Source organism: Mytilus edulis, chromosome 9 (assembly GCF_963676685.1).
Source record: "Mytilus edulis chromosome 9, xbMytEdul2.2, whole genome shotgun sequence".
NCBI classification, from domain to species: Eukaryota; Metazoa; Mollusca; class Bivalvia; order Mytilida; family Mytilidae; genus Mytilus; species Mytilus edulis.
Genome location: NC_092352.1, coordinates 48,202,506 through 48,323,939, shown reverse-complemented (window position 1 = coordinate 48,323,939; position 121,434 = coordinate 48,202,506). Strand labels below are relative to the sequence as shown.

The following is a 121,434-nucleotide window of genomic DNA, read 5'->3' as shown; positions in this document are numbered from 1 at the left end:
TGCAGTTAGCTTGATATAGGGATAGTGATCCGGCAGCAGAATTGAATAACTATATTTGGCACGTGCGTTCCTTGCAAGGTCCTCATGCCTGTCGGACAGTTTTCACTTGACCTCGACCTCATTTCATGGATCAGTGAACAACGATAAATTTTCGTGGTCAAGTCCTTATCTCAGATACTATAAGCAATAAGTCTAGTAGATTTGGTGTATAGAAGAACTGTAAAGTGTACATGTCCAACTGGCAGGTGTCATCTCACCTTGACCTCATTTTCATGGTTCAGTAGATATAGTTAAGTTTTTGTGTTTTGGTCTGTTTTTCTTATACTATATGCAATAGGTCTACTAAAATTGGTGTATAGAATGATTGTAAGGTGTACATGTCTAGCTGACAGGTGTCATCTAACCTTGACCTCATTTTCATAATTCAGTGGTCAAAGTTAACTTTTTTAGTTTTGGTCTATTTTTTTAATACTTTATGCATTAGGTCAACTATATTTGGTGTATGAAAATATTTTATGATCTATATGTCGGTTACGCAGGTTTTATTTGAACTTGACCTCGTTTTCACAGTCCATTGCTAAGTTTTAAGTGTTTGTGTTTTGGTCTCATTTTCTTTATTTATAAACAGTAAGTCATATATACTTGTAATATTGAAGAATTGTTAGCTGTACATGTTTGCCTGGCATGGTTCAATATGTTCAATAAGGCATTGTTTACCAGGTGAGCGATTCAGGCTCTTGAGAGCCTCTTGTTTTAAGTTGCTGTGACTATATTTTATATAGTGTTGCCTCTAATTTATATATCTTTAAATTCAAATGATAATAAAATGTTTTCCACCAAATTATATCAGATCAGTTTAAACAGCACCGTTTCAAGAATTAGCCAAGCCATTACCCGATGATTGCACGGAGAAATGGAAGCGGCACTGACATGCATTTGGTTGAGTTATGATACATTTCATACGAATTTTAGTTTATGTTTTTTAGATACATGTTTAAACACAATATCATGTTTCTGTAGATCGTATTTTTTGTGTGTTATATAATCGTGTACTCATTTATCAGACACGTATCTCTAAACTAAAGGAACCGATACATAATTTTGACGTGGTTAAGTTATCCAAATCAGTAGGACATGTATATGGTTTCTATGAATGACAGATCTGCGTAAGCTTGTGTTTAGTAGCCTTTCGTTCTGAGTAATTGCAAAAGAATCAAAAAAGACATTTTGATATTTGTAAGTAAGTGTTTTTATAACATTAAAAGAAAACTAAAAAACAAGGTAGTTTGTATATAATTTCTAAATTCAATTTTAAACCATTTGTCAATAAATAAATTTGGTGTATTTACTGTCTTCTGATTGGTTAAAATTATTAGTTTTATTTTCAATGTTGTCAATTTTGATGGCGACACGCCCACTCTGACGTTGTGTATTTATACCCCAACATGTATGTACGTTGTTATTGTTAATATAAATAAATGGAAAAGTTCTTTGAGCCTTATTTTTTTTATAGAAATTTGTTTATTTATAATGAATGGCAATAATTTATTTTGATTTTATTGAACCATAAAACTAATTTTTGACTCTACACATTTTACATAATCCGCTTATAAATTCAAAACAGATAATAGCCATTCATTAAATAATTTATTTTTGGATTTGACGCGTCTTCCGATTGTTTGACGTTGTTTTGTGTCATGTGAACGTGACGTCATCAACGTTTTTTCATGGTTTACTCCAGTTTTAAATGGAATTTAGTATTAAATTATCAGAAATAATTGTAATATTTATTCTGCCTACTCGAAATAACATACAAAATGTGGTACACACTTTAAATTACCCACTACGCGGGTTATTCAGTGTGCACTTTTTTTATGTTATTTCTTCTTAGACAGAAAAAATATTACAGTCATTCCTTAATTAATAAAGTGAACAGTGTAGAAATTTAATAATAATGGACAGTTGGATCTGGTAAAACGTTTTGATATCCTAGCTGTTTTATACTTTTTACAGCTAAACGAACCTTTCGTAGTTGCTCAATCTTTCCTGATGAACAAAATATCTAAATCAATTTAAACCTTACATTGTATATTCAAATGTGACATTAAGCATTCGGTATAATCAACAGTGTACCATAGCTTACCACATTGACAATCGGCTCACATCTGCAAAAAAAGTTCTTGTTTTACCTGGCAAAAAGGACTGTTGGATTTAAATTACTTGTTTGTGTCAGGTTTGTTTTGTTTATTTCCAACTGGAAATACAAAGGCGACATTTGTAAGGGGTAAAGGAAGCCAGAGAGAACCACCGTGCATGATTGGAGTTATAAAAGTATTCTGTATACCTTTCATGATATTATGTACTTGGTCACTACAACCATGGTATATAAACATAAGGTTATTTGATATGACTACCAATGAGGCATCTATCAACCAGAGTTCTCATAAAGATGTTATTATTGGTTATAGGTCATCCTACGGCTATCATATTGATATTAGCGTCACTGATGAGTCTTATGTAGACGAAACGCGCATCTGGCATACTAAATTATGACCATGGTAACTTTGATAACTATATAAAGGTTATTCGAAATTCTTATGGTTAGTAATTCAGAATTTTTTATTAAGAAACTATCTTTTTAGATCCATCTCGCAAAGTTGACCTTTGATGGGTTTTGCGGTCATTGTATACTCCTCTTTTGTAATATATATCCTCAAATGTTTCAGTTCTTGACTTCATTCACGGCAAATTCTACGCATTTGGTTTTTTATACAAATGACAAGCTTTGGCGCAGTTTTACAACTAGACATGTTTTGCAGTTCAGTGACGTCGATGTAGACACGTTTGGGGAAATTGGACACGTTTGGGGGGAAGGTATGTTGGTCCCCTCCGTAAAACATTCAGTATGCCTTCGGAATATACAAATATTAAATGTCAAGAATTTCAATAACGGCCGGGAAACAGACTAGGGGGGAAGGACACGTTTCTAAGTGCCCCGAGCTCTTAGTTTCATATTATATACCTTTCTATATGTAACATTCAGAAACGTGACCTCCCTCCCCCCCCCCCCCCCCCCCAAACGTGTCCAGTACCCCAAAAGACCACTGTATCAACTGTGTCCCCCATCTAAGAATTGCGGTAAACTTTATTGATTTGGGACATGCATGTATTAGCGGTAAAAGACGCGAGACGTTCTGGCGTGTAATAATGGACACGTTTTGGCGAATAACAATTATCGGACACGTTTGGGGAATATTGAATATTACGGACTAGTTTGGGAGATCGGACACGTTTGGGGGGAAGGACACGTTTGGAAGTGTTACGAAAATATTCATAAAGTAAAATCTATATGCGAGTAAACGATCAACTTGACAAAAACAGATCTAGTTTAAGTTAATTTATTTCCTAGGAAAAGACAATATCACGATTTACGTCTCAGTTAGTATATAGAAAGGTATATAATATGAAACTGAGAGCGATTAGTTTCATATTTTAAACCTTTCTATACACTATCCAATTAAGCTCATTTTTACAACTTCAGTAATTCTATTGACATGTTTTGGCTGACTAGATGTAGATCATTTACGTAGTTTTGTAAATCTACAAACTTACATCATTGTAAAAATCGGAATGAAAAGATGGTAGCTGCTGGTGTAAGTTTGTTTATTGTTATAAAGCGGTTTTTTTACTATACATGTACTTATTTACATTGTAAGATGACAAAATAAGTTGACCAAAAGCAGACAATTCTTAAAATGCAGTAGAAGCTTTACATTCTTGAAAACATTTCTTTTTTAATTTCACATAACTTAAAACTAAAACTATATTGACTAGATGTGTCAAAGCGACACGAATGGTTTCGTCTCAAAAAGTTGAAAAATCAGCAATTTCAATAACACATGTAGACACAAACATAATATTAGTCTCACCTATCAAAAATCAGCTCAAAATCTGGAGGCGCATAGAAAAAAAGTCTGTATAACTAAGATTTCAACAATTTTCAAAGTTGTAAACCGTTAATTTTGGCACAAATTAGCAGAGCAAAACGAAACTTTAACTTGATCTATAACTAATCATGGTTAGCTCACATATCAAAAATCAGCCCAATATCTGAAAGCATTTAGATAAAAAGTCCATATAACTGTGATATTCAAAAATTTATCAAAGTTCAAAGCCCGAAATTACAGCAAAAATTAGCGGAGCGGAACAAAACTCAAACTTGATCTGTAACTCATCATGGGTAACTCACATACCAAAAATCAGCCCAATATCTGAAAGCGGTTAGAAAAAAAGTATGTATAACTGTGCTTTTCAACAACTTTTCCAAAGCCCGTGATTTTGGTAAAAATTAGCGGAGCAAAACAAAACTTAAACTTGATCTGTAACTCATTATGGTTAACCTACATATCAAAAATCAGCCCAACATCTGAAGGCGTTTAGAAAAAAAAAGCTCTGTATAATGGTTTGTTGCGGAATGACAAAATAACGGAATAACGGAATTTCGGAATGACAAAATTACGGAATTACGGAATTTCGGAATTTCGGACAATGGTAAAACTATATGGCACCGACAACTTTGCCCATTAAATGACCGATGGGGATCACGAAAGGAGAGAAAAATCCACCAGGCAACGTTGATTTCTCCATAGGAAATTGCTATACAACGAAACTCTCTAGATCTTACAACATGATACGCTACAAAAAGTACAATATACCTACAAACACTGTAGAATTCATGAACATTTACACAACGTCCATAATTTTATTTTTGAAATAGCGTTATTTTACATGAAATATTTAAAAAGCTTTATACTGAATGTGAAACTATGTATTGTTGGCTCAGTGACGGATTCTCTTCGAACAGCCTCTATGTTAACAACTTGGTGTGATGTGTCATGACTAGTATTTTTCCTCTTGCAATTGTTGTTTCGTCTCTGTGCCTTACAAGATCTCTGATGACTCATTTTGTTGGAAGTTTGCTGTCCTTTTGTAACTACGAACAGCATTACTACGATGACCTAGGTACGAAAAAAAATGCGTTATTTTTTTCAGTTGGAACATGACTAGAGACAAAGGACAAAAACTGTTCGCTATATATACATGAATGTAACGATTGCATTTTTAGAAGAAAAAAAATGTACAAAAGGCAGTTATACCTATTCGCTTATTTTTAAATTCTACAAAATGTTTTTTTTTAATGTCTTCCACACAAAAATTGACCTATTGACTCCCTTCAAAAAGTCTGTTTGGTTATTCTCATATACATGTATGTAACGATTGCATATTTAGAAAGACAAACATGTATAAAAGGCAGTTATACCTATTTGCTTATTTTCAAATTCTACAAAATGGTCTTTTTAATGTCTTCCACACGAAAATTGACCTATTTACTCCTTTCAAAAAGTCTGTTTGGTTATTCTCATCAATTCGGAATTTATTTTAATGTCTTAAAGTTGAGCTATTTCTCTTTTATGTAAAATATGAATATGAACTCCGTAAAAGTATGTATCTTATTACGTACCAGTTGTCTTACAAATAAGTTGTTCCTCAACTCCTGTTTGGTATAGTTTTGTTGCTGTCGAAGCCCTTAAGCTGCGGTTTGTTCGCTTGCCTTCCAGTCCAACTGCTGTACACAATCTTTTCACAGTTTTTTGCAAGGTATTGTGACCTACTGGGCCTTTAAAAAAACACTGGTCTGTTGAAAAGTTGACTAGCTGTTTAAAATAGAATACATCGACTTCATCTTAGGACTGTGAATAGAAAAAAAACATATTACTGTAGTAAAGAGGTACAGATCAATGAGTAATGAAATATATAAAGGATTTATTTTTGTAAAATTATTTCATAAATGAATCGACTAGTCTTACTGTAATAAATTTTAGATTTAAAGAAAACAGAACAATTTGAGTGATAGTTTAAATTTGATTAAATTTGTATTCTACTTATACATAGTAGCACATCAGTATTCAAACACACCTTTTTTTCTACGAATAAAAAAAATCATGACTAAATATTCGTTATAGTCGCAAAAATATTAAGAAGTATAATTATACAAAACAAGATGTGGTATAAAATGCCTTTATTTTTACATTACACGCAAGATTTTTAAAGACAAAGTACAATTTGCCTTACACTTGTTTAAACGTTATCAGTTGAAAATCTTTTCACAAAAATTCAAATCATTTAACATACATCTTTAAAGTTGGACTTTTCGGAAACTATAAGAGATAACTTGAATGTAATAAAGGAAACTACATAGAGATATTATTGGTATGAAAACTATGGATATTATGAGAAATGAGATTTGAAAATAGTAATACAATTGTCAACAAATTAACATTACCATACCATTAGCTATATTTAGGGCTTAGTGACGGATCTATGTGCTCTGGAGAGAGTGCAAGCCTCTCCTGTGATAGCAAACAAAATTTTAAAAAACAAGTTCATCACGATATTTATAAATTTTTCTACTACATGATCCTACATATTGTCGTCTTGCTTCGCTTGGCCTTACATTTAAATAATCAGAAATAACACCCCTTTCAAATTTACTGGAAATCTGCTTTAATGTGTTTAACATGAGAAATCATAAACTTAAAAGACGGTAAGTGCCTCGAAAGCTGACGTCAAAAATTGGATGCCTCATTCGATGCAATAACAGATCCGAATTGAAAAGATTATGAAATTGAAATATATAAATGGCACCCTCTTCATTCTGTACATATTTTCAATATAGAAACATAGATTGCCTGTTGCTTTGTGTCCAGTGGCAAATATTTCATGCATTTTAAGGACAACATTTACACAGATTTGTTGTTCTAGAGTGTTGATTCTTGTTTTAATATCGAAAAAAAGTTAATTGTGTTATTGTATTAACATACCATAAGCGTTTGTACTTTTCAAAAAGAGTAACAATACATCTGTCTGGATATTCTATATTTTCATAAGCTTTGACAGTCTTTGGTTCATATTTTTTGTCTCTCATGCCTCCAGAATTTGTTTTGGATATTTCTTCGTTGTACAGAATATACCTTTTGTGTAATTCCGAATCAATGTATGGCCCTGTTATCTGTGGATTTTTGTTCAACCTCAAACTACGGTGTTCTTCACCACCACGTAATGCAAAATGTATACCATTTAAATAAACCATTGTATCCAACAGCTTTGGGGAATTATCCGACCCAATGACAGCTCTCTCCCACATAATATTTTCCTCCTGACTTGAAATTGGTTCTGCCCTTCTTCGACTCGCGGCACCTAGCCCTTCTGCAGATCTTTTTTTCATCACAGAGTCAAGTACTTTGCGGCACTTGACATAAGTAGGTTGGGTTAGAAGGTTTACGGATGGATCGTGCAATCTTATTTGTCCTTGTATAGCCACAAACAAGTGGTACAAGGATGCTGACGGGTAATCATATCCATCGGTCTTTTTAGCTTCAGCCAAGAAATACTGCAATGCTGTGTCCCTTATACATGGTTCCATTTCAGTAATACTCTGTGTTATTGCTTCGACTGAGATGGGTAAATTGTCATTAACTGGGCGAGCCCTCCTCTCCTTTTGCCAATTACTGAAAACGTTAGATCCCCATTTATAATGACATCGCGTCGATTGAGGAAATGCTGACTATTAAATTCGAAATTTATTTAGGGATCACAGGTAGTTAATGTCTATACTCTGGAACATTTGCATCACTCCGGTTTGAGGTTGAATCAGTTTCTAAAATTGAAAAAAAATCATTACAATTTGATATGTTCGAAAAAAATTGTTGTTAATCATATATCATGAAAAATCGCATTTTAACTTGACTAAGTTTTTAGTTCAAATTTGTTCATAACAGTCTACTGAGGTTTACAGAGAATCATCTAATATTAATTTTGAAATGTATTGCATTCTTAAAATACCGAATATAACCGTGTTTTAAGATTTTTAATTTCGGGGACCGGTCTTCATTTTGGGCCACATTAAGATTCTAAGGGTCTAAAATTTGACTTATTAGAAAATGAATTTAAGGAGTTCTTTGAAAACTGAATGCAACTGTATATTTAGGTGTTATTTAACTTTAGGTCTGGTTTTTACGATAACACCCAAAGGACCCAAAGCTAAACTTCTACATTGTAGGGGTTCTTTGATATGCTAAATCAAGCAGTGTATTTAGAGTTTTGTTTTTGGGCCATGCTTTCAAGTTTGTCCAAATAAGGGTTTCAAATTAAGCTTTTTTTTTTATTTCAATACAACTTGAATACATATGGGGTTCTTTAAAAAGCTTAATCTAATTGTGTATTCATATTTTGGATCTTGGGCTCTTTTATCAAATTGGTCCACATTGAGGTACAAAGGATCCAAGATTAAACTTATTCGTTATTGTAAACATTTACTAGAAATATCTATCATTTTCTCCCTACCCAGTTAACCCCTAGTAATTTCATGATGTGGATCGGTCATTGTTATTGAATCTAACGTTGTTTGATTGGATTAAGTTATTATTAGCTTACCTTTAAACTGTTTTTTCCGTATATGTATATAAAAAAATAAGATGTGGTATGATTGCCAATGAGACAACTGTCCACAAGAGACCAAAGTGACAGAGACATTAACAACTATAGGTCACCGTACGGCCTTCAACAATGAGCAAAGTCCATACCGCATATAGTAAGCTATAAAAGGCCCCGATATGACAATGTAAAACAATTCAAACGAGAAAACTTACGGCCTTATTTATATAAAAAAAAAATGAACGAAAAACAAATATGTAACACATAAACAAACGACAACCACTAAAGTAAGTAAGTAAGTAAGTAATTATTTATTATAGTGACATGTGTATCAGAACATACATTTATACAATTATATACAAAGCAATTTGATGTTTACACCCGGCCCATTGGACATATATGTCACTTTAGCAATATAATATCATATCCGAAAACGTAAAAGTTTACAAACTAAAAATACAGAATTAGACGTAAAGTTTTTTTTTTCTATGAATGAAAGCTGAATTTACAAATTTTGCAGTTTGAATTTGAAAGTATTTCAATAAATGGATAAGTTTTTTGCTGTTGTCACTAAAATTGTCTAATACGGCCATAGGTAGAAACCTTTGTCTAAGTTTGTCATAACATGGACAGTTTAACATAAAATGTTTTTCATCTTCGACCTCTTGCTTTTCACACAGTACACATATTCGGTCTGGTAGCGCTTCGTTACGGAACCTTCCGGTATCAATGCATATAAGAATCCCACATCTTAATTGGGAAAGAGACGATCGTTCTTGTTTAGACAGATTTGATGATATATACTGTTCTAGTTCGTAATTTTCTTTGAAGGTCACAAATGTTCGTAGTTTCGGTGATAAAGCAGATTTGTATTTCCATTCACTTTCAGTATAACATAAAAGTTTTTTTTTTTAGCTTCTTGTATGTCCACTATTTGTTTTGTTTCATAGAGGTTACTTAAATCAAGTTTATTAAAGATGTCCATAACTTGTGTGCACCATAATCCATTATTCTTATACTCCCACTCGAAAACTTTTTTCGTGAGTCTCTCGTCGTCCATAAGAATGAGACGGTTCCATAGGCGTACCATATTTAACCAATGTCTTTGCGTTGGTGGTAACCAGCCAAGTTCACTGTTTAATGCTATAGTGGGTGCAAACCGATGTAAACCACAGGAATATCGTACTGCTCTGTTTTGTATCATATCAATGCCATGATAAGTATTGTAGCCCCAAACACCAGAGCAAAAATCTAAAACAGGATATCAATATACCATCGATAGATTTGTCAATCACACGTACGTGAAAAAAGTTTAAAACTGTACATTTAACAAAAAGACTAAGAAGAGTGCGCGTATTTAGTTCCATCATTCTCTCTACATATGATTTGCTGCTTCGTAAATACACACTACGATAACAGATAACCTAAGACATAATTGGCACAACTTTTGGAAAATTTGGGTCCTCAATGCTCTTCAACTTTGAACTTGTTTGGCTCTATAACTATTTTGATCTGAGCGTCACTGATGAGTCTTATGTAGACGAAATGCGCGTCTGGCGTATTAAATTTTAATCCTGGTACATTTGATAACTATTTACATCATAATAATGTTCTTTTATGACTTGTTTTTATTTAAGTTTTTTTCGGAGTTTAGTGTTACGTCCATTTTCACTGAACTATTACAATTTTTTGTTTAAGCTGTTTTTTTTGCTCTTTGGTCGGGTTGTTGTCTCTTTGACTCACTTCTAAATTTCCATTCACAACTTTTGATATATTTCGTTAGTTCATTGATTGTTATTTTGATATATTGATTCCAGTCAGTTTTGGTTTCGTGTTATATTTTGATGTTTTTGTTAGTAAGAACTTTTGTATAAAAGACAGAATGGTTTCTCTTTGATTCATTCACAATCTCTATCGACACAGAACTTTTCAAAAGTCAGTCAATTCCAATGTTAAATTATCAAACTTACCTTATAGTAATCAACCTTGGATTAAGTGTATAATTAAAGCCTTTTTGGCAGAAATTGGAAATATTTTTTCTCTATAATGAAATATACGGCAATCTGTACGGTGTTATTGTATTTACCAGTCTTAACAAGTTGGCAATAATTCAACACGATTCTTTTATTTACAAAGCTATATATATGGGCGTTTTTCAATAAAAACGTACTTTCTTGTCCCAGCCACTTTAAAAAAAATGTGTTTGATCTTTGCAAGTAATTTTTTGTGCAGTCAGTACATTGAATTAGATATAACATTTTTAAGCAAAGAAACAGTTTATTTTTTAGAGAGATTGATAAGATATTGATTCCTGAATGGTCCAAAACAACCAAAATGGCATGTCCCTAGACCGCCTGTTCAACATTCACACTCTCAAATATCGTAAAAAAATGAAGAAATAAATATTAATTTTACTTAATATAAGTTCTTTAATAATTCAAAAGTATGTTTAGAGCCAACATATTTTAATAAACAGCTTTTAACATAGGATTTTTTTTATTTTAGAAGGTGTGTCCCTAACACAATGTCCACTACGAAACGAAGTCATTAAAACTTGCTTATAAACATTATAAAATCAATGTAATTTTTTGTTTGCAAGAGATATACACATTAGGGTCTTACAAAAGAAGTGATGCTTTTATAACGGCAATTAAACTGTTGGTAAGAAAAATTGAGCACATCAAATGGACCAGGGTGATACCGTATTTTTGTAAATGTCCACTACGAAACGGGTCAAATATCCTTCAGTAACTGGTTTTAAAATTATGAAAAAAATATCAGTGTACAGGTTAATAACGCTTTGATGAATACAGTCAGTCTTGTTACTATTTCAATATTGGGGTTGTGAGAAAAAAATAAAACATGTGAATACGTCCCCTACGAAACGGTCCCCTACGAAACAAGTTTGGGAGAAAAACGTTTCGTAGTGGACACTACCACTACCATGCAGTCTTTTTTTACTCTTTTTTTCAATTATATTCGTGCAAAGCAAATAACAAAGGTTAGTTTCATGTAATTTTTATTATGTTTTTATTAACATACAATAGGGTTGATGTCAACTACGAAACTTTTTGTCCACTACGAAACGGTTTTGTCAACTACGAAACGCATCAAAATGTCCACTACGTAACATGAGTTGTATCTTCATATGTGAAGTACTGTCTAATTTTTATCAATAAAAAAATGGTTCTCCAATTCAGAAAAAAATGAGATTTTTCTAGTATATAACGTAAACAAACTGGAATGTCTATAGGAAACAATTAAAATTGCAAAAATATGTGTGTTTAGAAGCAGTTTCGTAGGGGACAAAAGTCCCCTACGAAACAGTACACAAATTATGAAAATATATCATTTTAAAGAGTATTTAAGATTGCACTTTTTGCTTACAAACAGGTCTATAATAGAGGTATTCAAAATAACTCTTGAAAATAAATTTTAGACTAGTTGATTTTCCATTTTTTTTTTAGGTCTGAAAGGAACGCTTTCATTGAAAAAAGCCCATATATATATATACAAAACATGTAAATTTAAACACAAATATTGTGAATAAACAACAAGAAAAACTTTTTGAAAGAAACAAAGTTAAAACCTCCCAGCAACATGCAATTTCTATGGTTTGAGGTTGGGTAAAGCATTTACCACAGTTTAACGATCTTTAACATACTAAAAATAAAATATTGTAAGAAAATTTGGAATTTACAGATATAAATACAAAACATAACGATTTTTGAGCGTTTAATTCCATCCATTTGACAGTGAAAGTTCTTTAACCATTGAAAGCAAGTCAATAAAAATTGGCAATTGTTCTTAAACAAAATTGACAAAATATGTTGACAATGACTAATATTGACATTAAAAGGAAGAACAGGTGTGCTTCAATATCCCTCCATTGATACAAAACATTAGTTATATGGTCTTATTGATATCTTAAACATTATTTCGAACAGTGACGAAATAATAACAAATGATCTTATTTAAACCTTTACCTTTACAATTTTAAAGATGTTTTTTATGTAAATATGCTTTGCGTTTAATATTGTACAGTGAAACAGGAGTCTCGCGGAACTATGCTTATATGCTTTGAGGGGATTCGCAGTTCTTGTTCCACTGTGGCATTCTTGTGCACTCCATCCCCAAAGAGAAACCACACAGATTCAAAACATATATTAACAGAATCCTAATTTGCAAACATGTTCATATTTCAAAAAAATCAAATTCAGATCAAAATAACCGATGGTTAAATAATTGAATAAATCAAGAAAAGATTTTTTCTGATATCTTGTAAACGCTGAATCTAGTTGAAAATAGAACCGAACTCATATCCATGATAACATAGTTAAATTGCAATGACATGCACGTTTTAGTTGATAAAGCTCACCTGTAAAACGTCAAGGTAGTAAATGCCAGTATCAGTACAAATAAAAACAATTTCATGAAGAAAATCATGGAAAACTACCAGATCGAATATATTAACAAGCGCTCACACATATAGAGAAGATTTCCATTGACGTAATGATATATGCGTTACTGATGAATTAAGAAGTCCAGAATTTCGTTACCATACAATAATTAAACGTATAACATCTAACTTACTTCAATATATACAAAGGATTGGTTTTGAAGTTTGGCTGTACATGTACCTGTTTAATTTTAATTTACACAAAAAGAATTTTACATGTAGTGAATTGGATGGAGAGTTGTCTCATTGGCACTCATACCATATCTTCTTATATCTATAAAAAATGCACTTTAATATCCCGATTTTTACGTTTAAAGTGTATAAAGCACTTTAATTTAAATACAATACTTTCAAATTATTCGATACTTCGAATAACGATATTTCGAATGATATAGTTTTAATCGAAGTCAGTTTGTGTTAAATAAATCAAAATGTATGCATCATCGTTATGAAAACTTGATGGTCATACATTTTGTCGTTATTTCATACTTATATTTGTTAGAGACGACATCAAACGTTCAATGTAGGATAAAAATTTTAATTCACATAGTTTTTTCACTGACCCATCCCCTCTTAAATTAATTTGGGGAAAATTGATTGACCAATATGGATATATGTAAAATCGATTTTGGACACATTGATCTGTTGATGTTGAACAATGTTTACAATATAATTCTTTTCACAATCTGTTTATGAAGTATTTAAACCAAATCTAATGCAAATGGTCTGATATGTGGATGATAAAATGTCTGTTTATCTGCACTTATTTCAAAATTTACTTGAGAGGAGTCATTTTGCACTTATGGTTTGAAACCAGCTGTTTAATATTCACCCCAACTTTACACCCTTGCAATATTTAAGGAACTATAAAGCTAAATGACAATTGGCCGTGATGTTTTATTGAGTACGCCATGGCAAAAGAAATGAAGGCCTTTATGAAATATTGTTTACTGCTCAATTAACAAATCTGTCGAAACATCGTTACACAAACATTTACTTTAAAAAGATAGTCAACATAATCGAAATAAGGAATATGAGAGTTGTTTTCCGTTAGTCGATATATAGTGTATCGTTTGTTTTTGTTATTTTTATCCCTTCACATTTTAAAATTTTGCTACGATATTAGTATTTCTGTTTTTTTTTTATTTCGATTTTCAACGAATTAGCGAAGTTCACATACGGACAGAAATGTTTTAAACCCAAATTGATTTTCAACTGAAATTAAACATTTTTGGAAGATAAAGCCATTACTTTATATCGTTTAAACATTAACAGTCTTGTTATAGAAATTACTGCATTACATTTACATTATGGTGAAGTTGAAATCACCCCATCGTAAATTTTACGGACGCCATCAAGAGTTGGTTGACCGTTATGGAATAACCGTTTCACAAATGATATCGGATATGTTCCTTACGTCGTAACTACAATCCCCTTCCCTTTCATGAATGTGACCTACCGAATTAGACTATTTACCGGATTTGTTATCACATAAGCAATACGACGGTGCCGCATGTTGAGCAGGATATGCTTACCCTTCCGGAGCACCTGAGATCACCCCTAGTTTTTTGGTGGGGTTTGTGTTGTTTATTCTTTAGTTTTCTATGTTGTGTCGTGTGTGCTGTTGTTCGTTTGGTTTTTTTTTCATTTTTAACCATGGCGTTGTCAGTTTGTTTTAGATTTATGAGTTTGACTGTCCCTTTGGTATCTTTCGTCCCTCCTCTACTAGATATTCAATTCTTTTATTTGAAAATAAACCAGTCCTGGCAGATTTTTTCTATAATGAATTGAAGCGTTACGAAATATCTTTTTGTTATATTAATCTTAAGTTTTGAAAATATGTCGATTTCAAAATAAGTGGGAAAAAAAGGAAGTACTGAAAGATAATTGTCCGGTTTTTTTTTATTTTTGTAGTAACGTGTGTCTGGCTAACACTTTATCAGTCAGATATATGTGATGAGTTGAAACACAATTGCACGGCCAAATTGAATAGAATGTGTGTTTTCTCAAAAATCTTTAAAATTATTCTAGTGTCACGCCCCAGGTTATTTCTCTGACCATATATATTAATATTGTTTTGGAGAATGTTTTATTGTTTTATACAGCATTTGGCAAACACAGTAATATAACATTGTATATAAGGTTGTTTATTGTTTTTGGTTTTGGCCATGCGGAAAAGTCATTGAATCAGTGTTTAGTTTTGTTTTTGTTGTTTCAGGTGTACAACCACCTAATCCTAGTACGTCACTACCCGGTTGCATACGAATAAAGGGTCGAAAAAATTTCCGTTGAAATTTACAGTTGTAGGAAAATACTCTTATATTTCATTGTTGTAAAAAAAACCTGAATTATAAACATAATTATATCTTCGGAGTTCAAATAACCTTTCTTTTTTTATTTGGAGACTAGAGTTTACATGGACACTTTAGCTTGTACACAGGAAAATAAAGGTGACAATTTGATTGGTAATCTTCAAGTTATGATTATTAATATTCTTCAACTTCGCAATAGTCTATTTCAGTTTGCAATAGTTTTGATTGGAGCGCCTCTGATTATGCAGATGTCAAATCCATTTCTGGAGATTTCTTTCCCGAAGATATCATCGAAAAATGTAAAACAATTTCATTGAGAAAAAAATTGACAGACATGAAGCAACGTGAACCACTAAAGAATATACTTCTGACTTGTACAGAAACATTTATTAGGTAACGGGGTAAACTATTTTGCTGTCACCCCAAACAACAAAAAAGTCAGTTGAAAAAGCATGAACTCATCAGATCGTACAATGCAGGAAACATCTAACAGTTCGGACGTGGCAGTGTAATTATACATTCCACAACAAACAAACAAACAAACAAAAACTTAGAAAAGATATGAGTATTGGCAGTTACTGATAGATAATTCAATAACAATAATAATTTATTAACATACATGTACATGTGACTAATGCTCTTCAAATCCAATATATTTGATAACAGTTTTGTTGCAAGATCCACTGGTGCATCTTTTGTAGACATACCAAAAGTATAGTTTGGTATATTTGACTAGGTTTTGTTTAACCAATCAGTACGGTGGGAAAGGTTTCGTTTTTGTTGTAGACAAAAAGTGCGTCTGGGGTACACAATTTTAATCCTGGTATTCTACAAAAGAGCACACTCAGTAAATATAATTTCGAGTAAATAAATGGGTACCTGGACTTGTTATGGTTGCTCTTGAAATAATGAAAATTTGTTTGACTGTGTATTATAACACAATACGTCTGGTTTTACAAAATTGAAATTCCAAAAGTCTTGATCAATTCTCATATTTGTGAATAAAACCGATCTTTATACTGTTCAACATGTTCTTTGCAAATAGGGAATTTGTCCTCGGGAATTGAACGGTCAAACTCTTTTTTTAATTTTGTGATACTCTTTCTAATTAAGGATGTTTGCTGCTCAGTTTCAAAATAAATAACTTTTCATAAAACTAGTATGTATTGATAGGGAATAAATTGAGGAATAAAAAAAACAAAAAAATATAGAGGTCAATGTGCTTGTTTTCGAGATATTAGCCATTGGAATTTTGGCGGTAAAATGTTCTCTCTTGATTTTTCATAGCTTTATCATTGACCAGTTAAAGTTCTATTAAAAGATAAATAAAATGTTACAAGACTTTTACAAATGACTTATAATTATACATGTAAAAGATTTATAAAAAGAAAAATGGGGCATTCAAATGGATAAAAAAAAATCTGACAAAAATTCCAAAACATGACAAGCAGACATCCTTAATGTAAATCTGTTTATGATATCTTTATGATTTCTGTTTGTAGAACGTTAACATGTACTAAGAGGTGGTAAACCATAGACATCCGGTTTTACTGATAGAGTTGGGTTAACCATATTTAAGCTGGCAATGCTGTGTCGTTTAGTAAGCTTGTGTCTATTTATCCTCCTGAAAAAAATGATATATTTGATGCAAATATAGAATATCATGTTTGATTAAAACAGTACAAAAGTTGTATATGACTGACCGGAACATAAGTGAGTTAAAAGATGCCGAAGAAAGAAGCAATTGATTTCAAAGGAAACTTTCCTCGTTTTACTTATGGTTTTATTTAAAATTTTGTTTTTAAATTTATTTTGTATGTATCTTAGAATGCTACACGATCATCGATATTATGACTTTTCATAGCGAAAGTTATTAAAGCATTCATGTTGATATATTTTTACTATTTTGTTTAATTTTGGATTCTTTCTTTTTTTCGGTGTCCTTTTTGCTGTTTATATTTATTTTCATTTGTCGTTGTTCTCCTTTTTTTAGACAATTATTTTTCTATGTTATCAGTTGAATTTATATTGAAGACAAAGAAATCGTAACCTATTTTGGCTGCTAGTATATCTAACTTCTACACTGAAGTATTTCATATGCTGATGAAAAGTAAGCGAATTTAGAATGTTATGGCAGATGTTATGTCTATACAAATTACAAAAACAGATGTAAATATGAATTAGGTAAGTGAAAACAAACCTGACATATTTTCTGTATTTAAACAAGGCCACTGACGTTACTATAATTGTTGCAATTAATAATACTACAATTATAACTGGAATGATAACTGTTGTTAAGTCTGAAATGATAAAACAGACAAAAAACCTAGTAAAAACAAGAACATATATATTAACCGATTCCCGTCAACTCAGCATTTATTTTTGGAAGAACCACCAGTTATGACTGAGAAAAAAAAAAGAAAACCAAAACTTTATATATTTTGAAAATATAGAAATAGCAATATTTTCAACAACACATTATCTAATTTGGATATGCCTTATTATATTTACTTTTCACATCAGATAGAATATTCTTCAGGATCTTTAAACGTCTATCCTGAATTAAATATGTATTTTTTTTTAAATTTTAACCTATTATGTAGTAATTTTACTTTTGCATGTCCTAGCTGATTTGAAGAACTCTAAATAATAATACTTGTGACAAGGCTGATTATCATTACACTTTATCGTGTTTGAACAGGATCTCCTCAACATGTTACTATTATGCAACAAACAAAACAAACTATAAAGAAACGTTTAATGATTTACAAGAATTATCTTCCTCATCTTCTGGTTTACTATCAGGTGAATAAGACACTTTAGACACACTGTTTGTTGTACCAGAGAACGTAGCAGTTGTACTAGATGTTGAACTTGTAGTAGCTGTACTGGTACTCAATGTGGTAGGAGAAGTTGATGCCGTGCTAGTTTCTGAAAGAATAGAAGTTGTACTAGATGTTGAACTTGTAGTAGCCATACTCGTACTCGATGTGGTAGGAGAAGTAGTTGCTGTGCTATTTTCTAAACGAGTAGGAGTTGAAGTAGACGTTGAACTAGTAGTTACTATACTCGTACTTGATGCGGTAGGTGAAGTTGCTGTGCTATTTTCTAAACGAGTAGGAGTTGAAGTAGATGTTGAACTAGTAGTAACTATACTCGTACTCGATGTGGTAGGAGAAGTAGTTGCTGTGCTATTTTCTAAACGAGTAGGAGTTGAAGTAGATGTTGAACTAGTAGTAACTATACTCGTACTTGATGCGGTAGGTGTAGTTGCTGTGTTATTTTCTAAACGAAGAGGACATTATATCTTATATAAAAATTAATGAAAAATAGAGTAAATCAGATAGGATATTAACCCATACAAAAGCAAATTTGAATATTTTAAAACTTTTCAAAAATTTCTCACTATATATGCGATCAGAAGTGATTACTTACCTATAAGATAGCTGAGAAATACAACGTAACTAATTTTTTTTTTTTAATTTTTGTTAATTCGTTTGAATATCATAATCAAAATATGTTCTAACAATTTTATAAAAAAATTACAATCGAGGAGTTATGATTGAGCTGTTTAAGCTAAATAGTCTATTCAAATTAACCAGTGCACAATTAGAAGTAGATTGGACCTATTTGTAACAGACTATTTTCATATAACCAACTATTGACTCTGGAATTTAATAAATTCAACAGGTCAACTAGTCAGCGTTATCACTACCAGGTACTTGGTCAGTTTAAAGCAATTTAAAGAATTTAAATAAAGCGAACAATCAATACAATTTGGGGGAAATTTTTTTAAAATCCGGAGTCAAAAGTCGGTAATATGAAAAGTCTATTCCGCTAAGCCTTATTTGACACTAACCTGAACAATCAGTTACATTTCTGGAAGCTGTATACAGTGTAGTGTATCCGTTTGGACAAGCTTCACATTTCTGCTGACCCGTTTCATTCTGGTATGTACCAACAGAACACAATATGCAAAAACCGTCACTCCAATAAGTACCAGTTGGACATGCAACTGAAATAAGTTAATTCAGAACTTTCAATTTCAGACCGATTATTAAATAACTGTCATGTTAAAGATCGATCTAATCATGTTACAAACCAGGCGATTTGTACCAGTTGATCGATAGTTTTTCTTTTCTAAAAACATTTTTTAACTGTTGTTTCAATATTAAAAAAAACAAAGATGTGGTTTGATTGCCAATGAGACAACTCTTCACAAGAGACCGAATTGACAGAAATATACAACAATAGGTCATCGTACGACCTTCAACAATGAGCCAAGCCCACAGCGTATAGTCAGCTATAAAAAGCCCCGAAATGACAAATGTAAAACAATTCAAACGAGAAATCTTACGGTCTCATTAATGTACAAACAGCTGAGTCTCACATTACAAATGCATTTCAATTTATAACGTGTCATGTATTTAAAATCTGTTTTGATGCTGCCTACAAAGTCTTTAACAAATGTTTTATATACAAAAACTCTTACCACATACTGCTTGATATTCTACTTTTCCTGGAGAACAGCTAACAGTAGACGTTAGGTTGATATTTGAAAAATTTGTTGTATATACGTCACCATTCACATTTATAGTATAAAAGTCCGTGTTGTTGATCATTTGCTGTGCTGTTGTAACTTGGTTTATGTATATATTTATAAGTTCAGCTAGTTCTTGTGAAACTGGAAATAGAAATTCACATGTGAATGACATTAATATGGTTTGTCTTTAAACTTTATAACTATAATTTTCGAAAGACCGCCTCTACTTATCGTAGAAAAACACGTAAAAGCTATATGTCCATTACAATAAACGTCACAGTACCGAAATTGCAACTCTTCAAGAAAAATATCTGATGAAATCTTACAGGTTTTCTAATAGTCTAAATAATTTTTAATCTTATGATTTGACATTATACACGTCTTTCAACATAGGTAAATATTCAAAATATATACCAAAACGTTAACAGTATATTTATCAACAGCGCAAGCATTACCTAGAAAGCGACGTTCTCAAAATGTCAGCTTTTATAAATGATCAAACTAAATGTAACAGAGATCCATTTCTTAAAATATAAATAGTAAGCATGAACTAATGTCACATCGTTCTAGATATTTGAGGAAAGAAAACCAAAACGCCTGTTATTCTATTTTTAAGAGTGTGGATTTAAACATGTATGCGATTCAAATCAACCAATGTTAAAACAATGAATACCTATTTTTGATGCATAAAAGGCTTCCATATCCAAATTATTACTTTGGGAAAGCGTTGATGTGAAAGTAACAATAATTTCAAGTTCTGATGTAGATCTTCGTCGTCTGCCAATACCACTACCACAGTCATTTGTATCTACCGATACTTGACATGTTGCACTTTCAACGCACTGTAGACTTTGTATTCGAGATGTCAGTTCATTCTTTATTTCATTTATATTTGTGCATGCAGATGAGTCATATTTGATTGCGTACTTGGTTTGAAGGCGTATTGGAAGACCAATTGCTGTTAAAAATTTAATAAGAGATGCATTTTTATTGATTTCTGACAGAGTTCAATAAATTACAAAAATATACCAAAAGACATTTTAATATCGAATGATTAACCTTATTTGAAATACACAAATCAGAAAATATATGAAAACAAAATTGTTACGCATTAGTAAGAAGAATTTAACAAGTATCTGAGTGGAGTGGTTCGTCTGCTATAGATAAGGCTTACTGTAAACCAACTAATTTTCTCGGATTATATAAAAAAATATTTTGAATATGTCGTCGATATTATGTTATTTAAATCGTCTCTTAAATGAATCCGCTAGAAGCTGGAATATCGCGAATAGATATCACTGTTATATTGACAAAAAAACGGCTGACTATGAAAAGATATTTTCGTTTACAGTTTTTTGCTTTTTACCTCAAGCATCGTATAAATAATAAAAATTTGAATATTTGTCGTTGCAGTATAAAATATTTCTTGATTTTTTTTCAACTCTTACAACACATTTAATTTTAAAACAATTACATATTATTGAATAAAATTGGTTGAAAAGGTTCTTCTACTGCATTTAAATTTTTAAATCACCTTTAAACAAAATGTCTATTATGTAAATCTACTACATTTAAAAAAAAGAAAAATATCAATTATCTTTAAGTTACTCACGAGCACAAGCTGGCGGTGTATCAGACCACATATAGTTGGTATTATTTCCACATTCATATATATCATTTGGTGGATGTTCAGGTAAAAATACATAGCCATCTTTACACGTCACAATGCATGTTATGTGTTCATTAATTATTGTACAATTAAAATCGTTCTTGAACTGTTGTATTTGATAGTATGGTTTACAAACTATAAAAAAGTAAAACAATAATTGTATACATATTATAATATATGAATATAAAATTATATGACAGAAGCCGAAAATCAGTATCAACATTGAATTAAACGATAACGGCATATAAGCAAGACGAGTGTCGAAATGAACAAAATTAATGATAAAACAAACTAGTTATAGATGCCAAGAGTTCCGTCTACAAAAGACTCAACAATGGCGCTCAATTCAAAAAAGTAAAGTCGTCAAATAAAAAATGAAGTTGAAGAGCAATGAGGACTCAAAACTCCGAAAGGTTTTGTCAAATAAAACGAGGTGATCATTTTTAGTTTAAGTATTTTGAAAATATTCCAAGTTTTATAAACAGTTAATTCATAGTCATGACCATATCAAAGATGATTAATGACAGCACTAAAATGCTGCCATTAATGTAAGTGAACTTATACGGTACGTATGGATTTTGCCTATTTTTGAAGGACGTGCTTATTTCTATTGGTGTATGCTTCACCATACTTTTGGTTTTGAAATAGTTGCCTTAACTTTGCTTTCCCTTATAAGCAGTCATACTTCATCTTTTATATCTTTAAAGACGTTTTTTATTGTAAGTGTAATAATGGAAGAAAAAAGGGGAGAGTATTACTCTAAAACAAAAACAAAACGTTTTAAATCCACCGCATGTCAACCATTATTGATGCATATTTAAAAGCGCATATAATACTGCTGTTTCTGCTTTTGCAATGTTATAAGCAATCCTTGCATCAAGTTATCACATCATCATGGCAGTTTTATGCTAATCAGAACAGAGAATATTTATAAATATATAACCATATTGAATATTAAAAAAAGTAGTACCTGGACATGGATCAGTATTACAATTTCCGATATCAGTGTCACTTCCAATGCAAAATTGTCCCTCTGGTTCAGGAGCAGGACTATCACAAAATCTAACACGTGATCTAGTCCCACCTTCACATGACTTTGAACACTCAGACCATCCTGAATAGGAACTCCAACCACCATTGACTAAATCATTTTAATGTAGAGAAAATATTGATTTGTATTCTTAGAAAACATGACTTCTTACAATATATCCACACCAGAGCTCTAAAATAATGTTAATAAGTAATCAAAACATATCTCTTTTTTTCTAAACAGAAAGTTTTATTGATTATTTCTGTATTAAAATTAAGGTTTAAAATTGAAAACTATACGTTATAAATTTTATGCGTTCGAAATGCTTTTCTGTAACAGACGAAGATTTTTAAAAAGACTTTTAAGAATATATATTCATACTGCTAAGCTTTTCACAAGAAACAATGTAGTTCAAGGTTATTACCTATTTCTTTTTCACAGAAAGGGCCTTTGTATCCATTTGCACATTGACAAGTATAATTTGTTTGTTGGCTTTCACATGTTGCTCCATTGGTGCAGTTATTTCCGATACAAAAGTCTGGTGGTGTCTGACAGTTACTACCTCTGTATCCATTTAGACAGGTACAATTATAACCATTTTTCTTGTTGTAGCATATGTTACCGTCCCCACATGGATTTGAAATACACTCGTTTATTTCTGAAATTCGATAATGATCTTAATAAAATAAGAAGGAATCGTGTTCAATAAGATTTAATAACAGATGTTCTGGATATCTGCAGTTATTAAGATTAAGGGTGCTCTTCCAACAATTTTTTGGTGAATATTCATTTAATTCACTGCGCATAACCCATTTATACAATTTAATAGTTATTCGTCAATTTTTGTTATTGTGTCTTTAATGTTTTATAACATAGGTAACGTGTCGAAACCAATCTCAACCTAAACAGTTTACAATTATTACACTGCATTAAGATGATTAGAGATATTTCATTTCTTTTTTATTTAGATTAATGGAGGTGTGTTTTGTACGTCTTCAATAAAAATCAAACAAAAAGATAGCCACATGACATTGAACATTACCTTTAATCAATAAACTTCATAAATGTTAGACTGTAAACTGTGCAAAGTCTTCAAAACATCAAGATAATATGGACATTACTATTTGCAGTACATATTAGATATCATTGAATTGTTTCTTTTTGTTTTTCTCTTAAATTAATATACACAGTAAAAAAAGTATTGCAACACCTTGATTTTTTAAACCTTGAAAAATCAGCCTAATATTTGGATAGGATATGATAAAATATCTGTAAAATAATATTGAAACATAGTTAATGATAACATTGGCACTAAAACAAATAAAAAAATGTATAAAAAAATGTTTTATCTAACCACAGTTTTGATAACAAAATGAAGTATTTTTTGTACAAAAAACTGTAGTCGAACGATATTTCAAAATTAATCTTATGATGATTGTTGACATCATGGTTGATCGCCATACGCCAAAAAATAGTACTACGGGCAGCCTCTATTCAAACGGATTAACGCCTCTCTACGACTTCTGATTCCAGCCACCAATCGACTAATTTGTTGCTGAGGTCACCGCAATCATTCCTGATTATTCCTGGCATTGTTTATTTCATGACGTGTTTGAACTGGGATGTCCTTTTGTGCAGTTTACGCCCAATAGTGTCCTACATATGCTGGATATGATTCAAATCCGGGCTATGATCGGGCCAAGGAAGATAAACCGAATCCATTGGAACAATAGATCTTCCTCCACGATGCTAGTTTCCAACTTTGGCGAGCTCTGCACTACATTGGATACGGGCCACTTTATGTCTGTTCGTAAAAAAGGTCCCCGAAATGGTCTTGTCGCACGATAACCAGTAGCGGATTTCGATCTCGAGCAATTCTTGTTTAAAGTCTCCTGTATGGCAACCACTCTCTTTTTAGGACTGTATTGTTTGAATGGGTTTCCTTCTGATCCTACTTCATTATGCTTTATTTTCTCTAGCAGATATTATAGGAGGTCTTCTTGATCTAGGAAGGTCTGTAACATCGTTTGTTGCCTGATTTTTACTCTACAAACGACTTATAGTGGAATGTAGAACTCCGAGGAAAATTCAAAACGGAAAGTCCCTAAACAAATGGCAAAATCAAAAGTTCAAATACATCACACAAATGGACAACAACTGTCATATTCCTGACTTGTTGCAGGCATTTTCTTATATAGAAAATGGTGGACTAAACCTGGTTAACTAAACCTCTTACTTGTATTACAGTCGCATCAAATAAAAAGTTATTACATTATTCTTACCATCACATTGAGATTCCAGTAGTTCAATATCACTGTTGCCAATGGTCAGGAAATCCGACATTGTGTATACTGCATCTGTGGTCACCGGTGTACAAGTTCTAGAATAGATATCTGATGTGATATTTGTGTGCAGTACTAACCCTGACAAGTAAATTTCTGAAAAAAAGAAACAAAACCTACGTCAACATTTGAAAACTCATAAATTTTGTAAGTTATTATAAATTCTAAAATTATATTGAAGGAGTCAAAAATTTATCAAGTAGGATTTCGGGTTAAGAATAGGCGGGAAAATCCAAAGTGATGGTCAAAGTAACTATAAATAGTAGTGAACTCGAGTTAAGCAGAACCTGTTGCACCGGTCGTGTTGTTTATGAATGTACATTAATTCGATGATAAAAATCTATTTTGATAGGTCATATTCAAGAAGAAGAGGATTATGCTCACACGACATGATACATAGCTACATTCGTTACTATATCCATGTTTGGTGGACTCATTATGCATGACTGTGAGGCAGGAAAACTATTATGGAAATCACAATATACATGTATTAAAGATTATTTGTTTTAAATTGCAAAAACCATCAACCATAAATAACGGTAATACATTTTCAAGATTAAAAACAATTGAAGATAGCTTACAGCATGTATCAGAAAATAAAAACCAATGCATCTTGAACACATCTACTTCACATTATCGTTAATCAAGTGTGTTAAATTGCATTTCCACAAATCATACTGTTTGTTGCAGAAAAGCTATGCATATTAATTAAGATCTATAAAAGATTAAGGTTCCAAGTGTGTTCTTATTGTACAGACTATACTATCATTGATACTTACTATGCGCTGGGGAAAACATTTCTAATTTAGCTCCAACAGTTAGACTACCGTCTATTCCACCAGAAAACACTTTGGTTAATACCACTTCTTCATTCACATGCACTTTCAGCTCACTCTTTGACTGGATCCATGCACACATAACTTTGATCCAAGTCTTAGATTTGAATTCGTCAAGTGATTTAAAGTCATTTTCCCTAAAACAAAAATATACTATAATTTGCCTAACACTGTTAGCATAAACTTGATATATAAGAAAATTTAAGAAAAATAGATAAGGGCCAACGATAGTTGCCGATCTTGAAACGGTATCAATTTATTTAGAATACTACAGTACACAAAATAGGATGATAACGATATTTAATGCGAGGAACTTAATTGATTAGGTACATATACTGTCTTTGTACTTCAAATTTAAAGTATTTAAAAAAAGTACATTAGCAAATAAATATCATTGACATGGTTGTTTTTAAATTCTTAGGATATCCTAATTTTTATCAGTTAAGTTTTAATTCCCGTTGTGCAATCGATTTGCGTCTTTTTTTCTATAAAATGTATGGTGTTTCTCACTCACCCAGAATGAGAAACAGTCATTGTTTTTCCAATATCAAATGTGAATCCATTTATTTTGATAGTGATAAATGAATTACAGTTTTCAAGGCAAAATAACCAAAAGCTAAGTGCAAAATCAGTGGAACTTGTAGTTACTGGAATAAAGTTGATTTGTGTATCTTCGGGAATCATGGCATCAAAATCTGAAATTGATGAAAATCAATAATTGTAATGATTTATCTTGAAACAGTAAAACCAAAAAGTGAAGACAATGATATTAAGTTATTTTGTTATTTATGATAAAGACTATAAAGCCAAATTTATTTATTCTAATCGTATTTATTTTGGCATTTTTTTTTATTACTTTGCTCATATATTCTTCCGATTTTTAATTTGGTACATATGACTTAAAGAAATCGAAATTTTTAGTATTTTGGCTTTTTAACTGCTGCATAATGTCTGATACTAAACGCTTACTTTGAATATGTTTTCCAACTATGTTTTTTTGTCATGTTGATATTAGATTCACGACATTCAAATGTGGACACATTGCAAAATAAATAATATTTTGAATACTTGCAATGCACAAGTTATAGTATAATCACAGTGTTGTAATCATTGTTTATGCATATATCAAATATAAAATCCTGAGAAATATCCTCTTTTCCCCTCCTTTAACAAAAGCTTATACATGAAGTAAATACAATGGTAAAGGCAAGAGCATATAACAGTAAGCATCTTAAAGAAAAATAAGCTACAAAGTATTTGAACTTCATGTATCACATTAAATATCTTTCAAAGCTCTCCCTAGGACTTATCCCAAAAAAACACTTTTAAATCGTTTGATAAATACCTTTACAATCTGAAACATCAGTGGCACCTAGAGTTGTGGTAAATTTTCCCTTGGTACACTTCAAACAAGTGGATGATCCTTTTAATGGTTGATATTCCCCAATCCCACAAACTGAACAAGGAACTACACGAGTATTAGAGTACGTTCCTGGTTGACAAATGTCTAAAATAAAGTAAATAGCATAAATACATTCATATAAGCATAAGATACCAAAATGATTCATTTTACAAGTGTTATGTTTCCGTAAAATAAAAATGCATCAACAATTACAGTTAATACATAGATGAATACTTTTTCTAAATGAAACTTGGGTTTAACGTGTACTCTTAAAAGACTAAACAAATTTTCTTTCGTTTGTTAAGTAAAATTCTGTTGACTTGTACTGTTTACAATAATTTGTTATTTAAAATTTTGTAAAAACGTAAAAAGGCTAAAACATCAATGCTAAGACAATGTCTTTTTTTTCGATAAACATGTTGTAACATCTCAAAAATCAAAGACGTACTTTTTACAATAATTTGTTATTTAAAATTTTGTAAAAAAGTTAAAGAAAAAAGCTTAAACGTCAATGCTAAGACGATGTCTTCTTTCTCTTCGGAGTTCACTTCTTCATAATTTATAGTTTTGTAATATATTGTACTTCTACACTTGAAAAGAAACCTCTATCATGCTTACTGGGAAAATCTCTCTTTACATTATACACTACAGATAATTTCTAAATGAGATCCCTTTCGTAAAACATTCAATGACATTCACGGAACCAGATGCACATTAAGTCAATCAATGTCTCTACAGTGTCATTTGAAGCCAAAATACTTGAATATCCAAAATATATTCAAAAGTAGAATAGCTAATTGAATCTTGACATACCATTTAATGAAGGTTTAAGATAAAGAGCGACTCCTTTGTTATTTGTTATAAACAAGAGCATTTACTTGTTTGCTTTTACTTACTACTTTGCCCCTTTAACTACATTGTACTTAACTAATTTGATACACGCACCTTTGCAATCAGAAAGACTGCTAGACCCGACTTCTTCAGTAGACATATCAGTAGGACATTGTTTACAAGATGCTTGATATTCTTCATCTTGATAGAAACCTATGGCACAATCCTGACACTCCTCGGCTGTTTTTAACAAATAGGTACCTGGAGCACACCCAGCTGTACATAAAGCAAACAAAATTCTACTTTATCATAAAAATAACAACACAAGCGATTCAAAGTACATTTTCAATGCTTAGCATAAATGATGATACGGAAAAGATCTGAAGAAAATTCATTGTAGCACCCTCCTTTTTGACGTTCATCTATTCTGTCAGTTTTTGGTTTTTTTATCCTGTTTTTTATATCGTCTTAGTATTTTATGAGAATTAAAAATCTGTCCAAAACGTCTGTTGCCTAAAAGGTATTAGATATGGCCATCGTCGATATTTTATGATAATTATATGATCCCATGTTGTCATGAAACCATTATATGGAACATATGGTGGGTATATGATACATGCTGGTGTATTCATATATATCATAGTTTTGTTTTTATTACCTATGCTATAATTGCTGTTTATGATTTTTTCGTCTCTATGTTATGGGTTTTGATATACTACTTTGTTCATATGGTATTATATCTGTTCTGGTTAATAAAAAGGCTGCATTATATAAATTATCGAAAAGATAACAACTTTTCAGTAGGCAAACGTTCTTACAAATGATAGTTCAAATTTCAGAATTCACTTACAGCACGTATCTGTGTAGTAATTGGGAACAGAACCTTCTTCACATCGCATAGAGCTGTACGAAAAAGCTACCGTCGCTGGTGAAAGTCCATTGTAAACAAAAGTACCGTTTGTTGACATTTCTTCGAGTGTTTCACTAACAGCAATTATTTTGCCATCATTGTCCCAGTAGTCGCCCTCATCAATCCACTCCATTGTTAAAGAGAAAGTCAATGTAATTGCATTTGTTGATCGCGCGAAGAGTCGCTTAAAATATGTTCCTTCGCTATCTCGTCGTCTTCTTCCTGTTGTAGGTCCACATGTAACAGTTACATCGCTAATGTTGCAAAATGTCGGACAGATATTAGACCAGTTTCTATTGTAAGCCAAGTCTTCCATAACAGTTATAAAATGTTCTTTGATTCCTTGCTGAACGGTTGTGTCACTGCAGTCTCCGGAATAAAAATATATAAGCTCTCCGGGTAATACCACCAGGTTCGGATTTCTTCTTTCTATTTATATAAATAGACATGATCAGAGATAAGCATTTTGGCTACTTAGCTTTGATATATTACGTATTTTAATAATTTACTGGTGCATTTGAATAGAAAAAGTAAAAAGTCTACTTAACTGAAGAATTCTAATAATATGTTCATATTTATGAAATTTAAAATGAACTAGAAAGGTAAAACAAAAACAACAACATATAAAACCGAACGATAAGCCGCAACAAAAACCCCAAAACGAACATAAGAAAAATGTATTAGTTTTTCACTTCATGTAAACCGGTATCAATTTTATATCTTGGTCATGAGATAACACATATGTCATATGATTTCAAAAAGTAAAAAGAAACTTTACACATTTTTCGATAAAGGAAACAATAAATATATCAAATAGTTTAAGAAATGTGCTAACGTGCGACTAATAATAATTAAAACACACACTAAATAAATTCGACTGAATACGATTATCTATGATCAAACCACTTGAAAGTCGTAACCTCCATTTTATTTAAAAGGATTTTTAGTAGTTGAAAAAAGGTCGATAAAATTGAGTTTAGTGTTTCTCAAGAAATAATACTTATAACATTAAGAATAAAGTACTTGTGCAGTTTGGAGGCATCCCATTAATCCATTCTTGTTCATCATTACACACGAACTCTGAAGGGGGTTTCAGAGGGGTCTGGAATCTGTCATTGCAGGCCATTGTGCAAATTTGATTTCCTAAAACTGTCGAACATGCAAGGGCGCCATTGGCCGGAGCCGGTAGGTCTGGACACACTAATAATAAACAATTGTTTTATAAAAATACAGAACATTTAATCTTTGTTAAACGAATTTTTAAAATCATAAATGTAAGAGCAAATTTTTCAAGTTCAATTTCATAAAATATAAATGAAAGAAGATGTTATGGATATAAATATCAATAAAACTAAAAAGACGTAGAAATGTAGAACTAGAACGAAAGAACAGTAGATAAGTTGATGTTTGAAGCTTTCAATCGTAGTGAATAAATTTAGAATTAACACTGTTTTTCCATTAAAGCGCATATATCGTCATTACACAAGTAGACATACAGTGACAAATGTAAATAATAAATGCTAGTGATTATTGACTGTGGTATAAAATATGCTATAGTTTAAACATTGTTAAAATAAGACAAACTTACTCATTTTCTCGCAGAATGATTCCGTATCATTAGCCCAAGCCCATATTCCATGTTTGCCACTTTTATCTAACTCACAAGAGACACTTTCATTGCCTTTAAGAATGTAACTCAGGAAGCAAGTGAAAGAACAGAATGATCCATATGTATATCCCGTTGGACATCGCGAGATTAAAAATTTGTCAGATGGCATCAATGGGTCGCACGAAATAGCTGTAAAATACGATATTATAGTATCTCATTTTTTTGTATAACTGACATAGTATATTGATCTTCATTCTTTTAGGGTTCTTCATTAAAATAGATGTAAACTTTATTTTAAAAAACATACAAAAAGAAATCCATCAAAGTTTATTTCTCTTCAATATAATGCATTTAAAACGCTTTTCTGAAGTAAATGAAACTTTTACGAAAGTGTTTGATGTAAAGAGGCTGCGATTTAAAATTTGATATATTTTTAAAAAGGGTCTACAAAAATAATATATCCGTCTAATATTGGCCACAGGTAGCTGATCATTCATTTTCTTTAGCAAATACAGTATGATTAATCAAAGCATACTTTCAATGATGACATTAAAACTGCAAAATGCTGTAAGTCCATTTCCATCCTTGGCTTCATATTTGATAAGATGAAATCCTTCAGAAAAATCCGACCCAGGTTGTAATCCCTCTACTTGTTTTAATAGAGGTTCACTTTGATCACCACATGCTTGACCTTGTTGAGAATTGTCAATTATGATTGGTTTATTCCATGTTACATTTGTTGCCACGTCACTTCCTCTATCAGCATAACGGATAATGGTGGTTGGACAGTTGACAAACTCAGGCGGTTCCGCATCTAATTGAAAAAGTTCATATATTTATAATTCAACTCTAATTGAGGCTAAACATGATATTTAGCTTACTTGATTTATAGCATCAATTTAAATTATAAAGATTCACTCTCATCAATTTAATATGTGTATAAGTTACATGTTGTAAATAAATTTGAAATGATAATTTTTGGGTTTATGAATTAGTTCATCATCTTTCGCGTTTCTTGCTTTGTGTAATAATTTTAAGCATATGTATAAATGTATAAATGCCTAAAAGGTGCCTTACCGTTTGAAAAATTTGGGATCATTTCGTCAGGATACAAAGGTACATAATTATTCGAATGTTGAATAATAAGAAATGGAACGCCATTTTGTTGTTCTGATATATATATATCGAGAAGTGAGGAGCGTTTGGGCTAATATTGAAGGGTAGTTGTTAGAACGGGTTATCTTTTAATCAATGACAACGCCATGAGAACCTTGTCTGTTTGTTTTGTTTATAAAGATGCATTTTTCTCTCAGATAACTTTTGTTTGTTCATTTTATCTTATAAGATCTTATAACAATTGATTTTATTAAGATAAGAAACCCCATAGGGTGACTTGGGAATAGAAGTCAGTCTCCGTCTTCCTCCGACCGACATTTACATATTAACCATACATTTGATACGAATAAGCTACATTTGATATACATTTTAGATAGTTGATACCGGTATTAGAGCAGGTTTCCTAGGAAAATCCAGCATATGTTGCACATTTCAAATAAATATATGGTATAAAGAATTTGAACCTTCACAGGCAAGTATGGTATTTGTTCCTTCCCAGCTGTCTCCATTGCATTTCAAGTATCGACTCATCTCTGTCTCGTACCCAGCATTACACTTCGGATAGCAAACAGAATCATATTCATATAAATCATTTGTACAGGTATAGTTGCCGTTGCAAGGTGAAACCGGAAGTGAACATTTCTTTCCTAAAATGCAATCAATGTATTCAGTGAAGTACAACACTCGTAAACTTTTATATCTAATATCTTAAAAGTATAATAAATTGAATGTCATTCCGACAAACTTTTTTTTTGGAATTATTGCATTTGTGGGTATCACTGTTTTTGTTCTTAAAAAGAACTATGGGATAGTATCACATCTCTTGTTGTTCTTTGTAAAATGACTTGATTATTTGGGGGCTTTTTACAGCTTGACATTTGTTAAAGACAATCCGTTAATTAGTGCAGACAGTATAAAATTTTGATCATGGTATATGTGATGAGTTTATTTATTCCTTTCATACTTTTTCATCATTCAAATGTTCTTTTGAAATTTCCACTTGGATATGAATTTGATTTGCATTCTAAGATTTATTAAGTAAACGTTTAATAAACAATGTGTAACCATATTACAAAGATGAAAGCTATTGGCGTGAATTAAATATATATGTATGTATATTTTGGCAAAAAGAACTCTAAATATGCATTTTTTTTTAATTAAACCCGGCTTTGTAAGCAACCAACGTAGCCTTTTCAAAGTTTTAATGTTATAGATATTTATGATTATTTATAGATATAAACGTCTTTCAATATTTACTTTCACATTCAATCTTCCCACTGGAGAAGGATGTGCCTTCACATGTTTTTGTTGATTCGCTATCAGATGTTAATTGATACCCATCATTGCAATGAATTTGACATACACTTCCATAAATCTTATCTCCAGGATCACATACAGCAAATCCATTTTTTACGTAAAGACTCTCACGACAGTAGTTCACTAAAAAAACGTAATAATAATTTAAGTATAAAATTTAATTTGATATATAGTAATACGACAATCAATTTACAAATTCTATCATGATTATCTTGATAAAGGATTTCTACTCACAAGGAAGCTATTAAACCAATAGTTCCAAATGGTGAAGTTGAAATCATCCCTACGTAAATTTTACGGACGCCATCACGAGTTGGCTGACCGTTATGAAATAAACGTTTCACAGATGATATCGGTTATGTTCCTTATGTCGCAACTACAATACCCTTCCCTTTTCACGAATGTAACCTACCGAATTAGACTATTTACCGGATTTGTAAAGATAAGCAACACGACGGGTACCACATGTGGAGCAGGATCTGCTTACCCTTCCGGTGCACCGGAGATCACCCCAAATTTTTGGTGGGGTTCATGTTTCTTAGTCTTTAGTTTTCTATGTTGTGTCTTCTGTACTATTATTTGTCTGTTTGTATTTTTATGTTTAGCCATGGCGTTGTCAGTTTATTTACTATCTATGAGTTTGACTCTCCTTCTGGAATCGTTCGTCCCTCTTTTACAAATTCTTTCATATTCATAACTTCAGCTTGAGAGTTGTTTCATTGGTACTACTATCCCATCTTATATATATATAATATATTATGAACACAAATGTGATAAGAAGGAACACTTAACTACTTTAAGAAATCCATTAAACGGCAAAAATGAGAGAATGTTAATTGAAAAAACATACGAGTAAGATCTAAGATGTTCAAAGTTAAGAAGCAGACCTCTGGAAAAGTACCATCATCAGGTATTAGAACATATCTTCACCTCAATTACATCTCATAATGCGGACCTAACAGTAAGAATTCCATTCCAGAATTTCAACGGAAGTAAAATTTGTCTGCTGGAAATATTTTTTTGTGAGTATTAAAAATGGGGTTTAAAGTCGTGTTGGTTGCATTGGGCTGATTTTTAGATACCAAATGGATGTCAATCTCAAATTTGGGACAGTAGAATTGACATTTTGTTACTTTAAATTTAATAGGTTTTAGAAAAAAGTTAAAACTGAAATAAGCATGACAATTGTAGCGCAGGTTTTCCATTCGAAAGCTATAATTCTTGATAATACATCAAACAGCAATGGTAAATTTCTTATCAAACAATCTGATTCTTTGATTAAATTTTAAATGAATTTGTTGCTTACCCGTTACTCGAAACCCGAGACTACAGACTCCCATGTTCCCATGAACGTCAGTGGCAGTATAAGATATTATATGGTAACCATGTTCAAATAAAGATCCAGATGGAGGCTTTCCACCATTTAAGCTAAAAATTAGAACATGTTTTAACTGTTATCAATTTTAGGAATGATTTACTTTAAAAAGTTAAACAACTGTTTCCAAAAAACACTTTACATTGAATCTCATATATAGCAAAAGGTGAAAAATATTACAAAAGATGACGAACAAATACCTATTTTTATACTAAATTGATCACCTTAATAGAGTGCATCGATTAAATTTGGAGAAAAAAAACAGTAAACAAAAAAAAAATTGCATTAAACGTTTCAAACTTATTCATATCCACTGTCTTGCAGGGAATATGCTGGTTTAATGATAATCTTACTGTGTTGTATGTAACACTTCTATCATATGGGTAATCATTGCACGTGAAAACTTTTTAATCATTTTTTTTAAACTATCAGTAATATGATATGTTATATGTTATATGTTATATTTTTGTTATTATATATTATATGTAATAACATACTGATTAAAAAGAAATGCCGGGTATGTATTTCTAAGACAACAAAAAATATTCATCCAAGTAACAAAAGATATTTAGGAGTCAACCTAGTTACGATCACTAATAATTACCAAGCTATCATAAAAAGTTTTGAAACTTTTGAATAATTCGCAAGTCATTTCAATTATTAGCGACCCGCACTCAATTCTAATCCACAAGACAGTCAACGCATCTTTTTTCAGACCGAGTTGACCAAAGAAGTTTGAGCCTGTTCTACGAAGTTTTAATGCTTCGACTTTTTTGTATTCGACTTATTAAACATATGCATCGAGAGTACCTTGTGAATGTTATTCGACCAGAAACGCTAATGAAGGTAAAATCGATTTCCAGTCTATAAGAATAACACTTTTTATCGCTATTTTGTGCATTTTTCTTTTGATCTTTTTTTGTGATAATTTTCATATCATGCTTCTTGCTTGAGATGGAAAAAATATCGCTAGAAACTAAGGAGGCCACGTGGCGTTGCTAACGAAATTGACATGAAATTGACAACGTCGTCATAGGTAAAATAGCGATAAACAGATTATCATTGGTCATCTCAACTCGATAGTACCAGCTCAAGCGAGAAAATCAATCTCGTTGAGATGATCAACGATAATCTATAATTATACTGCAATTCGGAGTTCTACTATACAGATACAGCCCTATAGATATCGCTATGCTGTATCTGTATACTATACAGATATCGATTTAAAGCTCCGCCCACTGTCGTACTAAGTTTTGTATTAACCTGCATGACGTCATAATGTGTATTGCAGTCGCATTCCAATGACGTATTAATTGCGAATGAACGATTACTTTTATACGTTCTTTTTATTTTCAAACATTTCTTTAGAGCAATAAGAATCACACCAATTTTCTGATAACATACACACATGAACAGCAGTCTTTTTTGCAATGCCAACTATCCATTTCAAAACTTGAATGCACGATTGTGTAACAAAAACACCCATGTCAATTTCAGCATGCATGTTTAGTGAATGTCGAGTCTGAAGCGTAGGACAACTCGTACACTCCTGTTTCAAATTGGACAATGTTTTGTTATTTGTTTTTACTGTTGAAATGTGTTGTTATGTTGAAATAGATAATTATTCACCCTGAGCGATGAATTATTGTTGACCATTCGAGATTTTTTTTTTTTTTTGCAAACCCGTCTTCAGCTGAATGTGTGATTACTGTATCGTATTACTACACGGGAGGGATTTCAAATCGAAAATAAATGCAAAACATGTGTTTTTGTGTCTTTCAAAACACAAATAAAATACAGAATTAATTGCAGTATAAAGACAATAACTGTTTAGTGTCTTTAAATATCAAATATCAGCTGTATTTGTACCCGGCTCGAAACAGGTGTAATAGCTCGCTAAAAGCTCGCAAACACATCGTTTCCTAGCCTCGTACAAATACAGCTGATATTTAAAGACACTAAACAGTTATTGTCTATACAATCTTTTGTCACCTATTCCGGATTAATCTTCATTAGGAACATTTTTAATATAAGCAACAGTAGTATACTGGTGTTCAAAAATCATCAATTGATTGAAAGAAAACAAATCCGGGTTACAAACTAAGGCCGAGGTAAACAAATCAAACATAAGAGGTAAAAAATGCAACAAAAGAAACACTGAAGTGACGCCCAACATACATATAGACTACATGACATATCTCTGACACGGTACAGGACATTTCAAGAGAGAATGGTGGGTTGAACCTGGTTTAATAGCTAGCCAAACATCCCACTTATATGACAATGTTAAAAAATATTGCTAAAATGACAGAAATAAAGCACATTCATACGCAAGAACTCTCATCGCAGATCTTAAGAAACGCACAAACATATCATATTATAGTTGAAACAACATTCAAAGGCAATATTATAATTATTTGGACTACAAACGATAAGACATACATGTATCACATTATCAAACCAAAACCATACTAAAAACATCAAAAATAAATACATGAATGTTGGATGTACAAATTAAATACCGAAGCACGTCGTAGAGCAATGCAAATTCGCACTCGGTATAACAGTCATATTCGGGAACAAGTCACGTCGGTACTTAGCAGATCGAAAATGTTAAAATGTGCAGAAGTGTTTGAAGCTATGTGGTATCATGACTACACTTTTTTTTTCTACAGCTCCGTGTTCATATAGTTACGGTGACGTATGTAATAACTCATACACAATTGGTGATCCTTTTTCTTTTTAATTAATCAGATTAAGATATGACCTTCATAAATTATAATATACCTAACAGAGTCACCTTCTGGGTCAGAATAAGAAGGATGATTCCACGTGACAGCAGCACTCGTAGCCAATGGTTCGGCGAAAATATTATCTGATGGTTGAGGGGATCCACATGTAATAGATGGTGGCTTATTGACTAAAATGGAATGAAATTTCTATTTTTTACCAAGTGCTTTATATATGTTTACCTTTTAATCAAAATCCACTTAATCTTTAGTTGATGTGCCATTATCTCAACGGTCTTTTTTTACACAGAATTGACGACGATGTGAATTACTTACTTGAAACTTTGATGGAGTCTCATACAACGATATAAACGAAATTACTTACAAAATACTTTTTGTTGATTCAGAATTGAGCTGAGAGTAGTCAAAACATGTATATAAAAATTGTCAATGAGACTTATTGTCACTATTCCTCGGAGACTAATTCAAGAAGTAGATAATTTGACTTTACTTTTACACAAAATCTAAAAATACAACTCTTGAAATAAGAAAGAGTATAGACAAGACAATTCCGTAATCAGTGAGAATTCAAAAGTGTAACGCACATTCAGAGAGAGTCGGAGTTTATTATAATTTCATTAGCACGAGTGCAAACTTTACAGTATTGACACCAAGAAGTTGATTGGATTCTTTAAAAAAAAAAGACTGAAAAGCTCCTGAGTTGTTCATCCCAAATGTACAGAAAAAATATATAATGAACTTTAGATATTGAAACACCAAACAATTGGCAAATTGAAATATGCAATGCAACATACATTTGAGAAAAACATTTAATTTAGTCTATGTAGAAATATAACTTGATAACATAGTTCTTACTTATGACTTCAGGTTCATTGCTGCAGAATATGAGACAAGCTACGAATCCAATTGCACCACCAATTACACCTCCAACAGGACCGAAAGCGGCTCCAATTCCAGCACCCGCTGATGTCATTGCTACCATTTCTTCTGCCGATGCCCTTTTAATTCTGCCTATCAATAAACAAGAATAGAGAATAGTTGGTAAAAGTAGAGTTTAATTGTCAAATAAAAACAAAAAATGGAGAAACAATAGTTAAAAAAAAGATAAAGATAATGATTAATGAGTTCCTACGTAAACACAAAGAATAGAGAAATAGGAGGAAAATAAAGAAGAGAAATAACTTCAGCCTTACAAAAATAGCAGAAGTTATGCCCCCATATTCTACAGGACGACCACACGAAAGCCGTTAGTTTTCAGTTTACCTTGAATTTACTTATTATATGCTCACTATTTTATTCATTTACAGCGACTTCTTATGCTGTTCTATAGATATACATTTTAACATACTTTGAAATGTTCCCCATAATACTGTTACATCATAATTTGAAATAGCGTTGTGAGTCGTATTGCTATTATGTTTACCTTTACTCATTCATACTAATTTAAAACTATTAGATTATTCCAAATACCTTGATGTTTTATGTTTGACATATACAAATAACCATAGTAACAGTACATAGTTTTTATGATTTCATTACTACGGGACAAATCACAAGTTCCATTGTTTCGGATGATTCCATTCTCTACTGGTACATTGCAGACTAAGTTGCTCTCATCAAAAGATTCAACTGAACATGTTTGGCTTTCAACATTTCGCATCTCAAATATCTAAAGAAAACAATAATTATTGTAATAATGTAAACATCATTGATTCTTTATATTTATGCATCGCTATGTCTGTTTTTATTGGTTAACTTGGAAGCCTTAATGGTGACAATATGTTGAGCCATTTTGTATGTACATTATCAGCTCTTAATGCAATATCATTTTTGATGACAATTGTAATATTTTCATAGCTTGGTATCTTAAAAAGTTTAAAACGTTGCCGTATTAAAATCACAAATGATACTATTAACGCTGCTTATGAAAGAGGGTCTAGATGGAGTTTACAGAATAGAGAAAAAAGGGCAAAAAGAATAGCGAAAAATTGGCAAAAAAAAAACCAACTAAAAAGAGAATAATAGGGATTTACGATATAGAGAATATAATTAATGGCCAGAATTTACAAAGAATAGAACGAAATTGCTTAAAAAATATCGAGATCCTCATGGAGGTAGATCACAAGTATAAACTTTTTGAGACAGAACTTCCTTATAATTTGCCAAAATAAAGATTTTACTATGCTTTTTTCAAAACATAAAAAAGCATGGGTCACCGTGTTATTTTTCAAGCTATGGGTCGTTGGAAATTGCCTAAATTTGGTTAGACTGTTCATGAAAAATACATTTGTGTGCATAAAAAAATTCTATGAGATAGAATTTTGAAATAATTTGTAAGAAGATAGGTTTTATAATTATGTTCAAAGAAAATAAAAAGAAAAAATGGTATCACCGAACTCGTTTTCCTGCTACAAGTAAAAATTAAAAATAAATCTTATTAGTCCAGTATAATTTTTTTACTAAAAGAGTTATCTCCTCTTAAATGGCTCATTTGAAAAAATGATTCTGAAAACAAACAAAAATGATATTTGTTTAAATATTTTCTATAATACAAAAAATCAACAAGTTTTCTTTATATAAATAAACAGTCTAACCATTAAAATGCAAATCTGTCTTAAATTTGCCCAGATTTGGGCAAATAACTAGACCGATTTTGTACTGTGATTGTACAATCCAAGATGGCGGTATACCATAAGTCATTCATCAATAGTGTTCTGTTGTCTTTTGATCCAATTTTTGAAATCTCTCTCCCATACTTTTATAAGTCTTTAAAATTTAGGTATGCTAGAAATTTTGTTCTATATTCAAGCTAATATGAGTATACATCGGATTTCCATAACATTGTATATGCATTTACTTACCACGTTATTCAATACATTACTTCCAATCGTCATGGAGATTGACGCAATAAGTGTAATGCTATAGTGAAGACTTTTCATAGTAGGTCTGCTGTAAAAGGTAAAGTAAAACGATGGAACATGATAATTAGGAAAAGTAAAATGTGGTATTACAAAACTGCATGAAAGGATATCTAGCATCAGTCGGATGATTCCAGATATGATTAGGAACTTCTGTAGCAAACTCAGCACACAAAAGGTGACCAGAAAATATCAGTATAGTTAGTTGTGGTCTTCTTCCGACCCGCAGCAAAACTCTTACCAACGTAGACCGTCATTTCGGTTGTGCAGTGTGATACGCAACCACGTTCGATCAGAATGTTGACGTTAATTCCGATGCCTCGTGTAGAGAGAGTCCCAAAAGTAATACAATCATCAAACACTAGAATTTAATGCAACTCTTATATGTTTGAGACTATTTACTATGAAGTCCTAAACCATTACTTGGTTAAGTTGACTATGATAAAATATAGTAATACAGTTAAAGAAAGTATATTAAATGTAAAAAATAATTTTCAACTTTTTTTAAAAAATTGTATAAAGGTATAAAAATAATGAATAGTTATTTTTCAATATGTATTTGAATTTTATATTTTGAATAATTTAGTCTTTTTCACCTATAAAACGTAAATATAAGGAATAATTTTGAATGGTGACAAATAAGGGGAAGTAACTCTAGTTCAGTTTGTAACCGATGGTGCAATTTATTTACGACCTAAGGTAATTGGTGTTAATTAACAGTGTGTTTGACACCAAAGCTGTCAAGTGAAGCCATGCACTTAATGGGTCACTTAATTTGACAGTTTACATAGCTAAATGAACTTCCTGTTCATGGAAGAATTACGAATTTGCCGGTATTTCAAAGGAATATTACTTATGAAATCAATCTCAAGGTTAAGAAATACGGGTGAAATCGGTTCATTTTCGGAATTCCCGGGTTATTTCAATGACCCGGCGAGTGTTCCGGGTGATCCCTCACAATTGTGAAAATCTCGGGTCACACCCGCAGAATACGGGTCAGTTGACAGGTATGCGAAGTACTAAAAATCGGATGACCGCAAGTTCTAGCAGATGGTCGGACAAGCACTTGTCTAAGAAAAAAATCACATCTCTATACCTGAAAGTGAAGATAATGTACAAAGATATTTCTTTCAGGGACAAGTTCGTGCATGGATGATAAATTAATGACAGGGAATTCAACCTCACCGTAATAACTATAATATTGTAGTGATACAAATCAGTTTACACTGGTTTGTTGTTATATATTATATTAATACGTGTATATTACAGTTACAAGTATATATAACTTTCATGCATTTGTATATCGTTCTATTCTACTACATGTATATATATATAATAGTGCAGTGCAATTGCATGGTGGACACTCTTCTGAAATAATTTTTTTTTTCAAATAGAATGGGTTGTATTTTCCCGCAAAAAATGTTTAATCATCCATGCAGAGCTATCCTTCCTTGGTATATCAAACGTTCTTGGAATATTCATCCGCATGCGTGTGCATAGATATTAATGATTTTTTACTAATATGTTTATACATACAACAAAACATTTTAATATTATTAAAATTATCTTCTTTAAAAAGTATTTGATGAGTATTCATTGAAGAAATGAATTTATAACAAGCGATAAGGAATGTTAGTTTGTACTTGATGATGTCTACGCGGTTAAAAAACCAAAAACGAAAGTTATATAATTGAAATCTAGGAAAAAGCAATACATCGGAATGCCATTTTAAAGAATGTTTAAACCAGATAGTAAATGAAAGAGAATAAACTTAGCATTATTATAAAAATAATATTTTATATATTAAACCCCACTTCCTTTAGACATGTTAGAATTATTGACTTTTTTATTAAAAGGTATTTGGAACTTAGGACAGAAGTCTTATTGTAATGTAACATGGACACTAAATATTGTAATATTATAGATTTATCACTTATGTCTTTGTGTCTATTTGATTAATCTTTTGTATACTATTATTTTTTATTTAATTTGTTGTTTATTGTTTGTTTAAACTTGTAATGCCATAAACAGTGTAAATGATTAATGACAATTAATAAAATTATTATAATTATAGTGAACTCTTAAATTTTCCGCCGGGGTAGGGGAAAGGGAGAGGGAGGGAGGAGAAGGATTTAAAATTTTAAGCTTGCCTCAGTATGTATATTTATTAAAAACTTTCAGGGCAATTCTATAAGTTATGAAGATGTTGTTTTTCATGAATCTTGATAATGAAAAAAGGCTGCAACGTGAGTTTTATTATCATGTCATGTTATGAGTTCACAGAGAAAATAAATGCATCATTTGTTCATACCAAATATGGAAAACTTGCTACTTGGCAGATGGAAGTCTTGGCGACTGATCAGGGGCGGATCCAGGATTTTGGAAAGGGGGGGGGGGCTAAGTAATAAACGTCATTTTTTTTGGGGACCTTTTTTTGGGACCTTTGTTTTGGCTGAAAAACATAAAACAAGTAAAATGCATTTTAGTTTAAGTGTAGAGGTTGGACATTTTTGGTGCCGTATTCTCTCCATTAATTGTCTATTATAATATGATTGAATGGATCCAAAGCTATGTACTATTTAATATTTAATGTGGGATTCGTCAGTAAAAAATGGAATTTACAATACGACCGACACGAAGAAAGACAAACACACAATTTTTATTTTTGTTTGGTTGAAACGTTTCACACAACAAGGGAAGCGAGGGTTTAGATCAACCAAAGGCTACGAATAGATCGGAAATGACAATGAAGTTGTGAATAACGGTCGACACATGGAGACATATTGGCCACATTCAGCATGGAGGTTGCAGTCGAGCCTTGAAAAAAGTATTCAGTATATCAGTTCGGCGGAGCAGACATTATGGTCTTATATTGGATTTACATGCAACACCCCAAAAAAACAGATTTAGGCCCGTTTTTTACTCATCATCTTCATTAAATGCTAAATAATCCTGTTGAAAATACTTTTTTTAATAGCAAAAAAAGTGAACAAGATGATTATTTTCGATCCAGATACGGTAAATAATATTGCTGTGGAACTTTTTTTTCACTAGAGTGTTATAAAGTTTTACTTTCTGTTGGGTGGAATTGTGAAAAAGAAGTAAATTTATACGTTCTTGCTCATTGCTTTGTCGCTTTGAAGGCGTCATGCTTGTTATCCTTAGCATAAGCAATGTGTTACTGTAATTTTAATTTCAAAATGACTGAGTGGAGTTTTTTTCGAAGTACTAGTCAACCCCACCGTAGCGAATCACATAACTTTGATATAATCAATAATATATTGCAGTAAATACAAGCGAAAAATATCTTAATAAGGAAAGGATTGTCGCATGAAAATTAAATACACGGCAAAGTTCACAAAAAAAAACCCGCAAGCAAAAAAGGGGGGCGTACGCCCTCTACGCCCCCTCTGGATCCGCCACTGCTGACTACCAACTGCAGTTCTTAAGAGTTGCAACTGACAATAAAAATAATAAAATTGAAGACTTCTTTAGGAAAGTTGTCACAGAAAACTATACATGCAATATATACATATATGTATATAAATTTCTTTTTTCATTTTATAAAAGAAATATTTTTATTCAAAAAATTTCTAATCGAAAAGATGTTCACATCAACTTAGACAAACTTACCTTTAAGAAGTAAAAATTACTTACTGTTCTTTAAACGTCTTCTCAAAACAATAAAAGCTGGTACAATAACGGTTAAAGTGATTATCAGGAAGTTGTTCTAGTTCAGTGGTTATTAGCCTTTTAAATAAACCGCATATACATGTAAGAAGTGATCATCAGTATTTAAATATATTTGGAAATTTTCAAATAATGCTATTACATCTGTATTAATAATAGTTTGCTTTTTAAAATCAGATCACAGTTGATAAAAAGACCTAAAGGAAGTTCACTACTCTGTTACAAAATAACGAACCTTAAGAAAACTGTAATAAATTATTCCACTTATTATTCATTATAGTTAAACTAAAATAGCTGACAAAATGGAAGTTTCGTGTCCTTGTTTTCGAGATATATACATTGTAAGACATACATTTTTGCTTGAAATGATTCTCTCTAGAAGTATCTTATATGTAGCATTGACACCGTTTTTCACCTTAAAAAGTATGAAAATAAGGGTTTTATGTGATTTTAGACATGGCTTTTTATAATAGAATTATAAAAAGTAGAGGTTAGCGTGTAAATTTAATCAATGGCACTACATGCATAAAACTAGAGAGTTCCGAATATCTGATATAAATTCAAACACAAGTTGAGCGAGCACCCTTTTAAGATCCATTAGATTTTTCTTTTGAATTTACATTTTTCATTGCTCAATGTTTTGTGTGTTATAAAGCAAGCTGATTTATGAAATTTTTTCAGATACATGTACAAGTAAAAGACCACTCCAACTACTAAAATCTATTTCCCTCCAAAATCATCGACAAAAAGTACCTAACAACTCATGGATCATGCAGCCTGACAAAGTGCAGCGCATTGTATGCCTCTTCCAAGTAATTCAGCTTGGACATGTGTTTTCGTTGTTATTAGTATATCTTTTTTCAAGGATGGTATCGTCTGCATCTTGTATATTAAAGTATACACTATGATCACGTGAATATTTTATTTGTTTACGTTAAAATGGCAATAAGTGTCAGCGGGTTATATGTTGGCGTAATTATAATGATGAGGTTTCAGAGGTATAAATGAAATGAGAGTTGTTATTTCATTTTGTTAATCGACCAGTAAACACACTCAAACAAGTTGACACATGTATACAGCCAGTGGCAAATATATCATGCATGTTCAGGACAAAAACACATGTCGAACAATTTAAAGGGACGACATCAAAAGTTCAATGAAGGATAAAAAACTTAATTCACATAGTTTTCTAACTGACCCCCACACCCCCCCCCCTCTCTTAACTTATTAATTTGGGATAAATTGATTGACCAATAGGTATATATGTTAAATCGATTTTAGATTAACAAAACTTGCAGCAATGTTGACCCCCCACCCCCAAACTATTTGATTTAAGTTTTGTTTATCCTACATCGATCTTTTGATGTCGTTCCTTAATACAACAGGTATTACCTATAAAAAAAGGGTCGACAGGAAGGACGGGTGACAAAATATACTGCCACTAGAAAATGAGAAATGGAATAGCAACTATACATGTAGAAGGTTTTGTAATCTCAGATATCTTTTTAGATCAACCCCGGATTTTACGTGCAAGCGTTGCTTGTGAGATGTTAGTATGTACATGTTTACGTAGGTTATTGTTTTTGTCAGCTTTCGTATGTTTTAAATTCCATAAATATCACATACATATTTGAGACGATATCTTGTTATTGTAACATAAAAATTTAGAAGTATCCATCTATTAACTAATCACTTTATAATGTATGTACTCTAGAAAAAGATTTTATCACATTTTAATTATGCAAATCATAGATGTAATACCATCTATGTGCAAATTAAATACTGATCATAATCAAGATAACGGTCATCAAAAAGGTTTCAAAACATAATTCAATATAATTTATAATATGATATATGACAAGCAAGTTATAACATAAGTAACGTTATTTGTATCATGTTCAATTTGGGTAGGTTTTTTTTCTTTTTCACCCTCATAAATAGTTTTGTCACGTTGTATCAATGTCATTAAGGTATTATAAATTGATGGTATACCGCCATCTTGAATTGTACAATACTAGTAAAAATTCGGTCTTGTTATTTGTCCAAATCTGTAAATTTGAGATATTATCACATTTTCATATCAAAATTATGCAAATTGAAAACTGATCATTATCTTGAGATAACGGTTATCAATACACTTCAAAATATAATAAACTTTTAAAATGTAATATATAAAAAGCAAGTAACGTAGTTTGTATCATGTTCAATTTGAGTAAGTTTTTCTTTTTCAACCTAATATATAGTTTTGTCAGGTTGAATAAATTAAAATAAATAAAATTAGATAACCTTAACGATATACAGGCTTAAGATGGTAATTTTCTCTCATACCCCCCCCCCCCCATTTTTCATGAGCTCTCTCATTCTTAAAATATTCGAAACAAAATGGTACCTCTAAATAGTCTTGGCATAAGCTGTAAAATTCATGATCATCGATTGGACTTAAATTCTTATATTTGGTTATTAACATACTAATTATAGGTATATCACATTTCTAAAATGGCAGCATTTCATTTGCGCCAATTACTCTTTATCAGGGTATCATTTGCGCCAAATTTTGTTTTCCAAATGTAACAATTGCGCCAATATCCGGAACTCATTTGCGCCAATTTACATGTAAACATATCTATCATAAATATTAATGATTAATTATTTATTCTTATTCTTATTTTTGGCTTAAAAAGTATCATATGTTCGGATATATTTTACCATGAAGATGAGCATCTGGAGAGAAATGACTTGAAATGCATTAAACAGTCCATGTACACAGAGAGAGAGAATAAAACTTATTGCTTTACTGAATGTTTATTGCAAGATATGTCAAAAGAGAAGAGCTACTACATACTAGTACATTAAATTGGGAAATACGTAATGCAAATTATTAACTACAAAATTTAACTATTGCGTGATAGCCGTTTTACATTAACTAAATATTTGCACAACAATATTATTAAATATTGTCTTATATCTAGTTTTAATTTTTTCGTTTTAGTCATTTACGCAGTTGTATACAATTATTACATCTAAGGTCATTTTAATTAAAAATAATAAGCTTCTTTATATTATAAACTTATTTGAATTTTAAACTGTTATTGACAATTAAAATGGAAATAACCGATTCTGTAAGAGGAAGTTTTTATACAGGGAAAAATCATTTGATACCAAGAACTTTATTGATGTCTTTCAATTTAGATTTTTAATACTTTAGATATGTTTACATATTATATACACGAACTAAACATTGGCACTTAATCAAAGGAAATGCTCACTATAATGATTAATGGGAGTTTCTTGCATTTAATATTTAAAAGTGCAGTAAATAGACTTTTTCAAAACAGTATATTTAAATAACAAATGCTTTGAAAAAAAATACTATTGAATGTTGTTTGATGTTGTAAGGTTTACAATGAATTAACAAAGAGCACACATCTCGTACCAGAATTAAGACAACATCATATAGTCTGTTACAGATTTGGGTTACATTTTGAATACAACTTTGAATCGTGGAACTACAACTGTATAACTGAATAAAAATAATTGGAACATTGAATTCACAAAGTCGGCGACTATAATTATGTATATTTAATATTTTTTTATGGAAATTTACGTTTCAACAAAATCATGGATTTAAAGAAAAGTTTAGGAAGGTTTTTGCAGATTCTATGGTTTTTCTATTCAAATGTTCCCATCCTATTTTGAAAGAATCCCTTCAGAAATATTTCAGTATAAAAGAGATTCATGATTTTTTTCCTAATATTATGTCTAAGTTCAACGAGCTAAATTTTACCTTACCACGACAACAACAAACAAATCGCCAAAAAAGTAAACTTTTATAGTCTTCCAAAACGTTCATATTTTTTTTTAACGGCAAAACCTTATAAATAATCGAGCATAATATTTGTTTTTGAAGATTCTCTACTAGGTGAAGTTATTCCAACATAGTTAGATTTTTTTCCCCAAATTATACTCAATCAAAGAAGAAGTTGTAATATATCATCGTACATGTAAATGTATATCACTGATATCAATACATAAGTATGACAATAAAGAAGAAATATAAATAAAACGATCCATTCAAGGCAAACACAAAACGCAAAGCCTCATTTATCTGGTTACATGAACTAAGCCCAGGTGTGGTATACAATATGTAGGACAAACAGGACGGGAGTTTTTTAAACGAACACTGGAACATCTATAGCGCTTCCGAAAACCTAAGAAATTCAAAAGCATAATTTATCAACATTTAGGTAAACACAACCACAATATTAAATTTTATTAGATTTCAACCGCTTGAAACGGTCCAGAAACAACAAGGACAGTCGCATAAACAATTTGAAGATTCCCGTAAAATTATCGAACTGTCTTGGATTAAACGACTTCAAACAGCTTATCCCCTGGGTCTAAATGACAATATACTTGGACAAGGGAACATATCTACTACTTCCTCTATTGATATCATGAATATTATTTATTATATAAAAAACAACGAAATAATAGGTCTCATGGGAAACGTATCAATCGAAATCAACGAGTAATAAATTATACACTTGATAATCTCCTATCTATATTTAAAAATAATGGTAGGCACCAATTATTATGTAAACTGGGTCAAATACCCATTAGTAAATTACACGATATTTTCAAAGAGTGTGACACCATCTCATTCTTCAGCCCACTGTATGAATATTCTCGTATAATTACAGCATTTTGCCACCATAGGCTGTTCCCACGTATCGACAAACCTGAAGATCATAAACGTCATTTTTTGAAAATTAAATATATTAGCAGAGGTATTGATTTTATCAATTAAAGACTCTTTCGTTCAAAACTTTATACCTCCCCATTTTGATAATATAAAACCACCTATAATTTCATACACATACAAAAAACTCAGCAGAAGTTTAATGTTTAATTATACGTCGGTTACATCAGACGTGAATATAGATAGTAATACTCCCTCAACTTGAAACTGTGAATCGTCGAAGTTTAGATATGTTCCCTATGGCCATGTTATTACAGGGAACATCAATATCGTCCAGGACAGAGAGGTTAACAACTTTTTGAAAAAAGGACCAAAATATCGTCCTCCATCTAAAATAGATTGGAAAGAGTGTCGTCAGGTCACCAAAGATGCTCTTTCCTCATTTTGTAAAAAATGGTGTAAACGGGAAAAATCTGATAAAAATCTCTTGATTCTTATTTAAATAAATGTATGCATGTGGTAGATAAGAGAATATCACATTTTGAAAATAATTTAGAAGTAAATAATAGAGTAAATAATACACCTATTTCCAGAATAAGAAATAAACTTCAAACACTTTCAAAGCGGTTTGTGTTTGTACCGGCCGACAAAGCAGCCAACAATGTGGTTGTGGTATGACGAAAATACTACACGGACGTTCTTAAGAATGAAATTTTAAATTCATCTACATTCAAGTCCATCCGCTTCACAGAGAGTCATATAGTAAACAAGCATATCACAACCACATCAAAGCTTAAGGCTTCTTCTGAACATTTGAAGGTCCCTACTATGTATTGGCTACCTAAACTACGCAAAAAACCATTTAAATATCGTTTCATCTCGGCCTCTAGTAAGACTTAGTGTTCTACAACTAATCTGTCAGTGCTCTTAACTAGTTCATTAACTACTATTAAAGAGCTTATCATAAACTATTGTAATAAAATATATGAACATAGTGGTATAAACCATTTTTGGAGTGTAAAAAATTCTTTGGATGTTTTAGATAAATTACGGGCTTTTGATAGTCCTTTTGATTCTGTTAATACATTTTGTAGTTTTGATTTTTCTACTCTTTACACTACACTTCCACACTATCTTATTAAACAAAAGTTTTCCTATTTAATTAAATGGTCGTTTGGTAAAGCTGAATGTACATGTAGATATATTTTCTGCAACTCATTTAAAGCCTTTTTTCTCTAATGAGAAAGGTAAATATGCTAGATATACTTACATGAGGTGTGATGAGATGATTGAAGCTGTTAATTTTCTCCTTGATAATATTTACGTACGTTTTGGCAACAAAGTTTATCGACAGGTTGTAGGTATCCCCATGGGCACTTATTGTGCCCCCTTAATAGCAGACTTGTTTTTGTACTGTTACGAATCACAGTTTATGACTTAACTCAGTAAAGACCCGTCGAAATTGCATTTAATTGATAAATTCAACAACACTTACCGTTATCTTGATGATATATTTTCGTTAAATAATCAAAAATTTCCCAATATACTGCTGAAATTTACCCCAAGGAACTTACTTTAAATGAATCAAATGTATTCGATAATAACTGTCCTTTCCTGGATTTAGATATTTCGGTTTTAAACGAGAAACTACACACTAAAATTTACGACAAAAGAGACGATTTTTCGTTCCCTATTGTTAATTTTTCATTTTTAGATGGTGATGTTCCTTTAGCACCATCTTACGGTGTTTATATTTCACAACTTGTTCGCTATGCCCGTGTCTGTTGTGACGTTTTTGATTTTAACGAACGCAACCTATGTATTACTGGTAAATTATTAAACCAGGGATATCGTTACCATAAATTACTTAAAACCTTTACTAAATTTTTCCATAGATATAAAGATTTGGTTTTGAAGTTTGGTTGTACCTGTAGAAAACTTATTTCAAACGGGATAGCACATCCTCATTTTTACGGAAATGTTGTTAACCGTGCCCGGAAATTTAGAAATGATCCATGTAAACTTGTTGCTCCTTTAAATAAACTTATTCTAAAAGGTTACCTATTCAACACTGTAATAAGATCATTGACTATTGTTTTTATTGGTACAAATATTGATTTTGTTATCAGTAGATTAAAAGCTTACTAAAATATTACTAGTATGTTATATACATATACATTTTCATGGATCTACAATCTGTCGATACCTGTAACGTGGCATTGCACAAGGTCATGTTTTTCTCTGGCTGTTTATGACGTCTTTACACTAAATCCATTGTATGTGATGTGTACGGATTGAGTGTTTAGTCTTAGAGGCATGATTTTTTTATTAGTTGTTAGTCGCTTTGAACTAGCTGTCAGAGAACTGCGAGTACTCTCAGATCTGTTCATTGTGTCTTTTTTGTGTCGGGATGTATAAGTACCCGGCCACGTCCACTTATATTTTTTGTCTGTCTGATGAGTTAAGCCTTTTTCAACTGATTTTTATAGTTCGTTCTTATGTTGTACTGTTATACCACTGTCCCAGGTTAGGGGAGGGTTGGGATCCCGCTAACATGTTTAACCCCGCCACATTATTTATGTATGTGCCTGTCCCAAGTCAGGAGCCTGTAATTCAGTGGTTGTCGTTTGTTTATGTGTTACATATTTGTTTTTCATTCATTTTTTTACACTTTTATAGCTGACTGTGCCGTATGGGCTTTGCTCATTGTTGAAGGCCGTACGGTGACCTATAGTTGTTAATGTTTGTGTCATTTTGGTCTTTTGTGGATAGTTGTCTCATTGGCAATCATACCACATCTTTTTTTTTATATAACATTGCAAACATGATTATAAAAATAAGAAGATAAGGTATTGATTGCTAATGAGACAACTCTCCACAAGAGACCAAAGAATACAGAACTTAACAACAATTGGTCACTTTATGGCCTTCAACAATGAGTAAACTAATCCTTTAAAATCAGCTATAAAAGACCCCAAAATGTAAAACTATTCAAATGAGAAAACTAACGGCCTAATTTATGTACAAAATGATGAACAAAAATGAAATATGTTACATAGCAACAAAAGACAACCACTGCATTAAAGGCTCCTGACTTGCGAATTGGGACAGGCACATACAGAATGTTGCGGGGTTAACTATAATAAAATTGAGAATAGAAATGGGGAATATGTCAAAGAGACAAAAACCCGACCAAAGAGCAGAAACAGCAGAGGGTCACCATTGGGTCTACATTGCAGTGAGAAAATCCCGTACCTAGAGGCGGGTCGCAGCTGGCCCATAAATAAAAATAGTTTATTTACGCCAAATATGCAATGATAAAAATGGAGACGGTTTTCAAATCTTTTTGATTTCAATTTTACGACATATGATAGTATCAAGTCTTTTTCTCTTAGTACTTTTAAGAACAAACCGTTCTATCATTGACGTTCTTAAACATTTACGATCAACAACATTCGTCGATTTGTTGGGGGAAAAAATGATTTTAATCTAATCCTTTCAAGCAGGCAATAAAGCTTTATTACATATTGTTAATTAAAAGAGTGAAATATCAAACATAAATTTAAGTTATAGTTATTGACCAAGCAAGTCGGTATATTTGATTTAATCTGCACAGCTTGGGTGACCCTGATTAACATAAAACATAAATAAATATATATTTTATTTGAGTGTCACACATCGATTGATACAGTACATATATACAAGTAAATTAAGTAACATCTTTAAAATTCAATCAATGCCCAGCCAAACATTTGACTTATGAGACACTTTAAAAGCATACAGTCATGTACATATTTACAATAAACTGCATATTAAATTTGTATAAAATATTTCTAGAGTTAAAAATCTAATAAATTACTTTTTCAAAATCGCTTTCAAAAAAAAACTATTTGTAAAAATATAAAATGATAGTACTAATTATATGAAAAACACTATAAGAGTTCTTATTAAAAAATTAACAATTGCCTTCTAAAATAGAAATAAATATAATAAAAATATTAATCTCAATAAATAAAAATACCTTATTTTAAAGATTTGAGAAAAACAAATATGCTTAATGTTTAAAACTTAGACAAAAAATAGGCTATCAAAATAAAAATGTACTTCTTCAATCAAATGTAAATAATTTCCTTCTCATAAAACATTTCTGCAAAATTTTACATAGACATTTCTGAATTTGCTGGGATCTCATTATAAATATAAACTTATCGTCCATATGCATTGTTTCAAAATTCTCAATTAAATAATTACATTCACAAAATAAATCGTATCGTATATCTGCATATAAAGGGCACACCATCAGTAAATGTTTCTCAGTCTCTACATGTCCGAGATCGCAATATATACAAAGTCTATCTTCAATTGGAACTTGCGGCCTGGAGTAGCGACCCGTCTCCAAGGCCAGAGGTAACGAGCCGGCTCGAAACATAGCCATATATCTCTTTTGACTAAGTGGAATGTTCATTTTTACATATGACTCAACGTTTACTGTTTGTTTGTATAGTCTGTATGTACGGAGTTTGTTTCCGTTTAATGTACCACGGTCGTTGAAAATGTCTTCACACCATTGATGATTGTCCAATTGTTCTAGCTTTTCATTAATTATCTTCATAACGTATTTTGTGGATAAAGATGTGTCCCTTATAAGACCACATACATCATGTTTAGTCACAAGTTTGTTGACCTCGAATGTCCAACCTTTTCGTCGTCGTGCCGCCCAACGCCAAACTTTACTTGGGAGTCGATTGTTTTCAAGTCTGTGAAGTTTGCACAACAGCCGAAGACACGATTTCTGCAGTTTAATTTTACATGATGTCCAACCCATGTCACCTCTTGTAGATAGATTTGAAGTGTGTTTTCCAACATTCAGAAAGAATTTACATGCTCGAGTTTGAACGGATGAGATGCAACTATAGTCCTTATATCCCCAAACACCACTTCCGTATAGAAGAACTGGTTCTACCATTGTGTTGTATAATTTAGTAAATACAGAATGGGTCATACCTCCAGCTCTTATTACTTTTCCACATAATGCACCAAGAGCACGGCTGGCGGCTTTAGATAGTTCTTTTGCATTTTTCTGGAATGTTAAGTGTTCATCAAACCATACACCAAGGTATTTGTATGAGTCGGTAAAAAGTAAAGTATGTCCACCACATGTAAACGTACTTTGCGAAATGTCTATTGAAGGTGGTCGGAAGTGAACTATCTTCGTCTTACTATCGTTTATCGACAATTTCCAGGCTTCACACCATTCCGTTACAATATCAAGCATTTTCTGTAAACAGGGTTCATTCGGCGCAAGTAATACGATGTCATCTGCGTACAGTAGTATACTCATCTGGCAGTCGTCTATTGGTACTCCACAATTTAAGGCGTTAATACGTTCCGCAAGGTCGTTAATGTATATCGAAAATAAAGATGGTGATAAAATACATCCCTGTTTTACGCCACTCGTGACACAAAACCATGGAGTCAGATCGTCATTCACACGGAAGGTACATTTGACGTTATCATAGAGGGATTGTACAGCACTAAGAAACTTGCCTTGTATTCCAATTTTTCGCAACTTATACCATAATAATGTTCGATTGACTGTGTCGAATGCTTTTTTCATATCAATGAAGCATGCGAAAGTTGATTTCCGTGCAATTTTCCTGTCGTTCAAAGTCTGGTAGAGTGAAACGCCAAAAGTCCCTCTGATTTGATGCATAGAGTTTATCTTCCATTTTCTGTCTTTCTTCTGATTGATATTTACGTTTATACTTTCTGTTTAAACGGTCAAACGTTTTACGTTCTGTACAAAATTGTTCTTTCAATGTGCGCTTCCTTGAGTTAGAAATACTACTTTTTAGCCAGCTTTTCTCCGCTGCACAAACTTTTTCCCATTGACAGTTCAAAGTGTTATTCTTGTACAACGATTTCTTTCTTTTACTATATCCGTTTGACACGGCAATTTTATTGTCCGTCTCCTTATGAATCAGTGTCGTGAATGCATCATACGCATGTTGAATATTCCCCGAAATACGAATCGAGTTTTCAATTTGTAGTATTGTTGAATTCACTACATCGAGAATTTCATTGTTACTTAAAAAATCATCAGGCATTAAATTTAGTTTGTATCTTTTTCGTTTATCGGTACTATCATGAGCGGAATTTGAGGTTTGTTCAAATTTCGGTTGTCTTATATCGCAACACAACAACGAGTGATCCGGAATCCTGTCTGGTACATAGTTACATTCGCATATTATCTTTGACATCGGAATAATTTTAAAATCTAAAATATTGTCTATATCTTCATATGGTACACACATATAGTCTACAACCGATTTCCCCGTAGGAGATATATATGTAAATTCACGGTCATCAAATCGTCCATTCAACATTGATATATTGGTATCGCAAAGAAAGTTTATAAAAACATCTCCAGAGTGATTTTCGCTAAAATCTACTACGGTGCGCGGTTTTACGTTATCTACACCTTCTATATAGTCCGAGTTTCTACCAACACGCGAGTTAAAATCTCCGCAAATCACAATACTTCCTTTGTTTTGATTACTTTATACTCCCTCCAACAGATTTTGAAAAAATAGATCTGGTTCAATTACTCCACTTGAGCCTGCAGGCGGCAAATAACAAACGGCAACATATACGCAGAAATCTGTATCAATCGCGTTTAATTTAATCCAAAGTATGCCTTCAAAATCTGAGTTTATAATTTCACAAGAGTAGGTGTCTACTATTTCCTTTTTTATCAAAACTCCAACACCGCCTGATCCTCGTACCGCATTCTTGTGGATTCGTTTCCTATTATTTCCGTAAAACTTATAACCGGGCACCTCCAATGATTCATTTTCTCGAAGAAACGTTTCCGTTAGTGCTAATATATCACAATTCGAGTATTCAAGTACAAGTTTACGAAAGTTAGAATTATCATTTTCTCGCATAGACCATCCGCGCGTGTTCCACACTCCAAGCCGCAAAACGTCCTATAGTTTCTCAATAAGGCGGTTACCGACAATTTTGTAATCTTTTTCTTTTCCTATTTCCTTCAGGACTGTCCTTAGACTAGCTTGGAGGTTCCTTGTTTCAACTGATTTGTCGTTCTCGATATAGACATTAGAGTATTTTCGGTTGTCTTTTAGTCTATTCTTTTTCTTAAAAATGCGTGTTTTATCTTCGGGACTTTTTATTTCACAGATCACGACACCTGGGTATTGACCTTTGACTCTTTTCTCGTCACTGATTCAACTTGAATATTTGCAAGGGCTAATCCGTCTTTAAATAACTCATGGATTTTATTTATTGTTACCTGATTATTGTCTTTTTCACTTTCATCATATTTCAAGTTTTTAATCACCAATTTATTTTTGCATGTACTTTCATTTCTCTCTATGACACCAGTGTTCTCACGCACAGTCTTCTCTAGTGAGTTAATTTTGTCTTGCATATTATTCATGTCTGTTTTAACCTCAGTACGTACAATGTTAAGTTCTTTTTGTATTTTGGTGTCTATTAAATTGGAAATCTTGTCAGTCAATTTATCAGTGATTCCTTGTTCAAAGTTATTTTCAAGTTCATCAATTCTACGTTCTAATTTTTCACTGACGTTACATAAATTTGATGATAGCTGTAGAATTAAATGTTCAAGCCTATTCTGTGGCATACAGATGGGTGCACTCCTAACCTGTACAGCAAGTTAACTTGATACCCAGTCATTTGGACTGGTCAAAGTTAACCTGCGACCGAATATAGGACTGCTCTGACCAGTCCTAGGACCAAAATCTAGTTAACTTGAAAAGCGGACTTGGTCCTATGACTGTTTTTATGTCTGCCAAAAAGTTAACTTGGAAACAGGTCCGCTATTGATATAAGTTAACTTCGAACCAGTCCTGTCATAAGTTAACATAAGTTAACTTCGGAACCGGTCCTGTCATAAAGTTAACATAAGTTAACTTGGAAACCGGTCCTGCCACAAAGTTAACTTCTGCTTGGACAAATCCGATCAAAACCAGACCTGTTCCCAAGTTAACTTTTGACTGGTCTGCTCAACACTAAGTTAACTTGTAACCAGGACCGCTCTTATTTGATTTAAAAAAAATAATATCTTTGTTTCGTAGTATAAACATCGAAAATAAAGTAATTTGAAAATTAATACTTCCGTTTTATGATCAGGATTAAATACAAATATTTGAAAATAAGTACGCACAGAACGTAACACAAATTTATCTGTGATCTGACAATTTATCTATTATATAAACGATCTCGGTTACAATGATAACAGGCACTGAATATATATATATTCCGAGATCAAATTCAATCATATTATGTATATTTTTGAAAAGAAGTATATTTGATGTTAGGTGTATACGTCCTTGTTAGTTATACATCCTTGAACTATGCATCCACATTCAGCAATAGTTTAATTCATTTAAATATTGACTACAAATTTTTGTTCGTCTAAATTAAGGGTGCCAGCATGTCCTCTTTTTACTCAAAATACTGATATGTAACAAAATTTCAGTAGTTTTGATGCCTCCAGGTGACTTGTACAACAAAATTATTTGACCGCATCCATCAAAACTGACCATATATGCACTTTAATTTGTAAATCTATATACCAGCATAGTAAATCAGCCATATTTTTTATGTCAGGATTCAATGTATAATACAATCATGACATGGACAGCAAAATTGCAATACATTAACAAAAAATTTTGGTTCGCATAAATTTAGGATACCAGCATCAAGGACGTATAACTAACATATATCTAATATACGTCCTTGCCAGCATGTCCTCATTTTATTTAAAATATTGATTCGTAACAAAATTTCAGTAGTTTTGATACCTCCAGCTGACTTGTACAACAAAATTATTTGACCGCATTACCAAAACTGACCATATGTGCACTTTAAATTGTAAATCTGTATACCAGCATAGTAAATCAGCCTTATTTTTAATGTCAGGATTCAATGTATAATACAATCATGACAATTGACAGCAATATTGCAATATAATAACAACAAATTTTTGTTTGCCTAAATTAAGGGTGCCAGCATGTCCTCTTTTTACTCAAAATACTGATACGTAACAAAATTTCAGTAGTTTTGATGCCTCCAGTTGACTTGTACAACAGAATTATTTGACCGCGTCCACCAAAACTGACCATATATGCACTTTAATTTGTAAATCTATATACCTGCATAGTAAATCAGCCATATTTTGTATGTCAGGATTCAATGTATAATACAATCATGACAATGGACAGCAATATTGCAATATAATAACAACAAATTTTTGTTCGCATAAATTTAGGATATTAGCATGTCCTCATTTTATTCAAAATATTGATACGTAACAAAATTTCAGTAGTTTTGATACCTCCAGCTGACCTGTACAACAAAATTGTTTGACCGCATCCACCAAAACTGACCATATGTGCACTTTAATTTGTATATCTATATACCTGCATAGTAAATCAGCCATATTTTTTTATGTCAGGATTCAATGTATAATACAATCATGACAATGGACAGCAAAATTGCAATACAATAACAAAAAATTTTGGTTCGCATAAATTTAGGATACCAGCATGTCCTCATTTTATTTAAAATATTGATACGTAACAAAATTTCAGTAGTTTTGATACCTCGAGCTGACCTGTACAACAAAATTGTTTGACCGCATCCACCAAAACTGACCATATGTGCACTTTAATTTGTAAATCTATATACCAGCATAGTAAATCAGCCTTATTTTTAATGTTAGGATTCAATGTATAATACAATCATGACAATGGACAGCAATATTGCAATATAATAACAACAAATTTTTGTTTGCCTAAATTAAGGGTGCCAGCATATGTCCTCTTTTTACTTAAAATACTGATACGTAACGAAATTTCAGTAGTTTTGATGCCTCCAGTTGACTTGTACAACAAAATTATTTGACCGCATCCACCAAAACTGACCATATATGCACTTTAATTTGTAAATCTATATACCCGCATAGTAAATCAGCCATATTTTTTATGTCAGGATTCAATGTATAATACAATCATGACAATGGACAGCAATATTGCAATATAATAACAAAAAATTTTGGTTCGCATAAATTTAGGATACCAGCATGTCCTCATTTTATTCAAAATATTGATACGTAACAAAATTTCAGTAGTTTTGATACCTCCTGCTGACTTGTACAACAGAATTATTTTACCGCATCCACCAAAACTCAGACCATATGTGCACTTTAATTTGAAAATCTATATACCCGGACAGTAAATCAGTCTTTTTTTTTATGTCAGGATTTAATGTATAATACAATCATGACAATGGACAGCAATATTGCAATATAATAACAACAAATTTTTGTTTGCATAAATTTAGGATACCACCATGTCCTCATTTTATTCAAAATATTGATACGTAACAAAATTTCAGTAGTTTTGATACCTCCAGCTGACTTGTACAACAAAATTATTTGACCGCATTACCAAAACTGACCATATGTGCACTTTAATTTGTAAATCTATATACCAGCATAGTAAATCAGCCTTATTTTTAATGTTAGGATTCAATGTATAATACAATCATGACAATGGACAGCAATATTGCAATATAATAACAACAAATTTTTGTTTGCCTAAATTAAGGGTGCCAGCATATGTCCTCTTTTTACTTAAAATACTGATACGTAACGAAATTTCAGTAGTTTTGATGCCTCCAGTTGACTTGTACAACAAAATTATTTGACCGCATCCACCAAAACTGACCATATATGCACTTTAATTTGTAAATCTATATACCCGCATAGTAAATCAGCCATATTTTTTATGTCAGGATTCAATGTATAATACAATCATGACAATGGACAGCAATATTGCAATATAATAACAAAAAATTTTGGTTCGCATAAATTTAGGATACCAGCATGTCCTCATTTTATTCAAAATATTGATACGTAACAAAATTTCAGTAGTTTTGATACCTCCTGCTGACTTGTACAACAAAATGATTTTACCGCATCCACCAAAACTCAGACCATATGTGCACTTTAATTTGAAAATCTATATACCCGGACAGTAAATCAGTCTTTTTTTTTATGTCAGGATTTAATGTATAATACAATCATGACAATGGACAGCAATATTGCAATATAATAACAACAAATTTTTGTTTGCATAAATTTAGGATACCAGCATGTCCTCATTTTATTCAAAATATTGATACGTAACAAAATTTCAGTAGTTTTGATACCTCCAGCTGACTTGTACAACAAAATTATTTGACCGCATTACCAAAACTGACCATATGTGCACTTTAATTTGTAAATCTATATACACCATGACGTACCCGCATAGTATTAATCAGCCATATTTTTTATGTCAGGAATCAATGTATAATATAATCATGACAATGGACAGCAATATTGCAATTTAATAACAACAAATTTTTGTTCGCATAAATTTAGGATACCAGTGTGTCCTCCTTTTATTCAAAATATTGATACGTAACAAAATTTCAGTAGTTTTAATACCTCATGCTGACTTGGAAAACAAAACTATTTGACCAAACCTGATCATATGTGCAGTTTTATTTGCAAATCTATAGCCCCACAGGACGCAATTACGACTGGACACAATTACGAACGATTTCCAATGTTTGCCCTCTGAGATCATATTTGTTTATATTTATCAATAAATGTTTTTATAAATAAAAACCCTATTAAAAATCCCTTGTTTTCATGATAATACAATTTATGTGCACTTGGTGAATGTTGATGACGATGACAAAATCATTCTGAAAATATTATAAGAACGGCAATCTGACCTGGAAGTTATATAAAAAAATACATAAAGGTAAGTGCATATTGCCTTCTTTTGTTAATATATAGAAAGAAAAATATCTCCTGATTCTGTTCATATGCGTGATGCCTTTTATCATGCCCAAATAACCCCACAATTGACGTTTTTTAGTCTCTTGTGAACCTATTTATGGCCAAAAGAAAATATGTTAATTTTATCGAAAAGTCCAGAGAACTCCGAAAAAAATGTTGACCAATATAAAAAAAATCATAGATGAATGATAAGTACACCACCGAAATGGATAAACTTGAATTTAGTGCTCCTTTAAAGGAGGAACTTACACAAAAACAAATAATTCAGAAATCTTTCCTTTACACATGACCGACATTTCGTCTGCAACCACTGCTGAAGTAATTGAAGTAAAAAACACACTTGTGCTTTTTATTTTCCTATGAAAATGTGTTTGAGATAAAGATTAATGTATGCTTTTTCAATATAGACGGTTGTCATTGATTTCTTCTGCAAGATATATCAATATAGTGCTGTTCGGAATTGCGTCCATATGTGGCTCTCTTGACCCGTAAAACGAGGTCACGCAAATCTTACTAAAGTATCCCAACGTGCATAAAAATTTATGTGGGATATGATGCAAAATGGAAAGCCTTCATACATCTTAAATTCTATGGTATAAAAAATTCATGAAAAGTAGTCTACATAAAAAAAATATTAATCACAGTTCAAAAATCGTTCGTAATTGTGTCCGGTGAGGCTATACCCGCATACCATTGTACCGAGCGCCTTAATGTCTTTTCCTGGCGCTCCTGTTCACATTTTAGTAGGACCGTAAATGTACACGTAATTGGAAAACTATTAATGCAAAAAATATTCTGAATAAATTGAGAATGTCAGAATTTCATCTCTTTATTCATAATAACAGTCACATCATATATATAGGAGTTCATGACGGTGTACGTGTAAAACAAAACTATTATGCCACATCATCAAAGTACCAACACTGACATGTCTGAATTCATTTGTACTATTTACAATGATTTAATAAAACAAAGTATACGAGGTTCTCTTCTTGGAATCTATTATGTCGGTTGATTGATTTTGTTTATAGTTAAACGTCAAGTGCCAACTATTTCATTAAAGTGCACATTGAGTATAATTTTAGGACGTCCCATATAAATATCGGCAATGACAAATCTCTCATTAAATATGACGAATTTGACGAGATTGTTGATAGTTTTACCACACCGTATGCTTACGGACACTGTACAATTTCTGTTAAAATATTCTGCGGGAAATAGAATAGTAAATCCAATGCAAACAAGTTGAATATCAATGAAATATCCATGCAAGTATAAATTTATGCATAAAGTAAAATTTAGGAAGGGACAGGTAAACAACGGGGAACGAAGTAACGTAGACAATGTTGCCGATATCCCGTGATATAAGAATATTGTTCCGATGCGTTGGATAACCTTTCTATCCGCCTTCTAATAAAAAAAACTCTGTGTGATCGTATAGCCATTTTTTATTTATATAAGAATACATGTATATCAAATAAAAGAGAGCATTTGTATAATATCTAGTAGAGTCTAGCGAGTAAATAATAAATGATATCTGTGGAAAAACAATGCGAATGTTGAATTGTTTACACATTTTAATGAAAGCTCAAGTCTGATATGAAAACTCTTATAACGATAATCTGTCATAAGCAGACCTGTCCTCAGGTCTGGTCAATAGCAGACTTGTCCACAGGTCTGGTCAAAAGCAGACCTGTCCTCAGGTCTGGTCAGGAGCAGACCTGCCCACAGGTCTGGTCTGAGGCAGACCTGTCCTCAGGACTGGTCAAAAGCAGACTTGTCCACAGGTCTGGTCTGGGGCAGACCTGCCCTCAGGACTGGTCAAAAGCAGACTTGTCTACAGGTCTGGTCTGGAGCAGACTTGTCGATAGGTCTGCAGCAGTCCTAAAAAAGCAGACCGTAGGTCTGGTCCACCAACGACGAAGTTAACTTGCTTGACTGCTTAAAAATTCTCAAGTTAACTTAGAAAGCAGTCAACAAGTTAACTCTAAGTTAACTTTTGTCAAGGTTAGGACCGCACCCATCTGTATCGAGTTGACCCTTGGGTTCTGGGGTTGTCATATGTTTAAGCCTTTTTATTTCACTATTTGGATTGTCTGTATAATAAGGATCTTGGTTTGATAGATTTCTTTTTCTTGCAATTGACGAATCGTTAAAGTTTTCAACAGTACTTACGTTACCATAGCCAGTTACATGCATGTCACTAGATATTGAACTGTTGTTTACATAGTGAACTGTGTAAATTGATTCATTTTCTGTTTTAAAGGATGCAAAGTCTCCTATTTTATTTCAGCAATGTTCAGCAATGTTTCCAACAATATGTCTATGCACAATATGTCAATATATGTCTTAAAATTCCAATAAAATATCAACAATACACAACTTTTTTCAGAGCTCTAAATTTTCACAGCTGACCACTCAAATCACGTGACCATATAACCCGAACGACGTAGGAGTATCCAATCTTTAACCCCCCCCCCCCTCCCCCGACCCCAAATTTAAATTCGATACCCAAATAGTCCCTTTATAGGAATAAACATGCCAAAAATCGTAATGAAATTCATTGAGTCTAAAACTTATTCACAACAGATTTCATTTATTTGAATACTCTTAAGTACATGATTTCTTTTTTGGCAGAAACTACAAAAAAATCGTTATTGTCTGTTCTGACTTTGAAACACTGCTTTAAGATTTTATTACACTGTGTACACAAAATAAAATAAAATATTTCATGTCCCAGTTTAGACAATAAAAAAGGAAGGAGAAACCTTTCTTTTTTCATCAGGGGCCTCGTTTGCCAAGAAGTCTAAGTAGTTCTTCTACAGTAATCACTAGACAGTCAACACTGAGGGTGTGAGGGCGAACTCCGCCCGTGCTGGTGTTTTCTACTCCAAAATTAATTGATTAGGACTGTCAGTTGTCCTATCAAATGAGTGTGGTTTTCTCCGGGCACTCCGACTCCCTCTGCCAATAGAAAACTGGGCGCCACAAAATAGCCGAAATGTGGCGCTTAAAAGTGACGTTAAAACATCAACAATCACTCCATCATTGTTTTCTTATTTTTAAACTACGATGTTTGTACGAAGTTTTTAATTTATCAACTTTTTTGTAACTTCAAGTCAGATGGCAGATTCGGTAATATTTTTTTTTTTTTTTTGGGGGGGGGGGAAGGGGGGGTCGAATAGGCTGTTCATCCTTGAATTGGCCACCAGTAATAAGTGCTTTTGATATAGATTCAGTGCAATCTGTTTAAAGACATACAATTGTTAAGTGCATAGCACTTCATATTACACTTAGGTGAACGAAACGTTTTAAGTCTCGCTACAATCGTTGATATTTTTTAATTTTATAGAATACATACAAATCAGAAAATCTCAAACTTTGGACTATATGTTGTAAACAAATTCTTGGCAGATAATTGGGAATTTTCAAATTTCCAATCATAAGATAAGTACTGCTGGGTAATTATAAAGAACTGAGTTATTACATGCACCAGTCCAATAAAATATTGGCAATATATATCTTTATTATTCGACAGTGAAAAGAAATTGGCAACGCATCAATGTACTTGTAATTAACGATGAATAAATTTACAAAGAGGAAGTTCATATTCCAAATACGTACCCTTCATTGTAAACAAAATTCTTCAGTCTGGATAACTTTATTGTTGATAGAATTCGTCTTAAATTTAGCTTAACAATGATATATCATCAAATTTGCAACAGCAACATTTTGTTCCTCCTAAGCGAGATTCCAATCCTTGCTTCTGTGACATCATAGTAACACTGTCTGCACCGTATTGAGCACTCTAGATAAGTTGACAACCTAGGTTCGAAAATATAGCTTTCGTTGGTGGATGAAATGCCTTAGTTTCTTCGTCGACTATACGAAGGGTTGTACAACAGTACATGATATTAAAGGTCTAGCAGATGGTGTACCTTTCAGATCAGCTACTTGTGTTTGTCGTTAAAGATGTTAATGTGATTTACCATGCCACATCACATTTCAATTTTATTAACAAGGTTTAAACATGTGACGATTTTATGACAGACATTCTCGTTGGCAAATATTTTTTTTCTGTGACATCGTGACAACACCTCCTGCACAGTGACACATGCACATCGTGACACATAAAGTTGACACATGTTAAAACGTGTACCATAAAAACAAATTGTGTGGCGGCATTGTAGTTCAGTGATGATCAAATCAAAATGCTAAAAGACTAAATCATGTATGAAGTAGAAAAGCATTGAAGAACAAAAATATCCGAAATTTTTTGCCAAATTTAGCTACAATGTACATGTACATGCAATATATATTTCTGCGGTAGAAAACCAAAAATCTATGATAAACTATAAGAGTTGGCATGCGTAGATTCTCAATCAATCGCCATTATAAAAAATGCTAGATAGTGGATTATATGATTTTAGATCCTTTCAATGTTAAGATCATTTCTTAAAGGTCAAAATTAAGGAAACTTAATATACAAATTACCATTCTCAAATTCAGTTTGTCAATTAGGTAATATTGAGAACCTTAAAGTTTGTCTCATCTTTTCTGAAGATTAATAAATGAAAATTTCATCAAATACCGATTTGAAGTTGCAAACAAAAACGCAGGTAAAAATGTACTTAGATGCACACCAACTATGTCAACAACTAAAAATGCTAATATTATTGAACCCATGAAAAAAATGGAATAAGATCTCATTCTCATCCAGTTGACTTACCTTTTCAACAACGACAAATATCTGCATGTAGATAACAGTTGGTTATGCAAATTTGGAGTAGGTGCTATAATGGCCCAAAATGGCCACAGATTCACAAAATTATAAAAATTCAAACAGAGCCGATTTTTCTCCTTAAAAAGTTCAATGACCTAACACTGGTAGGTGCAAATGACGTCCTAATCGGGAAAAATAAGCAAAAATATAGAAATTGGGATGTTTTTTCTACATTGTGACAACCGCACCATGCTTGCACCAATTAGAAATTTTAACATTTTGACAAGTTTATACATATCAAACATCATATTAACAATATTGTTTGTGCAAGGTTGGTGCGATAGTTTATTTTATATTTTTCATAGCCAAATGGAGCAATACAAAGCTGTAATTTCCTGTCCAACTTGAACCTATTCCTCTGACAAAGTTTGATTAAATAATTCTTGTGTCTATAGGAATTTTACTTTCTTGCTTATGAATCAGTAATATGTATTTCTAATAATATTTTTGTATCTTTCTGCTAATCTCAATTTCAAAATCTGGTGTTTGAATAGGGCAATCTTTGACTGGTATTAGGATCTGATCCATGATTTTTGAAAGACTGAGAAAAAAAGAAAAAAAGAAGGGGGGGACGAAATATTCTTAATCTAAAAGATTTTATTGCTTGAATTTACATAAGTGGTGAGAAACACGAAAATTTTTATGAAGCCCAGGTAGTTGTGTGGTCTAGCGCGCCGGTTACAGTGCAGGCAATTTGGTGTGACGATATCTCAGTAGCATGGGTTCGAAACCCGGCTAGGGAAAAAAAAATGCGAAAGCAAATCTAACATTGTTGATGTTTAAACAATTTGTATCTATATATATAAAGTACAATGTATATCGTCATGATTATCAAAGAACAATTCAAACATGTACGTCTCTAAGATTTGTAAAGCGGGAGATACCAAGCGAAAATCAAACTAGTCATATTGGCACCAACTTCAATAAAACTAATAATATATATAAGGAATAGAGAAAAAAAAACATTAAAAATAAAACAATAAAGGACCTAACACCAAGACATTCTCGACCACTTTTAGCATTGTTGTATATCATGTTTGTCAAATATAAAAAAAGAAGATGTGGTATGATTGCCAATGAGACAACTATCCACAAAAGACCAAAATGACACAGACATTAACAACTATAGGTCACCGTACTGCCTTCAACAATGAGCAAAACACATACCGCATAGTCAGCTATAAAAGACCCGGATAAGACAATGTAAAACAATTCAAACATGTAAAAAAAATGAACGTAAAACAAATATGTAACACATAAACAAACGACAACCACTGAATTACAGGCTCCTGACTTGGGACAGGCACATACATTGTGAAAGAAGATGTGGTATGATTGCCAATGAGACAAATATCCACAAAAGACCAAAATGACACAGACATTAACAACTATAGGTCACCGTACTGCCTTCAACAATGAGCAAAACACATACCGCATAGTCAGCTATAAAAGACCCGGATAAGACAATGTAAAACAATTCAAACATGTAAAAAAAATGAACGTAAAACAAATATGTAACACATAAACAAACGACAACCACTGAATTACAGGCTCCTGACTTGGGACAGGCACATACATTGTGAAAGAAGATGTGGTATGATTGCCAATGAGACAAATATCCACAAAAGACCAAAATGACACAGACATTAACAACTATAGGTCACCGTACGGCCTTTAACAATAAGCAAAACACATACCGCATAGTCAGCTATAAAAGGCCCGGATAAGACAACGTAAAACAATTCAAACGAGAAAACTAACGGCCTTATTTATGTAAAAAAAAATGAACGTAAAACAAATATGTAACACATAAACAAACGACAACCACTGAATTACAGGCTCCTGACATGGGACAGGCACATACATAAATAATGCGGCGGGGTTAAACATGTTAGCGGGATCCCAACCCTCCCCCTAACCTGGAACTACAGTGGTATAACAGTACAACATAAGAACGAACTATAAAAATCAGTTGAAAAGGCTTAACTCATCAGATGGACAAAAAATACAAAAATACACATGAAAGCGACACATCAATACAAAACTAGACAGTGGATTGCAAATACAAATATTTACGCTTGAATAAATTAAACTTATCGATTGAAATATAACTTTCAGTATTGACAGCTTTTCATTGGCATTTCAATAAAAATACATTAAATTGAAAAACAAAAATGTTTTTTGAGCAACTATGCAATGACAAAGGATTCAAAATTGACACACGACTTATTTGAAGGTTAAATAGAATATTTACAGTTGAAGGTATTTGGCGCAGCATCAAACTTTATAATGTATATTTTATTGCAAACTCATTTGGGAATTCCCGAGTTCGGACCAGGAAGTTTGTCCGCATTGTTAACATGGTTAAGTTTGCAACGTAAATGTTTCTACGCTGTTTAAAAGTCGATAATGATTTGTTTTGAAACAAATTAAAGACTTAGTGTTATAATAGAATTTAATCAGAATTTCATATAGATTTCTAAATCATATAACTTTAGTTTTAAAAAAATGCCAATTCAATTTGGTTGATTTGTTTTCTGCACTGGGTGTAATTATTCCTTGATTCATAAGTTACTAGAACACACCCGCGAAATCGCGGGCATAAACAGCTTGTAAACTGTTGTAGGATGACTTTTTTGTAAAAGATATTATGACTGGAGAATTTCATATAAGGTATCAAAAGCTCTCTCCCTTTTTTCCAAAGTCCATTATGTGTTTCCTTTCCGTTAAATTCATTTTTTCCGTGTTTCTGGCCTTCTACCACAATTATTCTTCCCCTGTGCTACAATGCATTTTTTGGTAAAAGTCAAGTTAAATTTAAAAATTATGCAAATAGAAAACTGATCATAATCTTGAGATAAAATAAACCGGTTATCAATACATTTTAAAATATAATAAACTTTTAAAGTGTAATATATAAAAAGCAAGTAACGTAATTTGTATCATGTTCAATTTGAGTAGGTTTTTCTTTTTCAACCTAATATATAGTTTTCTCAGGTTGAATAAATTAAAATAAATAAAATTAGATAACCTTAACGATATACAGGCTTAAGATGGTAATTTTCTCTCAACCCCCCCCCCCCCCCCCCCCCATTTTTAGCTCTCTCATTCTTAAAATATTCGAAAATGGTACCTCTTAATAGTCTTGTCATAAGCTGTAAAATTCATGATCATCGATTGGACTTAAATTATCATATTTGGTTATTAACATACTAATTATAGGTATATCACATTTCTAAAATGGCAGTATTCCTTTTGCGCCAATTACTCTTTTTCAGGGGTATCATTTGCGCCAAATTTTGTTTTCCAAATGTAACAATTGCGCCAATATCCGGAACTCATTGGCGCCAATTTACCTGTAAACATATCTATCATAAATATTAATGAATAATATTTATTCTTATTCTTATTTTTGGCTTAAAAAGTATCATATGTTCGGAAATATTTCACCATGAAGATGAGCATTTGAAGAGAAATGACTTGAAATACATTAAACAGTCCATGTGCAGAGAGAAAGAGAATAATACTAATTGCTTTGCTGAATGTTTATTACAAGCTATGTTAAAAGAGAAGAACTTCTACATACTAGTACATTAAATTGGGAAACATTATGCAAATTATGAACTACAAAATTTATAATAACTATTGTGTGATAGCCTGTTTTCCTTTAATAGTTGCACAACAATATTATTATATATGGTCTTAAAATATCTAGTTTTCATTTAATCGTTTTAGTCATTTACGCAGTTGTATACAGTTATTACATCGAAGGTAATTTTAATTAAAAATGATATGCTTCTTTATATTATGAACTTATTTGACTTTTAAACTGTTATTGACAATTTAATTGGAAATTACCGATTCTGTAAGAGGAAGTTAACTGTTTTAATACATTGAAAAATCATTTGATACCAAGAACTTTATTGATGTCTTTCAATTTAAATTTTTAATATTTTAGATATGTTTTACATATTATATATACGAACCAAACATTGGCACTTAATCAAAGCAAATGCTCACTAAAATGATTGATGGGAGTTCCTTGCATTAAAAAAAATTTAAAAGTGCAATAAATAGACTTTTTTAAAACGGTATATTTAAATAATAAAAGCTTTGAAAAAAATGACTATTGAACGGTGTTTTATGTTGTAAGATTTACAATGAATTAACAAAAAGCACACATCTCGTACCAGAATTAAGACAACATCATATAGTGACTCAAGGTCTGTTACAGATTTGGGTTAAATTTTGAATACAACTTTGAATCGTGGACCTACAACTGTATAACTGAATAAAAATAATTGGTAGATTGAATTCACAAAGTCGGCTACTATAATTATGAGTATTTAATAATTTTTTACGGAAACTTACGTTTCAACAAAATCATGGATTAACAGAAAAGTTTAAGAAGGTTTTTGCAGATTCTATGTTTTTTCTTTTCAAATGTTCCCATCCTATTTTGAAAAAAATCCCTTCAGAAATATTTCAGTATAAAAGAGATTAATGATTTTTTTCCTAATGTTATGTCAAAGTTCAACGAGCTAAATTTACCTTACCACGACAACAACAAACAAATCGCCAAAAAAAATAAACTTTTATAGTCTACCAAGTGATTCAGACATGTTATATTAATAGTTATCTTGGTGTAATCAGGAGTGTACAGGCGCAGCCAAATGGGTGTATGAATTTTCAACAACGGTGTAAAATTCCGTACACCCCTAATTTTAAAGAGATTTTACCCACGTCATGTGTTAATTGGTTTACACACGTGAAACAGTTAGAATGAGTTATCAAATTCTACCACATACTAAGTCTTATACAATGTCAAAGCTCTCATTTACAAACACACAAATCAGTAAATCTCAAACTTTGGACTATATGTTGTAAACAAATTCTTGGCAGATAATTGGGAATTTTCAAATTTCCAATCATAAGATAAGTACTGCTGGGTAATTATAAAGAACTGAGTTATTACATGCACCAGTCCAATAAAATATTGGCAATATATATGTATATTGCATAAAGGTTTTAACAAAACCTGATTAAAGTGTTCGTATTAACTCGGTTTATTTGTGTTTTTAAATCTTTATTATTCGACAGTGAAAAGAAATTGGCAACGCATCAATGTACTTGTAATTAACGATGAATAGATTGACAAAGAGGAAGTTCATATTCCAAATACGTACCCTTCATTGTAAACAAAATTCTTCAGTCTGGATAACTTTTATTTTATTTTTGATAGAATTCGTCTTAAATTTAGCTGAACAATGCTATATCATCAAATTTGCAACAGCAACATTTTGTTCTCTCCTAAGCGAGATTCCAATCCTTGCTTCTGTGACATCATAGTAACACTGTCTGCACCGTATTGAGCACTCTAGATAAGTTGACAACCTAGGTTCGAAAAAATAGCTTTCGTTGGTGGATGAAATGCCTTAGTTTCTTCGTCGACTATACGAAGGGTTGTACAACAGTACATGATATTAAAGGTCTAGCGGATGGTGTACCTTTCAGATCAGCTACTTGTGTTTGTCGTTAAAGATGTTAATGTGATTTACCATGCCACATCACATTTCAATTTTATTAACAAGGTTTAAACATGTGACAATTTTATGACAGACATTCTCGTTGGCAAATATTTTTTTTCTGTGACATCGTGACAACACCTCCTGCACAGTGACACATGCACATCGTGACACATAAAGTTGACACATGTTAAAACGTGTACCATAAAAACAAATTGTGTGGCGGCATTGTAGTTCAGTGATGATCAAATCAAAATGCTAAAAGACTAAATCATGTATGAAGTAGAAAAGCATTGAGGAACAAAAATATCCGAAATTTTTTGCCAAATTTAGCTACAATGTACATGTACATGCAATATATATTTCTGCGGTAGAAAACCAAAAATCTATGATAAACTACAAGAGTTGGCATGCGTAGATTCTCAATCAATCGCCATTATAAAAAATGCTAGATAGTGGATTATATGATTTTAGATCCTTCAATGTTAAGATCATTTCTTAAAGGTCAAAATTAAGGAAACTTAATATACAAATTACCATTCTCAAATTCAGTTTGTCAATTAGGTAATATTGAGAACCTTAAAGTTTGTCTCATCTTTTCTGAAGATTAATAAATGAAAATTTCATCAAATACCGATTTGAAGTTGCAAACAAAAACGCAGGTTAAAATGTACTTAGATGCACACCAACTATGTCAACAACTAAAAATGCTAATATTATTGAACCCATGAAAAAATGGAATAAGATCTTGTTCTCAACCAGTTGACTTACCTTTTCAACAACGACAAATATCTGCATGTAGATAACAGTTGGTTATGCAAATTTGGAGTAGGTGCTATAATGGCCCAAAATGGCCACAGATTCACAAAATTATAAAAATTCAAACAGAGCCGATTTTTCTCCTTAAAAAGTTCAATGACCTAACACTGGTAGGTGCAAATGACGTCCTAATCGGGAAAAATAAGCAAAAATATAGAAATTGGGATGTTTTTTCTACATTGTGACAACCGCACCATGCTTGCACCAATTAGAAATTTTAACATTTTGACAAGTTTATACATATCAAACATCATATTAAAAATATTGATTGTGCAAGGTTGGTGCGATAGTTTATTTTATATATTTCATAGCCAAAAGGAGCAATACAAAGCTGTAATTTCCTGTCCAACTTGAACCTATTCCTCTGACAAAGTTTGATTAAATAATTCTTGTGTCTATAGGAATTTTACTTTCTTGCTTATGAATCACTAATATGTATTTCTAATAATATTTTTGTATCTTTCTGCTAATCTCAATTTCAAAATCTGGTGTTTGAATAGGGCAATCTTTGACTGGTATTAGGATCTGATCCATGATTTTTGAAAGACTGAGAAAAAAAGAAAAAAGAAGGGGGGGTGACGAAATATTCTTAATCTAAAAGATTTTATTGCTTGAATTTACATAAGTGGTGAGAAACACGAAAAATTTTATGAAGCCCAGGTGGTCGTGTGGTCTAGCGCGCCGGTTACAGTGCAGGCAATTTGGTGTGACGATATCTCAGTAGCATGGGTTCGAAACCCGGCTAGGGAAAAAAATAAATGCGAAAGCAAATATAACATTGTTGATGTTTAAACGATTTGTATCTATATATATATATAAAGTACAATGTATATCGTCATGATTATCAAAGAACGATTCAAACATGTACGTCTCTAAGATTTGTAAAGCGGGAGATACCAAGCGAAAATCAAACTAGTCATATTGGCACCAACTTCAATAAAACTAATAATACATATAAGGAATAGAGAAAAAAAAATAAAAATAAAGCAATAAAGGACCTAACACCAAGACCCTCTCTACCACTTTTAGCATTGTTGTATGTCATGTTTGTCAAATATAAAAAAGAAGATGTGGTATGATTGCCAATGAGACAACTATCCACAAAAGACCAAAATGACACAGACATTAACAACTATAGGTCACCGTACTGCCTTCAACAATGAGCAAAACACATACCGCATAGTCAGCTATAAAAGGCCCGGATAAAATATGTAAAACAATTCAAACGAGAAAACTAACGGCCTTATTTATGTAAAAAAATGAACGTAAAACAAATATGTAACACATAAACAAACACCAACCACTGAATTACAGGCTCCTGACTTGGGACAGGCACATACATTGTGAAAGAAGATGTGGTATGATTGCCAATGAGACAACTATCCACAAAAGACCAAAATGACACAGACATTAACAACTATAGGTCACCGTACGGCCTTCATCAATGAGCAAAACCCATACCGCATAGTCAGCTATAAAAGGCCCGGATAAGACAATGTAAAACAATTCAAACGAGAAAACTAACGGCCTTATTTATGTAAAAAAAAATGAACGTAAAACAAATATGTAACACATAAACAAAAAACAAACCACTAAATTACAGGCTCCTGACTTGGGACAGCCACATACATAAATAATGTGGCGGGGTTAAACATGTTAGCGGGATCCCAACCCTCCCCCTAACCTGGAACTACAGTTGTATAACAGTACAACATAAGAACGAACTATAAAAATCAGTTGAAAAAGGCTTAACTCATCAGATGGACAAAAAATACAAAAATACACATGAAAGCGACACATCAATACAAAACTAGACAGTTAATTGCAAATACAAATATTTACGCTTGAATAAATTAAACTTATCGATTGAAATATAACTTTCAGTATTGACAACTTTTCATTGGCATTTCAATGAAAATACATTAAACTGAAAAACAAAAATGTTTTTGAGCAACTATGCAACGACAAAGGATTCAAAATTGACACACGACTTATTTGAAGGTTAAATAGAATATCTACAGTTGAAGATATTTGGCGGAGCATCAAAATTTATAATGTATATTTTATTGCAAACTCATTTGGGAATTCCCGAGTTCGGACCAGGAAGTTTGTCCGCATGGTTAACATGGTTAAGTTTGCAACGTAAATGTTTCTACGCTGTTTAAAAGTCGATAATGATTTGTTTTGAAACAAATTAAAGACTTAGTGTTATAATAGAATTTAATCAGAATTTCATATAGATTTCTAAATCATATAACTTTAGTTTTAAAAAAATGCCAATTCAATTTGGTTGATTTGTTTTCTGCACTGGGTGTAATTATTCCTTGATTCATAAGTTACTAGAACACACCCGCGAAATCGCGGGCATAAACAGCTACCTTGTAAACTGTTGTAGGATGATTTTTTTGTAAAAGATATTATGACTGGAGAATTTCATATAAGGTATCAAAAGCTCTCTCCCTTTTTTCCAAAGTCCGTTATGTGTTTCCTTTTCGTTAAATTCATTTTTTTTCCGTGTTTCTGGCCTTCTACCACAATTATTCTTCCCCTGTGCTACAATGCATTTTTTGGTAAAAGTCAAATTAAATTTAAAAATTGGCACCGCTTCAACATGAAATAAATGAAACTGCTTATAGACCATTATTATTCTAATAAAATGTGCTTCTACATGTTCTAGGACATCAATTCATCAGTGCTTTTCCTTTTGAGAACCCTTTTAACATGCCAATGGTAGGATTTGAATCTCGTATAAATGACTAAGGCTCATTTGAGGGGTGGTCTGAGGGGCCCTGATCCCGAAATCCCTGGCGTAAAAACATGATATCCCGAGGTGCGTATTTCAACGAAATTCATATCACGACATCACGAAATTAAAAAAAAAATATTCCCGCATCCCGTAGAGATCAATCCCGAAATCCTGAGCTTAAAAACACCCGATCCCGACGTCCCGAATAAGTCCTGCCTCCCTCTAATCTCTACCCTACTTTCATTTTGGCCAAATCACTACTTTCACTTTCAACAATAAATTTTTATGCCACATTTATGGGAATTATGTTTTCTAGTCTGTTCGTTCGTTCGTTCGTCCGTCCTTCTGTCTGGCTTCTGGTTAAAGTTTTCACTTTCAACAATAAATTTGTATGCCCCATTTATGGGAATTATGTTTTCTAGCCCTGTTCGTCCATTTGTTCGTTCGTCCGTCCGACTGTCCTGCTTCAGGTTAAAGTTTTTGTCGAGGTAGTTTTTGATGAAGTTGAAGTCCAACCAACTCAAAACTTAGTAAATATGTTCCCTATGATATGATCTTTCTAATTTAAATGCCAAATAAGAGATTTTACCCCATTTCACGGTCCACTAAAAATAGTAAATGATGGTGCCGATGTGGCATCCTTATACTATTGACACATTCTTGTTTCCACACGTTTACTTATTTCAATGTATATGCAACTGGTATGACCCCTTAGATAGTAACTATTTCAGAAAAAAATAGACAGAATACAGAGAGTCTCTGTATATTATAGTAGTATAATCGTAGTTTACAGGTGGATAAACGCGAAAACATAATTGTCTCTAAGGAGGTATAATAGTTTTGGTTCTTGCGATCTAAAAACCATGATATGGAGAACGCTCTGATTGGCCTATTTATTTTTCATTTTTGTAATCTATCATACGATTGGTTGTTCTTGTGCATGTTTAAAACCGGAAGTCTTATCTATGACTAAATATCAGTCTGATTACGGAAATAATATCCGGACACCTATTTTGTCGTTTTTCTCCCAAAATAACTCAATCTGAATAATCATAAGAATGGATGACAAATGCGACTATGCATGTTACCTAAAGAACACAGAGGCATAATGATTCATTTATTGTAAAAGGAAGAGAAGCGACACACACAATGAGGTCTTCTCGTTTAATAGTATAGATACAATGACCATGTTTGGAAATTTTCAGTGCGACAAAAATTTATGTTGCGAATGATCATTTGTGGTCAATTATGTCGCCACAGTGACATATCATACGAAATTTGTGAATAAATGCCTCGACTATTTTAAAAATAAATTTGTCATTAAAATAGTCAAGTTTTATCCAATTTTAGTAGCTAATTGACGGCACATTCTCGTACATTTGAAAGTCAAACTACTAGAAAAAAAAATGAATTTATTAACTTGAATAATGATATTCTTCGATTGAGTTTTTTAAAAACAACTTACTGTCAATTATGCCGTGCTATTACATCACTGTCTTTTGTAAGGGGTGAGTTACTAATAGACATGTATTTCACCACGATACATTCTTTTTGTGCCAGTTCTAAGTCAGAAACTGTAACTCAGTGATTCTCGTTGGTTGGTCAAATTTGTTTTTCGTAAATAATATTGCTGTCAATTAGGCCATTGATTTGAATTGTTCCACTGGTCATAAACATGCGTGAACTATTTGCCACAGGACAAAAAAAAATAATCAATCATCGTTGAATTTTTTTCCAGCTTGCATATATAACGTTATAAAGAGTCATTACCCAAAAACGGTAATATGTTACGCCACTCGAATTCGCACTTGTTCTGTGTTGAATGGTAATAAATATTGTGTATACGTTCTTAGCATTTGGCTGAGACAAAATAAAATTAGAGAGCAGAAACTACATGTATTAATGGGACGTACGTACACGTACGTACTTATGTCGGGCAAGGGTAACACTAAATGCCCCATCTATTGCAGCGGGTCAAAATTCAGACGTTTTTATACTGAAATTGTACATACCCGACCGCTTCCCGACTATACCTACGACCCCTATACGACGAGGGCAATCTGGTCTGGTCGAGATCAGACTGAGATTGAAATGAGTATAGTAGATTTGGTCTAGGTAATCGAGTAAAGATCATATAGAGATCGAGAATTGATAGGAATTATCAGGTATTGTATTCAATTATTGATCGGGTTGGAGTCATGATGGAGTCATTAAGGAGTCGGTAATGGTCGATTTAAGATCGTGTACACTCGGATACCAGTCGCAAACATGCCCGATCAAGAGGTTAACTAAACTAGTGGAAATTTGGACAATCGGGATCAACGAGTTGATCTGATCGGCACTGTGAACCTAGCTATAAGAATAGCTTCAGTAAATATTATCCCGTTACGTGTTTTCTTTGTTGAAATTATAATTATAAACCTTACATAGAATAAGTTTATTCAGTTGCACATATTTATATGATTTATATAATATATGGTTTTCAGTGGTCTTTTTTTAAGTTTGCGAATTAAAATAATTCATAAGTAATCTTTATTTGCCTTGAAAATAGTACACCAAGTAGAATGCGTGCAAATAATTTGCAAAATACAGAATTATAGCTTGTTTATTTGAGGCATAATGAAATATTGACCAGACTAAACATGAACACGTTTTTAACACTGAACAGACACATTTTCTGGAATACATTCTCCTTGAAATTTTTCACAAAAATAGCTGAAATCTGATTGGCTTAGTTTTTCTATGTAAAACTCCTGCATTTCCCTACGGTTATTGGAAGATTCTGAACAATTGGAATATGTTGGACCAATATTATATCCTGTGGTTGACTGTAAATTTGTTACCATCACTGAAATAAAAAAAACATTCAAAAAGAAATTATACGTGTATCTACTGCTTCCTTAGATGCACCCTAATGTAACGATATAATACTTATAATTATGATATCCTTACAAAACATTTCATCAACCATGTATTTCATACAATTTACATGTAATTTTCAATATATAAATATTAAAAATGCACTATCTGGAAACTATGTGTAAGAGTCTTATTGTCTATGCGTAGTGTTATGTGCTTGTTTACTCCTCATGGGCTAGAGGCATATTGGAGGGTTTACATTTTGCCAAGTTGTTACATATTCTTACATCAGACTCAGACTTCTTTTAAACTTAGTTTTACAGTGCAAAGTGATGGCATTTCAATGAATTGAAAAACAAAAATGTTTTTTGAGCAACTATGCAACGACAAAGGATTCAAAATTGACACACGACTTATTTGAAGGTTAAATAGAATATTTACAGTTGAAGATATTTGGCGCAGCATCAAAATTTATAATGTATATTTTATTGCAAACTCATTTGGGAATTCCCGAGTTCGGACCAGGAAGTTTGTCCGCATTGTTAACATGGTTAAGTTTGCAACGTAAATGTTTCTACGCTGTTTAAAAGTCGATAATGATTTGTTTTGAAACAAATTAAAGACTTAGTGTTATAATAGAATTTAATCAGAATTTCATATAGATTTCTAAATCATATAACTTTAGTTTTAAAAAAATGCCAATTCAATTTGGTTGATTTGTTATCTGCACTGGGTGTAATTATTCCTTGATTCATAAGTTACTAGAACACACCCGCGAAATCGCGGGCATAAACAGCTTGTAAACTGTTGTAGGATGATTTTTTTGTAAAAGATATTATGACTGGAGAATTTCATATAAGGTATCAAAAGCTCTCTCCCTTTTTTCCAAAGTCCGTTATGTGTTTCCTTTCCGTTAAATTCATTTTTTTCCGTGTTTCTGGCCTTCTACCACAATTATTCTTCCCCTGTGCTACAATGCATTTTTTGGTAAAAGTCAAATTAAATTTAAAAATTTGCACCGCTTCAACATGAAATAAATGAAACTGCTTATAGACCATTATTATTCTAATAAAATGTGCTTCTACATGTTCTAGGACATCAATCCATCAGTGCTTTTCCTTTTGAGAACCCTATTAACATGCCAATGGTAGGATTTGAATCGCGTATAAATGACTAAGGTTCATTTGAGGGGTGGTCTGAGGGGCCCTGATCCCGAAATCCCGGGCGTAAAAACATGATATCCCGAGGTGCGTATTTCAACGAAATTCATATCACGACATCACGAAATTAAAAAAAAAATATTCCCGCATCCCGTAGAGATCAATCCCGAAATCCCGAGCTTAAAAACACCCGATCCCGACGTCACGAATAAGTCCTGCCTCCCTCTAATCTCTACCCTACTTTCATTTTGGCCAAATCACTACTTTCACTTTCAACAATAAATTTTTATGCCACATTTATGGGAATTATGTATTCTAGTCTGTTCGTTCGTTCGTTCGTCTGTCCTTCTGTCTGGCTTCTGGTTAAAGTTTTCACTTTCAACAATAAATTTGTATGCCCCATTTATGGGAATTATGTTTTCTAGCCCTGTTCGTCCAAATTGTTCGTTCATCCGTCCGACTGTCCTGCTTCAGGTTAAAGTTTTTGTCGAGGTAGTTTTTGATGAAGTTGAAGTCCAACCAACTCAAAACTTAGTAAATATGTTCCCTATGATATGATCTTTCTAATTTAAATGCCAAATAAGAGATTTTATCCCATTTCACGGTCCACTAAACATAGTAAATGATAGTGCCGATGTGGCATCCGTATACTATTGACACATTCTTGTTTCGACACGTTTACTTATTTCAATGTATATTCAACTGGTATGACCCCTTAGATAGTAACTATTTCAGAAAAAAATAGACAGAATACAGAGAGTCTCTGTATATTATAGTAGTATAATCGTAGTTTACAGGTGGATAAACGCGAAAACATAATTGTCTCTAAGGAGGTATAATAGTTTTGGTTCTTGCGATCTAAAAACCATGATATGGAGAACGCTCTGATTTGCCAATTTATTTTTCATTTTTGTAATCTATCATACGATTGGTTGTTCTTGTGCATGTTTAAAACCGGAAGTCTTATCTATGACTAAATGTCAGTCTGATTACGGAAACAATATCCGGACACCTATTTTGTCGTTTTTCTCCCAAAATAACTCAATCTGAATAATCATAAGAATGGATGACAAATGCGACTATGCATGTTACCTAAAGAACACAGAGGCATGATGATTAATTTATTGTAGAAGGAAGAGAAGCGACACACACAATGAGGTCTTCTCGTTTAATAGTATAGATACAATGACCATGTTTGGAAATTTTCAGTGCGACAAAAATTTATGTTGCGAATGATCATTTGTGGTCAATTATGTCGCCACAGTGACATATCATACGAAATTTGTGAATAAATGCCTCAACTATTTTAAAAATAAATTTGTCATTAAAATAGTCAAGTTTTATCCAATTTTAGTAGCTAATTGACGGCACATTCTCGTACATTTGAAAGTCAAACTACTAGAAAAAAAGAATGAATTTATTAACTTGAATAATGATATTCTCCGATTGAGTTTTTTAAAAACAACATACTGTCAATTATGCCGTGCTATTACATCACTGTCTCTTGTAAGGGGTGAGTTACTAATAGACATGTGTTTCACCACGATACATTCTTTTTGTGCCAGTTCTAAGTCAGAAACTGTAACTTAGTGATTCTCGTTGGTTGGTCAAATTTGTTTTTCGTAAATAATATTGCTGTCAATTAGGCCATTGATTTGAATTGTTCCACTGGTCATAAACATGCGTGAACTATTTGCCACAGGACAAAAAAAAAATAATCAATCATCGTTGAATTTTTTTCCAGCTTGCATATATAACGTTATAAAGAGTCATTACCCAAAAACGGTAATATGTGACGCCACTCGAATTCGCACTTGTTCTGTGTTGAATGGTAATAAACATTGTGTATACGTTCTTAGCATTTGGCTGAGACAAAATAAAATTAGAAGCAGAAACTACATGTACTAATGGGACGTACGTACACGTACGTACTTATGTCGGGCAAGGGTAACACTAAATGCCCCATCTATTGCAGCGGGTCAAAATTCAGACGTTTTTATACTGAAATTGTACATACCCGACCGCTTCCCGACTATACCTACGACCCCTATACGACGAGGGCAATCTGGTCTGGTCGAGATCAGACTGAGATTGAAATGAGTATAGTAGATTTGGTCTAGGTAATCGAGTAAAGATCATATAGAGATCGAGAATTGATAGGAATTATCAGGTATTGTATTCAATTATTGATCGGGTTGGAGTCATGATGGAGTCATTAAGGAGTATTTAATGGTAGATTTAAGATCGTGTACACTCGGATACCAGTCGCAAACATGCCCGATCAAGAGGTTAACTAAGCTAGTGGAAATTTGGACAATCGGGATCAACGAGTTGATCTGATCGGCACTGTGAACCTAGCTATAAGAATAGTTTCAGTAAATATTATCCCGTTACGTGTTTTCTTTGTTGAAATTATAATTATAAACCTTACATAGAATAAGTTTATTCAGTTGCACATAATTATATGATTTATATAATATATGGTTTTCAGCGGTCTTTTTTTAAGTTTGCGAATTAAAATAATTCATAAGTAATCTTTATTTGCCTTGAAAATAGTACACCAAGGAGAATGAGTGCAAATAATTTGCAAAATACTGAATTATAGCTTGTTTATTTGAGGCATAATGAAATATTGACCAGACTAAACATGAAAACGTTTTTAACACTGAACAGACACATTTTCTGGAATACATTCTCCTTGAAATTTTTCACAAAAATAGCTGAAATCTGATTGGCTTAGTTTTTCTATGTAAAACTCCTGCATTTCTCTACGGTTATCAGAAGATTCTGAACAATTGGAATATGTTGGACCAATATTATATCCTGTGGTTGACTGTAAATTTGTTACCATCACTGAAATAAAAAAAAACATTCAAAAAGAAATTATATGTGTATCTACTGCTTCCTTAGATGCACCCTAATGTAACGATATAATACTTATAATTATGATATCCTTACAAAACATTTCATCAACCATGCATTTCATACAATTTACATGTAATTTTCAATATATAAATATTAAAAATGCACTATCTGGTTACTATGTGTAAGAGTCTTATTGTCTATGCGTAGTGTTATGTGCTTGTTTACTCCTCATGGGCTAGAGGCATATTGGAGGGTTTACATTTTGCCAAGTTGTTACATATTCTTACATCAGACTCGGACTTCTTTTAAACTTAGTTTTACAGTGCAAAGTGATGTGCGTTTGTTTATTTAATATTGACTAGAGGTAAAGGAGAGGATTGATATCTCACAAAACATAGTTAACCCGCTGCATTATTACATGTACGCCTGTACTACATCAGGAACCACTAGCCTTTATTATTCTAGTGTGTTTGTGTGTTTTAATTAATTTTGCATTTGCATATGTTTTGAAGTTTAGTGAGTCGTCTACTTCTCTGAACTACATGTATTATACACAATTGTTTAGGAGTCGGCTGATGTCCGTTTCCGGTTTCATGATCTTCTCGTAGCATTGAGCACCTATTGGTGGCTTTCGCTATTTTCTGACTTTGTTCATGTTCTTGTATCTTTTTCTCATTTCCCGTTTCCATTCTCAATTCTATTTTTTAGGGTGCAAGTTTATTTTTGACTATATATATTATGGAAGATTTAACCAAATCACAAGTATTTATCTTTTAGTGTCTCAGTCAAAAATGTGTGTATATGTAAGCATGGTAAGAGCCAACTGAAATGAGCCAGAATTTACATGAAACAATTGCCAATGATAAAATTGAGAGTGGAAATGGGACCCGACCAAAGCGCAAAAAATAACCGAAGGCCACCAACTCGTCTTCAAAATAGCGAGATAATCACTCACACAATGGCGTGATTTAGCTCGACCCTAAACAAGCATGTGGACTAGTTCAGAGATAAAGGAGTCGATACTAAACTCCTAAACATATAAGAGAACTAAAATCAAAAATCATACAAGACTAACAAAGGCCAGAGGATCTGAGTTGGGACATGCGCAAACATGCGGAGGGAATAAAAATATTCACTGGGATCTGAACCCTTTTACGATGAATTCAACTAAACAAACATGAGGAAATATCTTTTAATATCAAATTTGTGAATTGAATAAATGATTTATTTATCGTCCATTCTAACATTTTACCTGAACAGTCCGGAATTGTATTTGTAGGCGTCCATGATCCAGAAGCTCCGCAAACATAAAAGTCATCTATTATAACACCACGTGGTACTGTGTAAGATTCCTTACAGAAAAATGTACAAAACTGGCCATAATCAGTTCTCCAGTTGTTGCAAATTAAAGCTCCGTTTGCCGGAACATTAATTGGATGACAGGGGTTTGCTGAAATAAATACAGGAACAAAATAATCTTTAATGGTGAGAAGAACATTGTATGCAATGTCTTCATATACTTGAAAGTAATAAAGATTTGTCATTCATCAGATTAATAACATATGTTAAATACGCATTTGAAAGTTCAAATCTATTTATATAAATAAAACAGTTCAACAGATAATATTTGAAAATATAATGATTACAAAATATTCGAGTGAATCGACATGAACTAATTTGTTTGGTTTGTAACCCACATTGTTGAAAGAGTTTTCAGTTTTGTTTTCGATTTTTCATTTCATTGAATATAAATGCACCATTTTATAATTTTCCACTTAAGTGCTAAGCTGTAAAATAACTAAACATTCGAGAGAAAGGTTTCTACAGAAAACTCACGCCTTAAACTGATACCAAACAAGCAGTTTGTACTTAAACCGTTCGATGGCTTTACTGCTGAGTAACTGACATTAAAATCTCCCCATGGAAATGTGAACTCATTGGTAATGTAGTTGCTTGTGATGTCTATCGGGAAATTATGTGGATCAGAGAACGAAGGTATCTGCCATTCTACTAAATCTGTTAGTGTTGATGTTGTAATATACTTTTCACTAGAACAGTTTGTCATAACTGGTGGCTGTATATCTGGAAAAATATATTTGTCGAATTATGTTGATGTGGAGTACACTAAAACAGAAATATTGTAAACAAATTACAAGAGTTATATCACTATAAAATGTATTCATTGAGAACCTAGGTAAACTGACGAACAATATGTTTTGCTGGTCAGGACTACGTAGATTTTTTGCTTCTTTTACTTTTACCATACAACATTTAGTCAGAACATATTGTGATGCACGACCAAATGGTTTAATCCAAACCAATTTAACTTTAATTTCAAGTTAGGCTATCTAGTTCCTTTGGTGCTCGTTATTGTTTTTATGTTTTTTTTCCCGGAAGAGTTGAATGTAACCTTACCAGTATCACAGTTTTTGCCAGACCAACCATTAGAACATGTACATTGATAATCATCAGGTATGTTTGTACAACTTGCTCCATTCTTACATGGACCACTCGAACAAGAGTTATAATCTGAAATGAAGAAAAACTGCAGCACAGAATAGACGCTGATCTGAAATCAAGTATCATTCCACAAAATCAGTTTTGATAATAAAAGCAGACATTAGTTCAACGTTTCGGCAATTTTTAAAATTATCGGTTAAATTACATTTATCTATATATCATTAAGGATCTGTGATTTACTGGTGTGTAGCTTCTCAGATGTTGAACCTCAAAATTTGTTTTTGGTTTCACTTTTTTTTACCTTCATTTTAATTTGGTTTCACTACTGTTTCTGTGTGAAGTTGGTGTTGTTTTATCTTAATTTTCTGTGTTATGGTCTGTAGACTGTTCTTCTCTTTTCGGTGTTTTTCATCATTTGGACACAGCGTATTTTTTTTACTTAGAATTGTTTGCACTTCCAATGTTAGATTCGAGGTGATTTTGATCTTATAATACAGCGTAATATGCATATATTTGTTGTTAAGGAATTTCATGCGTCGTTGGTTAATTGAATCTATTAAAATCAAATATCATATCATACTATTACTGTATTTTGATGAATTGCATCACCCTTTGGAAAATGATTCTGAGACAAACATATTATCATACATGTAAACAAAAATTCCTTTAATAGCTATTGCTAACCTTTCTTATAATTTGCATGAACGTTTTAAGGTCGCTATACATAACTATGGTTTTGCCTTAGGCTGCACGTGTCGTTTTATGCTGTTCATCAATTTCAATTTCAACAATTTCCCCAGGTTAAGAATGTTTGCTTGTTATGTTTTTTGAATTTTTGTCAGATTTTGGAAATCCTCTGGTTTTATCCATTTGAATGCTTTAAAAAAAAACTTGCCAACTACCCCTCATTTTTCTTTTTATATTTTTTTTACATGTATAATTATATAGTCATCTGTAAAAGTCTTATAAAATCTTTGTTATTTTTTAATAATTTTTGAGAACTTTAACTTGTAATAGATAACTCTATGAAAAGTCAAGAGATAACATTTTCCCGCCAAAATTTCAATGGCTAATATCTCGAAAACAAGTACACTGACCTATAATTTTTATTCGCTCTTTTGGTTCCTATATTAGAACCCTATCAATATATTCTGGTGTTGTGAAAAGCTTGTTATTTTGAAACTGAGTAGCGAACCTCCTTAATTACTCTGTTTTATTCAAGTTTGAAATTTACATAGAAACCGTACCAACATAATACTTTCATAGAATTATAACTCGTTTTATTTGTAAGAAGGTAAAACATGTTGTACCATGACTTGCTATTTTAGTTGGTAAAATTAAGTTTACTCACATGCACATCTTGGTTTTGTTCCACTCCATATTGCGTTCAGTTGGCATTTTCTATTAGATGATCCGTCCACCAACAGATATCCACTATGACAGGTGTATGTTACAGTGCTACCATAGGTGAAGGTACCTCCATTTAAGTTACCATTTGATATAGATCCAGGATTTCCACAGTTTACCTCTACAAGGAGCACAAAGTTTTTATTTTCTTCGTTTTATCTCCTTTAGTTAGTGATATCATCTTACTTTAAAGTTTGGCTAATTTATTTTCAAAATATGGCATGGACTGTCTAATTGGTGTGTGTAGATCAATTAAGTAGGCGAAAGAATGTCGAAATGATTAATTTATTGATCGATTGATTGATTTTAATTTTTTTGCGAAACTTAGCTTAACATATTGATTGAATGCGACCAGTAGTTTAATTCTTTTGTTTAAGATTGCTTTGTACAGATTTATAAGAGGTATTCTAGTAACAATGTGGACAACCGCAATACTTATGCTAATAATACTACTGAATCATTCACCTTTAAATTGTTTGTCATCGGCTATCCAAAACAATGAGTTTACGCTCACTCAGTCTGTCAGAGGCCTTCCAGTGAAGATTTAATTAGAATAAAAGTGTAAAGTTCATGCATTGTCCAAAACAAATTATTTTATTTCACCAAAACCTGGAAACAAACTTTTTTTCCAAAAAAAAAACAATAGCCCCCCCCCCCCCCCCGAAAATCAAATGGTTGCTGCCTAAGTGGGCATTACAGACCGTATGTTCACCTAATCTGACCCAGTGAATTGATAACCTGAGCGTCCAAAGAAATGGTCCCTTCCACACTGTTATAAAAACGATTGTATTTCCCCTTGAAACATATGATTGTCTTAAGTAAATGACAATTCAATAGTATAAAAAGGAAAATCACAAAAAATACTGAACTACGAGGAAAATTCAAAACGGAAAGTCCCTAATCAAATGCCAAAATCAAAGGATAAAACACATCAAACGAATGGACAACAACTGTCTTATTCCTGACTTGGTACAGGCATTTTCAAATGTAGAAAATGGTGGATTGAACCTGGTTTTATGGCGCTAAATTTCTCACTTTTTATGACAGTCGCATCAAATTCCGTTATTTTTACAACGATGCGTGAACCAAACCACAGGTATTTGGGGCATGGACCCCCCTTTTTTGGACCTCACTAAAAAAGAAATTGTTTGGTGTTTTTTTTAATTTATTTTCAATTTTCTACAATGTATAAACATATAGCAAGTCTCAACAATCCATTGCTAGTCGATTGCAATAACTTTTTTACTATCCATACGAGCCCCAAGTGAAGTTCTTTACTATCCATACGAGCCCCAAGTGAAGTTCTTTTTTCACTTGGGGCTCGTATGGATAGTAAAAAAGTTATTGCAATCGACTAGCAATGGATTGTTGAGACTTGATATATGTTTATACATTGTAGAAAATTGAAAATAAATTAAAAAAAACACCAAACAATTTCTTTTTTAGTGAGGTCCAAAAAAGGGGGGTCCATGCCCCAAATACCTGTGAACCAAACAGACATAATCGGTAAAATAGTCAAAATATGGTTACAGCAGTCATCACTGTGTTACAATCTTAAGACAAACAAACATATACAAAAAACACAAAAAAGCTATCAAATTAAAAAACACATTCCGTGTTTCGCATGTTGGGCGTCAGAAAATGCAAACGTCACAAAAAAGAAATTTTGTCGTTCAATGTCTATACAAAACAATTATTATTTCACATGGAGAATGGTCGTATGCTTGGTTATAAAATCAAAAGTTATGTTAGAATTATTTACAGAAACAGACCGAGATTAAAAAATTATCCAGCAGTTCTTTAGAATGTTTAAGAATCCATATATGGCTAATACTACTTCGCGAATGAGATAATTTTGTCGTTTGTCGTTCACAGTATTATCAAATTTATAATAAACAGTAATGACATATAATAGAACAATGCCATAATGCCAGGATCTTTAAAAGCACAGAGTAATGTTATAAGAAACAAGGAACACAAAAGTCGCATATACAAAACACACCAGCAAAAATGAAAGATAATACAAACACATTGAAGGGATGTATAAGTACCGAGCCACGTCAAATGGACATCACATAAAACAGACCAAACAGTAAAAGTAATATTAATAATTGAACAAAGACAAATAAAAGAACAATATAACACGTAGTTAAGATTTTAAACAACGTCAGTACGCAGAATCTATACATCAAGACCACCATGTATTATTTGTAAAGTTGATACGGAATATTTATCAACAAGGTCTTGATATCTTCCGATGAACTTTTTTTTAGAAAAAGGACAAGACGTTCTTTGACATACCCCTGGTTCATCAACTTTCTGCTCAGACACTGGTGACGTTTTAAAAAGTCTGTGTAGGAGCTGCAAGCTCTTGAATATCGAATAAGTTTGGAAATGTATATCCCATATGCAGGTGAAGTTTGTATATTGCTACTAAGGTGGGGGAATTTATAATTTCAAAATTAAAATCGTCTCGTTTGTCATAGATTATGGTACTGAGATGACTGTGTATGTCAAATTCGAGATATAAGTCTAAAAATTAGTACACCTTTGTAACTGATTTCATAGGCGGATTTAGGGGGACCAGGGGGCCCGGCCCCCCCACCCTTTTTGGGAAAAAATTTGGTTGCTTATATAGGGAATCACTGACGCGTGACTGGAGCGGGCCCCCTCTTGAGTCAGTCACTGGGTCCCCACTTATGAAAATTTCTAGATCCGCCACTGGATTTGGACATATCAGACTGATCATATTCTAATCATATTTATCTTTATACTCATTTTATTTATTTTCGGGGAACTCGAATTCCATTATGTTGGAGACTATTCCTACAAATAGACTTTCACTTGAAATAATTGACCAATTCTTACGTAATCCACAGCATGTTCCATAAAATCCTGTTACACAGCTACAATAGTAGCTATTCGATGTTCCTCCGTTATGACAAAAAGCATTACATCTTGAGTAGTCCCATCCCATGTCGTTGGTAGCGCATGTGTTGAATTCGAAGACACATCCGGGCATGTTGGTATACAGCCAAACTTTTCTAGACCGTCTACGTTCACCATTACATTCGCTGTCACAATCTCCCCATGCTTCCCACTCCTCCCATCTACAGCCACATTGATCCCACTGTGAGGTAATTCCACATTCTGTAGAACTAAATATCGAGAAAAGCGCAAACAGCAGCAATGGAATGGAGCTCTGCCGGGAGGAAAATAGAATCATACATTGAAAAACTTGATATAAATATATACAATTTTATATTTTCGTACTCTTAATTCGAACCCCAATATACGTAAACGGAATTCAAATCAGACAGATCGAAATCGGCTGACTCACTTTTTTTTTCAATTTGGAGAACCAAAATGTTAAACATACAAGAAAAGATTTTTTTATTTTCTGTTTGACAAACATACAACCAGACTAATTATTTATCAATCATTGCTCTATCTTGTAAATAGCGAATCTTAATTTTCCTATAACTTAACTGTATTTCTATGTATTTATTACAAAATACCATTGTTTTAAAACGATAATGAATAAAATAGTTACTTACCATTATCCGTTTTCGAATACACATTTAACAAACCATTGGTGTATTTTGAAATTTTAAATACCAGTATCGTACATTTTTACTTACTTGCGTATATGCTATTTAAATATCATTGAGACTTCATGCGTAACATTACTTCCTCATGTGGGAAATCGATCATTATATTCGACCATTGTTGCGGGTGTTTAATGGTAAGGTAATTTTGAAAATATTATTTATCCCTTCAATCTGTTTAGTACTTACTTATTCATGTTATTCTAGTATCGTAATTTGAAAATAATAAATTACTATTAAAAATATGTTTGTTAATGTATAGTAATTTTTTGTTGATGTAAATATTAACGCACTTCGTAATGATTCTTCTATGAAATGTAGATAGAAAATTAAAAAAAAGTGCTACTACAACACTCGCTAGAAATAAAATAATATTGCTGAACATTTGTATTTGAAAATTGTTCAATGCAAATGTTTCGATCATATTATATGATATTACCATCGACAAATAGTTGCTTATATGCTTCTACAATCTTTTGCCAGATTTTGAGAGCATAGTCGAAGCACCAATCTCAATTTGAGGAGCTGGTCCAAAAATGGTATTGAAAGACGGATTATTCCCTTTTTTGTTAATTCTTAGGTAATTGTCAACACATATCAGAAGGAAGGGGAATGAACCTTCAAGACCTTTGTCTTCTACCTTTGTTTTTTGATATTTAATTTCAGGACAATTAGCAATTATTATATAAGTTACAGTACAACAGTATGACGACGTTAACATGGTTGAAGATTGCATTTGCTATTGTTTCTTTTTTTACCGTAAATGTGTTTGGAGAAAACGAGAAAAATGTAAGTATATGATATTAAGTATTTACATATGTAATCAATATTACAAATCAGAATTTATACATTTTAAACAATCTAAGACCAGGTCACCTGGATAATGAATGAATTAATTCAAACACAAAATTTAAAAACAAATTTTGTTATATTGAAAAAATGAAATACAAAGACTTTTTAAATAAACTACAAATAGTTATGTATTGTAGCGTATTGTATATATTATTACCGATATGATTTGTTTCATTCCTTCGTTATAAAAATATAAGCAACAACTAAATTTAAAATTTGGCTGATTAATAGTCATATTATTTATTCAACAATTTTTGAAAAGCAAAATCAAAACACCAAACACATCTAACGAATGAATAACAACTGACATATGTCTTATTTAGAACATGATTGACAAAAAAATAGAAAGAAAAAAAAGTAAATACAAAACATTTTTTAGCTGCTGGGATTCATAACAGCTCAATGAAATATTTGAATAAATCACTGCAAATTGAATAAGGTCATGATGACATCCAAAGCATTTCCATATTGAACGAAATGTCATTGACAATAGACGAAATTTTCTTCATTATTTTTAATTTTCGGTTTTCATATTTGCATCTACCGATGACTATTGAAACCTCTGACATTTTTTATGATCAATAGGAACATTTAATACATTTGAATATGTTCACCATGCAATCTGTAAAATAACAAAATAGCAACAATTGTGTTAAAGGGAAAGAGGGTGAGTTGTTCAATCTTGTTGAAGAATAATCGAGGAATAATATTTGCGGGAACACGTGTTTTTATATGACCAAGTTCCACGCAACGCTTCAAAGCATATTATTTCGTATGTTTTGATAGATGATTTGAATGACAAACTGTAAACAATTGACTGACTTCATTAAAAAACAATATACAAATAAATGTATTTTCAATGCAATACATTTTCATAATATAGTTTATGAAAACCATGTTTTATTATTTCATACAAATACAAATGAATACAAAAGCAACCTACATTTAAAAATCAAAATGATAATAGACTGGTCTCGTTCTTAATCTTATAATTGACATGAATTGTGATGTTTACTATTGTAGTAAATCTACGTTCGATTCAGACATACAATTTATTTTATTACTGTGTGTTTGGAAGAAATAACAAACGCATCATCAAAAATGTTTCAACACAATTACGATGACATCCAAATAAAAAGCAAAATTATGTATCAGGTCTTATCACGAACATGACGAAAAACCCAAGACAAATTCAATGCTACAAAGACAGTTGGTATCTTTAACCCCTTTTTAAAATTATATTTTTCTAGATCTGGAAAACTAAAAGATTGAAACAAATTACCCGAACCAATAGCCTGCAGAATCACTACTGACAAATGAAAAACAACCAGAGATTTTCAATGCGTTTCATTCATACTTCTCAATACATTTTTTTTGTACTTCCTTTGATATGATACAATATCAGAAAATATCCCGTATGTCCCTTAATAGAACATGTTTACGTTTAATTCTATAGCATCCCGTATTTGCTATGACTGAACATTTTCATTTGTATGTTTATATTGTCCTGCACCTACATTGACAGATAATGTTTAACTATTTTTTTAATTTTTTGTCGTATTTGCCTTGATGGAACATTTTTAAGTGTATTTTCATAGTGAACCCGTTTCTGTTTGTCTTGATAGAACATTTCATATGTATGTTAACGGTTTCGGTATCTGTCTTGATATAACATTTGAAAGTGTTTATTTAAAGTGTATCGTATTTGTCTTGCCAGAACATTATCATGTGTATTTTTACAGTGTTCCGTATATGTCTTTACTGAACATTTTCATCTGTTTGTTTTATATTGTCTCGTATCTGTTTTGACCAGAAATTATCATGTGTATTTTTACAGTGTCCCGTTTCTGCATTGACAGACCATTTTCATGTTCGACAAGCTTATCCTGACGTAAAAGATTTTATTCCTCATGGAACCACATTGACAGTTAAATGCAAATCTACAAGAGAATTTTCCTGGGCATTTTGCCAGAGCGGTCAATGGACAGTAGAAGATAAAGACTGTAAGCATACAATTATTTATAATTATTTACAAAAACGAGTTAATTCAGCGAGACATGAAGCGATCGTTTGCCAATTTGTTTTCTAGATTCAATTGATGTCAATTTATTTTTGGGTATTGCGTAAGCAAACTGTTATCTATAAGATAAAGAAAAAGAGGAACGAAAGATACCAGAGGGACCTTCAGACAAAAGTAAATTTAACCGACAACGCCCTGGCTAATAATGAAAAAGACAAATAATAGTACTCAGGTCACAACATAGAAAAATAAAAGATATGCAACACGAATACAACCAAAAACTGGGGTGATCTCAGGGGCTCCTGAAGTGTTAGCAGATCCTGCTACACATGTGTACCCTTCGTGTTGATCATGTGATTACATAACCGGTAAACAGTTTAATTCGGTAGGTCACATTCGTGAAAAAGGAACGGGATTTTAGTTACGATGTAATAAACATATCCGATATCATCTGTTAAACTGATATTCTGGAACGGTCAACCAACTCGTGATGGCGTCCGTAAAATTTACGAAGAGCTGATTTCAACTTCACCTTTTGGAACTTTTGGCTTAATAGCTTCTTTGTGAGCAGCAACTCTCTATCAAACCTGCGATCGCAAAATGTTCGTTTTGCAATATAATCACTTCTTAATCTAGACTAGTGTTGCAGCGCTTGTTAAAGATGTTATTTATTTTTTACATGCAATAGATTTCAGATTTAATTGTTATACTAAAAACATTTTAATACCTTTTTGACTTTCCGATTGGATTTTCCCCTCAGTATTTTTGTGATTTTACTTCTTGAGAACAATTTGCATTTCATGTTCCTTTAATTCAGGAAATGGTAACACATAAAGGTGAACTAAATATTTAATTAATTTATAGATAAATCAGCCATTAACTTTCAGTTTTTTTTAATTGATGAACCATCAATTTGTTCTGTTTTTAGGTTCTTCAACAATTACCAAAGAACTAGCAAAACCTTTAAAAAGAAGAAAACGTGGATGGTTTCGACGAATTGTCAGAGCCGTAGGAAAATTTGTTTGCAGTATATTCAGTTGTCCTAGACCAAGACCACGTTAGTTCATTGCTAATTATATATTAATATCTTTTAATATATTTTTTTTATTTTAGAAAAGTACCTGTGATTTTAGATTTTGCTTGTTTAACATCATAAAAATTATAGTATCATGTTTTCAAATCGATTGAAAGTTGACTGTAATTAAGATATAAATTTTAATTGAATATACAATTTGTGACGCTTTCGCAATATCAAAATCTGTCACCTGGCCTTTCAGTCATACAATTTGGAGCACTTGATCTTACTCAGACTCAGAAGTCAGCAACTCAGAATATTGGATATGGTTTTTTTCGAGCACAAATTTGTAATACTAGTTCGAAGTACAGTTTAATCAACGAGACTCGAGGGAAGGATGGCATAACATAAAATATTAATCCAAATACTCATTATGAATACGTCACTGACATAGTAAACGATTAATAAAACATTTTGTTCCAGTACAATGCATTTTTAACCGATAGGCGACTATGTGCTATATATAATTATAGATTTCATCACTGCAACAAGTATGTTACGGTATTACTCCACTAAATACTGTTAAATTTAAATATTTAAAGCGAGAGGCTTGCCGAGGATTTTAAATAACTAAAATTTAACTGTTGATAGTGAATAAATATCATAATACACGAGTTTAAGTTGTAGAATCGGTTTCTCTAATGATAGTTATCCTTCCTTTACAAAGGTTTGCAGAAAGTTGTGTTCTTTATATATGACGTTATCAGATATGGTCACCTTTTTTATATTTTTTTCAGGACGTTATAATAGGAAATTCAGAAGAAATAAAAAATAATCAACCCCTCAAGAAATGTGAAAATAGCATAAAAATGAGAAAAAGCCATGTATAACTTTTAGAATGCTTTTTATTTTTCAAGGAGATACAACTTCACCACAGATAAGTAATTGTCCACCTGACAGAACAGTTAATGCTATACCAATACAGCATCATGCATTTGTTGATTGGACACCCCCTACAGCATGGGATAACAGAGACGGACAAATTAGGTACTATCAAACAATCTGGACGAACCTATACATTGTTTTTCTTTGTTATGATTACCTTATGTCGAATATTATTTTATCTTCAATTTAATAAATTCTTATTCGATTCCGGCCAGTAGGTTCTTTCGTCTATATCTTTGTTTGTTTATTGAATACAAGTAAATGAAATGCATGGTTCCGTCGTTTAAACAAAAAATAAGGTTTCTATCATAACTTTTACAGTTATTGGTTGATATAAGTTAAGATTTCGCATGTTTTGTTAGTTCTATCATAAATAGAAAATATGCAGATTTGTCTGAATTTTACAGCATTCATATAAATGGTCCTTACTTTCCTGGTGGTCCATTCTTTGAACGAGATGGTAGACCCACTACTGTTGGTTATTATGCACGAGATCAAGCAGGAAACATGGCAACATGCAACTTCAATATCTATGTAAAAGGTAAACAATTATTATATGTACAAGATCGAAAAAGCGACAATGGCATGTACACAAAACATAATTTGGTAATGAAAATGGTAATTAAATTATCTAACCAACTGTTTACCAAAAAAAAAGACAGAAAGACAGAATATATCACGTGTATAGCAAAGTACTGAGTTATATATATATATATATAGATAGTTCTAAACGTTTGACTTTCTAAAACTTATTTTCGAAAGAGTGAAACAAAATGGCCAAATGTTTTTTCATAAAAGATACCAATGTATTGTATCATGATTTGGAAAAGACATATTAGACTTTGTATAAAAACCTTTGATGTAAAGTAAACATATTGGGTTCGTTTGGTGGGTTTGTTTTCAACAGATTTCGGCATACATTTAGGAACAAATGTGCTACATTTTTTCTGAGATGAAAGTGATGATAGAAGGGGGAAAGTTTTTATTGTCACTTAATAATTTCTGTCTTTAATGGATATAGTAATGAATTATCTCACAAAAGATTTTGCAAATAATTAGTCATTGAATATGTGAGTACTTCACAAAACTAATAATGTTTCTAAATGTAGTTAAATCTGTCTTGTTTTCACACGTATTGTAAATTGTCATAAATTAACACAGATACCATTAAAATATCGGAATTTTCGAATTTATATTTTAATCTGTCTAACGAACCAAGTGTTGCACATTTACAGTTGTACGGTGTCCAGTGCGTTCGGGTAGCATACCAGATGGTTATAGAGTCTGTCATCCGAGCAGCGATATGGTTTTGGGAACAGTCTGTTGGTATGGCTGTTACCAAGGACATACATTGAAAGGAGCACCATCAAGAATAGAATGTCTAGAAATAGGTCAATGGTCAAGTCAAAGTGAACCATATTGTGAAAGTAAGAGTCATTCAGGAATTTAAGACATATTCAGGAAAACACTATTTGTAGTTCATTTCGGATCCTTCCATGTTTTTTTGTGTAAATAGGTAAAATATATATCTCACATACTGTTTCCAGACCAAAAATGCATTTCTGTATTATATATTAAAAATTTTCTGTTGTAAAATATAACAGAAATATTAAATGCTGAAAAAGAGAGACTATAAACAAAATATTGTGTACATATTAAATATGTGGAGCTAATTATAATTGATAATGATTCTATAATCTTAGGATGCTTGCATACAGCATCGTCTGATTTTATATGCAACGAAAGTATATTACGGCATCAAATGATTTGTTGATTTGTATTACAGTCCATATAAGATCAGCATGTGTATGGATTGAACAGCTACAGTAAAAACATGTATGAAGACCTGTTGGTGACCTTCTGCTGTTGTTTTTTTCTATGGTCGGGTTGTTGTCTCTTTGGCACATTCCCCATTTCCATTCTCAATTTTATATGTATTAAATTAATTAATTATCAAATGTTATTCATTGCTTACAGAAAAACAGTGTTCAGCAATTGTACAACGTGGCCAGCTTAGTTATTCGTGCACAGCAGATTTTTACTTCCGATCTATTTGTACATATGGATGTGATGCAGGATTCGATATTCCTATAAATCAGAGGAGAACTAAAGTTTGTTTGGCGTCCGGAACATGGAACGGATACGATCCGGATTGTATTGGTAAATGTTTTAATTTTTAATTTTACTTCACTGCATTTTGGAAAACGATTCGATTTTTTAACATTTGATAGTCAATGATCATTTATTTTAAACTATTTTATTTTAGAAAAATTAGACATGGCCACATTGGTTTGACTGATTTAAGAAGAATGATCTGAAAAAGCATAGATTAAATTCAAATTCATTACAAAATAATCACATCACTTACAATCTTTTTCTTGATGCAGACAATGTATAAGTATCAAGTTGAAACTTAGGATGTTTAGGTATACTACTTTTGTCAAACATAGACCTGGGTTTCTTCTCCAAGGTCCTCGTTTTACTTTGCATGAATGTAGATTTGTTTGCAGAAATAAAAAAAAACCTGTATAAACACCTATCGAACCATTGCTTATCTTACTTTTTCTTAAGTTCGTACCGTTAAGTTTTAATCGCCGTTAAAGAATTTTCATTGTATATAAATTTTAAAATACAAACAAGACGAAAATATAACCTTTGTTTCATTATACCAACGTCAAGAGTATAAACATGAAAGCTACGTTCTCATAAATTTTAATTAAATTCAATTTTTATCTTTCATAGACGTTGAACCACCTTCCTTTGAACAATGTCCAAATACCTTAATGTTCTATCCTGGGGATAACAAAGACACTGCCTTTATCTCCTGGGACAAACCAGTAGTTAAAGACAACAAGGACAAGGGATTGGAACCAGCACAAGTATCAGGTCCACCACCAGCCTCCGAACAAGCAGTTAACACGTATGATGTAAAGTATACAGTTCAAGATTCAGCAGGCAATGAAGGATCGGAGTGTTCATTCGTCATTGTTATAAAACGTAAGAAAAAAATCATACTTTAACTTTGTTTCACTTTGTTATATAATATATGTGTTTTAGACAAGTTGATCCGTGAATCTATCAAGGATTTCTTCATCGAAATTGAAATATGTATATATCGATTAGCATTTTGTCAAAGAAATAAATGAAACAATCTCTTGTTTTTCTCCTCACAATTTTACTTAACTACAATTAATCATTACTAGTAATAATATTACATTTACTGTTTGAAATTAAAACAATTTTGATTACTGATTATTCTCAAAAGAATTTTGATTTGAGTTACTAGTAAAAACCAAAATGTTCGTAGTCATGATGGAGAACCTGTTTATCTATGACATGTGTAAACTATAGCGCCAAAGATGTGACTTTTTTAAGTTGTAGACTGCTAGGGGTGATCATACATTGTCAATGAAAACCTTTTTATGCCTAACACAAGCTAACCATTGATACTCAAAGCTAAACATGTATACATGTAGCACAAACAAAACATGAAATTCATATTTAGACTTTCCTTTAAAATTTATACAAAACAAAACTTTGATCGACTTGCTTGCTATATTTGCTTGGATGCTGGCATACAATAGGTAGGCGGAGTTTCAGTCTGTGTAATATGCAATGTATACTGGGATTTGATTGCACAATAAAAATTGACATACAATGTGGAACTTAAGCTTGAAATGGAGTTACTGCTCATTGTCCAATCACATTCCAGTGTATAGTAAACAGACTGAAACCGACTACATATCTGTTGGTTACAAACATTCATTCACACATAGAAAGCAAGTTGGTCAAATGTTTGCTTTGTATATCCTTTTATAGGAAAGCTGTAATGTTAAGGTTTTGCTTCAGGGGTTGGGATTGCAAAGAGTTACTTCTAAATTACTTTTAATAATAATTTTTAATAAAATAATTTCCCCTGTTAGTCCCAACAACCCAAACGATCTGTTGTACCACAAAACAACCACTTATATCACGTAAAATTTGTATAAATCTCCAGTGTAAGACTACATTGAACACAAACAACCTTTGACTGTACGATACCAACAACGATTCATAGCATGGTACGTTCCAATCTCTTGAATGATTCCTATTTCACTTAATCATTTGTTACTTTAATTTTCACGGATGTTTATTCTGCATACTAGTATTCACACGATAGACTTTAATTCAATATTGTTTATTACAGAACTGAGATGTCCTAAGTTATATCCACTTCCTTATATGAAGTTAAACTGTACAGGTACAAGGCGTGGTTCTGAATGTTCTTTTTATTGTCAAGATAACTCGGTTTTAGTCGGTAAAAGAAACACCTTCTGCACAAGAAATGGAGAAGATCTTTATGCAAAATGGGCGATGGATTTCCAGCCTTTCTGTGAATGTAAGATTTCATCTTTTGTTTTCTATCATATTATAAAAAGGAACAATATTTTGTTGTAAAAGGTGATTTTACCGGGTAATCTTACTAAATTGACAATCTCAATGATAATACACAAGACAGTTATGCATCTATTGTATTTGATATAAAGATATTCAAACCTAATGAAGAGGGTAAGCAAGCATTATTTATTTCTGCTTATTCAAGTTTTTTCGAAATAACATATACTGGAAATTAGTTCGAAAATAAATTTCAAATTTCAGTATCTAATGGATGTCCTGATCTTACGCCACCGGATAATGGGGCCATTGCATGTGATGCATGGGTTGGCGGACGATATTGCCACCCCTTGTGTTCTGAAGGATATTCTGTTCTTGCTCCGTTACCAAATTTCTTGATTTGCCAAGATAATGGAATTTGGACAAACCATGACAGACTGAAGAACTGTTTTGGTAAGTAGGCCTTCTCAGAAGGCAACATTCTATCAACGGATTAAAATCATATAAGGTCAGGTTAATTTTCAATCGGAAACCGTAAAAAAATATTACAAAATTACCATACTCTTATGAAAATTAAAAATAGAGGAATTCCTTTAACATGACGAAATCAAACAAAGAAAAACAACTGTCATATTTTTGACTCGGTATAGTTTTTTCGAGGAAAATGGTAAATTTAAACCTGATTTCATATCCACTTGTTTAGTGTTCAATTTTATTCACAATACCCTAGTTTTACATGAATTTTTAACTGAATATATTGGACATATATGGTACATGTACATTAAAAAGTAATCTAAAATGACGACATATTATCGTCAACCAGTATAATCACAATATATCTACCTTTAGCGCAAACGCAGTAATGCACAAAAACGGCTGTTCCGCGCTACGACCAACTTATTTATTCTACCAGATATTCCCAATTTTCGTCATCAAAACCCCCAGTTTACGTAGGGCAACATTCAGATACAATATATTTATCTCTTTTCTACAGCCCAAAAAAATCAGTCCATTTTTATTTATTTTTCATGGTAAAATTTCATTAAACGAAAACAGTATCGTATGTAAAGGTCTTTCACGGTTAACAACATTACCGAATATGTCCTATTAGAATCGAAATAATTCATGGCAATCGTAGATTTGTTTTCATTTAATCATGAGTTGGGCATTTAGATCTGTATTTTACCCCTCGCTTACGCTCAGGGTAAAATAATCGAATATAAATGCCCAACCCTTGGTTAAATGAAAACAAATCTACGAATGCCATGAATTATTTCTAAATTATTCGTTAAACTATACTAAACATTGATCATTTTCGCAGATACATCTAACTCCAGGCGTAGATATGTTACTATGGAAGCTGAATTCTATTTTACGGGAAACTGCAACGATCCAGCAATTCAGGCTGAAATAAAGAAAAAATATATGACTGCCATAACAAATTCAGATTCCTTTCTAGTAAAGAAAATGTGCATGACTCCTGAATGCAATATTGGAAATGTGAAGGTATCTATAATACTAAAATTACGAGGTCCAATTTGTCAGCCGTCATCACGTAAAAACGACGAATCACAGAATTCAACTTTATATATAACTAATATAGTACAAAGGTGTAGATTAAAAATTACACCACTCCAGGCCCTTTTGTTTTCCACGTATTTAATATTGCCAATAATTAAGAAGTTCCGGGTCGAGTCCGCTACCGATACCAATAGTATATTCACCTGTTACCTATTACCTTATCTGTACGTTCCGCATCTGACAGGCGCACCACCAAACGTTGTATTCATGACTAATATGCTATATACACGGGTCATAACCACAGGGTTAATTTGACACTACTAAATTGTAAAATTGTTACCTATTGTAGTATTTTAATCAGTAAGACTTTCTAAGATAACAATACGAATACTAAAAATCTGGACTAAAAATAAGGCGTATAGGTACAGTTTTCAATTTGTTAGTGGACATGACGTAAAACAGCAAAGCAAAGAATTCAACTGTATTTATAACTTATATAGGACAATGCTGTTGATTAAAAAATACTCCATTCCAGGACCTTTTGTTATCCAAATAATTAATATTACCAATAACTGATAAGTTCCAGTTCAACGGGTTCAAACAGAAAGACTTGAAAGCAGAGAAAAACTGTGTATCTTATAATCGACATTACTTTATCAGATGACAATACTAATACTAAAATAAGGCTTGCGCATAATTATATATACTTTAATTCAGTCACGGACCCGTGATATCACGGGTGTGTTCTAGTTTCATTTAAAAATAACACAGAGGCATTTTGGTCAATTGTATCTAAGCGATTGGATGGAATCAGTTTGCCAAAATGGTATCCGTTGCAATAAAAATGTTTTCATAATATATGGAAAGGGCAAAGCGGTCATTTAATTGCAATATTTGTTTGTGTATTTTCAATAGCAAACTAGGTCCCAGGTATTTTCTACGAAAAACAAACTTAATGCTTTACTGGGGAGAGTTCCAGTATCATACATATTTGTTCTATTAAAGACATTCACATTTACTTGCGTTTATTGTATCATTTTTTTGTTGCATACTTGAATCAGCTTTCTTCGACGAATATATCATAATACTGATGCGATTGTGTGTTTGTTTCTGCATACAGGTAATTTGTCCAACAACATCAAAGAAAAGATCAATAGATAACATGAAAATAAATACAGACATATCTTTCGAGTCTGGAAATGGTACACTTACATCACAGCAATATGAAACAGAAGTGTATACTTATACAGAGTTTATGAATTCTTTAGAGACAGAATTAAAATCAGACAACTTCACTCTCGTCATACATGACCAGTATGCCCATCTTCTTGAAATGACATCAAATGACTTAAAACTAGATTGTCCTGACAATTCTGTTCCTGTATTCAGTACTTTGATTGCCTGTGGTAAGTTGTTTAAAACATGCGTGTTAATAGTTAATATTTTGTTAACGATGGTATCACAAAACCAAGAATAAGTGCATTGTCCCTGACATGATTTATAACCTATATTTTGTAAAAGAGAGACGAAAGATAACATAGGGTTATTCAAACTCATATTAGTGAAAGTTGGTACCTATTAAAACGTTTAAACACGCTGCATTTGTATGCACCTGTCCAAAGTCAGGAATCTTATGTTCAGTAGTTGTCGTTTGTTAATGTGGTTTAAAAGTGTTATGCGTTTCTCTTTTTTATATAGATTATACCGTTAGTTTTCCCATTTGAATGGTTTTACACTAGTTATTTTGGGGAACCCTTCATAGCTTGCTGTTTGGTGTGAGGTAAGGCTCCGTGTTAATGACCGTGCTTTTACCTGTAATGCTTTACTTTAACAAATTGTGAATTGGATGGAGAATTGTCTCATTGGCAATCAAACCACATCTTGTTATATCTATTGATAACGCCATATAAAAACAAAGACCACGAGACAAAAACAAATACAAAACACAACTTTGATAACTTTAGATATAGCAATACAAACACCACCAAATACAGGGGATACCAGATACACCGGAAGGATCTTTCTTTGACTAATATAGACAGTATTAAGAAAATAAGGTTCCAACTTTCTCTAGTAAAAATGCCTTTGAGGCTTTTTCTTCTTGGGTCTTTTTGGTTTCATAACTTCTCAAATATCAATTCAACTCTTTCATTGTAAGATTTGGTTTTGTGCGTTTCATGAAGTTATGACAGCGCCTCGGGCGCACCAAATGTATAAGGTGTTATTTAAAAAAAAACGGTACATTTGATTAAAAATGTATTGAAAACTGATTTCATAAGGTAGTTTCATTAAAAGGTGTATGGCCATCGGGTCGTAATTTTATGTATGAAATCTACATTATCTATTACGTTATAAATAAAGGCAACAGCAGTATACCACAGTTCAAAAGTTATAAATAGCTATAGATTGAAAGAGAATCCGGGCTACAAACTATAACCGATGAAAACGTATCAAATAGGAGATCGAAACAACGGAATAACAGAGCAACAGAAACATTGAAGTGCAACAAGAACAACCGCCAACATACATAGAAAAGGACTATTTAATAATAACTGATGGTAAAACATATCGCTAAGATGACAACACTACGTGACAGGAATACAGTACAGACAAACGCCAGAACACTTAGCATAACGAAAAAGACAACTAAATAGTATTATATTACATTGTTTTCTTAACTTAATTAATTTTGTTTGTATATTTTATTTTTATCATTAGTGCAATGCCCACCTGGCACGTTTTATGACGTCAGTTCAAAAACCTGCAGTACCTGTTCTAGAGGTTCATACCAACCACATTCTGCTCAGGATGACTGTATTCCGTGTCCATATACTCAGACAACAGCCAGAATTGGGGCTATTGATGTTTCAGAATGTGAAGGTACTCTTTAAATACATGAAATAACAGAAGAAGAATAAAGAAAACATGTGCAAACTGGGTTACTTTTAATAAACAAATCATTAGATATGCTTTGGTTTGAAATACTAAATTTTAGGGGTTTCTTTAACCATACAAAAATATGTAAGTCAATTAAAAAATTTAAATTCACTCAAACTAATTTGCAGAGTAAAATTTATTTAAAAGTCTTATAAAAAAGAAATGATATTGTATTGTAGATGCATGTGAACCTGGTACCTGGTCTTTGACTGGTATCCCACTATGTGTAGAATGTGATGTTGGTTATTACGAGAGCACCTATGGTTCTACAGTCTGTAAACAATGTCCAGGAAATCGTATTACATTGATGGAGAAAAGTGACAATGTATCGAATTGTGTTGGTAAGATATTGAAATTGTTTCATTATTTCTATATATGTCTTTTCTATTATTTGTTAAGTTATAATTTGTTTCTATTCGGTAATCTATCAACTGTTTATTTCGATAATCATCAAGAGTAGGAGCGTCAAGTTTCAGCAAGCACTGGATAATTAAATATATCCTATAATCTAAAGGAATATCTTATAAATTCATGAAAAAGGCTGTTCCATAAATAGGTAATATAGTACATGAATATAAATAATAGAGCAATATAAATAAACTCATCATAGATATCAGGATTACATTTTATATTTACGCCAGACGCGCGTTTCGTCTACAAATACTCATCAATGACGCTTGAAAACAAAAAAAAGTTTTAAAAAGGCCAAATAAACGTTTTTGTATACATACAGCTATTTCAGGAATGAAGCAATATTTTCGATTACAAAATACTATTTCAAATTCTGAAATGTTTAGAAAGACTTCCAGAGGGAATTGTATAAGACAGTGTATGAATATATACGGAGCATATTCTTAAAATGGTTACAAGAACGATTAACATATTTTTTATTCAGATTATGATGTTGTTTTCCCAAACAGCACAGAAACTGCCTACACAGAGCTGCAAGTTACAGATATTCCACTTCAAACACCATTTGTGGTGACTTTTCATATACATTGTCATACTAAATGTCAAGGAACCTTTTTCAGTATGATTACTTCTGCATCTGACCATATAGAAATGACGTCTAGTTTGCTAACTATTAACACGTAAGAGGGAATTTATTATTCCGCTTTTTACTTATTAAATAACTAATCGAAGAATTCAAATAGAGAAAAATATTCAACGAACAACTATTTATTCACAAAGGCTCGTAAATTAATGGAGAGTGTTGTTCTGTTACTAGTTGAATATTTGATATTTGAATTCTTTGATTAGTTATTCTTTTTTGTCACATTGACAAATGGGTCTTTTTCTAAAATCTAAGTAGAAAATGTAAGGAACTATTTCTTTTTCTAAGCATTCACAATTTGTTATCCGACGTCTTGACTTTATTTATTTTACATATGAAATTATCGGTTTTTATTTCACTGGGAAATGTAATTAATTGCGACCAATGTGATTTTTATTAAATTGATATGTTATGATTATTTCCAATTGTAAAATGTATCAATGTTTAAAATTGATATGTTATAATTATACTATATTGTCAAATGTATCAAGAGTTTAACAAATAAAGATAAGATTACATTTTGTATAACAAAAGCCAAACCAAATAACAAAAATATTTCAACAAATAAACAAAACAAAAACAGACAAAAGAGATAAAAAGAAAGAAAAAACAACAACATAATCAGTAAAAAATGATGCTATCTAATAGACGAACTCCGATCAAAATCTGGTAAATTTAAAGGCCATAGAAAGGTCACCATATATTGTTTCACATGTTTTCTTCTTAATGATGTATAGTGATGAAAAGCTGATATGACTCAAATTTTGTAAGGGTAAAATCTTTAAACAAAAAACCAGAAAGGTTAAAAATGTGCACCAAACATCGACAAAGCTGTTGGTGCCTAATTAAAACCCAATCATTATTACATATGTACATGTAGTTCTATTTTTTATTTTTATTTTCACAGAGACACGTTTGCTGCTTTTGACAATCTGGACTTTTCAAAGAAATGGTTTCACATTGCATTACACATCAGTAGAAATGAGAGTTCCTTATTTTTGGATGGAGAGATGCTTAAAGCATATGTAAACAACATAGATCTATCTCAGAATGTTGACTTAAATATTACTTTAGGAGGTATGTTCAATATTGTCAGTATATGTCCAAATGACGTTTGTTTTGAATAGCGTTAGTTGTGCTGTTAATGAAATGGGCGGATCATCAGTTAAAAGTGTATCTGACGTAAGTTTGGTTGTAACCTTCTTTATTTGTAGTTCAGAAGCATTGAATCAGATAACGTTATCAAGAATACCGAAAAAAAGGCAAAGACCGTTTTGACTTTTATCGGTATAAGCATGAAAATATGAAATCAAGATCTGTTTAAAAGTGTTTGATTTATGTTAGACTTCTAAAAAAAAACGCACATTTTCCCCAATTCTTTGCCATAGAAGTGAGAACATAAGATAACATATAAGTACATAAGAATTGAACACAAATAATGAACACTTTACATATACAAAATATTCTCATGAAGACCACACTACAGATTTGATTTCTTTTTGACTCTCTCCATCAGCTGTATATTTAAATGCGTTGCATTATTATTTTTCTTTACATGATTGATATTTTAAAAAGATTAACGTCGTACATGTACCAGATTCATTTCTCCTTTGACTTGTAAATGATTGTTCACATTAGTTTGACCTTTATTTTGAAATGCATATGACATGTATGATCCAAGTGAAAACTAGTAGCATACATGATATATTTATTCTTCAGGAGATGACTTTATTGGGGCTATTTCACAGTTCAGCATAGTTTCCCAGCAAAGCTATATAAATAATGAACATTGGTATTCGAAATGCGAAAGTGAAGGTGTGCCTTCTGGATTCGTCAACTGGAATGAGTTTGCTTATAGCAATCTGATAAATGGCTACATTAACATCCCCTCCAAATGTGATGGCAAGTATAAATGATTTGGTTTTTTGTTATTAGTACATATAGTAACGCTATTGCTACATGTACGTATTTTTTTTGGAAAAAATACATATAATTTGCTAACGAGCACTTCAACATTTTAAGAATGGATATATAACAAAAATTCAGACTACCATAGATGTTAGTTGGTGTTTCCTTTTGATCCTGAAATTTCTATGGACTCGTATATGAGCCATAAAAAACATATGGTCATGATGTACGTATGATTATCATGATAATAATGTTCCTCCATAATTATTTTTTTCTTTCTTTATGATTTATTGTATTGTAACTTCTGTTCTTGTTGTAGGAGGATTTTTTTTCCTTTTCCGTTTAAATAGTTATCAAAAGTACCAGGATTATAATTTTATACGCCAGACGCGCGTTTCGTCTACACAAGACTCATCAGTGACGCTCATATCAAAATAGTTAAAAAAACCAAATGAATACAAAGTTGAAGAGCATTGAGGACCCAAATTCCAAAAAGTTGTGCCAAATACGGCTAAGGTAATCTACTCCTGGGGTAAGAAAATCCTTAGTTTTTCGAAAAATTCAAAGTTTTGTAGACAGAAAATTTATAAAAATGACCATATAATTGATATACAACCAGTCATTGAATTCATTTCAATCATTCATTCATATCGTTTATGTTTTTCAGACTATAATGAGTGCCAATTGAATCCCTGTGTGAATGGAAGCTGCACTGACAAACTTGGAGGATACACTTGCGTTTGTGATATTGGTTTTACGGGCAGTAACTGTGATACAAATATTGATGACTGCGTTGCACATGCCTGTCAAAATAATGCAACATGTATAGATGAAGTCAATGATTATTCGTGTGCATGTGACTATCAGTATACAGGAGAGTTATGTGAAATTGCAATGGGTAAATACATTTTGAAGCCACCAATGGCAATATATCTTATTCGAAGTTCTTTAAATATGATTTAGATAATAAAATACAAGCATATTTCATATACAGAGTGGTGACCTTATAGTTAATTCATTCAATAGTAGAATATTTCAGTCGTTCGTCATATTTTTCTCAACATCTTACAAACAACAATATATCAATCTTTACCATGTTCTTCATTTTTTGATATATAATGTATTAATAAACTGTATCAATTGATAATAATGGGTTTAAAAAAGACAGGTGCATATGAAGAAATGCTTCAATATTAAGGATGTATTGTTTACCTTTCTAATTATATTTTTTTTTTAGTCGACGGCAGTTGGTCTGACTGGGATAACTGGACAGAATGTTCTGTAAGTTGCGGTAACGGAACAATCCAACGTCGACGAGCATGCGCAGATCCCCTTCCAGATAATGGAGGAAAACTATGCGAAGGATCAGATACAGAAATTGAATTATGCAGCTTAGAACCTTGCCGAGGTACTGTCTTATCTTTTTTATGATGCATTGCTGAACATGAGTTATTAATACTTGCAAATTTAATTTCCTTTAAGTGAGTACGTCCTACATTTGAATCGGATATTATACTTGATTGGCATGCTTTTATTGAAAAACTGTTGATATAAGTTCTGGTATAAAATATTCGCAAAAAGAAGCACAAGACAAAGAAGGTTTACAACATTCCTAGAAAAACACATTAGAGAAGGAGTTTGAACTTTCAGCATATTCTTACTATCAAAGCTGTTAATGAAATATAAAAAAGAAATTTCAAAATTAAAACACAGATTAACATGGTTATGTCCTATTTGTTACCTAACATTTTAAATGATTTATCCAAGGCAAAGTTTCTTAATTTTTCTAAAAAAAATAATTATAGAATGCACAGTGCTGATTGAACCGAAAAACTCCACCTTGTCATGTGTTAACAATAGCAACACAATTACATGTGTGTTAAATTGTGACGAAGGATTTGACTATGACCACGATGTAAAAGACGAATACGTTTGTGGAAACGAAACATATTATTACTGGGACTTTCAGACAAATGATAACCCGTATGGTCGACTACCACATTGTACAGGTAATAGATTCACAGATATAATTGAATTTTTTAGGGGTAACAGTTGAATATATTAAATTTGTCAAAGACACCTAACATTAAAAGATCAAGTACTAGTGTTCATCGTCTGTTAAAGTATCAGAAGTAGTCAATTTAAAGTGATATAAATTGAAAATATTTAGTAGATATACGATGTTAAGGACATAATGTGTTTTGATCTGCGCGTATATCTGTTATTTTGTTATATCGGTCAATATCGGGCTAAAGTTCTGAGGTTAGATAACATAGTTGTGAGCCTATACATTTAAAACTTAGTACTCATGTTCAATATTCTGTGAACTCATAATGAAAATAATAAATGCAAACTAATTATTTATACTCTGATGTTGCGGTTGATTGAATTTGTATCATATGTGTGTATACTTTTATTCTAATTACAGAGGTTGTTCAATCATTCAAGATGCACGTTGATCATTCCGCGTATTACGACTTGGAGGAATGTGATACGCTATCAATTGCTGAAATCGAAAACAAGATAACTGCTAGAATCGAGTCAGCTACACAGCAACTCACATGTGTCACGTCAAACATCTGTACGATGTCTACCAATGATGTAATAAATTGTGATATTTCACGGAAAAAACGAGACACTAACAATTTCGTTGGTTTCACCTTGACATTGTCATGTGATACGACTACACGTAAGTAATTTATCATGCATAACAAAATGAATAGACCAAAGTATCTAAACAAAACTTGTTATCTAGTTACTACAGAAATAGTTTTAAAACTGACATGAACATGATTGTTATTTATCATAGTATGCTAAAATCTTTACCAATGCCGGGAAAAAGAGTAATCTAGGTAAAGTCACAAAAGAAACGATTCCAACTCATGAACAAATTTTCATTGAATATTAAAATATAGTTTCGTATAGATGTCTAGTCTTGGTGTGTGATTGAATCAATTTAAATTTCAGATGGAACAGATACCTGTTTTTACGGATTAGAAGACGCCGTTACAGAACTTGAAGAATTGGAAAATGGAAATGAGTTAGATCTTCTGCACAATAGTATCATATACAAAATAGTACAGAACAGTTCCTCATCAGACAGCAGTCTAAATTGTCCATCCGGAACAATTCCATTTATTGCATATTGCGGTAATGATTTTCCATAGTAATTTTTATAAGAAAAAAACAAATATTTGAATAAATCTTTTTTGTAATACTAGTACTTTTTTAATACTCTTCAGAACTATAAATAAACAAAAACGAAACATGTATTGTCCTATAGTCTCATAGGTAGTCATACCAAATAAATATATCGATTGTCAACAATGATCATGTAACCTTTGTCTGAAAATTATTGCCGGATTTGGTAAAATGTCTCTGCTATTATATAAGAAACCGTCCATAGAGAACTGCTATATATAATATATATTCTAATTTGCAATATTTTGATTTTCATTTTAGTACCTTGTAGCATTGGTCATTACTATTCCAACGAAGAATGTCTGTCATGTGCTAAAGGAACATATCAAGATCAAACAGGTCAAACATTCTGTTTTTCGTGTCCCAAGGGAATGACCACGGAAGGAACGGATTCTGTGTCTATTGATGACTGTAATGGTATGAATGATAAACAAAAAACTGAATGAATGAATTTGCAGTTAAACCTCCTCTTTTACAAAACAAAAATTACTTTTTTTCTGTCTTTTTACACTTTTTTCGCTGACAATTTTTACTTTTGACCGTGAATAACATTTAAAATGGATTGATATTTTATACCAATTTGTACACTGAAAAATGGAGACCATATGTTATAAAATTTCTACATTTGCTTAGGAAGTAATTCGACGTGTTAAATTGAAACGGAGTTAAATACAGTTAATGTGTTTAGTGGTATAACGATCCTATACTTCGGACGCCATCACAAGTTATAAGGAATAACAATTCACAAACGATATCGGATATGTTCTGTACGTCGAAACTACAATCCCCTTCCCTTTCATGAATGTGAACTGCCGAATTAGACTATTTGCCTGTTTTGTAATAACATGAGCAATACGGGTGTCACATGTGGAGCAGGATCTGGTTACCCTTTCGGAGCACCTAAGATCACCCTAAGTTTTTGGTGGGGTCATGTTGCTAAGTCTCTTAGTTTTCTACGTTGTGTCTTGTGTACTATTATTTGTCTGGTTTTTTTTGTTTTTTTTTAGTCATGACGTTGTCAGTTTATTTTCTATCTATGAGTTTGACTGTCCCTCATGTAACTTTCGCCCCTCCGTCATATATAATTTAAGTACGAACTGTGGAAATATAATAAACAGTGACGTTCAGAACTTCTGAAATTGAGGAATTAAAGTCATTAGATATAGGAGGATGTGGTATGAGTGCCAATGAGACAATTCTCCATACAAGTCACAATTTATAAAAGTAATTCCAGGAATACTTACTGTTTTCTGAGATTAGCCAATATTTAACATAAAACTGAAATGTCTTTTCTTTTGACAATGTGTTATTCAACGTATAGAATTTTTATTTTATCTATTTCAGTACCTACGCCTATATCTAGCGAGGAAAATAAGTGTGAGTATTCATAATGATAAATCTTTAAAAAGAAAACCAATTGAACAAATTATTTTTATTTACACAAACAAAATTAATCATGTTTATTACATGGTTCTTTTTTCTTACAAAAGTTTGTGTAAAAAATTTACATATTCAGATATTCAAATGTGCTCAGTGAGTGGCTTATGTACTAGTGTGCGTTTTAAAACGACGTACATAGATTTAGAATATTACGTTGTTCGTGCTTGTGAGATTATCTATGCTACAATTAAAGAAGTTGGTGAAAATACTATTACTTTGTACATTTTTTTTTATTATCACTTTTGAATTTATACATTGATTTGGAATGGTTTGGAAATTTTTGACCTTTTGTAAATCAAGTCTAGACTGTTATAAGCTCTTCGTCTATTTGTGTAATTTAAGGTATTCAAGTTTAAGGTATTTTACCATTTTATTTCAGTGCCAATCATTTTAGCAGTATGTATCAGTACTCCAATTATAGTTATTATGGTTGTTGTCATTATGGTGATTTGTAGACAAAAGGGGTATGTTGCATAATTTAATGTTTAGTTACAATCCCCTGAGGAAAATCACCAATTGATCAATTTACAATTTTTTTAATACAATTGTATTACACGACATATATTTTAGCTTTGCGTTATCCTTTAAAATGAATAATTAAGTCGTGCTCAGCCAATCCAAATTTCGTTTAGTATTAACCTGACCCTCGAGCTTACAGATATACTTTGTGTGCTAAGAAAAAATTCAAAAATAGTGTATATCAATGTTTTATACATTCCATGTTTGTATTTACACTCTTACATGTGTCATAAGAACCGAAATCGGATTAATACCATATTCACTAGTTGTCCGAAACATTGTAATTTTATCCTGTACAAAACAATTGATGACTGATAATTTGATATTTTAAATGAATATCTTAAAAAATGCCCGTTCAATTTCTCTAATAGATTTTTTTCACATTTGTCTTACCAATTTTAAACGACCAAATAAGAGATAAAAAAAAAAGGGAAAGCACACACGACAGGAGTTCGCGTTATTCGTTGTTTAAGCTCACAAGTTCGTTACATTTGACACAGAAATGTGTGTCCACGTTAGTGTCAAATGTTCAAGGAAGTTTCAATTTCTATTTTTAGAATTTTGAAATCCTACAAAAAGGGATTTGAACAGAATGAAAGCAACAAATTTAAAAGTCAATCCGATAAAGTTGGAAAACCTCGATTGAACCCTATGACGATGTAAGTATTCAATAGATTATGCACATACATGAATCATAAATACTACGCTGAAACTAGTTTAAATCAGACTCGTATTTTGTCTCAAGACTGACAGTGAGGGTTGATTGCAAACTAAAATACGAAAGTATTAAATGTAGTGTATTACTACTATATAAAGTCCTTAATAAGAATTGCGAAAAACAAAATTTTTGTAAACAGTCAATTTATATCTATATTACCATATAAATGATATATCAAGTCAACACAGATAGACGTGCTCACTACGGAAGCATTCAAACAGAGCTGAAAATAAACTCATCATGATAGTTTCTTGGTCAGATGAAACGCGCAAAAATGTGTAGCAGAAAAAAATACCAAAATTCAAGGCAAATTCAAATATATACAGGTCCATAATGTCGGACGAAATCAAACACTATCAATCAACAGAACAAGAGAAAACAGCTGCCATATTCCCAACTTGATTTCGGAATAAAATGTGGGTTGAACATAGTTTTATAGCTTTTTCTGTTGTTGTCTGTTCTATGGTTTGGTTGTGTCTATTTGACATATTCCCCATTTCTATTCTCAATTTTATTTTAAAACTCAAACTTGTATGACAATTGTTTATTGTTCCGGTATATTCACAAAATTTGATGAGCAACCCAAACAGATAGATAAGTTCATATGGCAATAATTGAAAACCAGCTGCCAAAAATCACCGACGTACAACATCACTGATTGAAAGATTTGAACACACTTTCAAATTAATCGAACATATACTTCAAATTATTTTAATCCCACTGTAACTTTGTTTATTTGATGACGACTTTAACAGGTAAGCACAGCCATGAATATTGATGGCAAAACTCAGAAATACTAGTGAATCAATTAAGACTCACTCAGTCCAGCTTCTTTAAAGTTCATGCAGTGTCGGTTTTGAAGACATGCTAGTGTATCAGAAGTTAATTAATGAGTTGACGCATGAAAAATGCCGTAAATAGAATAAATATAGAAATGAGGCACACATCCTTTTTCCAATCTAAATTAATTTCTGTTATTTGAATACACTATCGTTACAACTTATTCTGATGGGCATTATGGCAATGACTGTTTTCACAATCCAAAATTCAATATCAAAGAAAATAAAGGAACAAGCATTAATTATGATAGCATTTTATGGTAAAACATAGTCCCGATAGTATTTTGTCCTAAAACATAGTCCCTAGCGAATTCCGGTTTGTATATACACTACAGTAAAACAAATTTTGTATTGGAGCCAGTCTGAGATATGAAAACTACTGATTTTTGGTTGATGATTCAATTATTTGAATAAAAAAGGACATGAATTCTTGCACTGTTGATTGGTGCAGAAATTTTTTATTTATATTACACTGGCTATAAGCATGATTAATTATTGCTTGACGGGATCGTAAACTCGCAAAACCGAGTATAATCGATTTTCTGAGTTCGACCTGACCTGTTAACTGTACACCAATATTGCTTTCAATTATCATGATTATTTTATATAATATAAGACCTAGTCGTTTTTTGGCATTGTTTGTAGATTTTATCTGAAAACCAAGTTTATAAGATTTACGCTACATTTTAAAACCGATCAGAACTTAATAGCAAGGCATATCACGAATTAATTTGTATTACAAGCAAAGTTTTATATGTTCTCCATCCAAACATTTGAACTCGTTTGTATCCAATTAAGATAGAAAAAAAACACCTGTCTTTCGAGCATACCTCAGTCAATATCATACTTTTCATTTATTGTATTTTAAATATACATCACTAATTTGTATTTATATTTTTTTAGAAAATCTGTTCAAAGTAGCTATTTCAATAATGATGGATTTGAATTTGACACAATCAGATCAGGAATAAGCTCTCCGCCTCCTGTTAGCTACTCTTTCTCCCCAACAAAACCGAAGCATGCCGAAGCCAAAAATATTTCAAATCTATCAGAAGATGAAGCTGGGCGGCCAATTTCACCGAGAGAATGTTGGACACCAGAATCTGTGAATGACATTGACGTAGATTGTTGATGATACAAAGATAAACCATTACTTAATATTTTGTAGTATTGTAATACGTCTCCCAAACTCTCTTTGTGTAGCTTGGAACCATATCATTTGATAGATAATATTGTATATATATTATAAACTAGAATAAACCTTGTCAACGTACATTCAGCAGAAGAAATGAGTTATAATCATTAACGAGATTTGACCGTGAATAAATATAAGATCCCCAGTTTTTGTGTTGTATAGTTACACCACTGCCCAAGGTTGAGAGCTTAATAACATGTTTAAGCCAGCCACATTCTTAATGTGCCTGTCACATGTCAGGAACCGGTAGAGCAATGGTTATAGTTCGTTTATTACTGTTGTATTTGATTTTCGTAATTTGTTTTGGTATAAAATAGGCAGTAAGTTTTCTCGTTTGAAATAATTTTTCCTTTTTCCAGACGGAGCCTTTTAAAACTGTTCATATGGCAGGGACCGAACGGTTGCCTATAACTATACATCCACTTCATCATAACTCTGTTGGTCAGTTTTCTCAGTTGTTTTTATGCCACTCCATTTTTCATATAATATTATGTATTAAGAAAACTTCGACAGAAACATACGCAACTGTTCTAAGAGCTTTTACGTGTTTTACATACCAATACAATTGAAAATGAAAATGAGGAATGTGACAAAGACAACAACCTGATTAAAGAGCAAAACCACTACAAGGGCAACACATAGGCCTTCAATACAGCAAGACATTCTAGAACCCGGAAGCGGCCCTCAGCTACCTTTTAATAAAAATGTGTACTTGTTTTATATTAATTAAAACATCTACCTATATATATTATTTAGAAATATATAGGAAAAATAAAGGCCAGAGACTCCTGACTTGGAACAGACGATAAATGCTTTCCTAAAATAATTTTAGTAATTTCTTCGTTTGTTTGTTTTTTGTGATTCTATATATATGAAGATGTAGTATGAGTGCGAATCAGACAACACTCCATTCCAAGTCACTATATATGGAATTAAATCATTACAGTACTCAACTAGGAGCCTTGACTCACACCGGAAATCTAAAAAGGGCCCCAAACCAAAAATTAATAGTGTTAAACCATTCAAACGGGAAAACCAACAGTCTAATCTATAGAAAAAAAACCGAAAAAAGAGAAATACTTATTAACCACATCAACAAAAGACAACTACTGAACATCGGATTTCTGAATTAAGACAGATGCAATCAATTGCAGTTGGTTTTAAGTTACAGTGACTTGACTGTTAGTGTTGCTCTCCACCAATTGCAACTCATTGAAAATTTTGACCAAATTGCAATTTGTGTTATTAAACCAAATTGTTCAACTGTTCCCCAGTTGTTGCAAATTAAAACCTCGTTTGCTGGAACGTTTATTGTAAGAAATGGGTTTGCTAGAATATACAAAGGAATAATTTCTACAGTTATTTCTGGTAAATAAAATATTATCAGAAATGGCGACAGCCTCAACCTACAACTCATAAATAATAACAAAATATATCTGTTAAACTGTGAGTGCTTAAATGCTTAAAGTACTGTATCTGCCAGACATACATTGATTTATAGAATGTATGTATGATAGAAAATTACTTACTATATATGTTACATGAATTATAAGCCACCAATTCTGTTTTAATGACAATACTTTTCTGGCCAACACTGAAAAACATGAATAAATGTTGCTTTAGATTTGTAACTTTAATTTCATTGTTAAATTTCGAAACGACAAGCATTTTTCGCATGCAAAACTAAATGTATTTCATGCTTGCCCGATGACAGCACAAAATTTCAGAAATCAGGATGCATCTTTTAATTGTAGTATTTTGGTGATTGTTGATGTACTCCGGTAATTTTCTCGCATTTTTCATGTGAAATAGTTGAAATATATAAAGGAAAGAATGTGTAAACAATTTGTTCCGTGATATCATCATTATGTTATCATTTATACCGAATGTTGTAGTGTACTGTAAATGTACGGGTGTTATAAATCATTGTCAATAAACGGAATAACAGATACAAGACAAGCATAACATAAGAACGAACTATAAAAATTTGTTAAAAAAGGCTTTTTATGTCCCATCTACGATCAACTTGAAACTTAGTACACTTGTTGCTTATGATATGATCGTTCTGATTTTAAAGCCAAATTAGACTTTTGACCCCCATTTCACGGTCCACTGAACATAAAAAATGAAAGTGGGAGTTTCAGGTTTAAGTTTTTGGTCAAGGTAGTTTTTGATGAAGCTGAAGTCCAATCAACTTGAAACTTAGTACACTTGTTGCTTATGATATGATCTTTTTAATTTTAAAGCCAAATTAGACTTTTGACCACAATTTCACGGTCCACTGGACATAGAACATGAAAGTGGGAGTTTCAGGTTAAAGTTTTTGGTCAAGGTAGTTTTTGATGAAGCTGAAGTCCAATCAACTTGAAACTTAGTACACTTGTTGCTTATGATATGATCTTTTTAATTTTAAAGCCAAATTAGACTTTTGACCCCAATTTCACGGTCCACTGAACATAGAAAATGAAAGGGGGAGTTTCAGGTTAAAGTTTTTGGTCAAGGTAGTTTTTGATGAAGCTGAAGTCCAATCAACTTAAAACTTAGTACACTTGTTGCTTGTGATATGATATTTCTAATTTTAAAGCCAAATAAGACTTTTGACCTCAATTTCACGGTCCACTGAACATAGAACATGAAAGCGGGAGTTTCAGGTTAAAGTTTTTGGTCAAGGTAGTTTTAAATGAAGCTGAAGTCCAATCAACTTGAAACTTAGTACACTTGTTGCTTATGATATGATCGTTCTGATTTTAAAGCCAAATTAGATTTTTGACCCCCATTTCACGGTCCACTGAACATAAAAAATGAAAGTGGGAGTTTCAGGTTTAAGTTTTTGGTCAAGGTAGTTTTTGATGAAGCTGAAGTCCAATCAACTTGAAACTTAGTACACTTGTTGCTTATGATATGATCTTTTTAATTTTAAAGCCAAATTAGACTTTTGATCCCAATTTCACGGTCCACTGGACATAGAACATGAAAGTGGGAGTTTCAGGTTAAAGTTTTTGGTCAAGGTAGTTTTTGATGAAGCTGAAGTCCAATCAACTTGAAACTTAGTACACTTGTTGCTTATGATATGATCTTTTTAATTTTAAAGCCAAATTAGACTTTTGACCCCAATTTCACGGTCCACTGAACATAGAAAATGAAAGGGGGAGTTTCAGGTTAAAGTTTTTGGTCAAGGTAGTTTTTGATGAAGCTGAAGCCCAATCAACTTAAAACTTAGTACACTTGTTGCTTATGATATGATCTTTTTAATTTTGGTCAAGGTAGTTTTTGATGAAGCTGAAGTCAAATCAACTTGAAACTTAGTACATATGTTCCCTATAGTATAATCTTTCTAATTTTAATGCCAAATTAGATTATTACCCAATTTTCACAGTCCACGGAACATGGAAAAGGATAGTTCAAGTGGGCATCCGTGTACTTTGGACACATTCTTGTTTTATATAGATTATACCGTTGGTTTTCCCGTTTAAATTGTTTTACACGTCTAGTAATTTTGAGGCCCTTTATAGCTTTTTGTTCGGTGTGAGCCAAGGCTCCGTGTTGAAGGCCGTACATTGACCTATAAAGGTTTACTTTTATACATTGTTATTTGGATGGACAGTTGTCTCATTGGCACTCACACCACATCTTCCTATATCTATTAACTCATCAGATGGACAAAAATACAAGTGGACGTGTCCGGGTATTTGTACATCCCGACAACAAAAAGACACTAGGAACAGATCTGGGAGTACTCCCAGTTATCTGACAGCTAGTTCAAAGCCACTAACAACTAATAAAAAAATCAAGCATCTAAGACCAAACTATCAATCCGTACACATCCAATTCCAATGGATTTTGTGTAAAGACGTCATAAACAGCCAGAGAAAAACATGACCTTGTCCAATGCCAAGTTACAGGTATCGACAGATTGTAGATCCATGAATGTGTATATGTATAACATACTAGTAATATTTAGTTTGCTTTTAATTTACTGATAACAAAATCAATATTTATACCAATAAAAACAATATTCAATGATCTGATTACAGTGTTGAATTGGTAACCTTTTAGAATAAGTTTATTTAAAGGAGCGATAAGTTTACATGGATCATTTCTAATTTGCCCTCAGTAGATATTGCAGATGACGTTATTCTGGAAAATCCATCTAATCCAACCTTTATATACACAGAGTCAATGGTTTGTTATTTGGCTTTCCATATATTTTACTATTTATAATTATAAATATTTCTAGCGTTACGGGTTTTTCTTTTTGTCTTAAGAAATATAATATACAAACGTACATCTTTGAAGTCGTTTTGTTGACAAAAATCTATATTACATAAAGTAGCATATTTACCTGACGATATCAGGATATTGGTATTTAGTCAAATCTTAACCGGAATTTGTGACACTATTAGAATTATTAAATTAATAAAATGTGAATAACATGTCGAAATATTTAGGCTTGAAATAAATATATTTTTGGATAAGTTAATGGAAGCACACTAGGTGTATAGTGTCTTATACGATTACAGGTTTGTAATGTTTAACAACCATATTATATCATTGTGTAAACACGTTAATTATGAGCTTTGAAAGTCAAGAAGTTCGAGCATTTTTCTGAGTAAGTGTTAAAAAAATTCAAACAAATATTCTTTACTGTAGTTAGCATTCATTAGTCGTCAGTATCTATAGATTACCAACTTGTGGTTATATTGATAATTTAGAATCTTCCTTGAAGGTGGCGCACAAATTCGCAGCTAAATAATTCGATTGATGTGTCATTTGTATACAAGAGTTATAGTCATTTGAACTATGAGTCTATGTTGAATTTCATAAAGTCAATATGTTGATTGTTTACCTTGAACAGGGTTATACTTTTATCGTATATATACATGTAGTTTTTTTATTGAATTTAAAATCGTTACAAAATCTGTAATGTACTAGATACTCGTATTTTTCATTAGTTTATCAAAGACATTTATGTATATCTATCTACTTTCTTTTATTTTTTTTGAAATGTTTAAAATTAATATATACCAATATAAAGAAGTATGTTGTTATCTTATAACTATGTTTTTGTTATCAGTAAGTATTCGTACCGTGTTTATACGTCAAAAATAAGCAAGGTCAAATCTGCCTTCATCATCACTAATTTTCTGAGAGCGATGAGACAAACTGCTCTAAATCACAGATCACAGACACTCGTTTCAGAATGAAAATTTCCTTTATGATACCTTAATATGCCATTTATGTATATAGGGGGAAATATTCTGAAACAAGTGACTATGTCACAGAAAATGCATCTTCCAATTATATAGAATGGCTCTCTATTAAAGCAATATCCTGGAAATTATTAAAAAAAACATTTTTAATTTGAGGTACAATATGCCGGTTAAAAACATTAATTGTGCTGTCAAGAATACACTGTTTCAAGTTGTGGTATGCATAAAAAAACGTCCAACAGCATTCGTCCTTCTACTCAGAAAGGCATTTGTTTCTAACATCGATATGGTGTATACCATTATGCTATAACTCAAATGAAGCAGAAATCTAATGTAACTTATCTAGTTTACTCGATCCCTCTAGACAAATACATGAAAGAAGTGTAATAACGCCTAACACAAACACAAATACGCACAAACACAAAACAGTACACTATAGCCAATACGTTATTCCAGAAGCTTCTATCCAATTTTGTCATCCTTATAACTTTCGACGTCAGAATTTCGTATAAATGTCTAGGAAACATGGGTAAATAAGATGATAAAAATATATGTGAATGTCATATTCCGAAGTTGTTAACATATATTACGCAAAATATGATAAATTATCGGATACTTATTACATCTTAATGAGAACTAATTCATTAATTAGAAATATATTCTACATGCACACATAGATTAAACTCATCAAAGATCTCAGGATTGTAATTTTATATTTACGCCAGACGCGCGTTTCGTCTACATAAGACTCATCAGTGAAACTCGAACCAAAAAGTGTTATAAAGGCCAAAAAAGTATGAAAATGAAGAGCATTGAGAACCAAAAATTCCTAAAAGTTTTGCCAAATACAGCTAAGATAATCTATTCCTGAGGTACAAAAGCCTAAGTATTTTAAAAATTTAAACTTTTGTTAACACATAATTTATACTTATGGACATATCCATGATAACCCAAGTCAACACAGGAAAAGTGATGTTTAGATAGAGTTTGGTATATACGTTGTGACTTGGATAGAGAGTTATCTCATTGACACTGATACAACGTCATCTTTTTTTTTATATTAGCTGTATTTGTCAAAACCTTTCAGACGTTTTGGTCCTCAAGTATGTCAATGCTATTTTGTTATAAATAAGTCTGTTATTTTTATCGTTTCAAATGTTTCACATTTTCCCTGTTGGGTCCTATTAAACCCGTATATACCCGTGTTATTCAACAACATTCATTTTTCTTATATTATCTAACCGAATATCTTGGAGAGAGCCACAACACTTTTGATGAGCTTTGACATGATTTGCATACAAATAAACGATTTTACAAAATGATTTGAGCTCTACCTTAGATTTTTGTTGTCGTATTAGTTCATCAGTATGCGATTTGGGAGTAAATGTGTACGCTTAACTTTTGTTTTTTTGTTTAATCTATAGATTGCTTGTGATGGCTTTTCTTAATTATAAACATAGCACGAACGTTAAGTGTGATATATTATAATATTTTGGTTTATTTGAATAGTCATAACATTTTGTACAAAGTTAATCATAAGAGAACGTGTATTCCAAACTGTCGTTTAACACTGCACTGACACATTTTCTTGGATATATTCTTGTTTAAATTTTTTTACAAAAATGTCTGAAATCTAATTGGCTGATTTCTTGTATGATATTCTCCTGCATTTCCCTTTGATCATCATTACAGTTTGAATATGTTGGACTAATACTGTATCCGCCAGTTGCATGTAAATTTGTAGCCGTTACTGAAATAAAACATTTAAAAAATGTTACACATCTTTATAGTCTCTTGACATAAGTAGAGTTATCTTTATTTAAAACTCCCGGTTTTTAGTGGAGTTCGTGTTGTTTCTTATTTATTATTTATAACTGTTCATGGAAATGTCCCTTGGTTTTGTGAGTCTTTGTTTACTCCTTGGTTTTGATTGTTATTGTCTTATTATGATAAATTGAAACGCGCTGTGTAGAATAGTTCAGAATATGTTTTATGATTTTAATATTATAATATTTATTAACCTTACATTAATAGATAAGCATGCTCTTAAATATATTACTGTGAAAAATCCCTTTTTTCAGATTCAATGCGTATTTCTATGATTTTACCATATACATTGTTTTTAGTTGTCTATAGAATCAACATAAACATACAGGAAATATGAAAACTGAACGAAAACAAACTATTTTAGAAAATGTTTAACAAAACATAGATTTTTATCATCCCAGTATAGTCAATAAATCGTCTCATTCTCATATTTTACCTGAACAATCTGGAATTGTATTTGAAGGCATCCATTTCCAGAAGCTCCACAAACATAAAAGTTATCCACCATAACGCCACGTGGTACTGTGTAAGACTCTTTACAGAAAAATATACAAAACTGACCATATTCAGTTCTCCAGTTGTTGCAAATTAAAGCTCCGTTCGCCGGAACATTGATTGTAGGACATGGGTTTGCTAGAATATAACATTGAATAAATAATCTTAAATCGTGAAAGGAAAATTGAATCTTTATTCTAAATAAATTCATCATAGATACTAGGGTTAAATTTTGTATTTACGCTAGACGCGCGTTTCGTCTACAAAAGACTTATTAGTGACGCTCAAATTTGAAACCGGATGTGTTTTCTCTCAATCGATTTATGGCGTTTAAACAGGGTATACAACTGTTGCTTTTATTAACCAATTCTTCATTATTTCTATGATATATAAGTAGGACTCAAATCTATGGAAGATAGAGAAATTTATGTATTACTGAAAAATTATTACACCAGGGTTTTCGATATCACAAACTGGTCAAAACATGTACTAAATTTTATCACCGGTATAAGGACATCATTCGTAAATATGGCGAATGTGATGTCATGCCATCCCACATCTATGGAAGATTTTTTACAATCCTATTCTATGGCAAGTTTTGTAACCTCCAAATGTATGATGGATTTTTGTTGTTTCCAAATCTATGGCAAATGTTCTGCAAATCGAAAACAATGCAGTCAGTACATATACCACCAATAACTTGTCTTAAACAAGTGGATTTCTCATTTCTCCATTTAAAAAAGATTAGACAGTTGGTTTTCCCGTTTAAATGGTGTTACACTAGTAATTTTTGGGGTCCTTTATAGTTTCATGTTCGCTGTGAGCCAAGACTTCGTGTTGAAGGCCGCAGCTTGACCTAACATGGTTTACTTTTATAAAGTTTGACTCGAATGCAGAGTTGTCTCATTGGCACTCATGCCACATCTTCCTTC

The 121,434-nt window shown here is 32.0% G+C and overlaps 4 protein-coding genes across 5 annotated transcripts; 1 reads left to right on the top strand and 3 right to left on the bottom strand.

Annotated features, from left to right (window-relative positions):
- Positions 1–5,710: 5,710 nt before the first annotated feature.
- LOC139490001 (uncharacterized) lies at positions 5,711–7,483 on the bottom strand. The gene is made up of 2 exons (XM_071276853.1): positions 6,882–7,483; positions 5,711–5,750 (listed from the first exon to the last, which is right to left on the bottom strand). The coding sequence occupies exons 1-2, from the start codon at positions 7,481–7,483 to the stop codon at positions 5,711–5,713; spliced, it is 642 nt and encodes a 213-aa protein (XP_071132954.1).
- A 9,158-nt stretch (positions 7,484–16,641) lies between these two features.
- LOC139489732 (sushi, von Willebrand factor type A, EGF and pentraxin domain-containing protein 1-like) lies at positions 16,642–43,672 on the bottom strand. Of its 2 annotated transcripts, none has more exons than XM_071276489.1 (26): positions 43,570–43,672; positions 39,856–39,943; positions 38,465–38,663; positions 37,850–38,005; positions 37,032–37,164; positions 34,176–34,297; positions 32,810–32,992; positions 32,017–32,199; positions 30,972–31,250; positions 30,416–30,625; positions 29,851–30,027; positions 28,768–29,256; positions 28,032–28,193; positions 27,030–27,191; positions 26,199–26,379; positions 25,628–25,821; positions 24,789–24,944; positions 22,931–23,164; positions 22,447–22,617; positions 21,420–21,611; positions 20,481–20,765; positions 19,757–19,948; positions 19,124–19,279; positions 18,034–18,549; positions 17,465–17,564; positions 16,642–16,888 (listed from the first exon to the last, which is right to left on the bottom strand). In XM_071276489.1, the coding sequence occupies exons 2-26, from the start codon at positions 39,931–39,933 to the stop codon at positions 16,771–16,773; spliced, it is 5,028 nt and encodes a 1,675-aa protein (XP_071132590.1). In that variant the 5' UTR covers positions 39,934–39,943; positions 43,570–43,672; the 3' UTR covers positions 16,642–16,770. The 2 variants fall into 2 exon arrangements, with proteins under 2 accessions (XP_071132590.1, XP_071132591.1); XM_071276490.1 differs by having other exon boundaries at positions 18,034–18,195.
- A 37,014-nt stretch (positions 43,673–80,686) lies between these two features.
- LOC139489738 (fibropellin-3-like) lies at positions 80,687–88,490 on the bottom strand. Its single transcript, XM_071276498.1, has 7 exons — positions 88,382–88,490; positions 87,693–88,026; positions 84,769–84,945; positions 83,373–83,486; positions 82,794–83,039; positions 82,210–82,407; positions 80,687–80,945 (listed from the first exon to the last, which is right to left on the bottom strand). Exons 1-7 carry the CDS (start codon positions 88,403–88,405, stop codon positions 80,752–80,754), a joined length of 1,287 nt encoding a protein of 428 aa, XP_071132599.1. The 5' UTR covers positions 88,406–88,490; the 3' UTR covers positions 80,687–80,751.
- Positions 88,490–113,116, top strand: LOC139489733 (sushi, von Willebrand factor type A, EGF and pentraxin domain-containing protein 1-like). The gene is made up of 28 exons (XM_071276491.1): positions 88,490–88,569; positions 89,099–89,221; positions 91,122–91,287; positions 92,233–92,361; positions 93,237–93,366; positions 93,672–93,805; positions 94,500–94,691; positions 95,242–95,424; positions 96,007–96,261; positions 97,451–97,642; positions 97,903–98,091; positions 98,960–99,144; positions 100,280–100,565; positions 101,878–102,039; positions 102,276–102,437; positions 102,992–103,187; positions 104,058–104,227; positions 104,870–105,052; positions 105,726–105,956; positions 106,296–106,466; positions 106,864–107,067; positions 107,487–107,747; positions 108,026–108,208; positions 108,521–108,676; positions 109,604–109,636; positions 110,079–110,163; positions 110,776–110,877; positions 112,679–113,116. Exons 2-28 carry the CDS (start codon positions 89,138–89,140, stop codon positions 112,905–112,907), a joined length of 4,653 nt encoding a protein of 1,550 aa, XP_071132592.1. The 5' UTR covers positions 88,490–88,569; positions 89,099–89,137; the 3' UTR covers positions 112,908–113,116.
- Positions 113,117–121,434: the final 8,318 nt, after the last annotated feature.

Bases quoted from the DNA above. Each gene is read 5' to 3' on its own strand.
- LOC139490001 (XM_071276853.1), bottom strand. From the start codon at position 7,483: ATGGAACCATGTATAAGGGACACAGCATTGCAGTATTTCTTGGCTGAA. The intron at 5,751-6,881 runs GTATGTTAATAC...TTCTATTCACAG, and splicing joins GAAAAGTACAAACGCTTATG to TCCTAAGATGAAGTCGATGT.
- LOC139489738 (XM_071276498.1), bottom strand. From the start codon at position 88,405: ATGTGTATTCGAAAACGGATAATG. The intron at 88,027-88,381 runs GTAAGTAACTAT...TCCTCCCGGCAG, and splicing joins GTATTCGAAAACGGATAATG to AGCTCCATTCCATTGCTGCT. The intron at 83,487-84,768 runs GTGAGTAAACTT...TCTTCATTTCAG, and splicing joins AACAAAACCAAGATGTGCAT to ATTATAACTCTTGTTCGAGT.
- LOC139489733 (XM_071276491.1), top strand. From the start codon at position 89,138: ATGACGACGTTAACATGGTTGAAGATTGCATTTGCTATTGTTTCTTTT. The intron at 92,362-93,236 runs GTTAGTTCATTG...TTATTTTTCAAG, and splicing joins TTGTCCTAGACCAAGACCAC to GAGATACAACTTCACCACAG. The intron at 93,367-93,671 runs GTACTATCAAAC...TGAATTTTACAG, and splicing joins AACAGAGACGGACAAATTAG to CATTCATATAAATGGTCCTT.
- LOC139489732 (XM_071276489.1), bottom strand. From the start codon at position 39,933: ATGAAAAGTCTTCACTATAGCATTACACTTATTGCGTCAATCTCCATG. The intron at 19,949-20,480 runs GTATTCATTGTT...TTCTATTTCCAG, and splicing joins CTTTTATGCATCAAAAATAG to TTTCACAAGAACTAGCTGAA. The intron at 19,280-19,756 runs GTAAGAGTTTTT...AACTTATTTCAG, and splicing joins AGAATATCAAGCAGTATGTG to TTGCATGTCCAACTGGTACT.